A 118,186-nucleotide genomic window follows, 5' to 3' on the forward strand; every position below is an offset into this window, starting at 1 on the left:
CAACCTGTTTTACAAAAGTCTTTATATGACAACTTTTTAGACCTCTGGGATGTTCTAATAGTTTATTAAATATGCCAAGAAAATGCAGGGAATTTTCTTCATACCAAACTCAAACGGGGAATTTTTCTGAAGACAAGGGAAGCAACTTTAACCTCAGTGAACAGTAACTGTAGCCACTAGAAAAGCTGCTTTTTATAAGACTTGAGTTCCTACAAGGTTCAGAGAAGTTTTTTCTATCAAAACGTGCAAATATTCCCCCTAACACTGTGTATCTTTAAGCAACAATGCAAAACTGAGATTTGTTTAATAATGTAAACCTGTTTTGATAAAGGTAGAGTTAACAGACTTATCTAAAAAAGGGATTGTTGATAAGTGAGGTGTCAAATGCATCAGATAAGCTTATCTAAATTAGAAAAGACTTTTAAAAGAATCATAAAGTGATTAAAAATAAATGTATTTCCATCAGGAATGGGAATTTATCTTTATTTATTTACAGTGAAAACATTCTTATAAGAATTTTGATTTATTGTTGCCTTGATAAATTCAAATTGATAGTAATTAACACTAATGATTAATATATTGCACAATTAAAATACAGATAAAAGATATTAAGAACAAAACAATAACAGACATTCTGCACACAGCCACTTCTACACTTTAATGCACAAAGTTTTCCAGATAAATAACATACTGTATATAATATGTATATTAATTTTGGAGTAACTGGAATCACAATTATTGAGCTGCTATTGCCCAAAAGGAATTTATTGCAGTCTAAATAGGACATAAAAATCAACTCCAAAAAATGTAGAAACTGTGGGTCTGCCTTGTACTAAGACAGTTTTTATGGTTTTAGTATCTTTTAGTAGATTTACTGATCAGTTTTCTGCAAAAATCCAACTATTTTGTTGATTCCAGTAATCAATATCAATATCGTTTTAATAGTTTATTATTGAGCATAGAAAGTGAAAAAATAAAGCATGAAATTTCTTTTTAAAATGTTATAAGAATAAAACATATTTGTGGCAACACGTGGTTTAAAAAACGTGTGGGCACCATTTCCTCCATTTAAGCTTACAATGCCATATTATCGTCTGCGCTTCTTCAAACTGCTTAAAGTTAAACTTTTCTGGTCTGAAGAAACAAATAATTGATCAGTTTCTGTGATGGAAAGTGGGCTGCCATTACAGGCTACTACTTCCGCCGTCCGGTTTTATACTTCCGGGTAACTAAAGCGAGAAGAGCTAACGACAAATTCGGTTATTTAGTGTGGTAACGGGCGGTTTTATCAGTTTAAACATGACTTCGCGTTCAGCTTGTGCTTTTTGTCAGGTGCTACAACAACTCAAAAAAGTTAAAAACCAGCCAGTAAAAAACAACAACAAAAAAAACGGTTTCCGCTATGAATTATGGGTAATGGCGCGAAGTCAGGAATATTATGGCTAGCTTAGCATTAGCAGATTTATTGATCACCATATTTTGAGAGAAGGTTTCTTATGATGGAAAATTATTTTTACTGTTTTGGATTCCCAAGAAAGGATGCTCAATGTTTTAATAGTAAATTTCAAATTCTTTTCACAAATTTTTATAATCAGAAATGTAAATTTGTTAATAAAATACCACATTTTCTTCATTTTGTAAAGGATGTAGAACTATATGTTAAATCAATAACAGAGTACCAACAAAAAGGTTGTCAGGGCAATTTCCATATGTAAATATTTGGATGTATTTGTCCAAGTAACAACCCTGGTTGTATGTTTGTGTAAGTGCTGCATACTTTTGTTTACCTAATTCATTTGTTTGATGCATAGAGACTTTGGCTCTAACTTCTATTTTTGCATTTTATTGTTCGTGTTTTTTGTGCTATGAATGTTTAATTCTTATCTGTACACTTTGTTGTAACTATTGTTTTAAAGTGCTTTGTAAATAAAGTAAGAATAGTAGTTGTATAGCTGCTGCTTGTTTAAATAAAGTGTAAAAAGTTGATTTTTATGCATTTTATAAAAACATTTGTCTGACAAAACGCTGCATGGATGACTGAGCTGAGCAAACACCAGGAAACAGGAATCACCCAGAGAGCTTCTGTTTATTAAAATAGTTTATTTAGAAGTCTTTTGTCACAAAAGCGAGACGTTTCGTCTCTAGACGACCTTATCTCACCGGCTGGACTGCAACGAAAAGCGTGACACGAAGAAAATCAAACACTGGTTCGTCACTTAAGAGCCAAGAAGAAGAAAACCAAAAGTAGATTATAAAAAAAAAAAACAATACTTCACATCCTTATGATCTTTATTCATACACAGGGAATTATCTGACAAGCTGCTGCTGCTTCTGTACAACATGTGAAGGTAAAACTGAAGGGAAAAAATGAAGGAACAGGACGATGGTGATGAAGAGGAGAGGAGTCCAGGTGAGGAAGATGCTTCTGATCATCTCCTCCGCTCTCGCAAAGTCGAGTCCACGTGTCGTTCCTAACCTCCGGCCCCGCCCGCGTCCTGCTGGGACCGCCGCGCCGACCGGCGGCGGTCCGGGCGGGGAAAAGGAAAAACTCCACCTGCCTGACCCCGGCGCTCATTTGGTGGGGATCTTCGCTCGTTTCCGGGCGATGGCGTCCTCCACGGCCTTCAGCTGCTTCAGCAGCTCCTCGCGGCGCGACAGCGTGTTGCTGGCTTTGCCGGGACCCGGACCGGACCCGGCGGCGCTGGCGGCGGGGGCCGGGCCGGGCGGCTTGCTCGAAGACGCAGCTGGGCCTTTCCCAGACGACTTTGGCGGAGGAGACAGAGGGCGTTTTCTAGAAAATAGAGAGAAAGGGAGAAATAGAGAAAGGGGTCAGAGGTGCAGTTTCACTCAGATGATTGTTGGAGGATGTGAGTCAGGAAAAAAAGGAGAAACAAAGACACTAAAAAAGCTACTGAAGTGAAAAGATGAGTATCGCTGGCCTCACCAGTTTCTACTGTTTACATCAGATCTAACTTTTCTTACATCATTCCTACATTTTTAGGGCAGCAGTCAAAGATTAATCGATTGGCCATCATCATCTACAAAAACTTAATTAACATGAGTCACAGCAACATTTAATTTCCCTTCAGGATAAAAAACATATTTTTGAATTTGAAAAACATTGGCACATTGCAGAGTTTTCATCCAAATTGTGGCCCAGGGGCCATTTGCGGCCCTCTCTCTTAGAATTCGGACTTTAATCAAATCCCAACACAATTCTGAGAAAAAAGGTCAGAATTGTGAGATTAAGATGAGAATTTTTATCATAATTTTTGTTTTCTTTAAAATGAACTAAATTTGCAGCCCTCTGAATGATTCCGTTTGGCCCCTCGGTCCACAATTCATGAAGGGAGAGAATTAGCAGTTAAACTGAGATTTTTATAGACCAATAAAATGTTCTTGCATTTTTTTTATTTAGATACAAAACTAAGCATTTTTCTTTTAACAATATTTCTGTTTTCTTTGCTAAAAACAGCAAGCACTGCCCAACCATTGTTGCCAAATCAAAAAGAAAAAAAATAGAATTAACCCCCCTCCAATTTTTTTTAAATAAAATGTGCAAGCCACTGATTTTATATATTGAATTCAACAAAGAGTTGCAGATTCCTTTTCTACAATTAGACTACTTTGCTCTAATAATAGATTTATATATAATGCTCTTCATATCTTGATATTTCAAAGGACTTTGTTAAAATATTGTCTGTTTAGTATATTGTTGAAGAGATAAAAACAAATGTCCTCTTTGAAAAGCATTAGTAGAGCCTCCTGAACAATCAATATGAATGCAGTAAAGTGGTTTCTGGATGGTAAATCAACCACTAAACACATTGTCTTTTCCAGCAGCCATTGTACAGAGCATACAGCGAGAAAACCAGTTGACCAAATGTTCAACTGGGTTGCTAGGTGACAGGCGGAACTCTGCTGGGGTTGCTAGGTGACGGCACAGTGCCCTGTATGACTCAACATTCTGAAGGTTTCTGAAAGTTATCAAAAACACTAACTTATTGATAAAAACCGACTGGGTGTTTTTTTTAAAGTGCTTGAGCTGTTTTTAGAGCAGTGTGTTTTTTTCTGTACACCTTAAGCTACAATACAAAGTATTTTCTTTTGGTGTAAAAAATAAAATCACTAAAGTTTTCTCCTACACTTTTTAGTGTTTTCAGTATTTTTTTAGTGTCTCATTTTGAATAGTCTTACATAGTTAAAATATTTGAGAGGATTTTGTCAATATTAGCATTAGCTTGTCCTAGTATTCATCTTTTTGAGTTTATTTTTAGTCACTTAATCCCTGCTGATCAGTCATTGTTCTGATGTCTCATAATTCACTAAAGATAAACTACAGGTGTATGGAGGTATTTTCCTGCCTTAATCCATGAGAACACATTTCAGTCTGAAAGCAGGATTTTATGTCTTTTGTTCTCAAAACTTTTAAAACTTTTGCTTACATTTTCATTTTGAAAGCAGGACTTCATGTTTTTCTTCTTAAAACTTCCAATGCTTGTACTCAAAACTTCTCCTCGCATTCATACTTAGAAGCTACATAATTTTAGATTAAATTTAATGCCACCAGCACATTTCTCAAAAATAGCAAAAACAACTAATAAAAAAAATAAAGCTAAGAATGGCTAAATGTAATTTAAGACCAAGTCTGGAGAAATTTACGACTTTTTAAGACCTAAAATTTATATTTTTTCCAAGTTTGTAGAAAACGTGTCGCAATTATCAAAAAGGTTAACATGGATAAATTTAGAGTATTTACAGAGCTGATGAAGAAAATCAACCCCCATAAAAAGAACAAAGTGTAGAAAAAGAACAAAACAGAGCGACTCTGGTATGCTGCCACCAGGAGCGATGCAGACCCAGAAACTCAAATGATGACAGAATGTGCATTAATTGGAATTAATGCATTAATTCAAATTAATGCACATTTTTAGAGTGCGAGTATTCTGCAGGTAACTCCATGAGATGTTTTTTTTTATTCCATGCTTGGCGTTCCAGAGATGTGTTGAGAGAATAAAAGACTGCAGAGTTTAATTTAGTGTTAAACTGCAGAGATTTAACTGCTTAAGTCTTTAACTTCAGGAGATTCAATGCAAACTGGAGAAATTACGATTCTCAGCTCTGAGGATCCTCATTATGCAATCCTTTGCCTAACCTTTAGCAGACAAATGTCAGACTAGATTTTATTTTCCTTTCTCGCTCTGATTATTTCCTGTGTTTATGAAACTGTTTTCCTCTCAGCTCTCTGGCAGTGAAAAGAATCAATTGATAAAAAAAGGATCTTTTTAATGTTGGGGCATTCTGCTGGTGCGTATTTTTAAGCGATGGTTAGATGTCTCTGTGCTTCCACTTTTCACAGCGTGTTCCTCATTTGTGTTAAAGAAACGCTCTTATGTAAATTCCTGCTGCGTTCGGGTTTAGATGGCAGGTCGAATCAGGAAGAGAAGAAATTCCAGCTGACTGATAAACAGCACCGACCTGTCGCCCTGCGGGGGGCCCGGCCGCGGCCCCTGACCTCTGAGTCGCTCCATCTGCGGGGACATCTGAGGTCGACCGAGGTTCCTTTTATCGCGCCCTGAAAGACAAGATTAAAGCTCGACTGAGTCATGCAAACCAAGCAGGTTTGAGTCTCTTTTCAATAAACATTTAATCATTTCTATGACCTTTAGGACCAGAAACAACTAATTCACCAAATGAAGATGGAAATCTGCAGCTAGAATCTGAGTGCAGGGGCGAGTTTCTCTGCATTTTAAAAATTAAAACAGAAGAAAATCTGCAATCAGTCAAGCAGAGATCAAAGTCGCCTAATTTTCCTTCAATCGCCTCTGAAGACTGAAATATCAGATTTATTTTGTATTAGGTAGTTATAAGATAGATAGTTAGCATGGATAGATTAGCTGCTAGTTAGCGATAGCAACCACCTCAAGTCGGAGAATGTAACGTATCAAACTTTTGACTGACAGAAAAATCCCACGAAACAAATTATAGAATGTGATTAAATAGTCCTGAAACTACCAAATTTAAGACCTTTAACAAATTTAAGGCCATATTAATATTTTTTTTATTAAGACATTTTAAGGCCTTAATTTTAGATATATGATTTTAACCCTATCCTGCAGGAATAAAAATCTGTTGCATTTTCAGAATTAAATTTTTATAAATAGCTTTTCTGAGAGTTCAAGAGAAAAAAAAGTAACTGTCGTCCATCTAACAGGCAAAACATTTGCACTTACCCATGATAGATGCAAAAAAGCTAGCTAGTTAGCAAGCAAGGATAAATTAACCTCAATCCTGACGTCGCAGAACGTAATGTATAAAACTTTTGCCTGACAGAAAAGTCTTACATGAAAAAAATTAAATCATAGAATGAAAGATTAAATAGACAAAATTTAAGACCTGTAATTAACATATTTAAGGCCAACTGGATAAAAATAAATAAATTTAAGACATTTCAAGACCCTAGTTTTAAATACATGATTTTTAAAGACTTCTTAAGGATGTGCAGATACCTTGCACAGACCAAAATCTGTTGCACAGAAATTACACTGAAATTTCTGATTTTTTCCCCAATTCAGTAAATACCATTTTCAGAATACAAATATTTCTGGGAGCTTAACAGAGACCAGATGAAGACAAAAGATCCATGTTTTGATTCATTGTTTGGGATAATCATGTTAATTCAACATTTTCTCTTGGATTTAAAACTACTTCCTTTTTCAAACAACCTTCCAATAAAAACATCAGCAGATCGGACCCTGATGGGTTCATCCTCAACCCTCAGTGAATAAAATGTTATTTCTTTAAACATCAGGATAAAATTAAACGTTTCTGGTTCTTGGCAGGTCTTAAATTGAGATCCTAACAAAATTGTTTCAAATAAATGTTTGCGCTGTCATTTCATCTCGTCAGTCACATAATTTAAACAAAATCTCTAAACTATTTGAATTAAAAAAATATTTCTGAATCAAACCATAACCCGTAAAACCAAAATCAAATTGCCAGACACTGAAAGATTTGCATTTCTACATTTTCGGTACCCTGACTGCTCTCAGCTCAGAGTTGTGAAAAGGTTTTATTTTTTATCCGATGCAGAAGGAGAATAAACGCCGGGTGGCTGACCTCTATCTGGAGACATGGCCATCCTCTTGCAGGCAGGAGAGCCGGGCCGGTCCTTGTCCGAAGGAAGGTAGCGCTTCCTGCCGCCTCGGTCTCCCTGCTGCTGGAAAACAAACAGAAATTAGTCAGACTTATGACTGGAGAGCGGCTGAAACCAAACATGGCCCAAACGTTTTACAGGACAGACAAATAAAATGCTGGAAATCTTTAGGGACCGCTGGGTTTCCAAAAACGTTTCACATCAAATGTTTGTGTTTCAGATATTAAATTTTTCTGGATGATAAATTATAATTTTGTTGTTTTTAGACCATTTTCAAGTGACATAATGAAACATAATGGCAAAAATAACACAAGAACACATTCTCAGAGATCAATAATCTACTTTAAATTGTAATAAACATTTAACACTGGAAATGGAAGACGGTTTAAATATCCAAAATAAATAAACAGAAAAAGAAACAACAAATAAAATTAATGATCAAGTCTCTAAACAAAATTGTCCTTCAAAAACAAAAGGAACAGTTGAGACCAAAGCATCAAATTGGAGATTTTCATCATCTAGTTTTTGGTAGAAAAAGAGAAAAACAAATAATCATCCAAATGGAAATTATTGAGCTTGTGATTAATTGATTTATTGCAATACGGGATGCACATTATCGGCAAAACCAAGAAGAATCAAATTTAAATCGCATTCACCTGCTATGTGAATGTAGCTTAAGGTGTACAGAAAAAAACCCCACCAAACTGAATTTAATAAATTAAAAAAATATTAAAGTTCTAATATAATAAATCCCTAATTAAATGCAACATTTAATTAACATCAAGTATCTTTATAATATTTTAGTTTCTACTTCCTCTTTCTTCTGACCTCTAAACTTCAACACACCGACGCAGAAGCGCATCAGACGTTTATTTAGTTCTCCAGCTTTACTCTCTTGCAGAAATGTCAACAGTTTTTCTTCTTTTGGAGTAAATTCAAAGAAGCTTTAAAGACCCCAAACTTCCTGCAGAGTTTCCAGATATTCAGGTTTTCTTAGGGGAACTTTAAAAAAACAAAAATTATTTACTTTAAGAGTTGTTGTCACTTACTGCATCTCGTTAAAACGACACGACTAGACTGTTTACATGGAGACTTCAACAAACATGTCTGCTGAATAACGACCTCGGCTGCAGATGAGCATCACAGAGGCTGTTTTTAAACTGAAAGCTCGATAAAATTTTCCTGGATTAGCAAATCTGCTTCCTCCTAGGAGTCTGCAACCCACTTTAAAAAGTACTTCTTCTAAGTATTGTAACTCACTGAATCATGTGAGATGAAAGCGAGTAAAAAACACTGAGTGTTTCTAAAATTAAAAATGTCTAAAATTAAAGATTTTACAAGGAAAACCTTAATCAGAAATGTTTTTATGCCATTTTCATTGCTTGAATGTTTACTTTTTTTTTACTCTTGTATCAACACTAAATAATAATATTAATAACAATAATAGGTAGAAGTGGGTAGAGTACCCAAAATTTTACTCAAAAGTAAAAAGTAGCCAAGAAATTACTAAAAAAGTATTGGGTAAAAAGTAGAAAGTCTACTCAAGTACTGAGTAACTGATTAAATCATCAATCAATTAATATTGTAACAAAAAAACAACAAAATCATGCAAAATAAATTCATCTTTCAATAAAAAACAAAAAACAAAAATTATTTACTTTAAGAGTTGTTGTCACTTACTGCATCTCGTTAAAACGACACGACTAGACTGTTTACATGGAGACTTCAACAAACATGTCTGCTGAATAACGACCTCGGCTGCAGATGAGCATCACAGAGGCTGTTTTTAAACTGAAAGCTCGATAAAATTGTCTCTGTCTGGTGAATTTTTGGTTAAAACATGTTTGTTTTTCATTCAGTGGATAGAAAATCCAGAAATTTTACTCCAGTAAGAGTAAAAATACTTCATAATCAAATTACTCAAGTAAAAGTAAAAAGTACAGCACAGCAAAAAATACTCCTAAAAGTAAATTTTTTCCCAAAGGTTACTTAAATAAATGTAATTGAGTAAATGTATAAAGTTACTGCCCAACTCTGATAACAGGCCTGGTAAAAATGTGAAATTTCGCAAATTTTTAAGCCCGTTTCTTAGAAGAAAAGTAACAGGAAGTCACCTTGTTGAGGAGAGTCAGCTTGATGTCTTTGTGAGAACCCGAACCTCCGTAGTTCCCTGGGGGGCCCATGGCGCCGGGTCGAGGATGAGGAGGGTGGCCGCCCCTGTTGCCGGGTCCAGATCTGGGCATGGCGTTCATCCCTCTGGACGGACCGCCAGACGGGTCGATCTTCCTGCGATCGTCCCGGAAAGGTTCATCTTTCTTTGATGGCCTTTCTGTGACGCAGGAAAATGTTAGGCGTAATTAACATATTTCACCAACTTCAGTTTTACTGCTGCTCAGCTGTTGCAGAGAACAAACAGTCATCATTTGTTAAAGTTATGAAATTTGGTGAAAAGCACAGCTAACTAAAAATGTTAGTTGCACTAATGCTAGTCATAGCTACTCAAAAACATTAGTTATGCTAACGCGCTAGCGCCAATGGGTATTTAAGGAAGCTAATGCTAATGTGCTATACCAACATGGTATTTAGAGGACGCTACTGCTTAGGCATACAGTAAGCTAATGCAAAACCATAAACATTAGGTTCGCTAACGCCAACACAATATTTAAGAAAGCTAATGCTAAAGCGCTAAACTATCACTGCATTTAGAAGAAGCTAATGCTAAAGCACTACACCAGCATGGTACTTAAGGATGCTAATGCTGAAGCGCTAGACCAATATGGTATGTAGAGGAAGCTACCGCTAAAGCATTAGAGTAAGCTAATGCAAAAGCGCTACACTATCCCAGTATTTAGTGGAAGTTAATACTAAAGCGCTAAACCAAAGGCATAAATACTCTGCGCTAAACCAACAGAGTATTTGAAAAAAGCTAATTATAAAGCTGTACACTTCTATGGTATTTAGATGAAGCTAATGCTAAAGTGCGATTCCAACACAGTGTGCCCATTACTGCTCTTTAATAAATATATGTACACTAAACTAAGATATTAAATACTTTTGATGCTTTACAGAAAAAGTACCAAAGTCTAACAGTTTGCCTTTGACACGATAAAGCACAAACTTTTTTTGCCTCAAATTTAACCGAACAGAACTAAATGTGTAAAAAAAATGATTGAGGTTGTTTTAATCCATCATTAATTGATTTATTACGACAGACCTACTTCTGAATAAACAAAGAGATTTCAGTAAGAGTGTAAAGCTGCTGCTGTGCGTGACACTAACCCCTGTTCTTGTCCCGGCCCTGGGGGGACCGGTCCCGCGGGGGCCCTCTCTCTCTGCGTGGGTGATTTGGCGTGGGCGAGTGAGAACTGGCGGAGGAAACCGGACTCGCCAGGTCGGCGTACATGTCATCCGAGTCCGCGCTGCGCACCGAGCTGCTGCTGGATGACGCCGACGACACTGAGGACACGCTGCTCACGCTCAGCGACCTGAAACGGAAGACAAGCTGTGATGCGCGTCCACGGCGACCACACCTGCCGACACCAAACCTGCTTTCACCTGTTCCAACTCACCTGGATTTCCTGGAGAAATTCCCAACAGAAACGACACATGAAAGAGGAAAAAAACACAAACATGAGGAGAGTGCATAATGATGACCAGATGATTTCACGTGTTTAACTTTCACTATTTAGAAGAAAACTCCAGAGTTGAGCAGTAACTACTTACATTTACTTGAGTAACTTAAAAAAAACAAAAAACATTTTTACTATGTTGTACTTCTTACTTTTACTTTGGTAATATTGTCATGAGGCATTTCTGCTCATACTTGCGTAAAACTTCTGGATTTTCGACCCACTGAATGAAAAACAAGCATGTTTACACCACAAATTCACCAGACAAACCTGCAGGTTTTATTAAAGTTTCAAATGTTTTTTATTGAAAGAAACTGATTTGGAAATTTTTTCCTTTGTCCAATTTAGTTATTTTTTATTATGAATTGTTGTTTACATTCTTAAAATACCAACATTTCCACTTAACTTTATATTTTGTTCAGTCTGATAATGTAATTTTTAAATATTAGTTGATTGATAATTTGATCAGTTACTAAGTACTTGAGTACACTTTTAACCACATACTTCTTTAGTAATTTCTTGGATGGATACTTTTTACTTTTACTTGAGTACAAATATGTTGAAGTAGTGCTACACTTACTTGGGTACTGCTTTCCTCTATCTTATTATTAAAGTAAGTTTTATACCGAAAGAAATTGATTTGGAAAATTTTTTCTTTTGCTTTATTTTTTAATTAAGTTGTTTATGTGAATTATTTCCATTTTGTTTTGTTTTTTTTTAATAAAAAACAATCAAAATTTTCTAAATGTTTTGTATTTTTGTTTGTCTGATGATGCAATTTTCAAATATTAACTGAATAATGTTTTGATCAAATCCTCACTTTTTTACTCTTACTTGAGTAATTTGTTGGAGGCCTACTTTTTCTAATAGTTGGGTAAAAATATGTTGCAGTAGTGCTACTCTTACTAGAGTATAATTTTTGGGTACAAACAAGATTATTCTACCTAGATAAATATTCAAGTTCAGCCATTAGCAGATAATTTGCATATTATTTTATATTTATAAAGGTAGGTATATATGTAAAGGTTTTTGCAGGTCAAACTCCTGATTCCTGTTGGAACACCAAAGATTTTGTAATTTCTGCTTGTTCATTGTGCTTCATTGTGTTCTGGTGAATAAACGAGGTCATCGTGCTGAATGCAGTGCGATGTCATCAAGGTGTCTTTTGATGAACCGTATCAATGATGGGCGGCGTACCTGGACTTCCTGGACCCGGAGCGCGAGGCCGAGCCTGAGACGGAGTTGGACGACGATCTGGAGCTGGTAGCTGTGTAACTGCTGCCGCTGACGCTCCCGCTAACAGTCCTCCTGGAAAAACAACACATACTGTTACTCACACGCTGGATGGTTAAAAAAAATAATCATCTTGTTATCTTTACACCAACACAAAGTTGTGCATCATTGTGAATGCAAAGGAAAGATGTCTTAAACTTTTTTTCCATTTACAAATAAAAATCTGAAAAGTGTGGCAGGCAAATGTTTACAGCCCTTTGCAGTTTGATACCCCTAAAGGAAATCAACTTTCTTCATATGCAACATAATTAATAATCAAAGTTTACAAAACAACAAAGTGAATTATTGCTTTAAAATTTATCTAAAAAAAAATTACTTAGGGGAAGCTAAGTGCGCTAAAAGTTAGCCAAACTGCCAGTTAGCTTCACTATTAGCGCATTAGCAGAAGCACATCAACCATGTCTCTTTATTTTCCAAGTATCCAACAACAATATTAAATACTTTGAGAAAATGGCCAAAGTCTAACTCTTTGCTATTATGGTATTTAGAGGAAGCTAATGCTAAAGTGCTATAACTTCACAGTATTTAACAGATGCTAATGCTAACGAACTACACTATCACAGTAATTAGCAGATGCTAATGCTAACTAAGTAGACTATCCCAGTATGCTTAAGAGTGATATTACCGCAGCATTTATTGGAAGTATGACCATCACTGCTCTTTAATAAATAAATATCAAACTAAAATATTAGATATTTTTGAAGCTTCAGAGAAGAATAACCAGTTTAACTGTTTGCCTATGAAACAATAAAACACAAAACATTTGGCTTTAAAATGAACTGTCCAAGAAAACTAAGTGTGTAAAGATTTTGGTTGTTTTCTTTTATTTAATTTTTGCTTTAGTAATTGCTCACACCAACACCTTCAATCACATCTTGTGTTGATGATATAATGAAGTACTTTCCTGCTTCTCTTCCTTATAAAAATTCATATTAATTGTAACCACAAATGTACTCATGTTTTGCAGATAATATTCAATAGAAATACCTGATGTTTTAACACACCAGAAACATTATCAGCAGCAGGACTTTGAGAAGATTGTGGAAACAACTGAGTATTTCAGTTGTAGAAATCTAGAAGAATCTAGATTTCTAGAGAGAAATCTACACGAACTGAACTGGAGGACATTTTAAAAATCCAAAATAAAAAAAACAAACATAAACAACAAATAAAATGAATAATAAAGTTTTTGTAAACAAAAATTCCCTTCAAAATTTTGAAATTTTTGGTATAAAGATAGAAAAGAGAAAACCAATAAATCATTGAGCTCGTTTTAATTTATCATGCGATTGATTGATTTACTGCTTGTTGTGACAGGTCTAGTTGTAGCTCTCTGATAGTTTTATGAAGAGGGCAGCTTATAATTCAGTGGTTCCCTTGTTTTTGTAGAAGCTTCACTGTGATGAAGCAAACCCACTCGCCCCCATACGACCTGATTTTCATGTGTTCTGCTCCCGGTTTTCCCACCGTTCGGCCGGCAGCGCCGATCTGCTGCATCCCAAATAAACCGATTTGAATATTCAAGCTCCTGCTCCCACTTACTCCCACACATGAGGAATCACTTTATCACAGACACAAGCTGTGCTTGACTGCTGCTTGAGTTTTACTACACCTGTTTAGGTGTGTTTACACCTTTATGACACTAATGCCATTTTGCTCCAGGGATGTTTCCTCTGGAGCGGAGCAGATATCTTTTGTTTTTTAGGATCATTACTGATAAAAAAAGGTTAAAGAAACAGGTGAACAATCTGCTTTTGTCTATTGGAGGGAAGTATTGGAGAGAAATAATGACCAACAGGTGCAGCCACTAGTTTTCCAGGATAGTTTCCACCTGGACCACCTACACACACTCGCCCACAAACAAACAAACATGAAAGCAAACACACACACTATGTCTGTTCTCCTTTCCCCTTTTGCTTCTCTCTTCCGCTCTGCATCATAAAGCTCTGATCACACAATCACTGAAATTATTGCATCCACGCTGTCTCACCCACATGTCCACTCTCAGGTCTTTCCCCAAAATGTACAAACATGCAATGCCACTGTGTGCCGGCGCATTGCTATGCAAACAAGGTAGTGTCAGTTCTGCAGATACTGAGACAGATACTTCTTCTCACACGCGCACGTGAAGCAAAACAAAAACGCAGCGCGCACGGCGACCGTGGAAACTGCATTCCTTCCTGTCTTCTCATAATTCGGTCCGTGTCAAAAGACAAAGGTTGAATAAATACTTTCATTGCACTTCCACAAAACAAGAAGGGACTCACCCAACTACCTCACTGCTGTCTCACTGCACATCTTTGGCAGATACACACTGAAATTTTTGTCCCATTCATAACATTTGGAACTTGGTCAAATATGCTCAGTCAGTGCAAGTAGGATTAGAACATGTAACAGTGTTAAATAACAAAGAAACTGAAACTGATAAACAATAGGTCACTACCTTGGTCAAACATGTAAAAATAAACCACAACAAATGATTCAGAAAGTGCAATTAGGGTTTCAAAATATAACAAAAAACAAATAGTAAAGCATGATGTTGCTCAGAGCACAAAGCATTGAGTTTGACTTATGGATGGGGAACATTACAACCAATAACCAATCTACTTTTTTTTCCCATATCAGAACCTGTAGTGGTTCTGATATGGGTGCTCTGATCCAATATTAAGATTGGATCAGACCATCTCTACTAGGGGTGCACTGATTACAGTTTTATAGCCGATCGCAGATTACCGATCTTTAAAAATTGTTGAAAAATTGACAGATATTTTTGTTTGTCTGAAATGTTGATAAAAATAGCAAGAAAGTTGCTCAGATGGCAACAGCAAACGTTCAGGCATGACCTGATGGGCCGGTCTGTCAGTCAAACCTCTAACAGGAGAGCAGAAGAGGACAGCGGCTGATATTTAGGCATTTACTGAGGTAGATAAGATTAGATCGGCTTCACATGTAAGTATTGTCTGATCAGAAAATCTGCTCCGATAAATCGGTGCACACCTTGTCTCTACTCAGCAATAAGAACTTTTTCGGCTAGTTGCAATTGAGGAACTAGTAAATTTGTAATCTGGGATAATTAACATGTTTATTTAAATCAAATGGAAATGTGGGAAAAACTGATTTCAAAACTTCACAGGATTGGAAAATTTGAAAGGAAACGCCGCATCCTGCATATATAAAAGGGAAAAAGGAAACAAAGAGGCTAGGCGAGGCTATCAGAGGAGATATGTGGGCAACAGCGGGAAACATTTCTGCAATCTCATAGAGAATCTGGCTGGAAGAATAATACAAAATAATGTTGCCCCACTGATGAAATCTACAGTTTAATTTAATTTAAATTACATAGCAGGAACTTCTGTTTAAGTAAATGCAACAGCTGATTGTATAAACTGTGATAAGCTGTGCAGAAGCTGCAGGGGTCAACATGCAAATATGTTTTTGAAACTAAATCCATTTAAAAACTCCAGCTGGGTTGAATACATGTAAAAAAAAAATCCTGTTTTTTTCTCCTGGGAACTTTTGGATTGCTACATGTCAGAATAAATGCAGATCTCCATTTTGTTGACATTCCACATGGGAAAGCTGGAGCCAGTGGAAACCGTGTTGCAGGCCTTTATAAAATGTTTGCACATAAAGTTGGAGTTAATGACTGACTACGCCAACGAAGGGGAGGCGTCATGCTACAGTCAGCAAAACACAATCTGGTATTCTCTCATGTGTTTTAGCTGCTTCACACACTTTAAGGGAATGGTGATTTTTGTAAAAGCATCCCGGGTGCACAAAGGAGCGCAATCCAAGGTCCTTCCTACCAGCAGTGGTTAGGACTTTACAACAACTACCAACAAACTCTTACTTATTGATTACTCACTTATTGATCTAAACCTTCAGAGCTACATAAAGACAGTTACAAAGTCGGCCTTCTATCACCTGAAAAAATTTATACGATTAAAGGACTAGAGAAACTCATCCATGTGTTTATCTTTAGTAACAGCGATTACTGCTGTTACTGTTGTGAGGCGGGGCTCCAGCCAATCCTCCAGCTGCAGCTGATCCAAAACTCTGCTGCTGGTGTTCTGACTAAAACTAGGAAGATAGGGCCCATCATGCCGGTTCTAAAGTCCCTACACTGGCTCCCTGTAGCTCAAAGAATAGACTTTAAAATACTGTTGTTAGTTTATAAATCACTGAACGGCTTAGCACCACAATACATTAAAGATCTGCTGCTGTTGTATCAACCTTCCAGACCTCTCAGGTCTTCCGGTTCTGGTCTACTCTGCATCCAGAACCAGAAACAAACATGGAGAAGCAGCATTCAGCTTCTATGCACCACAAGTCTGGAACAAACTTCCAGAAAACTGCAAAACAGCTGAAACACTGAGTGCCCTTAAATCTAGACTAAAAACCCACTTGTTTAGAGTTACTTTTGAAGCATTATAAATGAAACATTAAAAAACATTTTGATGTGTTTACTGGTTTTCTCAATTGTTGACTGTGTGTTGTATTTTTATGATGTAAAGCATTTTGAACTGAAATTTCCTATACAAATAAACTTGACTGATTGGGATCAGCATTTTTAAAGTAATAAAGTATTTTTGAGTTTGAAGTTTTTCTGCAACATTCTTGCTGATTTTCATGACTTTCTTTAAATAAATTCCCTGCATATAATCTGCTACTGCTTTTCTGTTTACCTGTAACTTGATGCTGGCACACCTGAATTTCCCCACAGTGGGAAGGAAATTTCTATTATACTTTAAATACTCCACAGTCATAAACATTATGTACACAATGAACCATTCATCAAAGTGAGGGTCAACGTTTAACTACCAGTAATCTGGAAAATAATGTTCCATATTTTTTGTGGTTCTGTCAGCCATGTAGTCAAAGTCAACCAGAAGCTGTACCTGCGGGGAGGATGCTGCTGCCGCTCCCTCTGCCTGCCCTCCCTCGGGTTCAGGGGTCTCCCGGGTTCCCGTGGAGGCGGTGGCCCGTCTCCTGGTCCTTCCGATGCGCCGCTCGCCTCCCTGGGGTTGGTAGGAGGCTTGCCTCCCTCTGTTGGCAGTTTTGAGGGCCTGCTGGGCGGTCCGCCGGGCTGAGGGGGGCTCGGAGCTTTCTTCTGGGGAGGCTTTTCTCTCCGGGGAGGCGGGGCTGCACCCGGCTTTGGTGGCATGCTTGGGGAGGGAAAGGGAAACACATCCAAGCATTTATGAAGAGAAAATGTGTAAAAACATATAAAATTAGTATGAACAGATTTCATAAAAGGCTCCATTTCCTTAACTCAGGTTTCACTAAGACACATTAAAAAAACTTTTTAAGACCTTTTCAAGACTATGATGAACTGAATTTAAGACCTATACTTCCACAGAAATATAGAGACTTCCTAACAAAAGTAAGAACATTTAAGACCTGTGATTAACATATTTAACGTAACTAACTTTTTAAAAAATGAATTTAAGACATTTAAGATATTTCAAGGCCTCAATTAGACTAAGGATGTGCAGACATCCTGTAATCACTAACTTTTAATCTGATTTAAGTGTTTACTTTTATTTGAGCTTCACCAACTCAAGTTTAAGACTTTTAAAGACCTTTAAAAAAACATTAGTGAAATTTAAGCCCAATGTCTCCACAGAAATATACACTTATTCAAAACAAATATGAAAACTTAAGACTTGTGATTAACATATTTAAAATCACCTTTTTAAAATTGAATTTAAGACATTTTAAAGTCTTAAATTTATTTTAGATACATTAATTTAAGACTTTTTAAGGATGCTTAGACTCCCTGTACTAACTACCTTTTCATCTGATTTAAGAGTTTATATTCCATGGTTTCAAAGACCTTTTCAAGACCATTACAAATTGAATTTAATCACACCAATGTACAAACTTCCTCTAACAAAAGTAGGAAAATTTAAGACCTGTGATAAATATATTAAAGAATTTTTTTTAAACACTTTTACGATATTTTAAGGCCTTAATTTTAGATACATTTAAGATTTTAAGGATGTGCAGACACCCTGTAATTACCAACTTTTAATCTGAATTAAGAATATACTTTTCAGAGTTTCTGCAAGTATCAGCAACTCAAATTTAAAAACTTTTCAAGACCAATTTAATGGAATTTAAGACATATCTCCATAGAAATGTACAAACTTCAGCTAGCCAACTGGTAATACATTTTCACTTACCTATGAGAGACGCAAAAAAAAGCTAGTTAGCTAGAAAGGATATGTTAGCAGTGAATTACATGAAGCCTTAACCATAAATGAAGATGTCTGAGTACAACTCAAATTTTTGTCTGATAGATAAGCCCTGCAAGAAAAAAAACATGGAATATACAAAAGAAAGAGAATTTAAGGCCTGTGATTAAGGTATTTAAGGTGAATTTAAATATTTAAAATGAATTTAAAACATTTTAAGGCCTAAATATGAGATGCACAAAATTAAGACTTTTTAAGGATGCACAGACACCCTGCTTTTAATCTTTTCTCTGCCTATCTGTTTGTGTATCGTAAATCAACAAGCAGTACTGAATTATGGTGTCAGGTTCAATCATTTTGGCTGCAATTTCCACAAATTAGCCCCATTATTGGGAACCATTTAAGTGAGATCGGATGCTTTAGCTCTGTTAAAGCCATTTCAGGTCCTGAAGCTTTACCTCTTAGCAGCCACAGGTGGAGGCTCCGGTTTGTTCTTGGCCATCCTCGGTGGAGCCGGGCTCGGTGAGGGGGACGAGGAAAATGATCGAGATCTAAAAGGTAGTACAAGAGTCAACATTTTTCTAAATCCAAAACATCTCTACAGGTTGAACAGGAGTGGGACTGCGTACCTGGAGCGGCTGCCGCTGAAAGAGCTGTGCTGGGAGGAGTGGCTGGAGTAGGAGCTGTACGAAGAGGAACGGCTGCGGGACGAGCCGGAGCCCGTGTAGGACGAAGAGCGAGATGAAGATCTAAGATGAAATAAAATAGAAAACAAAGACTTATGAGCAGTCTGGTCCTTTCTCCAACACATGAACAACAATCTGTATGAAGTAGAAGTAAAAACTCATTCTAATTCTCTCCATAGCTGGAGAGTTCACTTTCACTTTGACAGTTTAACCTCTTACGAACTAGCAAAGCTAATTAGCTTCATACCTCTTTCAGTGAAAGTACAGAACAGAAGGTGAATAAAACCTACACATATGGAAAGTTATGCATGCCTCTCATACTAAGGCTGTTATTAGATACCAGTCTTGTAGTGATAGTGTGATCTACATGTGGTTCATTGAAGTGGAAGCGTGCAAAAAGCCACTGAATTAAATTTGGCTGATAAACTCAGTGAATAATCTTAACCCTGAGTTAGTTTGTGCAATAAAAATAGATTTAGACTCACTAATGCCTTCTAAATATGATATACTAAATTAAATAAAATGTAAATAAAATTCTGCTTATTATTTATAACTTTAGGTATGAGGTACACTAGTCAGCAAAGGAAAGTAAATGAATAATACTAGTATTAAGACACAACATATAAAATGTAGGTTTAATTGTAGAAATAGGAAATTATTTTGATTATGCAACTTTGAATCAAAAGATGATTTTAGCTTGTAAGGAACAATTTGCAAATATTGTTCAATAAATAATTGTTTTCATAAGTTCATACCCTCATAATATTTGTCTGTTTCAGTTCAGCGCTGCTGGTAAATGGTGGATGCTTGGTGTGATTTGATCGCCGTCAAACTGTTTCAGGTCAAATTTATAGATTTCTTTTTAAAGCACTTTATAAAACGCTTGTGGTTCATTCCCCAAGACCGGCTTAAGCCAATGAATTTCTTGTCATTGAGTCAAAGTTATGAAAACTTAGATTTTCCCAAGGTGAGACGCAAAATGACTCTAGTCTCAACAGCAGAACCAATCGAGTTCATCAACATTTATACAGAATTTATAGTTAAATGAAATTAAAACCAAAAGTCATCATCAATAAAAAAGGCAAAATATATTGAAGGGTTGATGAAAAATTGACTACCAAGTCAAACTCTGTTTACTACCAACATTAATTGGAGCTCATTTAATTTACTACCTCTTTCCACTACCCTGTGGAAACACTGAATTTCGAATAAGGCTGGAACATAAAATGTGGAAAAATGAAGTCCTGTGAATATTTTCCAAATGCCGTGTATACATATCAGAGGTCGCACTACTTTTCTGTTATCCGTCATTTGACCGACAGCATAAAAAAAAACAAAAAAAACGGTCATGTTCTATTTCTACCCGTCAAATTATAATCATATTAACATTAGGCTACTTAGCCACATTTTTATACGCTTTAGTTAATATTCACCTAGTTGAACTGTGAATCCAGATCCCATCACACATAAAGCAGATGAACGCATCTAATTTTTTCTCCGTAGTGAAAAAAAAACACTGACTGTGGCCCCAATAACTTATAATAAATGAAATTAAGCGACTCCACTTAAATTACAAGAAACCTCACCTGCAGGGGTCTGAACGCACAGCCACACAACTTCCTCCTGATCCGCATCTGCAGAGAAATCTGCGCTGGTTCATCGGTCAGTTGGATCTGTCTGATCCAAACCGATCAATTGAACTCTACGAGCTTTTTACCCGTTGCGAGGTCCAGGAGGGTAATGTCTTCAGCTCCATTTGTTAAAACCACAGGGTGAGTTCAGTTTAATTATTTGCAGCGGTGGAGCCCGCATTGGTTGTGCAGCCGCAGCTCCCGGTTAGAAAGACGCATTTAGTTCAGTGTCCATGAGATTATATTCAGAAAGAAATTTTTATTGATTGATTTTAGTTGCCTTTCCGATTAACTCTTTGCGTAAAGTCTTTAATGTCTGCCCATGTGCACCAGTCAGGGGTTTTAATTATAACCTGTCAAATGACCGACAGCCTTCAAATTTTCCCGTCGTTTAAAACAAACAAACAAACAAAAAAAACCCCCAGAAAATATTCTGTTAACGCAACCTCTGATATATACAGAATTTTAATAAAAGAGGAAGACATGGTTGAATTAGTGCAAGTGTGAAATTTATCTGGACCCTGACTGGTGCGTGTTCGTCACAGAGAGAGAACCTGGGGGAACAAACAGTGTCTGTTTTTCAAACATCGCTCTGCAGCACCGACCTGAAGGTAAATGTCTGAGCAGTCTGTGTCCAGGATGTGTGGGGTCTGTGGTAGAAACCCACATGGAAGTACACAACATGCAAAATGTGAAATTTGCATAGTACATCCCCTTAAAATCTAAGTGAGAACTCTGAACTCAGTTATTAATTTTACACTAGTGCTGCAGCTAATGATTAATCTAGTAATTGATTATTCTAGTGAATAATCATAAAACATTCTGAAGATTTTTCTTTTAATCACTTACACCTATTTTGTACAGAATTATTAAATGCAAATAAGCATTCAAATTTATTTTTTAAAACAGAAAATAAAGATTTTATTGCCTAAGATGCATCCTTCAGCGTCTGCTTGGACGTTAGTGGCAAAGGATGCATCTGCAGCTAATCAAAATTATTTTAGCGTGAAATTTGAATAATTGATTAATTACAATTAATCTGTCCAGTTTTGTGCAGCTCGTTTTTAGAGGAATGCATCCTCTGCATACATTTGAGCTAAATGTAATTGGCAACATTCTGGTAAATTCTTACTAAAAACATCACCTCACAAGCTAATAGAGTCAGATTGAAACTAAAATTAAAGATTACCATGCTTTAAAAATAAATATATGATTTTATATATTTAATGAGTGTCAACTTTTCTTTGACATTCGGCCAGTTAATGAACCTCAATCTTCACCAAGTCCAGAGTCTTTTGTTTTCTATTATGTAAATATTATAGACAACAATCCATTTTTCTAAGCAAGAACAAAAACCTAAAAGGATTTTTTGACATGCTTCATGTTGAATAAATGCCAAAATAATAGCAAAGTCATATAAGCTGTGCTTACGTGCATTTAAACAAATGAAGTTTAAACATGCTTTCACTTTCTGGTAAAATAACAACTGATATTGGAAGTTTCCATACAGCTTTAAATCAATAAACTGTTGCTATCAACAAAAAACTAGAACCTTTCCACTACTTTAAAGAGTTCCCGGGGAACATTTAATATATCTTAATTGCTAGGTGCTGAATGAATTTCTCCTCATCTGCTTCCTCATTAGCTTCAAGCTACCACATAATTATATTTGAATGAAGCAATGTACCGTTTGTGGGATTCACGCTCAGTGAGGCGCACGGCTTTTATTGCTTTATGGCCGACGTTCAGGTTTTTTTTGTTTTTCTTCCAAAGAACAAGAGCAGATGAACAGTAAATTTCAGTAAGCGGAAACCAGGAGCAGAAACATTGCTTTCATGTTTTTTTTTTGTTGGAATGTCGTTTTCTCTACAGGCGCAGCATTCCTCTGGAGGAAAACGTGTTCTACGAGAACGCCACACAGCACCTATCGTTTGAATAAAAAAACCTTCAATTTTAGTGACCTAAAAATGCAGCTTTCAAATTTAGCGGGGGAAAAAAATCATTAGTTCTTCAGAAGCCATCTTGAGCAGGTAAATGTCCGTAAATCCTGTTCAACAAGTACGACAGATCCGACTGTTGGGGAGGAAATGACACAATCACAAGTACACAAAAGCATCAGAATAAAATGCTTGATGCTTTTTAAATACTTGGGCTGTTAGGGAAACTGACATGAAGACATCTTCCTTTAACCTTGCACCAGGGCGCAGCGTGTGTACTTTGGAAGAAGGAAGGGAAAATTGGAAAGACTTCCAATGAATATGGTTGCAAACTGAAATGTTTCAACTTGTCAAGCTGGAATCCCCCCCTAAACGTCTCAGTTTTTAAACACTAAAAATAAAACCATGACAATATTTTCTGATTAGGTCTGAAAAATCTTTTGCTGGATGATGAATTGTTTTGGTGTATCTGATTGTAATTGAGTAAATGTATTTGATTACTACTTTGGGACCAAAGTTGCAACATTTGTTACATTTCCAGCGTCTCTTTCTCATTGTACTGTATTAAATGAATCAAACCCTTTGAGCATTCTGTACCGCTCCTCACCTGTGGGGGCGCTGCATCAAGAACCACTGAAGGAAACATGAAAACCTCTAAAGAAGACACTGAGCACAACTTCCTTCTTCACAAAATTTTAATAAAAATGGAGTAGCATCAGATTTCAGCAGTTTTATGATTTCTCTTTTCTGATCATGAGTCATTTCTCCTGCTAGCGCCAACTAACCTAGCATGTTTGTCTTGGTTGTTCTTACCCAGAATGTCCTCCTACTGTCTATTTAGATGACACAAACATTTCTCGATGAACTAAATCCGACTAGATGAGTTCCTACCTGGATGAGTTGGACAGAGAGACAGAGGAGCCTGAGGGGCGATGGCGGCGGCGGCCTCGGGGCGGGGAACCCATGGCGGCCCGTCTCCTGGGAGATTTGGACCGTCGCCACGGGTCCTTCCACTCGTCTGGTCGCCTCATGAGGGGAAGCATCTCCTTCTTGGAGGGAGGCTCCATCAGCCTGCTGAGAAAAATGGATCATCTGTTGGTTTGTGCAGAAGAGCCAGTAAGGTCTGTAATGTGAAAGAAACGTTGACCAACATATTTGACGTGTATCAATGATGTCACTCATCAAAACGGTTGTTTCTGGTTTTCTCAATTGTTGACTGTGTGCCGTCTTTTATGACTTTATGTTTTTGGCAGTTAATCTCAAAGTGTAATTTGAAAAATAATTGTTTTTAGATCATTTTTTAAATCCTGAATGTCAAATAACCAACTTTCAACATTTTACTTTTAATTTATTCAAATTTTGAACAATGTTGGACAGAATTTATAATTTTCTGATATTTTGTGATATTGTTGGGAGGGATTATGTAATTTCTGCAAAGGTTGGGCCATTAATCGAATCAAAGATTTAATTTTTAGAAATCTGGATCTTTTTTCACAATGCATTCCTTGGGTTTCCATAGTTCAGAGTGATATCAGCCATCTTGTTTTACAGCTTCTTTTTATCTGGATTTTGAATTCAGTTCAACTCCATAACCAAATATAAAAGATGAAGCTAGTATTTTTTTTAAAATTTAATTACAAGTATAAAGTCATAACACCATAATGAAGTCACAATATTAGGAGAATAAAGTAGTAATTTTATGAAAACTCCTACACGAGATATAAAACATTAGAATGAGAAATATTTAGCATCTTGTGAAGTTATACTTTGGTGTCAGTTTTACAGATAAAGTAATAATTCACCTTTTAATATACAAGCATCAAAATTGTTAGTAGCAACTCTATGAAATGATCGCGCAAACTTCTGTATTTTGAAGAAAATCCTTCGAACTGAACTAAATAAGTCTAACCAAGTTGTTTTTTCATTAAGAATTTTTTGCTCATAATTTTAATACATTATGAAAATTATGAGCAAAAACTTATTCATTTTATAAGTTTTATGATAGAGTATTAATGCCAAGCTACAATTGTTTTGTTTAATTGTGAGAATACAGTCATATTAGCAGAATAAATATGCAGGTCTACTAGAACTGCACATTTCTAGTAGACCTGCATATTTATTCTGCTAATATGACTGTATTCTCACAATTAAACAAAAAAATTGTTGCTTGGCATTAATACTCTATCATAAAACTTATAAAATGAATGATTTAAATAAAAATTTTTTAGGTAGTTTCTGTTATTTTTAGGAAAGAAAGAGACAACAGATTAAGATCAAAAATTGGATTTGCTATGAAAAAACAGAGAATTTATATCTGAGTCCGATCGCACAGCCCCCGTTTCTGCACAGATAAAAGCTTTATACATTCTAGATTAATAGCTAGCTTTAAATTTTTTTAAAAAATTTAGATCCTACTAATTAGTAGCTTGAGGACTTTATAAAGACAAAAGAAATGCCCATTAAAAAGCTAAAATCTGCTCCAAAAACATAAAAAGTAGGAGGTTTGCAGCCTCAGCACAGTTTCCATCATTTCCCATTTTTCACCTTTAATGAAAGCAGACACAAAAGGTTTTTTTTGTTTCTGTTTAGTCATATCAAACAGCAGATCAACAACATTAGTTTAATCATCACTGCTTACAAAAGAGTATTTCAGAGATTAAAGGATTTGTGTGAATAATAACATGCAGGCTACAGTGAAACTATCTCTTGATGATTATCTATGCAGGCTCACACAAATGACCTGATTAAGCAAAGTTGAGCCAGACGGGGAAAATCAGAGCCACTTGTTGTAAAAGGTCAGATGTGTCCAAATAGTGAGGGAATTTTACACCCCATTGTTGTTTGTAATTAAATTCAAATATCAACAGAAAGAAAAAGTAAAACATGCAGCTTATTTCTCTGCATATTTACAGGTTTCACAGAAACAATTTATATATTCAAACTCAAAAAGTTTTTTTTTTTTTGAAGATGATCACAGAGTGTCGTAAATAAAAGGCGCTTCCTGCTAAAAGCACAAATTTTCTGAGCTGAAACCTGTGAAACGGTTGGAAAGCGAAGGGCACTAAAGCCAACACACCTTTCTTTGTGTTTGCACGTGCTCCGTAAAAGCGGCCGCTTTATTCCTGTTTCTTTTTCTTTTTTCTCTTTACACACACCTCCAGGTTTGTTCTCTGCAAACTGATTCACACTCTTGGGTTACTCAATGCAGAACATTTTGCAATAATGGAATAACAATCGTGCCATAGAAAGTGAGCGGGCGGTTCAGTTTGTACTCAGATGATTTTGTTGCATCATAGCAGATGCAGAAACGCCGAAGAAAGAGATTTAGATAAAGAAAATAAAGAGTGAAGGCAAAAATGTATTAATTTGTGCTAAAATATTAGTCGTACAGAACTGTAAAGAGTGCAGGACTAGTAGGAAAAATTAAAGTCAGCTGGGAAATGATCAAGATCATAACTAGGATTAACTGGAATGCTGGTGCAATTAAATTTAAATTACTTTAGATTTTTTGGAAAATGCCTTGAGACAATGTTTGTTGTGAATTTTCAATATATAAATAGACTGAATAGAAAGACTATAAACCCCTTGCATGTAATTGTTTACGTCTGAAATATATATACATATACGTATATGTATATACAGTACAGACCAAAAGTTTGGACACACAGTTGTGTCCAAACTTTTGGTCTGTACTGTATGTATATATATATATATATATATATATATATATATATATATATATATATATATATATATATATATATATATAACATTTCAAATATCCAAAATAAATTAACAAAAACAATAGAAGCAACAAATCAAATTTAATAAACTAAATTGTCCTTTAGGACTGGTTGAGATCAAAGCACCGACTGAAGACTTTACTCATCAAGTTTTTGGTAGAAACAGAGAAAAGAAAAAAATCATAAGTCATGGAAATGATTGAGCTAAAATTTGTCATGCAGTTAATTGATGCATTGCTTATTGCAACCAGAGTTGGACAGTAACTACTTACATTTACCTGAGTAATTTTTTTGAAAAAATTTACTTTTAGGAGTGTCTTTACTACACTGTACTTTTTACTTTTATTTGAGTAATTTTATTATGAAGTATTTCTTCTCTTACTTGACTAAAATGTCTGGATTTTCTGCCCATTGAATGAAAAACAAATATGTTTTAACTAAATATTCACCAGACACAGACACACACCTGCAGCTTTTGTTAAAAGTTTTTCATTGAAAGAAACTGATTTGGAAAAATTTTCTTTTGCCTGATTTTGTTATTTTTTGTTACTTATGTGAGTTATTGTGAGTTTTGTCCTTAAAATACCAAAATTTACACTTATCTTTATATTTTGGTTCGTCTGATGATGTGATTTTTAAATATTAAATGATTGATCATTTGATCAGTTACTCAGTACTTGAGTAGACGTTTTACTCTTACTTGAGTAATTTCTTGGATGGCAACTTTTTACTTTTACTTGAATAAAAATGTTGAATGCTACTCTTACTTGAGTACAGTTTCTGGATACTCTGCCCACCTCTGATTGCGACAGACCAACATTTGACTTGACGATTTTGGCCCACATGACTAACAGTTTGGACGCCACCAATCTTGTCCCTCAAACAACAAACAACAGAGACAGATGGCGCGGGGGTTTGAACCAGCAACCCACCAGTTACGAGACAAAAAGAAAGCAGTGACCGGAATTTTCCTGCTTGCGCTATCGGCATTTAATTTTCCAAATATAGCATCAAGAGCCAGGAGCTATTCTCGAGTGTCTAAAATAAATATTTGAAGGAGGAAATGAACTGTAAATGAGCCGAGGGGATATTCCTCCTAAATAACACTGTCTAGTGCTAAAGAAGCTCAGAAAAGTTTCGTTTACGTTACGATTGCTGAATAAATCAACTATGTAAACTCTACAACCAGAACACACCTTAAGTTACATCACCATAATGAGTAACTGGTCACTTTGCATGCAATTGTGTACGTTCGTAGCCTGGAGTGTCTGAGTTCATAGACGTGATGCAAGAGCAAACAAGTCGGCTAAAAATAGAACCACAACACCGGAGATATTTTTAGATCCTTATCTATTCCCGTTTCCTGTTCAAGAAGGACTGAAGAAAGGAAGGAAGCAGGATGCATAAAACCACACAGTGTAATGTAACTTAATGTTTGAAGACTTTATTAAAAAGTCCTGACGGGACTCGTAGAAAAATGTGTGAAAGAAAGCGGGGTTATACTACAGTTTAGTTTTATTTCGATTTGACTTTTTGACTGATTTGATTAGTTTTTAGATTATTTACTAGATTTTGTTTATTAGTTATTAAATAGTTTTTGTTTAGTTTTTATCAGTGATCACTGCAAAAATACTAAATCTTACCAGTATTTTAGGTCCAGTTTCTAGTGTAAATATCTTAATACACTTAAATTAGGACAAAATAAACTTAGAAATAACTTTTGATATGAGCTTGTTTTAAGTAAATAATTCCTTAATATTGATGAAAAAGTTCAGTTCTATTGATTTTTTAATGTTTTTTTTGTAACTTTGGTTAATTTTTAGGTGTAGAATTAAAAAAAGTGAAAGTATTGTATTTGTAATTATGCATGAGTCAATTGGGTAATCAATAAAAAAACTAGAAGATACAATTTTCATAAACTGTATTCAGTTAATGTTGAAGAACCAACTGACTGGAGTTTTCTCCCAACTTGTGCTGCTGTCTTTTTTCTGGACTTTCGTAATTTGCCGACATCTGACATAAATTGTTTGTGTTTAAAAAGATCTATTTCACGTCAGTTTGAAAAGCCGATAAACGGATTTATAAACGTGAAAACGAAAGATTATGTCTGTGATTTCAGTATGTTTTAGTTAGCTTTGTAAAAGTATGATGCATCATACTTTTACAAGCATTATGTAAAACATAATAGGTTTGTACTTTGAGTGAAAAGCTGCCACTGAGGGAAACGCTACATGATGTTATTCCATTTATGTGTTCAGTTATCATCAAATTGATGAGAATTTCTCCAGGTTTGTCTGGATGATTAAAGCTTCACTCTTTCATGTGTGGATTAGATATGATGATAGATGATGATTCATTTCCCTTCCTGTGTTTATTTTCACAGCAGATCACTGACGTTTCACTGCAGGTTGTTGTTTTGTACTATTGTTAGCATTTTTTCATGTGCAATCAGCATGACTAACAAATCGTTACTCCCAAGTGTGTGAAATAACTGAGGATGACACTAACTGGAGGTGTAACCCATAGTTTAGACCAGGCGTGTCAAAAGTGTGGCACATGGGCCACTTATTGGTCTCTGAATGATTTTGTGCGGCCCTGACTCTAACTTAAATATTTTGCCACAACAGGCAGCTCATAAGGATTTTTGAAAGGTGACGCACAGCAAAAATGTGAGATCCTTTTTCAATAAGATGTGTATATATATTTTTTTCTTTTAATTTTAGCAGGTATTTTTTATTAGCATTTTTGTTTTCCTATTCTCTAATATTCCTGGATAAACCTATCGTCACAAATGTTTTGGCTAAATGGCTTTTAAAGATAAATCCGTTATTTGTACAGATTATGGTGATGTTTTTTCTACAAGGAATAAAAACATGACATTTAAAATTGGAATATTACATCAGATCATTAAGATAAAACATATTTAATGCAAAATGTGGGCTTAATAAGTATATTTAATACTTATACAAAGGTTATTTTCAAACTTTTACTTTTAGCCTAATAAACAGGCCTCAGGTGAACTCTCATTCTAATTTATTAAATTTGACTATTTGACTCTAACATGAATAACACATCAAATAATAAAAAAAAAATCTGACTACTTTATTTCTTGCATTAAATTATCAAATGTTTGCTTTGAAAAAACATATTTGAGGCCCATTGAAAACGTCTAACTTAACAATTTCAACCTACAGGTTGTTAAAAAGTCTTACATTTATTAAATTTTAAGTCTTATTTCTCCAAACGTGGCCCAATCACTAACCCTCTACCGTGTTTGTGCTAATATGCTGTGTGGGTTCAGTTAAAAGCTTTTAAAAAAAAAAAGTGACTCTCATTCAACCAGTGCCAGTAGTTGTTTACTTTTCTGACGATAGAATCGCTCTGCTGACTTACAGTCAGAGGATTAAAGACTAAAGGGCCAAAACAGTGTCTCATTGTTTTTGCATGTGTAGATTTGTTTTTGATATTGTGCAATGTTCCCAAGTTTCCTCGTCAGTCTAAAGAAGCCCAAAAACAACGATGACGATCCTTCAACAGCTGTAAACACACGTGAGCCGACGTCAGTGTTTTGACGTAAAAACTGGTTTTTGAAATCACTGCAATTGTTCTCTCTCTTAGTCGCATACAGAGAAATGTGACTTAGACAAAGAGTCTAAGACAGAGTCCCCATTAGATTGTATTCAGTTATTGTTGAAGACAGTCTAAGACTATAAGACAGAGATAAATAAATAAATTTTAAAAAGCGATTGTTTTCATGTATTTGCATGTACTGTCTGGATCACAATGCTTGTGCAAAGTTCAGCTAATAAACGCGACATCTTCTTGTTTCCAAGCTTATTATTACCTAAAACCAACGAAATAAAAACTGAAATTGAGAAAATATTTTTAACTGAAATGAATAAAAGCAGTAATTAATGGGGGAAAATCATACTTTTAGCTTTGTAAAAGTATGATACATCATACTTAGATGTACAAGTACAAATCATAGATTACAAACCAGCGTTCTGAAAACTCCGTTCATTCCCAAAATGAATAAACAGCTGTTGCTTCCTCCACTTCCGCACCATTGATTCGTTCATGTTAAATTCTCTCGCTGCTGCTCTATTCCCATGTTCTACTGCCTGACTGATCGCCTTGAGCTTAAACTGCGTTGTAAGCATGTCTCTTAATAGGAGCCATTTTGGGGTCTTTACACAAAACCCAGCGTTCACCGCGCGCTTCTTCTTCTACGGGGGAAAATGAAGTCGGCGGCTGCTTACCGTAGTTGCGAGACCTGCTGTGGCTCAATATTGGTCCATATATAAGGCGCACCAGATTATAAGGCGCACTGTCGGCTTTTGAGAACATTGAAGGTTTTTAGGTGCGCCTTATAGTGCGGAAAATACGGTACCTCCTGTGCTGTTGGTGAATTAAAGCACTTTTTAACGAGCCTCGTTTATTTATTCCTATCCATTGTAATTGCAAATAAAATGTGATATTATTATTACTTGGCTATAAAACTATGGAACTGAAAATCAGATTTAATATGTGCTTCTCATTTTAGGAAACATCAAATTAAAGGAAGATGACTAAGATGACATAAGCAACAGTCACAAGGCAGGAATATTTTTATACTGATGTTAATGATTTAACAGCTGGTAATAAATCTGGCTGTGTAACAGATTGCTACATTGCATCATTTTTTGATTTTTTATCTTATGTCATACGAAGGGAAAAGTCCTTACTTTGGCGGCGGGCCGAGCGGGGAGCGCGGCTTCAGTTTGTCCTCCTCTTTCTTCTCCCGGGCGTCGCGAGGAGGACGCATCCTCGGCTTCTCCTTCTCGTTGCGTTTCAACCGGTCTTTCTCCCACTCCTCTTTCCGTCGAATCCTCTCCTTCTCGCGTTCCCGCTCTCTTTCTCTCTCCCGCTGCTGCCGCCGCTCCCTCTCGCGGTGATCTCTCTCCCGCTCCCGGTCTCGGTGGCGCTCCCGGAGGTCACGCTCACGGTCACGCTCCTGCAGAAATGGTAGTAACAGACAAATACATTCCAACTTGTGGTGATTTACATCATCGTGCGGAGAAGCATTAGCATTCTGGAAAGATTAAGTTACTGCTGGCTTTTTAATCTTAATAAGCTAAAAAGCTAATGTTAGCTTAAAGTCTACCATTATATTTACTTACACTAGTCAAGTTCATTTGCATGGAACATCAATGTTAGGTAACATTAACTTAATCTATTCAGTAACTTTACCTTTGGAGTCAAAATTAGCTAAAAAGTTAATATTAGCTTAAATGTTACCATTATTTTGGCTTACACAAGCATGATGGCTAAGATTAACTCAGTTAATTTAATGTTGTGTTTGTTTTTACGTTAAACAGACAATACATTTTATTTGCTTACAAATAAAATGTATTATTCAGTAAGTTAACTTTAGCTTTTGAGTCAAAATGATCTGAAAAGCTAATTTTAGATTAAAAGCTATCATTATTAAGTTGCTGTATACCAGCATGTTGAGTAATATTAACTTAATTCAGTAAGGTGACCTTAGTTTTGAGTTAAAATCAGTTAAAAACTAATGTTAGCTTGAATGCTATCATTCTCACTCCTTGTCTTTTTTTGTTTTTAGCTGGATCAAGTCAGGGATGTAACGCTCCATTTACTGATCTTTATTCCTTTAGCAGAGCAACTGTAAGAAGATGAAAACAAACATGAAGAAGAAGCAGGTGACTGTAGACTAAAACCACCCTGCAATGCCAGGTGATGAACTGTAAAAATACATTTTGTGGGCAACTAAATGTTCATCTGTGAATCAGGGCTTCAGCTGGAAGGTTTGCATCCTGCTGAGTAGGAAGAGGATCTAAACCCTGCCTGTAATGAAATCTGGAAGTGGTGTCGGATAACAATGCGAGACTTCCTTGTACATTTTCCGCATTTGTCAACCATGTATTCATTTATGTAATTAAATAAACTGGACACGCATGTTTTGTCATCGATAGAATAAACAAACAACAGATACCGTGGCTGGATGAGCCTTGATTTATGCAGAGAAACGTTGAGTGGTGATACTCACAGCAAAGTGGTAAGGAAGAGGTGCTTCTGTGTACTGAACCCTGAAGTTCTCATACTGACCCCCCCTCCATAAGGCCTCCATTTCGTAGTCGTAGTACGGGTCAACATATGGCTCACTGTGGACAGAAGCAATATTCAGAAACTGGGTGATACTTTCAAAATGTCTCTATAAAAAATAAAAAATATATAATTCCTCCTTTAATATCTCAAATTATCATGAAAGAATTTCTAGTAAGAAAAAATAAATCAACAGAATTGTGATAAAAAAGTTTCTGTTGATCACAGTCAGTTTGACTTCTGTAAAGGCAGCCATTTTGAACGTTTGCTGCTCTGGAGAATGTAGTTGCTTGCAAACACTGCAAAGACGCACGACATATCTACGGCTGCAACTTTTTGCAATCAATTATCCAGACGATTAATTGTATATAAAAAAATTTGCTACGGATTCTACAGATTTTAATTTTAAGGAGACGGGATTAGAAAAATTGTGTCTTCAGTCAGAGGCTGCTTCAAATTTGCTGTAATACGGACTGCTACAGCAGATCTTTCCTGCCAACATCACCATCTACAATAACTGTTTAAAGAATTTGAATTAATAAGTTACATTTAATCTTCTATGGGATCAATAAAGTATTTTTAAGCTTAAATTACTAATCAATTATTTAAATAATTGTCAACTAATTTAGTAATAGATTAATCATTAACTGGAGTATACAGACTCTAAAAAAGGCTATTTTCCAAAAGAACATAGTCAGGGCAAGTGACATTTTTAGATTAATCTGGTTCAAATTCTGTAAAAATAAAATCAGGTGTTGACATTAAAAGCATTTTTTAAGCTGTAGAAGCATCCTTTCCTACAAATGATTAAACAAACGCTAAAGAAAAGCTGTGTTGTTGCACTTTTTCTTATTAAAAAAAAATTTAATCTCTGTTTTTATTGCATTTCTAATGTTGTACAAAACGAGTTTAAGTGGTTAATATACCGATGTATATTAATATACAAATACATGAGATATATTGGTATTACTGTTGGTATCGTCTGATGTTAGTAATTTTGTCACATATCAGCGTCGGTCCAATAAGTAAACCTGAGTCAATATTAAAAACAAAAGAATTATTTCCATCTTGTTGCTGTTTGCTTTTCTGGATGGGAAGAGGTAGAAGTTGGTCATGTTGCATGTTTATTAACTGAAGCAGTAAAACATGTGGTTGTAGAAATGTAGGAAAATGCATAAAATATTGGTAAATATCGATTATTGCAAACCTGCAATATTAATATCGGATGTCAGTATTGGCCAAAATGTTCACATCGGTGCATTCCCATCAGTAATGACCTCAGAGACGCAAATGTCGCCGCCTATCGATCCACGAAGGGTTAAAACGTCATTTTCTAATATGTACAGTAGATGTCATCCATCCTAAATCCTAATTGTTGCTTATTGAGGACATTTGGGTAAAAACTTTTAAAAATGTCTGACTTACTGAAAGTTACTGAGGGTTTTAACGATGTAAAGTAACAGATTAATATTTCTGAGGATGATTTAAACTTACCCGTATACCGGTTCTCTGAAGTCCATTTCCCTGAAAGAAGTAAAAGAGTCATGTGAGTACATTTAATTTAAGTATTTCTGCATTAAAGGGAACACTGTGTTTTACTTTCTATTTTTGGATTGGAAATATGAGAAAAGATGAAGAAGTAAAGGTTAAACTCAAGACACTCCAGTCAAAATGAGCTGATTAAAAACTCCATTATCTGTAGCAGTCATTGGAAAAAGAAAGTACACCCTCTTTCATTTCTGCAGGGTTTTCTCTATCAGAACATAATTATCTAGCCTCATTAAAATTTAACATCAAGTATACAAAAACACCCAACAGAAGCCAGACTGTTGTTCATTATGCAAATGAAGAAGAAAGCAGTGAATAAAAAACTAAGTTACTAAGTTGTTGTGAATGTACAACTCTTTTTCATTTTAATACCTCACAGTTTTGTTTTTTGTTTATTTTTGTTGCTGTTATTTGATCTCTTATCCACTTATTTTGTACATCAATGCTTCTTTTTGTTAGTCTGTAATGTTTGTTCAATATACATTAATTAGTGAATACATTTTTTTTTTAAAAAGTCATAGAATATTATTGAATTTTCACAACAAATACTCATTAAAAGTACCAGAAATATTTTTATTGTCTTATCTTCTTTTTTAACATAATTTTCCATTATATCTTAGGAGAAAATACATCTACTCTTTCCATAAAACATAAACTATAAATACTGTACTCCCCTATCCTCTCATACAACAATAACACATGGACTATCCTCACACACACACACATCACGGACTGTTTTCTTCACACACACATACAACCTGTAAATTTTATCTGCCATTATTTATCTATAATCCATTCCCTAACATTCTTGCATATTCTGTATAATCTGTATAATCTGTGCATATAGCTCCCATATTTATATTTATGCACAATATCTATATCTCTTGCTATAACCCCTTATAGTCCATACATACATAGTCCTGTACATCTGTAAATAAATATTTATATCTCGTAGAGCACTTCTGGATAGATGCAAACTACATCTCGTTGCTTGTACTTGTGACAGTGCAATGACAATAAAGTTGAATTCTATTCTATTCTATTCTATAAAAACTTTTCGTATTTTTTTTAATTTAAAATCCTAAAAATAAAAATAAAATTTGCTCTTGTAGCCATTTATTAAAAACACTAAATAGTTGTATTTTTGCAGAAGGTCATTTAACGTTTCTGTTTCTAAATGAGTTTTATTTAGATGGACAGAGCAAATATGGCTCCAATCTTGGATTGGAAAGATTGCAAACCCTTGGACTAGGCCACTGTGACACATTTGTGTTCCGCTGGTGATCATGTTTGGACTGATATATTGTTTTTGGACCCTTTAGGTTAGATTTAAATCACAACAGATATCAATGGAATAACAATTAGCAACAGATAAAAAATAGTTTATCCTTTATTTATTTAGTTATTTATTATTTGTTCTGGCATGTACTTTTTATTTACCTTCTTTCTCTCCCTCTCTTTTCCACTTCTATCCCCAAAATATCTAATGCTAGGTTAATCAAGCAATATTAGAGAACAGGAAAATATTAATGCAAATCAGAAATTAACTGCCCAGATTTAAAGAAAGTATATTCTAACCCACATATGTTAAACAACTTAATTGTTTTTGTTTTGATACCAGTTGATAATGTTCTGTGTTTTGTCTTTGTTTTGAATGTATCCATTTTAATGTATGCCTACTTATTTATTTATTCTTTTTATTATTATTATTTTTGGTTGGTTGGTCATTTTATTTTTGTTGCCGTTATTCATTCTCTTATTATTATTACTATTGTATATACAATAATTGATGAATAAAAAATAATAAGTTTAATCACTTTAGAACTTTATACTCAATATTTATTAAGACCTGTGTTTTGTTTTGTCTGCTTGATTAATTTATTTTTCTTGCCGTTATTTGTTCGTATTTGTTTATTTTGTAGATTAATACGCCCTGTTTTTGCTTTTTGTTAGTCCGTAATGTTTGTTGTATATACAATTAATTGGTGAATAACAAAACATATACAACATTAGAATTTAATAAATACAGAATATTTTGTATTTATGACCTGACTCATAAAACCTATGTTTGGATTAGACACTGGACGTTCCTTTTTAAAATCAGAACTGTTCTTATCTTTTGTTCCTCTCTCAATAAACTGTTGCAGTCGGATTTTTAAAAAGTTTTTAAACTTTTTAAAGTTGCTGACGTCTGCACTGATCAACAGAACATGCATCGAGACGTTTGTGTTTTGTGCCGCTGGGGGCTGAAACGAGCGTGAAGCGCTGAGCGTGAGCAGGCCGTACTCTCGGATAATCCTGTAGCTCCGTTCTCTGAAGAACTCGTTCTCTTTGTCAAACTCTCTCTCGTCCTCGCCGATCGTCACGTTGAAGCGTTTCTCCTCAAAGTCGGGCTCCTGCTCCTTCCGGATGGTGGCCTTCTTCAGCACCTGCCAAAAATGCAAACACAGACACCTGTGTGAGATACGGTGATACCTGTTCGTCCAGGTATGGCGATAATATGGGTGTGAAAACTCTGAGGTCATGCAGACAGAACTGATTCATTAGTTTCAGTCCAACAAGTCTTTGCTGCTTAACAGAAAAAGATTATTTGTGTTTTTATCTGTGTAGCAGAGAATCTACAGGTTTCAGTAAGTCTAAGATTTTTAATGCCTTCCTAGTGTCATCTTGAATGAAATTTAAGACCAAACTATAAAGTAGTACTGCAACTAACAATTACTTTGGTTAGTGATTATTCTGATGATTAATCGGATAAAAAACCCTAAAACAAAACAAAAAAACGGCACATTGAGCAGAGTTTTTAGTTAAGCCTTTTTATGCAGTATTAGAAATACATTAAAAGATGGAAGTAAACAACTATATCTTTTTTAAAGTAAGAAAATAAATATATATTCCCTAAAATGCAATAACATAACTTTTACGTATTCTTATTTATTTGTGAATGCAAAAAATACTTCTAACATCTGCATGTGAAAATTTTCTGTTCACAGCACTTCACAACAATAAAAAGTAGGGTTAATGTGTATTATTTTTTGGATTCATCGATTAGCATATTAATTTTTTTACACAATTTGAACCATGTGAAGTTAAACCTGGCAATTGAGTAGATTTTGTTTTCTCCATCTTAACTGAAAAAAGTATGTATTTTGGTGCAGTGTTACATGGTACGTGTTGTTTTTGAACAAAATTGCCTTTTTTAAAAGTAATCCATTAATAAATTGGTTGACTATAATTTTAATAATTAAATCATCATAATTAATCATTTCAGCCCTAACATATACAAGAATATATGTTAGAGACGACTTCATTTAAGACCTATGATTAACACATTTCATGCCAAGTTGAATTTATTTAAATAAATGTAATGTTTTTAAGGATGCCTTGATGATGCTAAGCAAGATAGTAAACAATTACTACAGCCAGATTTCAACATTTTTCCACTTGCTATAAGAAACTTCTACAAAACAAAGTTAGAGTACAAAATATTTGTTTTTATACTTAGGAGATTCATGTAAAAGAGAAACACATTCAAAACTGAAAAATGGAAAAGATGAGAGCACAGCTAAAAATTTGCACATCCTTCCATTTGGTGTTGCATAATCTATTGAGCACACAACCCATTGATTCAAGTTTACATAAACTTGTGGCACAAACTGGGGCTGATTTGCATGAAACACAGTGGCGGCGTTTACCTCTTTGGCGTGCCTGAGACCTCTCTCCCAGGCGCTCTCCACGGGAGGCTCCACCGGGGGCGGCGGAGGAGGGAGTTCCTCCACCACAGGAGCGGCCTGCAACACGGAAAACTACCGTCAACTTTTCTGGATAGGGAATCCCAGAAATCAGTCCCTTAATTGACAAGCAAGCACAACCTTCCTGCTCATATTCATGTAGACCAGTGGTGTCCAAACTGGATAATTTTAGATACTGCTGCTATCTAAAACTAACAGTATTATTTTAGTTATTAAACTAAAACATAGATCTCAACAAAGATCTTTGTTGAGATCTATGATTAGATCTCAACAAAGATCTAAACTTTTATAAAATCTGTATAGACACATTGCAGCGTGACGTCACACATGCAACAAACTGCTCCTGACAGTGACTAGCATTGGTGTTAGCTGTAAAGATGTCAACATAATGCGCTAAATCTTAAATGTATGTCTGATGCATAAAAGAAAGTGTTCTGCTAGTAATTATCAAGACTGCAACAATTACATAAAAAGGTTGGAAAAAAGATTCAATTAAAACAAAAGAGCGAGAGAGAGCGAAGTGGGTTGGTTATGCTAGCTTGACTTTGACTATCGGAGCATGTAGATGTGCTGCAGAATTTGGTGCGTTTCAGTTCAATTAAAAAAACGGGGAAAAAAAGGCGACCCACACCCACATGAACTCTGCCACTCGGTCAATAATTAATAATCGCAAAATAAACACCAAACCTAAAAACATAAAACTGTAACTGAATGTTCTGGTCTTAATGTGGGAAATGTTCAAGCGTTTTTCTGTGTTCAATCCTGATAGATTGATGCCACTGTTTTCACTCGGTTGCTATGGCAACAAGCCTGTGTGTAGGACAGTCAAAACAGAGAGCGAGAAAAAAGAACGATCTTTGTTTTTCTGCGTTATTTTTTCCTCTTCTGTGGCGCAGTACACTAAAAAAGGACTACCTTCATCTCCAGGTTTCAGGTTGTTAACTGAGTTGTTTTTTTTTTTTTTGATCATCTGTCGTTTTCTAATTTGTTGGCACTATGGACAGCCCTGATGTCGAGTTTCTCACCCAGGGGTTGTTGGGCAGAAGAGGCAGCGGTGCACCAGGGGGCGCACCGTTCGGAGAGAAAGGGTCTGGCTTGGTGATGAGAGAGTAGTTGCCCTTGTCGTTGACTCCTGGGTGGATGAACCTGCAGTTCATTCCCCATGTACAGTTTCCTGAAGAAAACATGACGGCATTTCTGGTTAATCAGAATTCATATAAAAATACAGCTAAATTAAATTAAAAAATCTTTTTAACCTTGATGATTATGAATTACAGATAAACAGCTGAAACACTGAGTCCTTTTAAATCAGAAGCCCACCTGTTCGGGGTTGCTTTTGAATCATAATAAATGGAAAATTGATCAACATATTTGATGTAAATTGATAATTGTAACAATGTGTTTGATATTTTTATGTTTTCACGATTTAAAGCACTTTGAACTGCTTCATTGCTGAAATGTGTTTTACAAATAAGCTTGATTGATTGATAATGAAAACCCAGTTGAGTGCTTGAGAAAATTACATTTTAAAAAAGTCAGTGGATATTCATAGAAGGTTGAGTGAAAGGAAAAACTGTGGGATCAAGTCAAATCCATCCAAGAATCTGAGGGAGTTTCATGAAGAGAGGAGTCAGAATATGAAGATTTGCTACACACACCGACACCTCCTATATATGGATCTATGTAATTTAGAAGTTTCACTTTTGGAAATGAGCAAAAGTTTTAAATATTTTCATTACCTTTAATGTTTTTGAGATGTACTTGGAGATTAGTTTCATTTTTCTTAAACTGGAAGAGTAGTGCTTTACAGCCAGTTTACTCTTTACACAAAAGTACAAAAAACAGCAGTTACTGTAGAAAAAAAGTTTTGTACCCTTTTCCAGACGTATGTCTGGTTATATTAACAATACAAATTCTTCAGAGGATTATCAAGCTTACTGAAAATATTAACGTCTGACATCGGCTCTAAATGTTCCCATCGGTGTCTCCAGATTTGACCCAAACAAGTGTTGAGAATCCTTAAATTGCAAAGCTCTGCAATAAATTTATGTTTCAAATATTTGAATTAAGAAAATTTGCAGCATAAAAAAAATTGTACAAAACTATCATTTTAGGTTTAACTTTTACCTTTTTGGTCTTCAAACTTGTTGTTAATGTAAAAGCCACAATCCATGTCTTTTGTTCAGCCGTTTTCTAATATAAAGTTAAATTTTCCTGCCACATATTAACAACTTTATGTCATTCTTAATCTGTAAGATGAATCATCACTGAAAAGAAAAGCATCTATGTTAGTGTTATGGCACTCATACAGGTCAGTAAGTGAATTATTTCTACATTTATGTAGACTGAAATGTGACTATCAGTTTCCAGCATTTTATTAGTTTCAGTTGAAGTTTCAGTAAATTTGAGTTTTTCTGCATTTCTGCATAGGAACCCTGAATGGAATTTTTGCCGAACATTTGTCAAAGTTTTGCATTTACATTTATTGAGTAGATCAGATTAAAATGCAGCTCAAATATCACCGAGTTACAGATTTAAATATGTGAAGTTCTGCGGCTCAACGGCTCCCTCTGCTGGACAACAACTCAAACATCCACCACAACCTGAGCTTATGCAGCTCTGGAAAAATGAAAGAGTCCACTGCACTGAACCCCATTGAAAACCTCCTGGTTATTCCACCAGATATTGATTTCCAAACTCTTCCTGAGTTAAAACATTAGTGTTGTTGTTTCTAAATGAATATGAACTTGTTTTCTTTGCATTATTTGAGGTCTGAAAGCACTGCATCTTTTTCGTTATTTTACAATTTCTCATTTTCTGCAAATAAATACTAAATTTTCGCTTGGAATTTCGGAGACATGTTGTCAGTAATTCATAGAATAAAAGAACAATGTTCATTTTACTAAAATATGCATCTATAAAAGTAAAATCAGAGAAACTGATCTTCATTTTTTCCAGATCTGTATTTGGTAAACTTCATATTCACAAATGTAAATTTTCATCATCTTCACCCATTTTTTTTTTTTTTTTTTACAGATTTGGTTAAGGAAATTGAACTATATTTATCAGCTATTCCCAAGAGTACAAACAGAAAAGCTGTAAAAACATACCAATGTTGTAGGTTATTGAATATTATGTATTTACTATAGAAGCCTACACTCTTGGCATACTTTTTCATATTCCATCTACTTTGTAAACAAAGATGTTTTCTAAATAAATAAATAAAATACGCTTTACAGTATCTGACCTTTAATAAAGAACCTGCAGATGGGGCGTGGCCTGATCTTCCTGTCAGATGGATCCTTGACCTCTCCTTCTTCCAGGTCATCATCCTGCAACCAGAACAAGAGAATCAATTCTGATCTCACATAAATTACTTTAATCAGAGCTTCAAACCATCCTCATCATATATCAGATCAAGCCACAAAGGCAAGACGACACTTCTGGGTTCAGAGACGGGTGAAATGTTGATGTAGCTTCTCCTTTCAGTAAAATTTCCTCACCGCAATGATTATATTGTTATTTTGAAACCAATTTCAAGTATAATATGATCAATAAATTCATCCTATCGGCCAACTTTATTATGTGTTACAACATGGTGACAGTTTCAAGAAATATGTAAAAAACATTTTTTTAATAAAAGTTACACACATCAGTTTTAAATTTAATCGAGAAATAAACTGTAAGACCATAACAGAAAAAAATGCAGCCTTTATCTGCTACGTACCTGTGATTGTGATGCTACTGCCAACATTATGGCCATTAAGTCCCAAACAATAGTAACATAATAGTAGCATCTCTAATTAGAGCATTAAAAGACTTTAAAATACTGTTCGTTTATAAATCGTAGTACCACAATACATTAAAAATGTGCTGTTGTTGTATCAATCAAACATGGGGAAACAGCATTCAGCTTCTATGCACCACAAATCTGGAACAAACTTCCATAAAACTCCAAAACAGCCAAAACACTGAGTTCCTTTAAAACTATTCTAAACACCAAGCTGTTTGGAGTTGCTTTGAAACATAATAAATGAAACATTAATCAGCATTTTGATGTGTATTTAGCAAAATTTAAAATTGACTGGTTTCATGACTTTGTATTTTGGTGCGTTTATGATGTAAAGCACTTTGAACTGCCTTGTTGCTGAAATGTGCAACACAAATAAACTTGATTGATTGTTTCTCATGCTAGAAAAATCTGCTGCGATTTCATTAGTGCATCTCTGGGAAGAACTTGGACTGAATATGTTTTTCGCTTACAAACAGCTGTCTTCTATCTGTAATCTGCAGAGAACCCAAAAATTTTACTCATGTAAGAGTAATACTACATCAACATATTTTTACTACAGTAAAAAATATGCTAAAGCCTAATAAATTACTCAAATAGGAGTAAAAAAAGAGCGCAGGGAGACTCGGGAGGAGCAGAGACGGAGCTCTGTCCGAGCACTTGGCGGCTCGCTACATGTATGCGTCTGTATTCTGTGTAAAAATATTAACATTTATGGGGCCCTGAAGCCCTGATGGAGCCTCTGACTTAATTTGGATTAAACAGAAGTGCAATTGATTTTCATTTTAATTGTATTTTTTGATTTGTTGTTCTTAAGACTAGTTGTGGGTTTAAATAGCGTTTCACCGGTGATGTCTTCCCATAAATTATAATTATCCAGTAATATTTTTACTTTTCCTGTCAACTTAAGATCTTTTAATACAAAAACACGGTGGATGGCTGGTGGGCCGTCTCGGTTCCCCGACCTCCGGGATTTGCAAAATTTCTGGGAGAAACCCTGAAGAGGTAATCAGGGAACACGAGACACAGCTGGGAGCAATCAGAAACTAAATTAACACACAGAAAAACCAAATTCTCACACCAATAAATAAATCTGGGCCAAAACAAACAACTGATATTTATTTGTAATCTGTTTCTGGTTGTTATTTTTCCCCCAAACAGAAGTGGCAGTAAGATATATTACTGATAAATATTGGTTACCATAGCAGAAATATTAATATCAGCCCAAATTTCTTATTGTTCCATCTATAAATAAAATATAAAATTATGTGGAAATTTAGACATTTTTAAAGAACATAAATTTAAAGAATGAATATAAATAACTTAATTACAAAATCAGGAGAAAAAAAAAACCCTCAACATGTTTCTAAATCAATTTCTGTCGATATAAAACTTATTTAAGGAACTGCAGGCGTTTAGTGAATTTTTGGTTAAAACATGTTTGTTTTTCAGTCAGTGGGTAGAGAATCCAGAACCTTTACTCAAGAGTAGATACTTCATAATAAAATTACTCAAATAAAAGTAAAATGTGCAGTGTAGTAATATATATATATTTTTTATACCCCGCCAGGGGGCCTTTTTGTGGGCTCTAGTGTTCCTTCTTTTTTCAAAGTAGGCTGACAGGAAAGGGGAAGGAAAGGTGGGAAGACATGCGGCAAATGTCGCTGGGTCCGGGAGTTGAACCCGCGTCGAGGACTCAAGGCCTCCAAACATGGGTCGCGCTATTCCCTACGCCACCACGGGACGCCCGTGTAGTAATATTATTAATAAAAGTAATTTCCCCCCCAAAGAGTTACTCACGTTTATGTAACAAGTTACTATCCTAGTCTAGTCATCTGTAATCCAAAGCTCTAGCCCTTCAGCAGACAGAAGCAATCGAACTACGATCACTTACATCGATCTCTCCTTCGTCGATCTCGCCATCGTCTTCGTCTTTCTTCCGGTCTCTGAACGAATCTCTCCGGAGTCTCTCTGTCCCTTTGGAGCTTTCCGGCCTCTTGGACTCGTCGTCCGCTGGAGAAGGAGGAAGAATCGGCTTCTTCTCCCTTTTCTTATTGTTCTTTTCTTCGCTCGCCTCCTCATCCTCCTCTCCTCCCTCCGCCTTCACATCCTCCTCATCCTCCTCTTCATCCTGAGCAGGAAGCTGTTCTTCCGGGACTTCCTCGTCGTAGTCCAGTTCGTGTTCGTCCAGCTCCCGGGAAACAGAGGCTGAATCCTCCTTCATCTCCCTCACCAGAACCGCTCTCCTCTCTTCGGCTCTTTGCAGTTCCTCCTCTTCCGCCCTGGTTTTATCTTCATCACGCTCTGCTGAGGCTTCCTCCCTGTAGTCGCCGTAACCTTCGTCGCCGCAGTCCTCCTCAGACTCGGCACGCTCCTTGCTCTGGTCTGGCTCCAGGTCCGGAGATTGCGGCGTGTCCAGAACTCCGTCCTCTTCCTCACCCAACCTTCGCCCTTTTGGATCATCTTCATCACCGTCCATGAACACAATGGTTTCATCCTCCAGCCCCATCCTCGACCCCTCAACAGGCTCCTCGTCCTCCGGATCAGAGACGAAGTCAGGGATAACCTCGTCCTCCAGGTCCAATCTTCCTCCTCGATCTTCATACTCTTCTTCCTCATCATCTTCCTCCTCAATCAGGCCTCCGTTTTCCTCGTCCTGGAGCAACTCGCTGTCTGAGAGGACGCCGCCAGCCTCGTCATCGTCGGGAGAGCGCAGCAGCTCACTGTCGGAAAGGCCCTTCTCCTCCTCTGGAGACTGAGGGGACTGCGTGGGGCTTTCAGGCGTATCCATGGTGGATGTTTCTGCCGGAGGAGGAAAGCGTGAAACAATGAGTCATGCATTCACAGAGTCCACGCAACAAAAGGAAAAACTGCGATCAGCCAGAACATCACATCTAGTGACGCACTGATACACTTTTTTCATTTCCAATACGGATATCTGAGGTATAGTACAGAAAAACAAACCGTAATTTGACTTAAAACTAGAGGTGGACCAATCAGATATTAATATCTGTATCAACCTCAATATTGAAGATAAAGATTGTGTATCGGTGAGAATGTGCCCGATATATGCAACAATCCGATATTGACCTGTATTTTTCTGAATTTTGAAAAATGTCCTAGATTGGATATCTGTAACAATGTCATCTATAATGGCAGATCTATTCAGTCTAATTCTATGATCTTTGCTCTGAGCGACATCATGCTTTATTTATTTTACATTTTATTTAAAAAGAAGCTCTTGTTTGGTTTCCCCAGTCTGCAGGCAGTTTGTATCTACCAAAAATATATTTTGATAGTATTGATATTCTGTGGCAATGTACACTAAAATGTGGCAACATTTTACATTTTGTAGTGTCTCTCTTACACCTGACACCTTTCTTGTGCATTTAGCAAATAGGAATAATTTTGGTCATTCTAACTAAACTGAAACAAGATACATTTTTGTCTGATTTAACTCCAGACAGTGAGGAAAATTTTTTTTTCATCATCTTTATCTGATTCCATCTGTAAACAATGTTTTTCCAAATTTATGCTTTTAATCAAACATTAGATTGCACTTTATTACAGAACTCTGCAGCTTTTATATAGAAATCAAGCACTTTCTAAACCTTGAAAACACCCACTTGAAATTCAAGAAATTTCAAGCACCCATATTGTATGTTGTGCTGAACATACAACTTCCCAGGATTTAAAATATCTGCTGCTAACTGCACCACACCTTCAGGGTTCTGGTTATAGCCACGCCTGTTTTGGCCACAAAAGTTGTAAATCAGAAATTCAGTGATCATTCTGTCCTGATTAATGATCTTGAAATAATGGAAAAAGCAGATCTGAGATACTAGAATGACTTGGTCAGATTATCTCTGGGAAGTTTCCATCTTCCACCAGTCAGGACCTGAAAAGCATACAGAAAAGAAATGAAATGCCCTGCTGGTTCTGATAAAACAAAACGGTGTCAATAGTTTGTTTCATACCATTTAAGGTTTCAAAAGGTTATGAAAAACCTTGAATGTTTTAAATGTTCAACCCAAAGAAAGAGCATGATAACTCTGAGTCCTGCATGTGCATCTTCTACTCATTAGAGATAAAACAATACAATATGGACCACAACATTTCTGTGGAAGATACATAGAACCTTGAAACCAAATTTCATTGATAATATTAAAAATTCGTGGCACATTCTGTATAATAAACATCAGATAGAAATGATGTTATGGCTGATCAGTGTTTCATAAGTTGCTCTAATTTAACATTTTTATATAAGAACAAGCCATGGCTAAGCTAAAAAAAAAAAAACCCCAAATTGGAGCTTTATAAATATCAATCTGATTACATCATACATGACGAAAAAACGTCTTTTTTGGAAAATTACACCAAATAGAAAGATGAGCTTCATGAAGGACCGCTCCCGGCTTACCAGCTCAGATTTACAGAATCTGGTTTACCACCTCGACCCTCACATGGACCTCCTAATTTACCGAATCAAACATTTTTATTGCTGTGAATGCTACACATTATCTCCTGCAGCGAAACAAGCGGTAACACTTACAATAGCTGCTGGTCAAGCTATCTTAGGCCCAGAACCTGGGGACGAACAGAGAGAAGGCTAACCGAACCTGAACTGCCCGGGTCGAACCGCGAACTTCTTCCACGGCTAGAAACATGAAACCGGTCGAGCTTAAAGACTTAGTTACGAACTTTGTCTCGGTTTAGCCGCGCAACGCTCGCCATCTTTGAGTTGACAATGTAGCATAACTGAAGCTAAGCTAAAGGCTAACGGCTAACTAACAGCATATTTTTTTCATTCACCTTGCCGACCCGGAGCTCTTTACTGACAGCACTGCAGCGATACCGACAGCCCCCTCCCACTGATACCGGAGTAACGGCCTACGGTCAGTTTGTTCACGGTTTAACTTCAGCCGCTGCGGCGGAGAAAATAAATGAGCCCGCACCGTGCAGCACCAGCGGCCATTAGCTTAGCGTCATCCACAGACGACAGAGCGGAGCGGGAGAAGGGGAGGAGTCAGACCGAGCTGGATGACAGGGAGGGCTGATCTGAGATCAGTTCATTCAACACGACGGCAGCCAAAGGTCAGCGGACAAAATCTGATCTATGATCAGTTATTATATTATATTATATTATATTATATTATATTATATTATATTATATTATATTATATTTAGACTTTGGTAATAAGTGCTTACACTTACTGGAGTAACCTTTTGGAAAAATGTTTACTTTTATTAGTATATTTACTACGCTGTATCTATTACTTTTACTTGAGTAATTTTATTATGAACAGAGATGAGCAGAGTACTCAAAAATTGTACTCAAGTAAGAGTAGCACTACTTCAACATATTTGTACTCAAGTAAACGCAAAAAGTAGCCGTCCAAAAAATTACTCTAGAGTCACAAAGTATTTTGCATTTTTAAATAATTTAATATTTTAAAATTACATAATGAGGCTGACCAAAATATAAAATTAAATGGCAATTTTGTTATTTTAAGGATAACGTTATTGTAGGTTACAAAAGATAACAAAATATGGCAAAAGAAAATTTTCCAGATCAGTTTCATTCAATAAAAGAATAAAAAAAATTGATTTGGAAATGTTTTTCTTTTGGCATATTTTGTAATGAAGTTATTCATATAAATTATTTTCATTTTGGTTTTTTAAAAATATCAAAATTTCCACATAATTTCATATTTTGGTCAAGTATTGATTGATTAATGTTTTGATCAGTTACTCAGTACCTAAGTAGCCTTTTTACCAATACCTTTTTTTTACTCTTGAAGTAATTCTACCCAACCCACCTCTGATTATATTTAGGCTATAATTATACTATGTACTTTTAAGAGCAGATGTATGCTACTTTTTTTACCTTTTTACTTGTACTTGCTTAATGAAGTTCCCACAATGAACAGAATTGAACTGTAACTAAGTTGTTATAAATATGAACTGTAGATCAAATATTCAATATCCACCATTCAATCTGGACAGAAGAGATTTGTTTAAAGTAACTGAAAAAACTAAACAGTACTTTAAACTGTTTAGTTTAAAATAACTAAACAGTATAATAGTGGTAACTATTATGCAATAATTTTTTTTCTGAATTCACATTTAAGGAATCTTTAGAATAGTTGCTTCTTTTGTTTTCTGCCACTAGGTGGCAGTAACGACTTTAAACCAAAGTAAACGTTTTAAATTGCACCCAGAGATTAAATTTGTCTATGATTTCGAAATATTTCAAACCTTGAGACAAACTGGGGTAATGATGAATTATAGTACAATCAATATATGAAGTAAGGGATGAAATAAAACATTTTTGCCTAAGGATCCTCCAGAATGGAACCATTAAAACCTCATGAGATTAGCTCCACATGAAAGGGAAAACATAAGTTGCTTAAGGTCATAATTTATTTTCTGTTTCAATTAATCTGGATTCACTCTCTTTTCCTTATTGACACATTTGATGTGTCAAATTCATCTGAGGAGACTGTCTTTAGATTTTAAGGCTAAACTTTTTTCACAGAACCTTATCTAAAGAGTTACTGAAGAGTAATTTACAAGACAAACCGCACAAATTTAAACCTAAATAATTTAATCCTGTTAGTGCTGAAATGGTTAATTGTGATTATTGAAATAATTGCCAACCAATTTAGTGATTGATTAATCACTAAATTAATCAATCACTCCAGACTCCAGAAGACAATTTGCTGAGAAAACAACAAACTCAAGGCAGAAAGTAATCCGAAATTGTACAAGAAATAAATACATTTTGCATTTAAGATGAGAAACTTTCTTTGTTTGTGATTATATAATGTTTTAGTTCACCCGGTTCAAGTTATGTAAATGAAATAAAGTATTAAGCAACTTTTACTATCCAATTCTTAATTAAAACAAAAAAATGTCGACAGATTCATCCTAAATTGTATTGATGTTAAGAAAAGACTGAACTTTCCACATTAGAAGCATTTTTTGATACAAATGATCATCTGCACACCAAGGGAATGCTATATTATTGATTTTAGGCAACCAAATGTTTTTCTTTTTTAAATTGTTTATTTGTATTTGTTAAAGCAAATAAGAGATGCAAATATTTTTTGCACATTCAGCTGATTTTTAAATGAAAAATCTGCAGAATGTGCAGAGATAAACAGCGAATCTCTTCAGAAATACATCTCTTCAGTTTTAATAAAAATAAAAAAGTCATCCTCGTGTTCTCTCAACATGTCCTTAATGACAACTGCTACTTTACATATTAATAGCATTTTCTGTACATTTGCAATAATTTGTTATAATAACAATAACTTCTACACCTTGACAGAAGTACAGCAAATGAAATGTGTCCTACATTCAAAACAGACTCATATCTATGCCGCCGCCCGCTGTTGGAGCTAAAAGTTCCCGCTTGGCATATGTGGAATATCTGCAGCCTGGGTAATGCATCTCTGTTTACGTCTGAATGGCAGGCGACCTGCGGTGATGCATTTCAGGAGAAATGGACACTGGATGGCTTCTCACATTTCTGACTTTTGGGATTGCAGTCACACTCATTATTCTTCCCTCCCCTGCAGGGCCCTGTCAACTGTTTAACACATCAGTTAAATAATGGAGGCCACTAGGGGGAAAGTTAAAGGCCCAAATCATTTCTTCCTACTGTACATTTGCGTGCCTGCTCTGCTCGGTCATCGGTCATTCCTCAGTTTCCATCGCTTGCCTCAGGGCACCTGCTGGGTAACCGTAAAGAAAAGCCAAACTATCAGCTGAAAACATCAAAAGTAAACACAGGAAAGTCTTGAGTAATAGATTTTCCTCTTTGTGTGGTGTCCATTTTGTCCTAAAATGGATGTTTTGACAGCAGTTCAGGAGCTCAGTGGAAACATACTGGAGAAGATTAATGCGGGAAATCAACTTAACTTTACTCTGATGTATATTTGATACTCAGACACTGTGTGTGAACCGGAGAAAGCAGCTCTTCAAGCAGATTGTTGAGATATTTTCTGCTCCAAGGTGACCTATTATCCTTCCTTTTCCTTTAGCGTAGGATAGGTCTACGGTCTATACAAAACATATTCATTACATTTTTTTGCACAAATTTATTTTTAGATAATGATATTTTAGTCTGCTCAGTTTTGCCTATTTAACATCAAAATCAATGTTTACACTTGCACATTAGAATGGCTACAAAAAGATGTGCAGTTATGCAACTGTACATCTTTGAAAAATAGAAGTAGAGCCTCCTGCACAACCAACAAGAATGCAGAGAGTGGTTTCTGGATGGTAAGTTAACAATAAAACACTTGTCTTTTCCAGCAGCCATTGTGCAGCAAATACAGCGGTAAAACCAGCTGATTAAATGTGCTGGAGCTCCACTTTGGTTGCTAGGTATTGAGGCTGGGTTTGGCTTGGGCAACGGTGCAGCATCCTCTGTTACTTAACAATCATGAAATTTCTCATTTTCCAGAGACCAAAAAGCCTTAAAAAAACATTAGTGCCAAAAAATGTCTGGGTGTTTTTTTTTTAAAGTGCTTGTACTGTTAAGTGATGCAAACAGTTGATCAATCGTACAACTGTACATCTTTGAAAAGCAGAAGTAGGGCCTCCTGCACAACCAACAAGAATGCAGCGAGTGGTTTTTGAATGATAAATGAACACCAAAACAATTGTTGCCATTGTACAGTGCATACTGTGGTAAAACCAGGTGGCTAAACGTCCTGGAGCTCACCTTGAGTTGCTAGGTAACGGCGCAGTGCCAGTTCATTGTGACCCAACGATCAGGTGGGTTTTGAAACACTTCATTTTCCAGACAGCAAGAAAACATTAACATATTGCCAAAAAACAGCTTGGTTTTTTTTTGTTGGTTGTTTTTAGAAATCATAGAGATCCAAATGGACGTACAAAAACCTGCAAAAAGGGAATTTTACGTAATAGGTCCACTTTAATTATCTCATGTCTGATGTTGTGTTTGACAGATGGAACCCCATGGGCAGTGTCTGGCAGCAGCTGGTACCACATAATTTAGACATAACAACCCTCTTTTGGCTGAATACTGAGGCTGGATGTTGTTCCAAACTTTCTGAATGGATGATAAAAGTGATGGTGTTCAACTTGGACCATATGTCTGGATTTAACGGAAGAAATATGTAGTACCGGGTTCAGCACAAGAACAAGTCAGCTCCTGATCTCACTCTCATTTCTGTATTCCTTCTCAGTTTCTTTCTGAAATCTTTCAAATTTGTGTTGATCAATAATTCTATGCCAAACAGAGATTTAAAGAAAAGTAGCAACAGCAAAGAAATTGGATCAGGAGAGCTAACTAACAACTGAGGGCTAAGTCACACATATTTGGGAAAACAAATACATTTTTATGCATTTTGCCCCCTATGGGTTTGGCATGGTTAAACAACGCTCAGGTGCTGATTTGAAAACTTTTCTGAAGCCAATACAAGTACAATAATATTTTTTTTAACATATAGTGGGGATTATTTTTTGAAAGACCTGTACAAACTTATTTTAATTCATCTAAGCTTAATTTATTGTAGTTGAACTTAATGTATTTTGTTTTACTTTATCTCATGTTAGCTTAGCGTATTCTTTTAGCCCAATTTAGGTTGTTTAAGGTTTTGTAGTTTACCGTAACTTATTTTTTCTGGATTTAGTTTAAGTTATCGTAGCAAACAGAGAAAAATTACTCTTTTTTAAAAGGTCAAATCAAATTTTTGTAAAAGACATAAATTTATAACACCATTCATCTGCTGGAGAGAGTTTTTCAATTTTGACACTTGTGTTTGCAAAGTGTCTAATCCCTGATTTTAAATGTCACTGGTAATTGTTCCCACCGTGCAAAAGCAGATAACAAATTGCAAGATTGATTTTAAAAGGTCAGTGTATTTTATTTAAATTGTTTTTATAGTGGGTGGTAGAGTTGTACAGTTGGTAGCACTTGAAGTGAGAAGATTCTGGGTTTAGATATTATTTGTTTTATTGTTAAACAATTGAATATTTCAATGTATTTCAAAATTTTAACAGTGTTTTGTTCTTATGTTATTATTCTTAGTCATTACTGTTTTGATAAATGCAACAAAAAACGTATGCTTTTATTTTGAAGGCACCAGGTCTGTCTCCTGTGTGTGTGTGTGTGACGGGGTGAGTGAGAGAGAGAGAGTGTGTGTCAGCCCCACAGCCAGTAGTAGCGGCACTCTGTGTGTTCACATCATGTAGACAACAGTTGAAGCATGGCTTTGCCGCGGAGCGCGCCGTAAACAGCGGCTGACGCACTCCAACAGTCCGGAGAAATTAATCTGGAGAGTAAAAACGGGATTAAAAGAAAATTATGGACGAATCACAGAGGATGGAAACACTGATCAGGTGAGTTTACTCTAATCTCCTGGCAGAATAATTAAAAGTTTGTACTGTCAGGTACATTTGGAGAAAGAAAAACTTTTATTTTCTTCTGATTTTCTAAAATGAGGAACGTTTTCATATTTCTGTGTTGTAATTTCAGATAATTTAATCACTTTAAATTCCACAATGAATCAGTTGTATTTCAACTGTTGCTCTGTTGCCCCATTTATTATTATTTTTCCATTAATGCTTATTGAGCCAAGTGGACCAAACAGCGAGCCTGATCACTCACTCACGATCAATGCAGCAGCTGCAGGTTCAGAAATCTTTCGTCTTTTACTTTGTTCCTCCTCCTTCTGGTTGCTGTATTAAAACACGCAGACAGGCACAACCTGAAACCAGATTCTGTTGGAAAAAGTAGTTCTGTCCACTATTTTGTACGATGGAAAAAATTCGGGTTTTTTTTCTGCATCGTTTTAGCAAATAAAACTGAGAAGTGGAAAAGAAAATAGGACGTACTGGGTCTTCATGGATTGTTGCTTCGGTAAACCAAATTTACCTTAGCCGGACATTAGCAAAATAAATAAATTTTAAAAAAATCCGCTTTAAGCACCGGACCTGTATTTTAGAAATATTTCTAAAATTTTCTAAAATACATGATGTATTTTAATGTTTGCAGTAAACATTATTTAAATGTTTTCTGCAAAAATGATACTTTTATTGTTGGTTAAATTGAGCGATTTCCACCTGAATTCAATACAAACACGATTTGTTCTGGATAAATCTCCTGGCATATCAGTATTTCCCGATGTGAACAGACTAGTTTTATTGCGTTTATTTTATATTTTTTTGATTATTTTAAAGCATTTATTTGAAGCCAACTCGGCATTTTGTCTTAGTAAATATGATTCCAGCTTTCAGCTCCAAATAGAAGCTGAATTTATTGTTTGTTGTGATGTAAAATAACTGTTTCAATAAATGTAACTGGGATATCACCAGCAGAACAACAAATGTAACAAACACACACTGTACTCAGTTGATTACATATTCAGTATCTGTTTCTTAAAATCTATTACTGAGAATGAAAAAGTTAGATTAAAACGAGGAGCAAAGTCTCAACTCCCTCTATAATTGGTAAAATCAGTCAAGCAGGTAACTGTCTCCACTGGCTGTGCAATTGCGCAAATTGGAATTATGAAAATAAATTTGCATAATGGAAATAGCCAACTTTAAAAAAGCCTTCTAGCTTTTTGATAGGATGAGGTGTTTTTTTTGGCTGTATCAGAAAGTGATCAATAACCGGATGTTACTGCTGGCGGAAAAGACGAAGACGACGACAGGAAGTGGTTGGAGTATGATGGCGCCGCATGTTTGTTAATGCCTTATCCCCTGAACAAACATATTCATTTGTGATTTTAACTGTTTCTTATTTATTTTTCAAACACTGCAATTGAAAAATTGTGTTTTTTCAACATTAGTGGAATATCGACAAAGTTTTGCGCACATTTGTTATGGAATAGTGTTTGTTTATTTAAAAATAAATAAATAAATAAAATTCCAGTTTGAAAAAAGAACAACAAAATGTGTCGCTTGCTGTTTGGATAAATATATAGAGGAATTAGCACTCAGGTGGCGCTGATGGAATGTGTGTCAACACATTGCCAAAGTTTAAAGACATCAGAATGACATCACTGTTGGTGCCAGTAGACAAGGAAAAGCTGTAAGCGCAACTATCTGTCCCAGAAAGAAAAAATGTAACAAGTGGAAAATATTTAGGCCAGCAGCCAATCCTCCTGAAAGTGGACGACTCAGCAGATTCACAACAAGGTCAGAGCATGAAATGCACAAACCGTCTCAGACTCTGCAGGTCGAATGTAAAATTTATTACAGCATAATTAGAAAATGTCTGAATAAGTTATTTGAAGAAGAAGATGAATAGTTTAGGTGCATCTTAATGAAAGTAAGGATGTTTGATCATAATTCTCAGCGCCATGTTGGAGAAAACCAAACATATCAGCAAGAACTTCCTCCTGCGAGGCCAAATGTGAGGCAATTTGTACGATAGATGACCTGTGGTCCAAACTAGGTCAACAACAGGACAGTGATCAAAAACACAGCAGGATAAGGAATGAAAAAGAAAAGAACCAATTCAATTCAGTTTATTCATATTAGCACTAATTCAAAACTTGTCATCGCAAAACACTTTTCAAAAAGTCATTTCAGTTCAAGCAATCCTGGATATCAATTGGAGCAGTAAGCTCAATTTAGTCACATTCATTATTATTATTGACAAAATGTACATTTTGAACGTGTTTGTACTTCTATTTGGGTTTTAATTGCTTCTAAAAACAACACAAGAACAAAAAAAATAATTTTTTTGGCAATAAGTTAATGATTTTTGGTGTCTGAAAAAAGGAGACATTTCAAAAAACTTAGATAGTTAAGTCACAGAGGGTACTGCACCGTTACCTGGCAACCCAAGCAGAATTCCAGCACATGTGGTCAGCTAGCTTTACCTCTGTACAATGACTGCTGGAAAAGACAGGTGTTTTGTTTTTAACTAACTATCCAGAAACCAGTCTCTGCATTCTTGTTGGTTGTGGAGGAGGCTCCACTTCTGCTTTTCAAAGATGTACGGTTGTATAATTGTACATTTGTTTGTAGCCACTGTTGCTTGTAAACTTGAGTAGGGGCGGTTGTGCCAAGCAGCAGATTATTAAGATTTAAAGTGACAGGACGCCCTAAAGCACCTCATTCCAAAAGGAGCTGAAAAGAGGCAGAACCGATCAGACTAAAATCTCACTATCTAGTGTGGATGCGAGGAGTGGCCATATTGAAACACGAAGTCCGCCTTACAAGTTGTAACTTAGGGTAGTCTCAGTTTCTCAGTGGGAAATTTACGACGCCATATTAGAGTCAATTTGGACTGAATAAGAAAGGAGAAGTAGATTTCCGCCAAAAATCTCAGGGATTTTGAGATTAATCTCAGAAAGTTTTGAGAAAAAACGTGGACATTTCTGAATTTCTTTTGCAACTCAAACATTTCCAAGTTTTTCTAGAAAATTTCTGAGATTTATCAGAAAATTTCTGAGGTTTTTCTAGCAAATTTCTACATTTTTTGGTGGAAATTGACTGTACACCGTCATAGAAATCCAGTTTTGGAGGGCATTCCAGTTAATTTTTCCCACTTTGACATCTGAATTTCCCACTTTGAAGTCAGAATAGAACTGGAATGTAGTTTTGTTAAAACAGCAGAATGTCTCATAAAGGTTTGTCTCCATTTTCCTCCTGAGAAATGACCTACAGATGTTTTCCGTCCCCTGAGACACAAACAGGCAGCTTTCTGCTAGCAGGACATTTGCTGCCTTTGTTTAACAGGCTGTAACTGTGATGCTGCTGCTTTTTTAAATCTGATACTTAAAAAAAAGCACAAATGAACCATGCAGATGAAAATCCCTCTCATCACTGAATCCCAAAATCCTTCGAGCGTCATAAAAATGTTAATTTCAGGTCTGTTATTTTCTCACTTTGAATAGTCATCAGTGCTAGTGAAGCATGCAGCGACGGGAGCCAATCAGAGTTCCTGACGCCTCGCCGTTTGCCAAATGTGCCTGTTGACCAGAAACTCGGAGGAAATCACTTCTTGTGCATGTGTAATGGAACAGAGAGTGGCTGCAGTCTGATTGACGGCACAATAGTGGAACTAGATTACTTTTCATTTTGAATCCACCTCAATTTATTAGAGGCAGCCATCGGGAAGCTGCCGTTCGCTGTGTGTGTGTGTGTGTGTGTGTGTGTGTGTGTGTGTGCGCTCCCATTCTGAGAGATAAGTAAAACGAGCAAGCGAGAACGTTGCAGAGTTTCAAAGTGTTGCATGCTGTGTTAATCAGCTTTCAGCAGAATAAAACTCCTAAAAAAACCGCTATGCTTCTTTAAAATGTAAAAACACTTTGTCCTCCAGGAACACGAAAGCCTTTTCAAGCTCTTAAAAGTGTGAAAAGTGTCTTTAATCAGATTCCTCTCCTGCTATGCAGGATTTATTTTGAGATGTGGCTGTAACATTATCAGAAATGCACTAGGAGGCATCAGAAGTGCATTAGGGAAAATCATTTGCTTTTCTTTGTTTCATCAGGTTGTCCTGTCGAAAGGGTCTTAATGCACTCGTGAAGTGTTTTAATGCTTTGAGTGCAGTATTTTAGGAGCCTGAAAGGTAGATTTGAATATTGCTTTTAATAAGGATCCATTGTGGATCTCATTAGAGCTGGCTGCAGCTCTGACTTTTATGGGACTCTGGTTAGCTTTCTTTAAGTAACACTATCAGGCACTTTAACGACACATTTATCCATAATAAGATATGAAAAGACTCATGCATGTTGCAGTCTTTCATACATTGTGACACCTTCCTATTAGTTGCAGTTTTTGCCCTGAAAGCTGTTGCCTCTGGAAGCATTGAGCGTGCTCAAATAGCTGCACTTAACCTCATGCATCAGACATTTCCGCTGTAATTAAGTAAAATTCTTCCTTTCTGCTGAGAGTTTTTCCTTTGTTAAGACCACACAGCTGACCTCCACACAGCCAGCGGTTGTAAATATTAATAAGCCTTCTTTTTTTAAAAGGACTTCCCTCCGATTGTGCTGCAGCAATTTTCCACGAAGCCGGCCTTCCGTGAGTCCATTAGAGGACTTCCCTGAAGAGATAAACAGACTCAGACCATTGGAAGGTTTTCCAGCACTTAGGGATAAATCATATCAGCAACTGTATCAGTAAAATGTTGCAGAAGAATGAACGCATGAATAATCCATGCCAAGAAGATGGCCTGAAACGTCTTTTTTTGATGAAGGCTGGTTGGTGTTTTCATGGATTCTGGACCTAAGATTTGAGGCTTCGTAACTTGGTGACGTTACCCGACAATGCTTTGAAATAAAAACCCAACCAAGCACTGACCTTTATGGGTTTTATTTTGGGTTGTTACTGGATGCTGCACAAGTGGGTGAATGAACAGGGAGGAACCAATTGTAAAAACATGGAAGTTGAGATACTGACTAAGACAAAAGAGTAACATTAGAAACCAACAGTGATGAGCTAACACGCTAATAACAGAATTATTAGTGGATTAGCTAATAATTCTACTATTAACTAATTCACTAGCAGAACTACTAGTGCATTGAAATTGCTCATTTTCAATGTGGAAATGAGCAATTTTTATATTAAAATAACTGATATCAAAATGGTAAAAATTAGCAAAAACATGTTAAAAATGTGCAATTTAGCTAATTCTAAAAAAAATGACTATTTTTGCTCATTTTGAAAATGTTTAGCATTCTTAGCTAATTATCTTTTCTGGACAAGAATTCTAAAATGCTGATTTACTTGGCTGTATTGTAAACTTTCAGTTGAATAAAGTTTGATATCTGTGTTGAAGTTTTGGTTATCGACGGTAAAGAATTTGTCAAATAGCTAGACGTTTATAATCATGCTTTTATTTTGAAGAACGCTTATTTATTTATTTTATGTATATAATTTATATTTTGTGTATATAAATAAATGTGGTTCGTAATGATAGACCATCACGAACTCCATACTAGTAAGTGGCGGTAATGCTACTAAAAGTTTGCTGCCAACCGCCAGTAAATCCAACAAGAAGAAGAAGAAGAACAAGAAGAAGAAGAAGAAGAAGACCTCTTATGAAGCATTTCGGTTTCCTTTCTTTGCGTTCTCCACCCATGATGCGTTGCAGCAAATTATGTTTATTATTTAGGATGTTTTCTGAAGAGCTGTCAGGTCAGGAGTTTCACATGTGGACAGTGTAAACATTGAAATAAAAACCTTTTCTTTATGAATATGAGCTTGGTCCAGTTGTTGCTGGTAGAAAACTGGAGGGAAGAGAACAAAAAATATTACAAAGTTAGTCTAATTCATTTTTAGTCAAATTTTTTAAAATCATATTTATTAGAATCATAAAATCTAATCTGTGTTTCAGTTATAAAATATTGGGTAAAATAATTTATCAATAATTGGCTGCCAGTTGAATTCATCAAGCTGCTTAGCTCCTTAAGCAAGCATAGCGTAGCCAACTAAAACCAAAAGATATGAGGCAGCATTTATGATGAGAAGATAATAAAAGTTGACGCATTTTCCTGAAAATTATGATTTGTGTGTTTTGGTTGTCGATGCAGAAGATGATCCTGAGTTTCAGCTTTTAAAACTGAAGTTTTAAAACCCTGGACATCTAGTTAGATAAATGGAGAACCAAGGATCAGATATTTAGAAAATTTCTTCCAACGTGTAATTAGTTATTTGGTTTTCTGTTTATGTGTTTACTTAAACTTAGTGTTATACCGTACAAAGCTTTGACTTAAAGTTTTTGTATTAGGAACCCAAGAAAATTAAAGATTTTTGAGAGAAAGTTGAAGTTTTTACTGTCTATATCCAAAGGTGTGATAAAGGTGGTTTGAATTTCACGTTGAAGGAAGTGAAACCTTTGGACTGCTTTGGTAATAATAAGGTATGTTTTCCCTTTTTCACTTTTTCAGCCTGCAAAAAGTCTCTGGTATGGAGAAGATGCTAACTGGGAGTAAAGGGAATCGGTATTCATGCAGCCTGGTGGCTGTTTTCAGGTAACTGAGGTGTGTTTGGAAGTGTTGGGATAAATCCAGCTTTCTTACTAAATCATATAGAAAACCAGAGGAATCCTAGAAAACAAGGACAGAGCTGGACTCAGGATAAACCAGTCGCTAGTTAAACCTTTCTAAAACCTCCTACATGAGAAGAAGTTCTCCAAATGAAGAAGAAGAAAACATGGCAGCAGGTTGGGGGTCACAACTCTTACTACCCGATTCAGATTAAATGAGCATCGCCGTCAGTTACCAAACACGCAGACATGACCCACAACCTCAGCTCCAGAATCGACACGCCGACCAACATCTCCCTGAGCGCCGCCGTCGCCGTCTCCGACTCGCTGGAGTACAAGACGATCTCGGTGTTCCTGGTGCTGCTGGTGTGCTGCGTTGGCATCGTGGGGAACATCATGGTGGTCCTCGTGGTCGTCACCACGCGCCACATGAGGACGCCCACCAACTGCTACCTGGTGAGCCTGGCCATAGCCGACCTGACGGTGCTGGTGGCGGCAGGGCTGCCCAACGTATCCGACAGCCTGACGGGCACCTGGATCTACGGGAACGTCGGGTGTCTGGGCATCACCTACCTGCAGTACCTGGGGATCAATGTGTCCTCGTGCTCCATCACTGCTTTCACCGTGGAGAGGTGAGAGAGACGCTTATTTTTTTAATGTAGAAGAAGTGGTTGGTTTGCGTACTTTACATTGTGGATAGAAACAATCAGAGTTGGGTAGTAACTAGTAACATTTACTCAGTTACATTTACTTGCCTAATTTTATTTTTTAAAATTTACTTTTAAAAGTATTTTTACTGCACTGTACTTTTTACTTTTACTTGGGTAATTTTATTATGAAATATTTCTACTCTTAGTTGTGTAAAATTTCCGGATTCTCTTCCCACTGAATGAAAAACAAACATGATTTAACCCAAAATTCATCAGACACAGTTAAAGTTTCAGTTCTCTTGCCTCATGGCAGGGGGCGCTCATGATCCCAGACATTGTGACTCCACAACTGCAGAGTAGAGACAGTAGCAGCGAGCTAGCCCTGGAGCTAGCCCTGGAGCTAGCCCTGGAGCTAGCCCTGGAGCTAGCCCTGGAGCTAGCCCTGGAGCTAGCCCTGGAGCTAGCCCTGGAGCAGCTGCGCTGATACAGAGCGTGAGAAAGAAGTGGTTTTGATTTGTACTTTAACGGTTTTCCCTTTGCTGTGGAGCACAGCACGAAATTAATAATATCTACATGTTGTTAAGGAATCATGGCTATTTTTGATGGTTTAATATAGTTAAGCTAATGCCATGTGCGTTTAAGTAGACCAACATTCCATTTGGACAAAAGCAGATGCAAGGCAGGAGTTCACAGATAAACATTCTTTTGGCAAGGCTGTAATTTAGACCAGCCATAAAACACAAAGCTCTTGAAAGGTTTTAAATTAGGAGGCCATAAAGAATATCTTCCCCGGCTCGCAGGTCAGAGGTCGGGGGTTTCTCAGGAGCTCAGAGTTGCATCTGGAGTTGACCACAACTTAGGAATCTTGGAAAACACTTAGTTTAATTTCTGATATACCTCTTAATATTAATAGCAATAGTGTGTTAGATTAAAGTATATTACCCAAGATACAAATACTAATCTAGTAAATGGAATGTATTTGAAAATGTACTAACTATGACAATATTGGAACCCAAAAGGGAATGGTTTGAATGTTATGTTTTACAGGTTGAAAAAGACTTCTATCTCATTATTGTTTGTGATAAGGTAAAGATTCAAATCTTTGGAGAAGCTGACTGCAGAGGAGCAAGATAGGTTTTGTGAAAATAACTTATAACTTTAATAACTAGAATGACTCTTGATATTTGTCATTAAAACTCAGGGGAAGGTCTAAGTATTTTCCAAGGTAGCTCTTGGTTGGTCAAAACAGAGGTACGCCCTATTTGCATATATTAACAAAGAGAAACGCCTTCACTAGAAAAGGGAATGCTCAATAATAAGAATTCAGACAACTGCCCTGTTTTGCTTTTATGCATCAGCTGTCTCCAAAGGCGCCTTTGTTCTTATTCTTTTAATTCTTTTGTCTCAGGTAAAGAAATGTACTTCTGTGTACTCTGAAGTTTTCTTGTTAAATTCATACGGTGTTTTCTATTGAATTAAACTTTGTATTTCTGTGACGTCATCGTGCCTTGCCGTTTCCTTGCCGGCCGTGACGACATCCGCTCGGGACCCGGGCATCCAGGAGGAAAAGGAGAGCCATGCTTTTTCCAAAATTTAAGCTAACATATTAACTTTCCTCCTTAATAATGTCCAAGTTTGATTGAGTTAACGGAGTTAGAATAGTCTTTTTGCCCTCCTGCGTTGTCCGCATGCGCGAAATTTCCTTATGTAAACAATAACATGCAGGGGGTCTATATTTGTAAAACTGATTATGATTAAGTTAGTGCCTCACCAGCTATAAATCTCGCCGCACGTCACTGGTTATTATGTAATTAATCTATTTATATGAATAATTTACGTTCGTAAAATACCAAAGATGTCCACCTAAATGATTGATCATTTTATCAGTTAGTCAGTACTTGAGTAGATTTTTTATACCAAATGCTTCTTTACTTTTACTTGAATAATTTTATTATGAAGTATCGCTAGCAGGAGAAGTGGCAAAAGACAAAAGAGAAATATTACAACTGCTAAAATCTGACACCACTCCGTTTTGTTTGCATTTTGTGAAGAAGCTCAGTGTCTTTTTCTGAGGTCTTTGAGTCGTTTCCTTCAGTGGTTCTTTGTGCAGCGCCCCCACAGGAGAGGAGGGGAACAGCTTTTTCAAATGGTTTGGTTGGTTTGACACCAGACTTCGGTAGCAATTAGTTACATTTACTTGAGTAACCTATTTGAAAGAAATTTACTTTTAGGATTTACTACGCTGTACTTTTTACTTTTACTTGAGTAATTTTATTATGAAGTATTTCTTCTCTTACTTCAGTAAAATTTCTGGATTTTCTATCCACTGAATGAGAAACAAACATGTTTTAATCAAAAATTCACCAGACACAGACACAAACCTGCTGTTTTTGTTAAAGGTTCATAATTTTTTTAGTTAAAGAAACTGATTTTCTTAAACCTGATTTTGTTATTTTTTTGTTACTTATGTGAATTATTGTCATTTTAGTCCTTAAAATACCAGAATTTCCACTTAACTTTAAAATTTAGTCCGCCTGATGATGTAATTGTTAAATATTAATTGATTAATAATTTGATCACTTCAGTACAAATATGATGAAGTAGTGCTACTCTTACTGGAATATAATTTTTTGGGCATTATGCAATGCAACAATGCGATCGCCCGCAGATGAGACAAATGAAGTGGATACTCTGCACGGCGTGATAAATGTCAGGTTCTGAGTTATGAAAGATAAAAACAGGAGGTGTTCAGGTCGATGGCACTCAGCAGACCAGCGGCACTTTAATCATGAGAACTCAAACTGAGCGAGAGTTCAAAGGGACACGCAGTGAAATTATCTCTTCTGATCCATTTAGCTGCAGTAACTTTTCTACATTGCAGTGAGTTAATATTGAAATGAGGCTTTTTTAAATGTGTATTTATGACTTGATGGTTTTTAGGAAAATTGACTTTGGATAATAATTACGGTCACACTGTTATTGTTGTAGTCTAATAATAATAAAAGTTATTTATATGATGAAGGTTTGGACTCAAAAAGACATTAAATGGCAGGCTGGTATTATTTTCTGCTTTTTGAAGCAAGGAGGTTATGTAGAGTATTTCTGAGCAGTCAGTGTCTTCCCTCTAACGTAAAGACGTTGACATTGACTTTCTCTCTAAAGACTTAAGACTTCACTTTTGGTTGAACAATATGAAAACTCATTATGGTTGTTTGCCTTATAATTACAAAATAACACTTTCAGATCTTCATAAAAATCACTTCCTGTTTGTCTGATTTAAATATTTGACATTTATGGGTTTTGCTATTTTTCTTTGAGCTACAGATGTGGACTTCTGTTATATACTGTAATTTTTTCCAAAATAATTTTTCCATCTGAGCCATAATATTTGGTTGAAATGTCCTGAGGAAGATATTTAATAAACGTTCATGTGATTATGTTGCAGCTCACTATCCTTCACTTTAACGTAGTGATGGATTTGATTTTGTAACGTTCTGCGACGCGGCGTTTCAGGGATGCCAGATGGCGTGCATCCGATGAGAAAATGTTTATTTTATTTCATCAGAGACCCGACAGCTAACTTCACAGAGCTGAGTGTTGACTTTTATTATTAATTAATTTATTTTAATGTTAATATAAGAACAACAACAATGATAAATAGTAGCAAAAGGTTTATTTTTATTATTATCATGATTAATTTTCTTTAGGACATGAATTGCTTACATAAAATAAATACATTAAAAACTATTATGATTGGTAGTGACAGTTGTATCAGTTTTATTTATTTATGTCTTAAAAATAAAGAAATAAAAATACATAAATAAGAAATAAATCAAACTAAAATAAATAATAATTAAATAAATGACAAATAAACATGTATATAATATTTAGGTAATTATTTTTATCATCATTACTTTACTATTGCGGCATAAATAGTAAAGTTATTTACTTATTAATAATAATATATTATTATTTCATGATATATTATATAATACATAATATGTATATATATTTTCACCTATACTGTATGTACGATTATTTTGTTAATAATAATAATAATAATAATAATAATAATAATAATAATAATATCTATAATTGCTTCATTATTATGACAAAAAGAGCAAAGTTTTGTACTTGTTAATAATCATAATGCAATACTATATACAGTATATATACAGTATACAGTATACATATATTTATATATATTGTATCTATATATATATATATATACTTAGTCATCTTCTGTAAAAAAAATTAAAACAATATTATTATTATTATTATTATAGCTTTTATCTTTTGTTTTCTGGTTTGTTGTTTTATTTTGTTGCCTAACTTTTTCTCATTAAACTTTTAAAGCTGTATAATTCAGTCTTTGTCTTTTTGGGTACTTTGGGTAACATCCTGTTAAATAAGACACTTATGATCCTGTTTCGACTCAAAATCTCATTTTTTCTCTCATCCTATATCAGTGTAAGCTCTCAACCTCAGCGTTTTTATTTTTAGACACCCATTCCAGACACTCCCATCAGGTTGTGTTTTTAATAACAGAGTGTGGATCTGCTGAGGGGACTTCCATGGAGAACCTGAGAAATGATTAAACCATGAATCCCCTCACATACATCCAATCCCAATCCGTATTCCTGCCTCTCTGTGCTGCCGGGGCTCAAGGGATTAAAGAGAAGCACCTCGTAATGATGTGACCTCTGTGCGCAGTTTCAGTTTTAACGCCACCTGTGTGTTCGAACAATGAAAGAAAAGGCTTCCGAACAGCACTCTGACTCTGCTGCATTAATGGCTGAGTGGCGTCTACTTTACTGGAATAAAATGAGTAAAAAACCTGAACCTGCACATGTTTTGACCTTGTGTTTACTCCTCACCTGCAGGTACATTGCTATCTGCCATCCCATCAAGGCTCAGACGGTGTGCACGGTGTCGCGTGCCAAACGGATCATAACCGGCGTCTGGATCTTCACCTGCGTCTACTGCATGCTGTGGTTCTTCTTGGTGGACATTCAGGTTAGCAAATACTAGAAAATATCTGATTTTCTAACAATTTTTGCAGCTCCAATTGGTAGGGATGAGCAAATTTAATTTGTGGTACTACTGTGACAACAATAAAAGTGATTATAGCTATTTATTACAGATTTTTTAGTAATTTTATAATTGTGTTTGCATGGCAAACATGGCATAGACCCTCAAACGGAAAATTTTCTCTTTAAAACCATTCCCATGTGTCGTTTTGCATTTTCAAGTTTGAATTAGATTACTAAAATGGCACTTCTAAGCATGCCAAAACAGAAAAGTTATATATATATATATATATATATATATATATATATATATATATATATATATATATATATATTTTTTTTTTTTTTACATTTCCAAAGGTTTTCTTTTTCAGCAGTTCAATAATTTTATTGAATTTTATTTTATCAGAACTACCCAGCAGATCAGATCCAGAACTGCTGGGTAGTTCTGGATCTGGTCCGTGGATCCACTGGGCGTCCCGTCAGATCCGTCAGGACAACAGAGCTGTTTTGATCCGATTGGTGCAGGTGCAGTGGCGACTTTCCAACCCATTTCTGTGAAGAGGTTGGGACTCAGGTGTCTGGCATTGAGTCAATCATCAGCAGAGCGACAGACGATGAGCCACTTTAGTGGAAACTGTTATTTATGAGATCAGTCAGGATGATTGTTTTTATTAACTAAATCCATATTTACCACTGAAACCAGACATTTACTGTATAAAAAGAGACAGATGCATTTTTTCCAGAGGTGGGTAGTAACTAGTTACATTTACTTGAGTAACTTTTTTTTAATTTTTATGTACTTTTAGGAGTATTTTTACTACGCTGGGCATTTTACTTTTACTTGATTACTTTATTATAAAGTATCTCTACTCTTATTTGAGTAAAATTTCATTCAGTGGATTTTCTACACACTGAGACAGACATGTTTTAACCAAAAATGCACCGGACAAAGACACACACCTGCAGTTTTATAAGATTTATATGAAAAAAACCGATTTGGATTATCTTTTGTTAACTTTGTTACTTACATGAATTATTGTCATTTTTGTCCTTAAAATACCAAAAATTTCACTTAACTTTATATTTTGGTCTGTCTGATTAAGTAATTTTTAAATATTAAGTGATTGATAATTAATTTGTTACTCAATACTTGAGTAATTGATCAATTTTACCAGATTCTTTTTTTACTCTTACTAGAGTAATTTCTTGGACAGTTACTTTTTACTCTTGAGTAAAATGTTTGGGTACTCTGCCCACCTCTGATTTTTTCATATTGACATAAAATCCATGAGAAAAAATAATACTTTCCCATTTTAGGTCAGTTAGGATTACCAAAATTTATTTCTGTTTGCTAAATGCCAGAATAAATTTTATATATACAGTATATTTTCATTTTCCATTTCATTTCATTTATTTATTTCAAGCAGGTTTTTAACAACAAAAAAACAATCAGTTGGAGAAAAAACGTGCAGATATACAGTTTCTGGCTGCTACATTAACTATTGAAACATTAAGTCTTGAATTCGTAATCTAGAGTCAGGGAGGGTGGAGCTAGTTTTTAAGAAAATACCTTCTGTTTAGTTTTCATCTACAACACAGGTCTGCAACCTTAACAATAGAAAGATTCATTTTACCCTCAATCCAGCTAAATAAAACTTGTTTAGGGCTGCAAATGTTATGATCTTTTGAAAAAAAGACTGCTTATAATTTTTGATTGGTATCTACTGTATAAAATGTGTTCTTGTGTTTCAAGAATGATTGTTTTATTCCTATTTTTGTATTTGGGTTTTAACGCAAAGAAGGATGAAATACATTTTCTTCTATGGGATGTTGATGTTGGCCGAAAACCCCTTAAAGTTTATATGTTTAAACCTATTGTCTGTACAATGTGAGTGCTTGAAATTGAAGTCAAAGTTCTTGTCTGGGAGGGCTGGGGGGGCTGTGGTGGCGCAGCCACATAAGGAGGCTTTAGTCCTCGACACGGCCGTTGCAGGTTCGAATCTCGGCCTGGTGACCTTTGCCACATGTCTTCCCTCACTCTCATTACTCTACTTTTCTGTCCTGGCACTTTCAAATAAAGGCCACTAGAGCCAAAAAACCCTTAGAAAAAAATTATTCTTGTCTTGGAACACAATCTTGGTCTGTATAGGATTCTGCAAAAGCACATAGTTTCCAACCTAATGATAAAAAAAGACCTAAAAATTTTTACTAGCTGTGCTGGACAGATTCTTTTGTGGCTATTTAGTGCAATTATTAAAACCTGCATTTGTTTTTACATCTTTATTACTAGTTGGTTTTATTGCTTTTTGCCAAAGTTATTAAAAACCACATTAGCTTTCACTTTGTTTATCTTGACCCATTTTTTGTGAAGCATTTTGCATGAATTGGTTTTTGTTTTGCAACAAAAATGACATTTATCATCAACCCTTGTGGTAACGTAGCGTTTTATAGTAATGAATGAGTGGAAGGCTGAGACGAGCCTCAGGCCTTTGTTTACTCTGGCCATCATGAGGTTGAACTAATAATACACAGAATGAGATTGTGGGGCATAGACTTATTTATACACTGCTGAATCACAGGCTTATTTACTCAGCTATTACAGGAAGATGCTGTATTTTAGCACAGACAGGAGTCCGCAGCAGGCGGGTGAAACATTTACGACCTGTTTTGTTCAAATGCTGCTTAAATTGCGGGCCACTCAAGAGCCCTGAGCCTCGTCTGAGAGCAGTATTATTATGTTGAGATGTGAACCATTATTACATGCAGCTCCGAGCGCTGGAGCCGGTTTTGATTTTATCTCCGTCATGTCTGTGTTTGATGTGCAGGTCGGCCAGGACGGACATGTGCAGTGTGGCTACCGAGTGAAACGGGAGCTCTACCTCCCCATCTACCTCATCGACTTCACCATTTTCTACGTCATCCCGCTGCTCCTCGCCATCGTGCTGTACGGCCTGATAGCGCGGGTGCTCTACCTCAGGTAGGCGTAGAGCATGTAAAAACAGATAGAGTTGACAGAAATGCTGTTAAAAATGACAGTTTATTCAATTTATTCACAGTAAAACCTGAAATTACAACAGAGTTTTAGGGTCATACTAATAAAAAATAAAATAAAATGATGATAATGAAGTCGTAAAATTTTGAAAATAGCACAAGAATAAAGTAGAAATAATAGAAGAATAAAATTGTAGTATTGTGGGATTAAAGTCAAAATAATACAAGCTTAAAGTCATAATAATATGAGAATAAAGTCATAATAAACTGTAATAAACTCTTACAAGAAAAGAGCAGAAATAATATGAGAGTAAAGTAATAGAGTTGAGAATAAAGTTGAAATATTTCAAGATTAAAGTCATGATAATACAAAAATAAAGTTGTGATATTATAACTTTAGTCTCAAAATACCCATTATGCAGAAAAAACAAAAACCCTCTGGAATGTTAAGTCAGAGAGGGCACGGCGCCGTTACCTAGCAACCCCAGCCGAGCCCATCCCCGTTACCTAGCAACCCCAGCCCTGTTACTTAGCAACCCCAGCGAAATTCCAGCAGGTTTGGTCAGATGGTTTTACCTCTATATGCGTTTTACAATGGCTGATGGAAATGATACATGTTTTGTTGCCAGCCTACCATCCAGAAGTCAAAGATGTACGGTTGTATAATTGCACATCAGTTTGCAGCTGTTTTCAAGTGTGAGTGAAAACATTGATCTGGGCGTGGGAGGGCGTCACCAGCAGCAGCTTATTTGGATTTAAAGTGACAAGACGCCCTAAAACAACTCATTCTGAAAGTAGAACTAACTGGACTAAAATCACATTATCTAAGGATGATTTTGTGCAAAAAGAAATATGATGAACATGTTTTGTATAGCCCATAAATCGATCCTATTATGTTCAAAGAAGCCTAATATACCACCTTTAAAATATTATAGCCTCCCAAATATTGCATTCAAGAAGTCAACTGCATATACAGTTCTTCATGTACTGATATTGTGATGATCTTTGATCAATTTGATATGCTGTGGAGCTAATTTGAGGTAAAATGGTAGAATATGGAAACTTTGTGGAAAACAATGCTACCACTGGGATTAACAAAGCCATTATGGTAGCATCACCATGCTGAACTGGTCAAAAGCACCTTGACTTCTCCAAACGTCTTGTCAGAGGGGCCAAACGATTTGATCTTTCTCATCAGACCATGAGAAAGTTCAGTTGATGCTCAAGTGAATACCAAATGGTTGGTTTTAGATTGGGACCTTCTCTGTCCATAGTGATGTGACACTTCCTTCCCTGTGTATACTCACACTGCTGCTCTTGAGGGTTTTTAGTGACCAACAAAGTCTCTCAAGAAGGTTGTACCTCTGATAAAACAATAACACCTTTTAGAGACACATCTGGCCAGTTGTTTCCTGCTGCGCTACAGAACCGCTTGGAACCAGACACTGTTAATTCACAAAGCCTTTAAGAAGAGTAATGAGCTCATCAAATAGCTCTGCAGACCAATCACAGTGGCTTTGTCCCTTTTTCAATTAGCCCAAATTGAATGCAAATAATTAGAGAAACACCAGCCAATGTTTCAAAGTTACTGCCGTTGGGATTAGTGTCCCAGAACCAGGACCTGATGCTGTTTGCCATTTGCAGTTAGAGGGAAACACAGGGCTATGGAAGAGCCTTTTCCCTTTACAAATTTCTTCTGTTTTTGCTTGTTTTAAACTTCAAAGATGTGGTAACATTAGTCACAAATAACCTGAATAAAAGTGCAGTTATGGTAAACCAGCTGGCCTTTGTAAACAAGCAATTTCCCCTTAAACCTAATAACTGGTATTTCCTCCCTCAGCTGTAACTGCTGAGGTCAATTGATTGCAATACCTGTAACTCCTTTACATCGCTATGGAGGACTGTGACCCACTCTTCATTGATGAATTGCTTGATTTCAGCAATGTTGCAGGGTTTTCCAGTCACAGCATCTCAACCAGATTTAAATCCTACTTTCATTCATAGGTGGAATTACTGGTGTGCTTTGGATTATTGTCTTGTCCAGTTGCTTAACCCAAGTATTTTTGAGCTAAAGGTCAAAAAACCAATTACAAGATCTTCTCCATCAGGGTTTTCTACTAGAGAGAAGAATTTATGTTTCCATCATGAACAGCAAGTCATCCAGGAACGATGGTTGCATTCAGGCCAGCCTTGTTTAGTCTGGTCTGGTCTGGCCGCTGATGTGGCCCAAAAAAACTAACCTCTGGGCTGCTTACAAACCTTGGTCTTGGTTCATTTGACGTGAACTCTGGTACGGTTTGAGGACACGGCTACAAAAGTAGGAAGTGGGCTACTATTCTGGGTAAATACGATCAATGCAGACACGAGAGTCTAGCAGGAAAAATTACTAAAGATCTTTTACCAGAGACAAAAGAGAAATCCTACAATCGCTAAAATCTGACGGCACTTCATTTTTGTTCACATTTTGCGAAGAAGGAAGTTGTACTCAATGTCTTCTTCAGAGGTTTTTGTGTCATTTTCTTGGTTCTTGATGCAGTGCCACCACAGGCGAGGAGGGGAACAGTTTCCTCAAAAGGTTTTGTTTGTTTGAGACAGTGCAGCGAGGAAGCGAACAGCAGCAGCTGAAAATGTAATAAATGCTGCAATTTTGTCTCCAATTGAACCGAATCTAGTGAACTGTAAGATGTGAAAAAACCCTAAATGAAGCAGGTTTATCTGGTAGTATGACAAGTCTTCTGGAATGTTTTTTATCTAAATAGTTAAAGTTTTCAACTTTAAGTTGAAAAAGTTAAAGTTTTTCAACTTAAAGTTGTGCCCTGTGGCCACATGAAAAAAGCATTTTAAGAAACCCCAAACTTAAAAAAAAAATTAACACGCCCTCGTGTTATATCAAGTATTCATGTCAATTCAAGAATGCATGATATAACCCTAAATACAAGTTTATTTATGTGGTGCTCAGCCTGGGTTGCTAGGCAACGGGCTGGACTTTACTGGGGTTGCTAGGTAACGGGGCAGTACCTGCTGATTTGTTACGTTACATTCTGAAAGTTTTTGAAACTGCCCAATTCCAGACACCAAAAAACATTAACTTGTTGCCAAGTCAATGTTTTTTAAGAGCTTGGATTGTTTTTAGAAACAGTTGAAACACAAATTGAAGTACAAAAATGTACAAAATGTGAGTTTTGTTTAAAATGTGTTTCTATGTTTATTCAGGAACAGCAGCTCAGGTTGTAAAGACGCAGTAAGGTGTAAATAAAGTTGTGGAGTTACTTCCGGTGCTGTTTGCTGTTGGTGTCCCACGTGTTTGTGTTTAGTTTAGGGTCGTCATTGTTTTGCTCCCACGCCAGTAAAGCTCCTGTATTTGGCTGTTTGTGCCTCTCCAGCCCTCTGCCGAGCCACACCGAAACCAGCGCCACCACGCTGCGAAGGAGCTGTCGCGAGACATCGGAGGCTGCGAGGATGGGCCGACAGGGCCGGCCGAAGACGGCGGTCTCCTCCAGGAAACAGGTCTGAGCCTCATTAACTCTCTGCTGCGTTTGATCCCTCTGGTAATTGCTGTTTTAGTTAAACGCGACCCGGCCCAGGGGTTCTGTTTGACAGCCTGATGATGATGATGATGTCAAAGCCCTTCGCTCTCTGAGAGGAAAGGCGTCTCATCAGCTCTTGGTCCTCTACCCTGGAGACAGTCGTAATGGCTTCTTTTCTTGATGCTGAAGGTTTTCATGGAAGAGACGCTCTCTCTCCCAGAATGAATTGTTTTTCTGGACAGCTCTGTTTTCTCTCCGGCTTTTCCGCCTTAAAAACTTCGTCTTTCACTGATCCACACAAGAGGAGGAGGGTTTTTTTTTTTACTTCAAATCAAATAAAATTTTATTTGTAGCATGTTTCAGCAGCAAGGCATTTCAAAGTGCTTTACATCATATCTCACATTTACGAAATCAAGTGAAAAATGGTGTCAATCAACTATTACATTTGTGCAGAAAATGTTTTGCTTGTGGTGTTATAATTTTTGAGATTTTTTTCCAAAAGTCGATATAAATTTATTTTACTATGTTTGTACAGCTGAAATATTTGTAGCACATTAGATAGACACCAAATTAGTTTGATTTTATAAATTTTGGGGGAGCAAAATTGAGAGCAATACGGCAAAAATGTTTGCTGCTCAAAATAGCACGCACATTTGAAACCAATTTAGTTTCATTTGAAGGAGGAGCAGTCAACTTCACTCAGGTAGAAGTCAAAAATGTTCTACTTTTCAAACTCAGACATGTCTCAGTTTTTTCTAGAAATTTCTGAGATTAATATCAAAATTTGTTTATAATAGCAAATTTTGTACTTTTCAAGTTCAGAAATTTCTAGCTTTTGCTGTAGAAAATTTCTGAGATTTTCTAGAAAAAAATCTCAGAAAATCTGTTTTTTCTAGCTAATTTTTTACTTTTCGAACTCATAAATTTCAATGATTTTACAAGCTTAATCTCAGAATTGGCAGTTTTTACTGGACATCTAAAAACTCCTTTTTTGCTCCTTTTTTCCCAATCTACCATGGAGCTAATAGACTGTCGTGATCAAGTCAGATCAGATTTTACTTTAGTAAAAAATGTGCTTCTGTGTGGTTTTGTTAAACAGGTTTCAGACCAGTGGTATGAATCTGTGAACCCAAGGTTTTGCAGTAAATCTGAAGTAACTTTAGTTTTGTGAATGTGTGAGAGGCTTTCAGCTCGTCTGTAACCAGAGCTGCTTCCTTTGCGAGGCGAAGACGTCTTGACCCCACTCCTGATATCAAACTGTGCTTTGAAGCAGGCAGCAACATGTTTTTATCAGCGCTTTGATAGCCAGCCTCCTCCTAACAATCTGCACTGGGAAGCAGAAAAAAAGGGCTGAAAGATGAGCAGCGGAGAGCACGGACTGTAATTTTCTGTCAATCTGGGCTCCCACAGCTTGATCCCTGGATTCATAACACATCCGAGTCAAAACGACTTTGTCATCTTTTGTTTGCAGAGTGGTATAATTTCCTCCATGTCTCCGTTTTGGGGTCAGTCTGCTTTTCCGTGTGGACACATGAAGAGATAAAGGCACTTTCATACCTCTTGACACAAGATTTCCACAAACAAACCTTTTTCTAAAAATACACAACTATCAAATACCACCGTTTGGACTAAGAATGAAATGATTAATCAGATTACACATGATTAATTGATTGTTGAAATAATTGTCAACTAATTTAGTTATCGATTAATTGTTAACTGGAGTATAAAGACTCAAAAAAGAATTAAACACTCAGAGTAGTAACTAAGCCAAAGCTGTACAAAAATATAAACATTTTGCAATTAAGATGGAAAAAAAACTTTGTCTGTAAATATGCTCTACCCAAAACTCCTGAAGTAACATAGTTTTAGCTTCACCTGGTTCAAATTCCTTTAAAAAACTCCTATTAAACACCTTTTGCATCCATTTATTAACTGGTTAATTCCAAAAATAATCAATAGTCCAAAACACATGACTTTGGTTAATTGGTTTCTTTAATTGCCCTCAGGCTGCTGCTAGCGATCATTTTAACGGTTATAGGATTAATCGCACAAAGAAATTGTCATTTAAGCCTTACATTAGAAATACATTAAAAGATACAAATAAACAATCAAATTTCTTTTTTAAATAAGAAAATAAACATTTTACTGTATAAAATGCAAAAACAGCATTCTTTTAGTCAATGCTTGATCATTTGTAGCAAAAAAATAAATACTTCTGACATCAACATGTGAAAAACTCAACCTTTTCTGCTTGACTTGACATCAATACAGTGTAGGGCTAATTGGTTGATTTTCTTTTATCAATAAATGGGTAGCAAAAGGTGATTAAAAGGAGATTTTTTACAGAATTTGAACCAAGTAAAGGTAAAATTGCCCCTTGAATATGTATAATATTTGTGCATTTTTGGCTTAATTACTATTCTGACTGTGCTGTTCTTTTAACAAAATTACCTTTTTTGGAGTTTATATACTCCAGTTAATGATTAATCGATTACTGAAATAGTTGACGATTATTTGAATATTTGATTCATAGTGATTAATCGTTTCAGGTTGTGCGTTTTTGTGCTGATCCCGGCGACCTGGTAAGCAGGTAAAGGTGTTGGATGTTTAGCGTCGGCCTCTGCTGCTAAAACACTGCCTTGATCCAGGACATTCACATACAAACTACAATGAGAGACACATTCAAATCCACCAAACCAGCGGGTGTTTGTTGGCAACATGGAGAACGAAGAAACTCTGTGAAAACACTCAGACACTGCAGGGTTCCTGCTAGTGGTTTATTTACAGTGAGATATTTATTCACAGTGTCAGCTCTGACATTAAAGAATCAGAGACTCACATGGCTTTGACACAGCAGCCCTGCAGCTGCCGCTTCAAGCCAGAGAGGGGGTTAGCCGTTTGTTAGCAAAGTTATATTTACCTCTGAACCAGAGGAAACCTCCAGCGGATCCCTCATGCTCTGCCAAAGCGCTCTCAGTCCGCTCTGAACCACAGATGGTGCTCAGGGGCGCGTTTTAAAACCATCAACCCTGGATTTTAATGGCTGCTGAGTGCGTCGCCTGCAGACTTTCTGTGTGTGTCGGCATGAAAACAGGCTGAACCTGACGGCAGAGGAGATCCTAATCTTGTGTGTTTAAGGAGCTCCATGTGAGAGCAGAAGATTTACATAATGAGAGGAAAAGAGATCTTAATAAAGCCGATGAGTTCAGTCCTTTCAAAAAGGCACTTCATGCTTTTTCATTCTGTTTGATAGATCAGCTCAATCTGATGGGGGTTTGATAAACTACACTGAAAAATAATGGCCCCCTGCATGATTGGAGATTAATGCAGAGTTTTGATCTCTGAGGGAGTTTTCCGTGTCTGATCTCTTCAATGTGTGTCGAGGAGAGGAGAGGAAATGTTGAGGGTTGGTCGCTGCTGATAGCATCCGATGCTACACGCTCATTTCACTCAGATGCTTAAAAACAATATAAAAAAAAATTCAGTTTTTAATTAGTTTTCGAAAAAGTAGTGAAAGTTCACAAACAAATGGTAGACAAACAAAGCATGATTTTAGGTAGATGTGTCAACCAGTGTTACCTTGAAAAAGACTTAGATACATTTAAATTGATGCACAATAAAGCTGCATGTTAAATACCATACAGTCAAATATTGACTAGCTAGAAGTTCATGATAGGAAATTAGCTTCACTATTATTTTCAACGTGGAAAATTTTAAAACTCTAAAGCCCATTGGTTTTGTTTGTTCAGTTAAATTCACATGGATATGTCTCAATATGTCCCTAATTTTTAGTTACAAAGTAATGAAAGACTGGAATTGTCTGCCATTTACTGAACAGAAGTTAGCCTTTAGAGCTTTTCGGAGTAATGAAACGACTAATTATTGGACATTGGATAAATTTATCAACATTTTGTATGAACTGTGATTTATTTTTATTGATATATCATATATTTGAATGACTTTTATTGTATGATGTGTGCTTTTAATGATACAATCTAGCTTAATGGGGATAATAAACAGTAAGCAATATCTAATTACTCCTTGAAAAAGTAACTTAGTTACTTTCTGATTACTTGATTTTAAGAGTAACTGTGTTAAACGTTTTTCTACTTGATAGTCCGATAGACTTGGTTTGACTGGTACAACAGCGTATTGGGACCTTGTAGATAGAAATACAACAACAACAACAAAAGGAAGACTAAATTTCTTCCAACAAAAACTCAGAAATTTTGAGTTTAATCTGAGAAATTTTCTAGAAAAAACACGGAAATTTCTGAGTTTCAAAAGTTGCAAGGTTTGGAGTTTTTAAATTTCTGAGATTAATCAAACATACTTTTCCGTTTTTTCTAGTAAGTTGTGAACTTTTCAAACTCAAAACTTTCCTTTTTGATTTTTTTGGCAGATGTTTACTTGACCGTCATAGTTTGGGGACCAAAATTTGAACATTTGTTACATTTTTAACTGCTGCGGCTTTCTTTCCCACTGCACCATTGAAACCATTGAGAAAACTTTTTCCCTCCTCACCTGTGGGGGCGCCGCACCAAGAATTGCTGAAGGAAACGACATGAAAACATCTGAAGAAGACTGAGCATGAAATGTAAACAAAAATGAAGTAGTGTCGGATTTCATCAGCGGTTATTTGTTGTTGGCAAAAACCCATGGGTCATTTCACCTGCTAGCACAAAACTAGTGTGTTTGTTTTGGTTGTATTTACCCAGAATACCCTGCGCTGTAGTCCACTTACTGCTTTTGAAACGCACCAGAGTTCAGTTCAACCGAAGAGAGAATGAGGTTTGTAGCAGACCAGATCGCTTTTTTGGCCTGATTGCGCAGCTACATCTCCACAAAGGAACCGGACTTTGTAGACAAGCTGACGGGAGTTGGATTAAAGCGGATCAAACATGGCTGGTGTGTACAAAGCTTTGCGTTTCATCACTGCAGGTATAATTAAGAGGCTACCCTCTCCCTCTCCTCGACAGTAATTAAACAGTTAATTGTTTTCTGTTATCTACCTGCTGAAATGGCCTCGTTTGGCTCTCAGCTTTCCACCTGGACCTGGACGCTTATCTCGAATAGCATTTTGCTGAGAGAGGGCGTTCACGTGATGCTGCTTTCCAGGCTTTTCTTTCCGATGAGGTGTATGAAACACGGACTGACACGCTCCAGCAGAACCGGAGAAATGTGCACCGATGGGACGGAGGAAGGCTGAGGGTGTGCGGCTTTATTTCTGACTGATAAGACTAATCACCTGAGCCATACAGGCTGGCTGACTCCATCCCCTCCCCGTTGACCCGCGGTCTTGCAGCGACTCGGAAAACGTCTGAGCCGTTGCCATGGTCACCAGACAGCGGTGATGTTAAGGAGGGTCACGGCGTGCCAAGGGATGCCGCTCACTTGCAAAATGCTGAGGCTTTGCAACATTTTTCCATGAGGGGAGGAATGTCTAATGTGCTTCTGTCTGAGTGCTGTGGCTCGTTTGCCATTTTGACATAAAAATGTATGAAAATATCAGCAAAAAAAAAAGGTTTTTGTGGCATTTTCACAGGAAGAATCTACACAAGTTAAATATTTAGTTTGCTTTCTCTTGGCTAATTTACTAAACAAGAATCAGACGCAATACCAGACCACCAAACAGATTAAAATATTTCCGGAAGCTATTGCGAAAGATATAAAATCTCTATTGTCACATCACTAGGGAGGAATAGAAAATAGCTGGAAGCAAAGCAAGTATGGAAAAAAAGAAGCTAATGCTAACAATTATGACTGTTTCTCAGTCTGTCACACATATTTTTCCAGTTGACGAATGGTGTCAGACATGCAAACAGCAAAGTTTCAGTTTTGCTGCATATTATTATAAAGTTGTATGAATTAGATGACCAAAGTTGAAAACATATGATTTGACATAAAGTTAATCTAATGTGACCAGTGGGGGGGGGGGCTTTTATACAAGATGCACCAGAACAGTCCACAATATTTTTATTAAACAATTTCATTAAAACATTTCTCTTTTGAAAAACATAGCTTCAGGCCTACTACTCGGTCCCTGGAAAGAAAAGGGATCATATGAAATGAAGACAATTTAAATTATTCCAAAAAAAATTAATGAACAAACAAAACATGCAATGCAAAAGAAAACAAATTAGTAAATCAAAACAAAAGAAAGCAAACTCACTAGTAATTTCAATAATAAGCAAACAAACTGTAAAAGGAAAAACACAAGCACTTCAAATGGTGGAACAAATTGTTGTCCAATTCCAATGCCTTTCGATGGGGCCAGAGGAGTCGACATGTAGTAGGGGAAACAAAGACACGGGCACCTCGCAGTGGCCTGCTCAGCTATAAAGCCATCTGCCCCGCCCACCAATCAACTGTGCGCTTCTTGCTACACCTGGTGCACATAGTTGGGAGGGTGGAACACCATCCCACCACACTAAGTTATGAAAATGAATAACATTTTATAGCAATAATTGGTTTAAAAGGCTCAAAAACGTCAGCCACTTTGAAAAAACGCTGAAATTCAAATATCTAACGGAAAACATGAAGAACATAAGACCTGAAGGGACACAAATTTTTAAACTTGCATCTACATTTGAAATATTTTTTACAAGACTGATGAGATGTACAACACTTGTGTTGTTTAAACTTTGAATGGAGTTTCTGCAATAAAGTCTGACTGAGCTATGGAGCTCCATATTCATTACTTGATTTGAGAATTTTGATGTATTTATTTAATATGGGTGTAGGCGGAGCAGCAAACCAAAAATTGTGATGCAAATGCAGCAGAAATTGTAGTGATTTGGGTTTTTTGTGTGTTTATTTAGGTTTCTGTGTTCTGTTGAGTCTCTGTGTTGTCCCGTCTACCCCTTGATTGTCCCCAGCTGTCCCTTGTTTCTCCTGATTGTCTCCCTCTGTATTTAAACCCACCTGTGTTCCTTGTTGGGTCCTGGTCTAGTCACGTCCTTTCTGCCATCAAGTCAGTCATCTGTGTTGTTTTTGAGGGTCACCAGTTGCTGCCAGTTTTTGAGCCTTAGCCTTCTGCTCCAGCTGTGCTGCCTGGACTTTTGGAATTATTTGTGTGCTATTCATCATTAAACCATCATTTACATCATTTCAACCCGGGTCCGCTGCCTCACCACCTTCACCGCACCTCATGACAGAAATGTTGAGAAAAGTTGCTTTAGTTTGGTGCAGAAACTAAACAAACGTTTTCTTAGCAACTTCCAAACAATATTTGTGGCCTGCTGTAAAAAAAAAAAGTGAGAATTTTAATTGAAAACTTTCTACTTCAGGAAACAGAGGACCATCCATTTTTCCCGATCGTTCTGGATGGGACTCGGCAGAGTTGTGTGCGAGTGTTTTAACGAGCTGCCCGTTAATTGGACTTCCAGATGCGTGTTTAGTGTCTGTGTGACATGAGTCCTGCCTCCCAGAGCTGCTGTAACCGCAGTCAGGATGTTCCACAGGATGTGAGAACAGCTCTAAGGTCAGGGGTGGGCTTCACTTTGATTTTAATCCCTGCATATCTCCATAGCAACCAGGGAGCAACTAATGTTCTGCACAGCATGGAAAAAAAGGTGTTGAACAGGAATCTCTCTCCCATTCCTGGGTTTTATACAATGTTGGGTAGTTAGAGTTTATGATGCTCCTTCATGATGGATTTGTTTCTAGACTTCAGTCTAGATTTTTCAGTAATTAAAAAGAATTCACCATGTGTGCCGCCAACAAGTTTTGGCTTGGAAGCGTATCATGCAAGCTCATGCACACCTAGACTGGACAAATTAGAATGAATTTCATTAATAAGACATGTTTCCCATGTCATAAATGAAATAATCTTCCACTGGAACTAGTATTTTTAATGAATATTCAAAAATTACTGACGTAAAACAAACTTCTATATCTTGCTGAAAAGTTACTGGTGAGTTACTTTTGTCTTATTTTGAAGGTGATCTACTATGCTTTATTGGACAGGTTAGGTTTACAGGTAATACAAAACATGTTTATTGCATTTATTTGTACAAAATCATTCTTAGATAATGAGATTTTAGTCCTCTCAGCTCAGATTTGTTCAGAATGAGCTGTTTTAGGGCGTCTTGTCACTTTAAATCTAAATAAGGTGCTGCTAGCCACACTCGTGAAAATGGCTGCAATCAAATATCTACAACCGTAGATATTTGAAAAGCAGAAGTAGAACACAGCCAACAAAAATGCAGCGATTGTTTTCTGGATGGTAAGTCAACAACGAAACACTTGTCTTTTCCAGCAGCCATTGTACAGCACATACAGTGGCAAAACAAGCTTACCTAAATGTGTTTGAGCTCAGCCAATCAAATCAATCAAATTTTATTTGTATAGCATATTTCAGCAGCAAGGCATTTCAAAGTGCTTTACGTCATATCAAACACAGAAACACAATGCAACATAGAATCAATAATCAAAACACGACATTAAGTCAGGTTCCATCAATAAATTTGTAATTGATTACGTTTCAAATACAATCCTAAACAGGTGGGTTTTTAGTCGAGTTTGCATCCATAAAAGGTTTACCTGTTACACTCCTACTGTGTTATATGGAACAAAAGGTAGGTAGTCAGCTAGGTAATGGGGTTGCTAGGTAATGGGTGGCACTCTGCTGTGGTTGCTAAGTAACTGGCGGAACTCTGCTGGGGTTGCTAGGTAACTGTGCAGTTCCTGCTAGTTTGTGGCGTTACATTCCCCAGGTCTTTGAAACTGGTCATTTTCCAGAAACCAAAAAACATTAATTTATAGCCCAAAACCAGCTACGTGTTTTGTCTTTTTTAAGCGCTCCGGTTCTTTCCAGAAGCTGTAGATACCCAAATAAAAGTACATAAACAAAATGTGAATTTGCCACAATACAAAGTTTTTGCACTTGAAACTAGACAGAAAATCCTTGGTATGATTTTGTGTTCTTGCAGTAAAGTTGTTTTCCTGATGTTCCTCTCTGTTTAAAGACCACTGAGGTAAAGCTCTCTAGGTTCTTTCTGGTAATAAATCCATCATCTCCTGGGATATTTTGCACCTGTTGGGTAACTTACAGACTCTGTAATTTACTTTTCAAATGATTTAATTCTCCCTTTTTCTTTCACACACATCCCACTCCATGTCGCCTGTCTTTGTCTTTATTTTTCCAATGACTCAATTACCCAATGAGCCTTCATTAACCCCCTCAGAGCACGCACTCAGAGACACACAAAGCATTTAAAAAATTGGTGTCAAAATGCTCCACGCAGGCGAGAACTCTGTCTGCTCGTGCTTCCTCTGACATGCTGATGATTCCAGTTATCACGAAGCAATCACGGCTAATCACAGAAATTAGAACGACACCATCAGCTCATATTGGACCGGATCTTTGAGGTTTAGCATCACTGCATAGTAGTACATTCTTTGTGCATTTCTAATGGCTGTGGTTGAATAATTCAATGATTTTTTTGGGGGGGGGGGATTATTTACAATTTGTGTCCTCTGAGCTTGTTTTCACCAATTTTAGAAAGTAAATCTTTGTATTCTACAATCTGTTTACACAGCTAGCTGCCATCTTAAATGTTTTCCTCTTGTGAATAATCTTTCTTACTGGAGAAGTAGTTTGCAAATGACCCTGTAACCCCTCCCAGATTGATGGGTAGCAACAGTTACTTCTCTGAGATCATTGATGTCTGTCCGTCTTGGTTTTGTGATAGCATGCAACAAACTGACAAAGATGCAGAAAAACACATTGCTATTGTCTTGAGTTGGCAGGTCAAAAAGCAGCAGTTTCTAAGACCGTTGTTGATTTCTTGCCATCTTGGCATTGTCCCAACACACATTTGATTCTTCAGAGAAGCAAGTTGAAAAAAAAAGCACGATGATTAATTATCATTGTCTACTAATTATTATTATTATTATTTATTTCTATCATGTTTTACGTTTTAAAAGAGGGGCTGCCTGGTGGTACAGTTGGTTGTTTCTGGTTGTATCTCAGGTTTGTTAATATTATTCAGTTCTTTATGCTTCCTTTTAGTTTGTCTCTTCAGACTTCACACCTGTTCATAATGTGTTTATCATCACACCTGCTTTGTATCCAGTTATTTTATTCTTCTGTAGATATTCTCTCCCTTTCTCTCCATTTTTTCTTCACTTTTTGACGTTAGCCTTCATTCGGATGCTCATTCGAAAGTGTCTGTTTTGGTTTCATGTCAACAATTTTCTGATAATTAGCAGAACATGCTCAATTGAAACTGGGAAATTATAAAAATTTTAAGAAGTTCCTAAAATATTCCAGTAATTCTAGTTTTCAAATGTAAGATGACAGAGTCTGATGGACACATTTGTAGTTTTATTATAAAATAGAAATTCAAAGGCAGGTGTTAAAACTATTTCTGCATGGCATTGTGGCTGCAGTGCGTCACAATAACAACAGGAAACTTATCCATGTGGCAATATTTTAATCTAATTTATCAGAAACTAACCAGCTGCCATTATTTTTACTGTAGTTTTTACATCTGAAGTAAACATATTATTATAACTTATTGTAGATCCCTTTCAGATTTTTATTTACTAGCTTTCAAAATATTTTTAGGCAGCTTTCCTGCTATATGTCTGATTCTTCTGACGGCGTATCAGGGCCGTTAGGTAGAAAAAAAAAAAGGAGAGTAAATTTCTGTCAAAAAACTCAAAAATTTTTAGAGTTAAAATTTTATTTACCCTGCAGGTGACGAAGATGCTCGCCGTGGTGGTGATCCTTTTCGCCCTGCTGTGGATGCCCTACCGGACCTTGGTTCTGATCAACTCCTTCGTGTCCACGCCCTACCTGGACTCCTGGTTCCTGCTGTTCTGTCGGACCTGCATCTACGCCAACAGCGCCATAAACCCCGTGATTTACAACGCCATGTCTCAGAAGTTTCGCTCCGCGTTTCGGGGGCTGTACAGCTGCCAGCGAGTGGACGGTAATCAGCGGACGCTGTCCACCGCCCAGACCTGCTTTGGTACCGTTCGAGACCCGCGGCCTGCCCTGCAGAACAGCAACCAAGGCAATGAAAAGGAGACGCGGGCCGTCCTGGAGCCTTCCTCGGATTCGACGTCGAAGCTCCACAGGAGCGAACATCAGGAGACGGCGGCGGTGAACGGGATGACGGCCGATCATCGGCCCGACGGCGGCCATCAGGACTTCAGAAGAGAACCAGGAGAAACGCTGCAGGGAGGCGGTCAGGAATTAGATCAGTCAGTTAACAAAACACTTGGTTCTGCAGACAGAACCAGTAAATAATGTAGATTCCACATTATCATGCTGTACCATATGGATATACTCATCTTTAAATACCCACCGTATATATATAGGCCTATATGTACAATTTTAAGAGGGTGCAGATTTTTTTTATTTAGCTGTATTTAATAACACTCAAAAAAATATATGTTACAATAGTACGGAAGACAATTATGGCCGCTGGGAGATAAAACAACAACTTTTTTTTGATCAGTATTCTGACTTTAATCTGATCAAAAGTCAAAGTTCTGAGATTAAATTCAGTATTGTGAGAAAGAAAAGCAAAATTCTGAGAAAGAATTTTAAAAATTTGAGATAAAAATTTTTAATTCTCAGATTTAAGTCAGGATTCTGAGAGAAAATTCAAAATTCTGAGAAAAAAAAAAATCAAAAATTTTGATATAAAAGTCAGAATTCTGACCAAAAAAAGTAAGAATTCTGGGTTTAAAAACAGAATAAGGGGATTAAAATCAGAATTCTGAGGAGAAAATTCTGAATTCTGAGATTCAAGTCAGAATTTTCTTTTTCATTGGCCCTAATCTTCTTCCGTACAATAGGCTAGTAAAAGCCAAACTTAGATTTCTGTATTGAAGCTTTATTTTTAAAAGAAACAATATCTGCAGGAAAATGCGTTTCATGACTCCGGACAAGTTGTCTGCGAAGCTTTCATTGAGCAATTATTGGGTGATTATTAAGGTCATTCTGAGACCCATTAACAGTTTAGATGAGTAAATAACGTCTGAAGGACTAGAAGTTGTTCAACACCAGCAGCAGGATGATGATTTTTCCTTCACTTCCTCAAGTGAAGCAAGATATTTATCTGGAATGTGAGGAGAAGAATTACCAGAAATCTTAATGTCAGAGTCACGTTGCATTGATTTTATTTATTTATCTTTTGCTACTTATCCCTAAAAAGATGTACTATAATGTATTTATGCAGAGGTATTTTCTCCTAGAGAAAAATAAACACTATAAAAAAGACTCCAATAGCTGATTTAAACCTCCACATCTTGTGAAAAAGCATCTTCTGAAAGGTTGGAGTTTATATGTTCTGTGTTGTAAAAAGAAACAAGCTGTGTCTGTGTTGGTGGTAAATTACAACCTTCTGAATTTTATTGGTTTAATTTGTGCAGCTCTTGAAAGCTTCCGTCTTCAGACTGCAAAAAGGCTTTATGGAGCTAAACTGGTACCATAAAGTTCAAAATAATAACAAAAACATTTAAACAAGAAAAAAATTTGATTTTAAACTGAAAAAAAAAAAAATCTATGAAATGACAAACATTGGTTCCATTAATTTCTTGAGGCGGACTTGCCGCGTCCAAAATGGTGGAACTGCAAACGTGTCAGTCCGTTTCTCTAAGGCAGGATCGTTTTCCAGTATAAAAGCACCTCTTAAATGATTGATTTGGTCACTTTTTTCAGTGGTGAGCTATGCTAATTAAGAAGTTAGTAGCGCTAACCCTAAAGCAGTAATCATGAACATTAGCCATGCTAACGCTAAAGTACTGACTTCAAATCCAGTTATATCTGCCCTTTAATATGATTTTGACATTATAATTTACTATAATGTTCTTATGTATTGTATTTATGTTTAGATCTTGTTCTCTACTGTCCGTTTTTATTTTGTTCCCTATATATTTGTTGTCTAAAATGAAGTTATTAGGGAAGAAAAGATAGAGAACTTGAAAAAGAGGAAATGGAACTTCATCCCCTTCAAAATAAGAGCATGAGTATAAACAACTTTATTTAACTGGAAGTTTACAAAACAGCCAAGTAAATTAGCGCTTTAGAATTAAAGTTAGGGGAGTTATGTGCCCTAAACATTTTCGAAGTTAGCAAAAATGCTAAAGTGCTAAATGAACAATTAGCTCTGCTATTAGCACACTGGAGGAAGTGTGTCCACCTCTGTAATTTTTTTTAATATATTTGTCTTTTACTTTACGTTATTCACCTCCTAGTGAAAGTTTAAAATAGAACAACTTAACTTAATTAACTTTGTACAGAAAAAAAAATACATATAAATGTTTACTGACCTTAAACAGATTAAATGCATCCTAATGTTTTTCAGTGTTTTCACCATCTTTTTGAGTGGAAAGAAAAATATATATTTTTTTCTGCAAATGGTTGAAAATACAGTTTCTAGGGACTTGCGTGGAAGCAAATAATGTAAATAAATATTAAATTTTAAATATTTAAAGTGCAAAGGCAGTTGTATGTGTTGCAGTGAAGAATGCCAAAGCAAAAGCACTAAAACACACTTTGCTATTTTGTTTTATTAATATTTCTCTGTTTGCATCAGGATTTTTTGCTGCTTATTCCAAAAACTACACTATGAAATCTGCAAAAAACAAACCCTGATAACCTAAGTTTAGTAACTTTCTCAGATTACATTACGATATCTTTATCATTTTGTTATAAAACGTCTTAAACATTCTTAAAGTTTATTTCTTATATTAAGTATTATGTTGCAGTGAAACAGTTTTTGATTGGATAAATATTTAAGAGTATTATTTGCTTCCATAGTCGTGTCCCATCAGTCAGCGTTCCCTTTAATAGTCGACGTCCATCACCTCGTCTCCCAGCAGACTTATACTTTTTTTAATGTGCATATTTTAACGTGTGCAGAGATATTTCCTTTCTGCCGTCATATTTGGTGTCTCTGACCTTTTTCCTCCTAATATTCAGTCACTTTAAAAACCTTGTTACCTTTTTTGAAGGTAAAAATGCTGTAAATATGGACGTGTACATAGATTCAAAGCTGGAAATTAGAGACTTTCTTTAGCAACTTACATTTATTAGTGTAAATAATATACAGTGATGTTTATATTTAATTATCTGAATGACTGCATGTCCACTGACCCTACTGGTGAAGTTTACAGATTAGTAATAGTCTGTGTGTGTTTGTATATGTTCATCCTCCCAAATATTTGCCTTACTACAGCTAAGAAATAATAATAATACAGATTTATATATTTAGTTGCATGATAGAGTGTATAAAATCAACTTTCCATCAACAGTAATGATTTTTAAATATCTCAAACATTCTCAATTAATGTCGATAAAGCTGCATAAATTATCTCAAATGTTTACAATTTGAGTTTTAGCCTGAAAAATGTGCATGAAAACTATTAGCTAAACTAAATTGAATATAAAGGTGCATTCAGAAAACAATAAAACAGAAAGTAAAAGAATAATAGTAGAATAATGTTGAATTTGAAACAAAAATACCTGATTACTTTTAATTTATGATTGAAAATCTGGGCATTTATATAGGTTGGTTTGGATATTTTTTCTTTTTACCTTAATAAATAAAATAAGCTTTCTGGGTTTCCTCAGGTTATCTTTGTGTGATATTAACATTATAATTAATCATTTTAAACATTTAGGTGTGAAAGAAACTCAAAAAGTTCACAGATTTGTACATTTCCTTGGTATTTTATCACATTCCCATTATATCCAATTCTTATCATGGAGATGTTCCTGTTTATTGAATTGACAAGAAGTAGTACAATTAAAAATAATGGAAATGAGCTCAAGATGTAATTACTGATCATATAATTTAGTGAAGTGTGGTGGTCTAACAGATGAACTACTTTATCTTTCAGTTTTTCAGGTACAGAAATCGTTCCTTTGGGGCTTTTACGCACCACCAGAGAACATGTAAGGGAAAATGGCAGTTCCAAAATAAAAGTGTAAAAATGCTTCCAATAACGTTATTGTTATTAGTTGGGGTATTGAATTGTTTTTGAGAATTAAAAAATAAAACGATTCAATAAAAATACTATTTTCGGATATGTAGCATGTAATATTTCAAATAAGTTATCATTGTACTTGTGTAAATTAAGAAGTATACTGTTTCAATTTTTTCCAATTTATTTCCCAAATCGTGTTTGTGTTTTGTTTAACTATTTAGGTTCTGATTATTTTTATGTTTTTGCTTCATTTTGAAATCATAAAAATTATTTTCCAAAACATCCCTCAAATCTACAAGCAGCACTTTGACCGTTTTAAATGAGCTGCTAATGCTTGATTTTTTAATTCATTTGTGTGAAAACTGATTTTATTATTTTCACTAAACGATTTCCTTAAAATACTTGCTCATGTTTATGTCTTTAAAATGAAAAAGCTCTGTTACATGGCCAACATATTTACAAAAACTGTCCTCACTGTAAGTTAAGCTGCTCATGCATTAAACCTTAGCATTGTTAGCTTCGGCTTACAGATAGTTTGGCATAGTTTGTAATAGCACTGTTAGGACTAGCCGTTAGCTTGATTTGTTTTATTGGCACAGTTTGGCCCAATAAAGCAGCATCTTCGTTGTCATGGCAACCATTAGCATTATCTACTACATGTCATACTGTCACTGTTGGTACAGTTTTTGTTAGCACTTTTAGCTTTAGTGGTTAGCTTGCTTTGTTGTATTGGCACAGTTTGTGTTAGCACTGTTAGCATTGGCGGATAGCTTCATTTGTTTAATTTTTTTCTTTAAGCTTTGTTTCTTGCCTGACTGATATTTTGATTTCTAAATGAAGCAGAAATATTTTTAAAAAATTGACAAATGCAGCTGATCTAAAGGGATGAATATGTTTGGGGAAATAAAAAAAAAATAGAATAATGGGAGTACCTTCAGAAATATAGCAAAATATTGAATGGTACAGTAAATTACCTCAAGAAAAAAGTATTGTTAATTAGAGCTACCAACATTAATTTGTTAATTAGTGAATACATGAACTTATGCAGACACATTTTTAGTATATTTTTATGTTCTTACAGTTTCAGTCTTTCATAAATTGCCTCAGCCTGAAAAATAAAGCATTTGCTTCTCTTTGGGACCATTCCTCCACCTTCATTTCTTCCTGTGTTTTTAACTTGTAATGTGTTCTCTGATACTTTACTTGATGTAAATTTAAAAGGATTATTTGGTGTAATGTGTGTGAACTTGTGCTGATGTGTGCGGACTGTTTAAAGGGGGATTTTTATAAATAAGCTGAGACATAAAAAAGAAATAACATAAGCCTGATGTTTGCATGAAACAGCCACAGAAAGAGCAGGAAAATGAGAAGATTTAATGATATATAAAGTGTTAAATCAGCCAAGTGATTCAGTGCTGGAAATCCACGCTGTATTGGATATTATATGTTCTGTTTCTGTATAATTAGAGTGTGGATTGGCCGGTGGCAGCAGTGTAAAACTCCCCTTGATGTGGCTGCATTTGTGTGGATGTTTGAATGTAATTCTGTAATTATTTGGCCCTGGAGAGCTGCTGGTTTGTTGTGTTCTTGAATGTGCTGTAATCACAGATTCCTTTAAAGTGCTTTTGGTTTTTAAAAGTGTTGTCTTCATTGTTGATGTAAGAAAATGTTTGATTGTGTGAAGAAAATTGCAGCGTGCTCTGCTCTGTGGTGCAGTACAGTGGCTTTCGTTCGGCATCTTTACAAAAGGTATTTAATTTATTTTTAAATGTTTCTTAGTGTTTGTGGTGCAGCATTATTTTTAGCCATGTAAAAATGAGACAAAATCCATGAAAGATTGAGTTCTTTATAAATAAATGTTTGCATACTGCATCCAGGTCTCATTTCATATTTTATAAAAGAAAGCGATTTTTCTTGCTTATTCAACAAAAATGACCTATTTAAACATGTTTTTGAGCTGGGAAACCATTCTTGGACGATTTGTTCATGCTCAGTTTTGGGTCAGTTTCACGTTGCAGGGTCCAAATAAGGTGAATAACTTTTTAAAATTTACATTAATATTTCCCCTGGCTTCGGTTCATTTGTCTAAATGTATATTAATAACTTACGTTCATTGTATTTCTTTCAATAAAGTACGGAAAACGGGGAACGTGAAGACAGGAAACGGAACTACAGCGTAAACAGTATCCATTGACTTCAAAATAAAAGCATACAAACATTTAGCTACTTGAAGCTAACCAAAACGTCAAGTCTGATTTCAAACTTTATTCAATTGGAAGTTTACAAAACAGGCAAGTAAATTATTACTTTGTAATTAATCTCTAAAGGTTAATTTAGGGGAATTTAAGTGTGCTGAGCGTTTTCAAATGCTAAATAAAAAATTTGTTCTGTTATTAGCACATTAGCGGAAGCATCCACTATTGATTTTTGGAGACTTCTTAGCATCTCGTATTCAGAGATGCTAAGAAATTTTACTTTCAGAGTAAAATTGCTTTGAAAGAGACACCTGATCAGGTAAGAAGTTGTTTTGAATCTCTACCACTTCTACATTATTACATTATTTTCTGTTTCAATCTCTTTTGAGACCTCAAAGTCACCCTTACTGTATCTATTTATTTAGAATTGAGATATTCTAAATAAATTAGAATATCTCAATATTATTTCAATATTTAGATTCAAAGAGTGAAACTTGAACAAAGAGTCACAACAATAAGCGAAATATTTAGGTATTTGTTTTGTTACTAACATCGATGTTTACGTCATCCTCTAATGAAAACACAATATTCAGTGATCATGGGGACTTGACATTAACCATTGATTTGATTCTGGTTAGTTTTTATTTCCTTTAGTTAAAATACCTGGAAGGCCATCCTGTGTCCTTCAACAGATTCAACTAAATCTTCTTAATTATTTTATGCACTCAGAAGAAACCTATGCACTACAGTTCCCTCTGGTTAGAAATACAACGGATGTAGCCCTTCACTACCTCATTAACCTCACACTCTCCTGGGAAACTCAACTGAACACATTAAACCTCATCTTCATCTGGGTAACATTTATTTGGTTCATTCCCTTACTTAAAAGCTGATAACTATGTGACTCCTTATTAACTACAGTTAATGTCTCAGCCTTTTTCCTTAGCACATATTTAATTCACCAATGTATTTAAATGAGGTAGAAAGCACCAAAAACATGCAGGATTGTGGTTCCAAAGACATAGGCATATCTGTGGGATGAGCTGCATTGCTTCTTCTTCCTATTATGCTTCATTGAACAGTTTAGGGCAGGTCTATGAGCTGAACAAAATATGCTCATATAATTTTTTTCTCAAAATTATTCTCAGATGTCTATTTTGCTTTTTTAGGCCATCTTGTCACTTTAAATTCAAATAATCTGCTGCTGGCCACGCCCTTCCAACTCAACGTTTACACTTGAATGTGAAAAAGGCTGCAGACAGATGCGCAATTAAACAGCAGTACATCTTTGAAAAGCAGAAGTGGAGCCTCCTGCATAACCAACAAGAATTCAGCAAGTGGTTTCTGGATGGTAAGTCAACAACAAAACATTTGTCTGTTCCAGCAGTCATTGTACTGAGCATACAGTGGTAAAACCAGCTGGCCAAATGGGCGGGAGATCAGCTTGGGTTACTGGGTAATGGGTTTAATTCTGCTGGGGTTGCTAGGTAACGGGTGGAATTCTGCTGGGGTTGCTAGGAAACGGGTGCAATTCTGCTGGGGTTGCTAGGAAACGGGTGCAATTCTGCTGGGGTTGCTAGGAAACGGGTGCAATTCTGCTGGGGTTGCTAGGTATCCATGCATCACCTGCAGATTTGTGATGTCGCATTCTAGAGGTTTTTGAAACGGCTCATTTTCCAGACAAAAAAATATGAACTTATTGCCAAAACCAGCTGGGTGTTTTTTATTTTTTAAGCGCTTGGGTTTGGGATGTTCCATCTATAGATGATCTGTGTAGCACAAGTGCTAACTCTTTGCTATAAAGGTCCATATATGGTCATGCCTTTCTGTTTAAGCGGTTTTTATTTTCTATATAATGCAGTGTAGTAAGTTTTAAGCTTACTTATCTGCTTTAAAAAGAATGAAAAGTTTAATTTTTACTTATTTGTTTAATACTGTCAAAGATCTTTTGATTTTCTAGTTTTAAAGGTAATTAATAATCAATGAAATTTTGTTGATTTTTCTTCTTACAGAATTTTTTCTCATGGCATTATAATATTGCTCACCAGGTCTGCTGCTTTGCTTTGCTTGTCTGAATCCATGAGAGCTGCCTGACTTCATTGTGTTTTTCTTAATTTTGCTCTTTCTTCTCTGCCTGTTGCCTGGGAACACAGCGGAGTCGTTACTTTCAGCCAATAAATCTGACGGTAACTGATTTCCTTCTGCTCCAGAGGCCAACAGAAGTCAAAATGAACTTTCATTCATGATTCATTTTGTTTCATTACTTCAGATTTGGCTTAATGCATTTAATAGTTTGTTTAAACTGATCAACAGGAAGGCCACAGCTCCATAATAAAGCGGCAATATTTATTTCTTCTCTTCTGGGCTTTTTTCTCCCCGAGTTCTGCCTGCAGGCGGGTGACAGCAACCTACAAAGGCTATTAGGGACATTATGGACAGGGAGGAAAAAAGGAAGAGCGAATTTCCACTAAAAAACTTGAGGTTAATTTCAGAAATTTTCTAGAAAAAATCTTGGAAATTTCTGAGTTTGAAAAGTTTAATATTTGCTAGAAATAACTCTGACATTTTGAGATAAATCTCTGAAATTTATTTGAAAAACAAAGGAGGAAATTTCTGAGTTTTCAAAAGTAAAAAGGTTTTTGACTTTTGGAACTCTGAAATTTCAATGTTTTTTTTCTAGAAAATTTCTATTAATTTAAATTTTTTAAAAATTTTTCCTTAAATTTTTTTTACTTTAGTAGCTCAGACTTTTTTTTTGTTGAAATTTTTTGATATTAATCTCAAAATTTTGGCATTCTTTCTCACAAACTTTTGACTTTTCAAACTAATAAATTTTCAAGTATTATAGAAAATTTCTGAGATTAATTAAAATTATTATTTTTAACTTTCTCCTTTCAAATTTTAGACTTCTGGAGCTCAGAAATGTCCTTATGTTTTTCGGAACATTTCTGATATTTATCTTAGAATTTTGGAAAAATCTTTGACTTTTCAAACTCACAAATTTCCTAGTTTTTTATAGAAATTTTCTGAGATTAATCTCAAAATTTGCGAGTTTTTTGGCAGAAAATGAATACGTTTTTTCTAACTAATGGCCCTAATACGCCGTCATAGCAAGCAGCAACACCTCCACCCTCATTCCTTTTCTGATGTTGAGATTGCTGCTCTCATAAAGTGCAGATTGCGACAAAGCTGTGTGTCTTCTTGGAAATCAGCAGGAGGGAACCGAAAGATGTCTGTAAGCTCTGAGACCTCCGACTATCACCATGGTGTTTTTGATGGCAGCAGAGAAAACCGGATGAAAGAGGCGGGAATTTTTCCTGTTTGGGTTTTGATGGCGGTAAGTAAGAAATCAAAAAAAGTGTTTTGTGGACGTGTGAAAAACACCCCCGCTGAGTTGGGGTGCCACAGTTTGATGGCGGCCAGAGGAGCTCCTGCCGAGCGGCGCCGGCGTGTTTGAGCTCAGCTCTGCGTGCAGACAGGGAAGGTTAGCCGCTGTGACAAAACGCTTTGTGACTTTTAAGGAAACACTCAGCACCAGTCTGAATTCATCAGAACCAAAATAGAAACACATTTGCATGAATGGGGCTGCATGCAGGAGGCAGCAGAAGTCGTTTTTACTCAGAGGAGGCGATCCATTAATAAGAAAGAATCATTTTATTTTACTGTTTTATATGGTAATAAACCACTTTGACCATCTATACCCCTGAGAGAAAATATTTTATTTATATTGTGTTTTCTTGGCTCAGTCACAGTTTACTTGAGTAACTTTTTGGGGAAAAAAATCCTTTTAGTATTTTTTTCATCCGTGCCTTTTACTTGAGTAATTTTATTATGAAATATTACTTGAGTAAAATTTCTGGATACTCGACTCAATTCAACAAACTTCCTTTAACCAAAACTTCACCAGACACGAACACACTGCTGCAGTTTTTGATAAAGTTTATAAGTTTTACTTTGAAAGAATCTGATTTGGAAACAATTTTCTTTTGCCTGATTTTGTGACTGTTATTATTATAACATTTTCATCTTAAGCTTTAAAATACCAGAATTTCCACATGAAAGTTTATTGTGGCCCGTCTGATGTCATTTTTAAATGTTAAATGATTGATGTTTTGATCATTTAGTACTCGAGTATCATTTCTGATACTTTTTAACTTTTACTGGAGTAAAAATATGTTGAAGTAGTGCTACTCTTACTGAAGTACACTTTTTGAGTATTTTACCCACCTCTGCAATTGTAAAACCAGTTTTTCGCAGACAGAACCGTTTTGGATTCCAGATTCACTAAAGAACAATTTCCACTAATGCAAATTATGGTAATTTGTCTGGAAAATGAGCTGTTTCAAAAACCTCCTGTTTGTTCCAGATTATTGTAAGGACGAAAATGAAAATATTTCACATAACAAAAAAAGAACAAAATCAGGAAAAAGAACATTTTTCCAAAACAGTTTCTTTTAATAAAAAACTTATGAAACTTTAACAAAAACTGCAGGTGTGTGTCTGTGTCCGGTGAACTTTTGGTTAAAACATTTTTGTTTTTCATTCAGTGGAAAGAGAATCAAGAAATTAGTTTAGTAAGAGCAGAAATACTTCATAATAAAATTACTCAAGTATGTTTACAAGTCTGTTTCTGCAGCGTCGCAGTCGGATTTCCCTCCAGGATCAGCAAGTTCCACCTAATCTCATCAAAACAGCGAACAAGCTCATCGCTGTCACACAGCGTCACAAACGAAGCAGGAAAACGACAGGTCGGGCTTTTCTCCTGTCTGTTTGTTCAGTACGCAGAGTTCTGCAGGAACCCGGTAAACCCTCGCGGGTTTCTGGCAGCTTTTATTTACCGTCCGTCCAGCAGATGTTCCGTCACTGACAGATACAAAAACAGCTCATTAGCATCACGGCGGGGATGTTGCTGATTTATCTGCTTCAAGAAGCAAACAGCCAACAGATCCTGCTACACGTGTCAATACAACGGCGTGTTAGGGCCACTGTAGATGGAAAAAAAAGGAGCAAATCTCACTGCAAAAAGAAAAATATTTTTGGTCTAGTTTCTAGTACAAATTTTAAATATGATAAAACTAACTTAACTTAAAAGTAACTTTTCAGCACAATATGGTAGCTTGTTTTAAATCAATAATTCCTTAGAATTGCAGAAAAAGCATTTTTTTCCACTGGAAGATTATTTGACTCATAAGACATTTTTCCCATGTTGTACGTGAAATAATCTTTCAGTGGTACTAGTATTTTTCATCAATATTAAGGAATACCATACAACTATATTGTGCTGAGAAATTGGTTTTGTCTTATTTGAAGTGTAGTAAGATATTTGCACTAGAAGCTACAACAAAAATACTGGTGTTAGTGTTTTGCTATAAAATGCAAACATTTTGAGATTAATCTAAAAAAAAGTTTCTCAAGAAAACTAGGAAATTTCTGAGTCTTTGGCAAAAGACTACAACTCATTTCTCCTTGCACTAGACAAAAGTTTGCTCTGCTTGTATTTACCCAGAATGCCCTGCGCTGTAGTCCACTTCCTGCTTTGGTAGCAGTCTGCAGTCAACCGTCGAAAGTGGACCAGAGTTTGGTTTTTTGGCCCAAATTTGATTGCGCATTGACTCTTCCCCAGACGAACCAGAATTTCTGGGTAAACAAACTGGAAATTGATTAAAATGAATTAAAAAGAAAAACAGGTGGCATTTTATTTGAAATCTCTTAAAATTTACCTTTGCTACCTCCTCTCCTCGGAGACTCCATGCCTCTTTCAGGCTGAAATGTTTTGGTTCTTAAAAACCTGCTTAGAAAGCTACTTCTGCAAAATTTCACAAAATGAAGTACTATTGGAAAGAAAAGCGAGTCAAGATTTCTCAGAAACCTCTTGAGAAACGCTCAAAGTCAGAAAGTAAATATTTGACTGAAACCCGGAGCTGGATATCTCCTCCGTCTTGTTCAGAGTTAATCATCTTTGGTGTATTTATTCTGCATGAACGCAGCAAGAAGCTGATCTTTTCTAGGAAAGCAGATGCTCTCAGCATGCTGTGCAACATTAAGCAACCAACTGCATTCATCATCATGATCTAAACATAACAGAGATAAATTATTCAGGAGCAACGTTGCTCACTGCTCTTCACACCCCAGGCCCAAACTTCCACGTTTAAAATCATCTGCATTATAATGGAGTTTTGATCTGGGTTTTAATATTTATTACATGCAATTTTATTCTGATATCAATCAATCAATCAATCAAATTTTATTTGTATAGCACATTTCAGCAGCAAGGCATTTCAAAGTGCTTTACATCATATCAAACACAGAAACACAATGAAACATAGAATCAACAATCAAAACACGACATTAAATCAGGTTCCATCAATAAATCTGTAATCGATTACGTTTCAAATACAATCCTAAACAGGTGGGTTTTTAGTCGAGTTTCATCCATAAAGGTTTACCTGTTACACTCCTACTGTGTTATATGGAACAAAATACCTGTTGCTATTTTTATTCCCCCTCACGCTCACAGTCACACAGTTTAAAACGATGTAAACAGCATTTTAATGGCTTCTGGCACCAGGATCCGTTCACCTCTTTCACAGAATTTCGCTCTGGGACTCCGCCGTCCCTCACAGATTTTTGTGCAATTTCAACATAGAATCAACAATCAAAACACGACATTAAGTCAGGTTCCATCATTAAATGTGTAACTGATTACGTTTCAAATACAATCCTAAACAGGTGGGTGATATGTAATCTTTTATTATTTTAACATGTATTTGTATTTTGTTTTGAAGGTAATAGCAGTAAAAATAACAGACATAAACAAGGAATGGAAAATACACGTATTTTTGTACCACAGGACTCGTAACATTGCTCGATATTTTCTAATTTCAGTTTTATTTTATTTCTTTTCTTTTTGTTGTTGTACACAGTTAATTTTTTCCCCCATAATTGTTGATGTAAAAGAATACACTTGGTTATAATGTTGTAATATTACTTTTGTAATTAACTGTTTTTATTGTTTTGTAACATTTTTAATACTTATTTAAATGTATTTTATTTTGTCCTCCTGCATTCATTTATTATTTAAATCTAATTATTATTTATCATATCTATTTATTTAAAATGTTTATTTTTTTAATGCCAATTATGTTTTATATGCTTTATTTGTATTCCGTTTTTAAGAATTAGAATTTTTATCAATAATTTATTTTTCTGTAAAATAATTTTTCTGTTGAATTAATGTTTTGCATTTCATGATTTTTAAAAATTATTACTATGTAGTTTATTATTTCATTACCATTCTATTTTATTTAGCTTATCTTAATTTTATTTTTATTTGTATTACTTTTATTTTGGTAGTTTTATTTCTTTCTTTATTTTTAATTAATTTTTAATAATCAGAATTTTTAAGTAATTTATTTATTTTTAAAGTTTTTTATTTTTATTTAGTTTAGCTCATTTGTACTTTTAATTGTTAGTTTTCTTTTTCTTTATTTTATAATGCATTGCTCTCATTGTTTATTAAATCCCAACCTTTATTTTCATGTTGCGTAAATCAGCTGTGAGGCGTTTAATGCAACATATTGGCATCAAAACAGCCAAATTTCACTTCACAACCAACTTTATTATAAACTAATCTTCCTTCACAGAAGAGACCTCATAGAAGCTCATGTTAGAAAATATTCTTGTTGTTTTTGTTTATTATTGCACTTCAACAGACACATAAAGACAAATATGGAGCTGAATGTGCACAATGTGGTTCAAGTGATTTCATTTTCCCTGGAATGACGCCGTGAATACCAATCTGCAGCAGCCTCTTCCCCTCCGCCTCCCGCCTTCAGTCATGCTGCTGATTGGAGTCTGGAGGGACGTGATTTTTGGCCGTGACAAGAGAATGCGCAGATAGTGACAGATGAGTTCCTGAGAGCGGGGCCAACCACCACAAACTCGGTTTAAACAGAGAATTCCTGTATTTCTTATCGCGCGTCTCTTTTATATCTCTGTCCCTCTTTCTCTGCTTCCCCACCGTGATGAAACGCTGCTTTCTGAGGACTATCTGTCCGATAGCAGCAACCAAACAGGCCAAGGTCACGTAAAAAAGAGAGGAAAGATGTTTGTCGCAGGAAATGAAAGCAAGAAAGTCATAAACACTGAATCCTTTGTGACATTTTCAGTGTTTTATGTGTGGAGGCCAACAACTGACACAATAAAGAGTCCACACTTTCAGAATATGTAAATGACTCAAAATGCTTGGAATATTAGTGTCTATGACAAAAAGTGTGTAAAGAGGCTAATATTTTCATTTCAGGTTGAACATATGTTGTGTTATTGCGGGGCGATTTAAGGTTAGATGGTTTGTGAAATAGGCTAAGTGGTCCTCAGCCTGAACAAGTTTGAGAAACAATGTTTTAGGTGAACAATGAAATCATCTCCTGCTCCTCCAGTTTGCATGTTTTTAGCAGCAGCTCATCATCGGCGTCCGTCATTTTAAAAGCCCCGAGTTGAACAGAAGCCGCTGCTTTCGAGAGCCCTCCTCACCTGGACACATTTTCTTATGCTAATGTGCCCTCATTGGTGATTCAAATGAATACATTTAAATTTTAAATCCCAGCTCTTAACAAACAAAACAACAGAAAACAAAAAGTTTGCTAAACCTTTACATACACGAATAAATCAGAAAACCCTCAGTGGTGAGGCTGTGTGGATTTAATGAGTGACAAAGAATAACGATTTTATGGTTACGGCTCTCTGTAGGACAAATGATCCATTATTATTCTGTCCATGGAGAAAACCCAGAGTTCTGCTGAAGAAGAAGAAGAAAAGGAGTCGAAAACTGCTTCTTAATTTCAGACATAAAATCAATACTGTGGTCTTTAGAGATGTGTCTTCATTCCAGCTGAAAAACAGAAATGAACCATAGAGATGCTAACAAGACACAATCATCCATCCATCTATTATGTTTCAGGACTCAGTACTGAGTGTGTTGTAATCATATCCTTGTTGTTCATTAATGCTCTATATGTATTGCCAAATTCTGTTCTCATTATTGGCATTAGTGTTTTGCCATACCAGTTCATCCCTTTGTGTTTAGTTTCTTCGGTTGTAGTCCAGTAGATTCAGTTCGATTTGTGACCAAAATTGCACCATTTGCTACATTTTCAGCTGCTTTCTCACTGCACTGTCCAAAAATCCAAAATATTTCAGAAACCTTTTCACCTCCTCACCTGTGGGGGCGCTGCACCGAGAGTCACTCAAGAAAACAACATGAAAACATCTGGAGAAGTGGTTCTTGGTGCTGCGCCCCCACAGGCGAGGAGGGGAACAGTTTCTTAAAAGGGTTTCGTTTGTTTGAGAGTGCAATGAGAAAACGGTCTCCATTTGAACCGAGTCTATCGGACTATTAGGTGTGAAAACACCTTAAAGTCTTAGCTTTTTGGTGTTGACTTATCTTGTGATTCTTGCTTTTAGTCATTTAAGCATAAAATTAGACTTTTTGTTTGATGTTTGAAGTAGAAGTTCTATTTTCTCTTTGAAACACAGTTTTAGTCTCTGATTTTAGTTTTTGGACTTTACCGGACAGTAGATATTTTTTTTCCTGTTTCATCATATTCCAGTTTACATCTGGTGCAATGTTGCTTCTCTCTTTCCCTGGATGAACTGGGTCGAAACACTGCTTTCAGCTTTCAGCACGTAGAGGAGGTCCGCTCTGCTCCAAGCTTCCCCGAGGGATTCTCACCTTATCTAGGGCAGAGTCTAGACACCCAACAGGAGAGGCTCACATCAGCCTTTTGTAGTAAAGATCTACTTTTGTCATTCAAACCCATCTCTCATGACCAGAGATGGACGTTGGAGCTTAAATGAACCAGGAAATCCAGAGCATCATCTCTCAGATCAGTTTCAGGACATTTGAGGTTTAGCCCTCATCTTTCATTTAGTCAGAACAAGAAAATTAACTAAAATCTGGACCAAATCTGAGCAGCAATAAGGCCCATGGAGACGAGCACGGTATATTTTTGTAAACCATTAAGAAAAAATGTGCGTCCCCCGACAGAACGTGGCGCCACAGAAAATTGTGTAATAGACATGCCGAGCCAATCGGTGGCGCTGTGACAATACCAGAAAAAATGTGTACACAAAAAACACTGAAAGGAAGTGCTGCCAGATTGATCTAGAAAAACTGTTTTCAGCATGTTTTTCTTAAAATTTAGGCTTTTTTTCCCCACAACATTTGATTTGTTTTTAGAAAGTTTTCAGAATTTTTTTTTTTTTTTTCAAAAATACTTGTAATTGTGCAACAGAAAAGCACAAAAATAAAATGCTACGTTCTTGCTCTCATTTTATTAATCTATTTGGAATGTCTGGAATCTGTTGAACATGACATCATCAGTGATTATTGGCTATCGAGCGTCATTCTGTTGGGGTAAAACAAAACAGAAATCCCAGTTCAACTTCAGGACTTAAAATGACGTAGCGGCAAAAAAATTACAAAACAAATAAAAAAAATCAAGTTGATTCCAGTATTAAGATTATAAATATGGATATAAACAGAACATGTCACATCTCAGTTTTTTAAATCTCTAATTATTTCTTCAATAAACATTTTTACTTTTATGTAGGGCTGAAACAATAAATTGGGATTGATCGATTATTGAAATAATTTATTTCAATAAAATGAAAAACATAAATAAATGTAATTTAAAAATGTATTTTATGTAAAATAAATACAAATTAAAATAAATTACTTTTCATTTGAATTAAATTGATTATTTTTATAATTGATTAATCACAACTTGCATGAAATTAAAAAGTTTATTGAAAACATCATCATTGATTTAAAAAACTGAGATGTGACATTTTATGTGTAGAAAAGTGAACAGTTCAGTAATAAATGTCTTGCCTGGTATGAAGAGGGAGAAGCTTCATTCAGCTGGAGGCAGGACAGGATTCCTCAGGAGGAACTTTGAGTCCAGATGGACGAACAACTCCTGAGGTCTGCTGCCATGACAGCTGCTGCATGATAATTAAAGATATAGTTTTAAAAGGTGAGCATCACAACAACACCATCCTCAACATTTCGTTTACAGCAGCCTGCTATCATAATACACATGTGATATACTTGCACCCGACTGGTTGCGTTTGCAATTATTTTCAGAGCAGCAGAACTCAAGCACAGGGTTCAAGTTTCACATGGAGAGGTTAGAAAAACAAAAGCAAACTTTAATAACGCTCTCAGGGTAAGCAGCGAGACAAACCAAACACTGCAGACTGAGCAGTACCAGAACTTAATCAACACACAGAAACATACGAATGAGGAAAAACAAAGCAACACAATGAAGCAACTCAGGAGGGCAACCCTGAATAAACATGCAGCATAATGAAACGCCCTGAGAAAATGTAACAATGGTTCAAAATACTGTATGCAGAGGGGGGGAAATTAATGCTGGTGAGGAAAGAAACCCAGCAGGAGGTAAAATTAAACCTAAACAGCTTTAAGGAAATAAGATGGAGAAGAAAAACAAGAAGAGGAAGATTATGCACAATAGCTACACTGCAAAAGCATGAAATTATACCAAGTAATTTTGGTCCAGTTTCTAGTACACTTGAAAAAAGAGAAAACAAACTTACAAGTAACTTTACAGCAAAATATAGGAGCTTATTTTAAGTCAATAATTCCTTATTATCCATGAAAACGTACCAGTTATAAATGAAATAATCTTCATTTCAAATAATAATATCAGGAAAATGCATTGTTGCACTGACAGATTATTTCACTCATGTCTAGTACACTCTCATCGATATCAAGGATTTGTTGACTTAAAACAAGCTCTAATAATGTGCTGAAAAGTTACTTGTAAACTAGATTTATCTTATTTCAAGTGTACTAGACTAAAAGTACTTGGTAAGATTTAGTGTTTTTGCAGTGTAAATGAGAATCCCTCTAAAGCAGGGGTCTCAAACTCCTGTCCTCGAAGGCCACAGACCTCTGGGCTGATTTGACAACAAACTGTAAGTCCTACATCAGTGAGAGACACACTGGGTGAAAGCAGATCAAAATCCCTACTTTTTGATGTTTAAATTCTTAATGTGGAGATGAAACTGTGGATATAGAAGTAGTTTGAATAAGAAAAGCTTTTGAATATTTCACTCAGTCAGACTATAGAGTGACATCATCACTGAACAGTGTGAAAACATTAGAAAAAAATTATAAAGTTAAAAGGTGATTGTGTAAAAACTACAAAAAGTATCAAAATGATATTTAAGTCAGTAAAAGATTAACTTTTTGAGAACCATTTAAACTTTGAATAATGTTTCTGTTAGAAAGTATGACTGAGATATGGATTTTCAAAGAGAAGGGCGTTTTCTTGTTTGTTTATCCAAAATGCTGTTATGATCTACAGGGACTTTCTTTTCTTTTGTAAACACCTGTTGCAACAACAAGTACTAGAATTTTGTTCCTGATTGTAAATGAATTGTTACGCTTTAAATTTGTGGTAGAAATCACAGATCACTCAGGTTTGAGATATGTACGTTTTTCCAGAGGTGTGTTTCTGATGCAGATGGAATCCTGCAGATGTGTTTTGCTGTGCAGAACAAGAAATGTGCCGAATTATAAACACTGACACCTTCCTGCATTAGATAACAGAGCGGCTGTGATGCATCTGCTCAGGTTGTGTCTAATTAAAGTAAGTGTTCTGTTTGTTCATTGAACGCAGGAATCTGTGACAGTTTCAGGAACCATCTCCGTCTTTTCAGATGATTTATCCCCACAGGTCACTGAGCTTAGAGCTCTACTTAATGAAACATGTGACTAACGCTGAGATTGATAAATCAACAGTTTAAATAAAGTTATTTTTGTAGGTAGAGTGCAGTGGCAATTATTTACAAATGAAGCAAAATGACGGCGATCAAAACACCCACACAGAGTCGCATCGCTTAACACGCTGTGTTGCATTAGAGTCAATAAACCTGCATGAATGTCGACATTTTTCCATGTTAGAACTGAAATAATCTGCCAGTTTAACTAGACCTTTTTCATCAATATTAAGGAATTATTGATCTAAAATAAGCTCTTATATCTTGCCAAAAAAGTTACTTTTAACTTAGTTTTGTCTTGATTTAAGCGTACGAAGATATTTGCATTATGAACTAAACCAAAGATACTTGGTAAGATTTTATGTTTTTTGCAGTGTTGACTCATTCAGGAGATAATGTGTCTATTTTTCCAGCTTTCCGTCATGTTATAATGTTATTCCCTCATCAAAGACAAACCTGGAGTGTTGCCTTGATTCTGTCATGCTTGTTTGAGAAATCTCCATGGCAACCATTCAGTTGTGCAAAACTCCTGGGTGGACCTAGCCCCGCCTCTTCAGAGGTCCAGCTTCCAACTCAGCTCCTTCAGACTAGCCATCAGCTATTCGCAAACACCTGGTGGAGCTGTGCATGTGCTGAGTTCATTAAAGGAGCTACTTCTCAGTGAAACGCTGCTAGAAACGTTGCTAAATTGTTAATAGAGGAGCCATGTTGAAAGGACTTCCTGAAGGCAGAGTTTCAGAAAAAGTATGAGTTTTTAAAGAGACAGGCCCTATTTCAAGGTGTTAAATCAGGAAGTAAAATTTCTTTTAAGTCATATTTGATATATAGAGTGCTTCAAACCAGTTGTAAAGTCCTTCCATTGGCTCCCTGCAGCTCAGAGAATAGACTTTGATACTGTTGTTAGTTTATAAGTCACTGAACACCTTTGCAGTAAAATCCACTGAAGATCTGCTGTTGTCATAGCAACCTTCCAGACCTCTCAAGTCTTCTGGTTCTGCTCTGCATCCCCAGAACCAGAACCAAACACGAAGAACTGCAAAACTGCTGAAACACTGAGTTCCTTTAAATCTAGACTAAAAACCCACCTACAGTTGCTTCAGAAACATAATCACTGAAACTTTAATCAACATTTTGATGTGTAATAATGGGACTTGACAATTGTTGAAAACTTTGTATGTTTTTATGATGTAAAGCTCTTTGAACGGCCTCGTTCCTGAAATGGGCTACACAAATAAGCTTGATTGATTGATTGATTGATTGATTGATTGATTGATTGATTGAGCATTTTGATGGCTGACGTTAACAATTACTTGATTGTGCTATAAAATGTCAATATGTGCCTGGAAAACACATAATCTTTCCCCTTTAAAGTTTTGAATTTTCCCACAGAAAGCTACAGAATATGAAGCGAAGCCAGCAAATGTCCCTGCATCACGCCTGATCACGTCCTCCAGCCGCAGATCTGATCACGGGCCACGGAGCAGAGACAGACTAATTAATTACTTCGTTAGCTCTGTAATCGTCAGATAGTCAGATAGCTGATTGGTTCCTGTGTCTCCTTCCTGAACTCATTGTGCGTGAAACCGGCTCAGTTTTGAATCATTCAGTGATTTCACGTATGACAGCGACTCTCCAGGCAGGGAAAGTGTTGGAGGTAGAGCAAAAGACTGACAGAGATTCAAATGCCATGCTTAGTTTGGCATTTCCAGCCTCCGCAGGGTTTAAGTGACACAGCTACTTAATCTGTCCTGACTCCAGTCTGATCGCAGCTGCAGGCGGTGGGAGCTCGTCTGCGTTTAACTGGGCCGTGTTTGATATTATTTCACTTCCTCACACCTCTCTCCTCCTGACACTGATATACAGCTTGTAAATTCAATTGTGTCTCCATCTGATTAAACTGGATCACATTTACATCTGACATTTAAGCGCGTCTGATGCTCCTACCTGCTGGAAGTAAGAGTACAGTCTGAGTGGTGGCTCCTGTCTTCCAGGCAGCCTGCGGGATAATAATAACTCAGGTTTCAGCATGAAAACGTCTCCATTATGCAGGAAAACATCAACAGCTCTGCTGTTAATGGTGCCTGTTCTGGCATTCGGTGATGCAGCCGCTCTGGGTCTGTTATAATGGTGGAGGAACGCGTCAGTCAGTGTTTATATCATTAAAAGGGGTCATATTTATTTCCTATTTTTGCATCTGTCATTGCTGAGGCACAAACCTGTCACTAATGAATGGAAAACGTTTATTTTTTCATATATAAAAAAAAACAAAACTTTTTGGTTGACCAATAATTTCAGAACTTTTTCCACTTAACCTGCTGCACAATTCAACTAAAACACAAATCTGACCAGGTCTCTCTTAAAAATGAAAATTAATAAATGAGATTTATGATGTATAAATAAAGGTGAAATAAAAAACTAAGGGTGCGTTTTTCTTTTTCTCAAAAAATTTTGAGATTAATGTCAAAATTTCTGATTTTTTTCTACCACATATTTGACTTTCCAAACTCAGACATTTTACAAATTTCTAGAACATTTTGGAGATTAGCTTAAAAATTTCAGTGTTTTGGCAGAAATTTACTCTCTCTCTTTCTCTCTCTCTCTCGTTTTTTTATAGCAAAGAGTGTAAAAGCATCTTTTTTTATTTCCCAAAGTTATTTTCCAGACGTCTTCAAATCTTGGAAGTGGGCATTACAACATCACTTTGGCATTTTATGATTTTGTGGGATTGAGAAACTCAAGTGACGACCCTAGCAAACATCTCCAACTGTTTTAGTAAAATCAACATTCTACTGTTGGAATTAAAGACGACACACCACCATCGAACTCATTCACATTATGCAAACATCACTGATCCTTTGGCTCTAAATATCGACTATTTCTGCTGTTTGGACGTTTTGCTTTCATGATCCCCCCGCTTTGTGTCTCCTTCTGCATTTTATTAATTTCAAGTCAAAAAAACAGACAACCAAACTCTGTTACTGGATCAAAACTTGTCCTGCTTGTTGATCGGCCTGCATGCTGCCTGGAAAAATGTCAGTCGATGTGGACAATCGGCCTCCTATCTCCTATGACATAGTTCACTACTTAGTGAACATGAAAAGTGCGTACACCATGCAACTCCATAGCAACTGCCATGACAGTTAGTTACAAATACCTATCAAGATGGCTGTCAGCTACAAAGCTCCCAGAAGTGTGTCGCCACTTGAGAACTGTGTGTGTGTGTATATATACAGTATATATGTACATATGTCAGGTTTCTGTGGTAACAATATAAAAGTATTACAGTTTATACTTCTCTTCTGAGATCTATGTTGAGAACCTTCTAGATTCCTTGCTATGTGACAAAGGCACCAACAGCTCCGTAAAAATAAGGTTACTGAATCTCACCAACGTATTTTGCTCTGTTGTATTTAGATGTTTGCTTTAACCCAAAGGAAAAACACATTAGTAGATTAATATTTGCTTATGGTGTTATTGTATTATCCATCTGTTTTCTACCGATTATCCAAGCTGAGATCATTTGACCTTTCTTGTCCCTGTGGCGGGATTACAAAGATTTATTTTTAAGCCAGCCATAAGGGGTTTCTTCCTGGAGCTTTGCTTACCAGATACCCAAATCCCGTGAGCTGGTCACCTCTGAAGCTGGAGAAGCAGCAACTTTTCACTGAGATTTAACCATGCTCCTCATTTTATCCCCAGAGTAAATCAACAGGAAGCTCATTTCAGCTGATTGTCCACACAAGCTCACTCTTTGGTTTGGAAAATTGATCATTTCGACAACCAGAGATGGCATTTTTAGCTTAGAGGCTACCTGACTGCAGATTATTCCAGATTCAGAGGTTTCTGTTGAGCCTTTTTGTTGGTTGGTGATGATTGCCTTGAATTTGGAAGAGCTAACCCTCAAACTGCTTTGGTCTGTTGGAGGTCTCCACTCTAAGAGCTCAGAAGAAACGTAAAAAACAAAGGATCTGGGTCAATTTGCTCTTTAACAATTGTATTCCTCAGTTTTTCATCCTTTTCTTCTTCCATATCAGTAAACACATTAATATTAATAAACTTGATCACGTGCACAAGATCCCACATGCAAACAGATGCTCATAGACAATAACTACCAACGGTTTTAGCTGTCAAGTTGTCAACATAACGCGCTAAATCTTAAATGCATGCATTATATGGAAGAAAAAAAGAGACAAAATGCTTTGCTACTAATTGTCTACAGAAATGTGAGTAAAAAGTTTAAAAATTAAAAATAGCGACGGAGAAAGAAGTAGGTCAGTTATGCTAGCTTGACTTTGACAAACTTAAGATGTAGATGTGCTGTGGAATTTGATGTTTGATGTACATCGCCTTACTTTTCTACTTAAAAAATGAGGCGATGTAATGCCATGTAACTCTCTGACTGATCATCAGTAGAGCAGGAGTTTAAATGAGCTAATCCACCATCGCTATGTTAGTTTAGCTAATTGCAGCGGTAGCTAATCTACCACTGCTATGTTAAGGCGATCACTTATTAATAATGGTAAAACAACATCAAGCTTGAAAAGATAATTCTGTAATAAACTGTAACAAACATGTTCTGTTCTTTGTGTGGGAAATGTTTGCCTGTTTTCTATGTTGGATAATTAAACTCCAGTGGAGCTGTTGTCAGTCAAGACAGGTCTAAGTGTTTCAAAATTAGAATTGAAAAAATTAAATGGTTTTATCAAAATAGATGCTTTAAATATTTTTTAAAAATTTACTTCTTTATAATAGATCATTGAACTTTTCCTTAGAACGCTGGTTGATCATATGAAACATCCCACAGGTGATTGGAAATGACTCATGGTTCGAAACTGTTAGTGTTTTTTACCTGATCACCTCCTTTGGGTCAGTTTTTTGCTTTTAAACGTCTCCTGCTGGTTGCAGATTACAACAGCTTATTTCGGTTTTGAGCTCTTTTGCACGTCGGCTCTGTGAAGTCAAAACCGAATCACTAAACGAACCATCTGGCTGCTGGAAATGTCTGAATGTTAATGGCCTCCAGGCAGCAGCAGGTAAATATGTTCATCCCTGAGTCATGAATCAGTGATTAGATACAAGTAAATATGTTTACACAAGACCAGGAAGGATCAGAAATTCACTCTGATTCAACATGCAGCAGCAGCATTGTGTTACACTCCTTATTAATAACCACAAACTCTTCAGTTTCTCTTACACTACCTACTAAAGATGTACCTGATCATTAAAATAGAAGTTCATTCTCTTACTGACCTATTTTCAAAAAGAAAAACAATCTTGTGTTACAGAGAACCCTGCATAGAAAAACTATGCTGATGAATTCGATTGTTTAGTTTCTTCTTTGCCAGCTCTGTTAGATTGAATCTGTGCGACCACCTGTCAGCAGCCTTTCATCTACTGTTCTCCTGCAGATCTCATGTGTGGGCGATTGCATTCAGCGTCTATTTAAATAATCTGCCCTGTCGGCGTGCTGAGGATAACCACTGAATGTATGCCGAGGTGAGAAAAGGGGCCAAATCAAACATGTGTACATTCTAACTGTTTAGTTCTGCAAATATTTAATAAGTAACAAGGAAACCTTTAAGGATGATGTAAACCCTGCTGTTTGGCTCTTCATATCCCTGAAGGATGTTAAGATACTGAAAATGATGATAAATATTTCATTTTGCTGCATAGTGTCGCATGTTTTACATCTTTCATAACAGTGATAGAAACATTCAGGGTTCCTTTACCTTTCATAAATTCAAGAAATATTTGAACAGTATGATCTTACTGCCATTGTAGATTCATGACAAACAAAAGATAAATTGAATCAGTACTAAATTGAAAATGTGATATTTAGGCTTTTGTTTTGTGCATAATTAAATGTTTCATAGCTTCAGTTTTCATGAAACTGAGTGTGGAAAATATACTTCCTCCATTTAAAAACTATGACTTAAGTTGAATTACCCAGATTTTATGGTTAAAATTTACTAACTTCACCCAGTCCTGATTACTGCCAGATCTGAATCAAAATATTTATACCGAACCTGCCTGTCAACATGAAGTAGGCAAAAAAATAATAAATAAATCTAAGGCTATTTTTCCCCCTGATAGTGCGGTAGACTTGGTTCAAATTCGGACTAAAACTGCAACATTTGTTACATTTTCAGCTGCTGATGTTCTCTTCCTCATTGCACTGTGAACCAAGCTAAATGAAAAACCAGTTCCCTTCCTCGCCTGTGGAGGCGCTGCACCAAGAAACACTGAGGGAAATGACATGAAGACCTCTGAAGAAGACACTGAACACACAAAAACGGAGTAGCATCAGATTTAAGAGGATGTAGGATTTCTCTTGTCGCCATTTCTCCATTTAGTGTGTTTGTATAGGTTGTGTTTCCCAGCGGTGTACGGTCCACTTCCTGTTCACATATGCATTCAAACCGCACCAGAGTTCACTTCAACCAAACCGAGACCACGATTTGTAGGCGAAGCAGAGTTCACTTTTTTGGTGCACATCAGAGTTCAATTAAACATTCATACTTTCCCAAACAAACCAAACTTTATAAACAAAAACAGTCGAATTTAATTAAAGCGGAATAAACATGGCTGCTGTGAATGAACTCTCAATGACATCTATCATACAAAACCATTTGCTTTACTATTCCAGCAAATGTAAGCAGAACCGTCTTCCACGAATGTCGAAAAAGGCTAAAAATGAGAAGGAGAAAGGTTTCTCAGTGTGTCTGAATATAAACAAGCAGGTGTAGCAGATTTTCAGCGTTTAAATATAACAGATAGTATAATAATTAATGCCCACATCCAGCCACCTAAATAGGAAGAAGCATCTTCAGGAAATTATCCTGGATGGTGTGACACGCGCACACAACCCCAGATGGTCTACCTTCTCTCAATTTAATTTCTGACACCACAAATAATAATTGAAAGAAGACACATAAGGCGCAGCTTCCCATTCATTTCAACATAACTGGTCACATTTCTGCAGTAATTAGTTTAGTGTTGCTATTCATTTACTTTACTTTTCTTTAGCTGAGTCTCTCACTCTTTTCTGGTGAGACTTGGACTCAAAGTTACTCGACCCAGACAAGCATAAAACAATAGATGTATGTTCAGGACGTGAAAATGCGGGGGTTATTTTTCTAACCCTAAAATGAAAATAAACGATGACAAAACCTGTGAAGAAGACACAGAGCACACAAAATGTTAACAAAAATGTTAACTAAAGATTTTAGTGGTTGTAAAATGTCTCTCTTGTTTTTGGTAAACGACCCCAAATCATTTCTCCCACTATTGCTGGACTCTAGCCATTGTTTTGGTTTTATTTACCCAGAATGCACTGCGCTATAGACACTCAGTATGATCTTACTGCCATTGTAGATTCATGACCAACAAAATTTAGTTTGTTAGGAAATTATATACCCGTAGTTTAATAAGGAAAGTGGAGTGACACTTTTCTTTACACTGAAAGACACAAACTATTACCGAGTACTATTGTCTACTTTTTAGTGTAAATATCTTTGTAGAATTTAAATGAAACAAAATGAACTTAAAAGTAAGTTTTCAGCAAATATAAAAGTTTCTTTTAGGTCATATTAATTACTTAATATTGAAGAAAAAGTACAATGTTTACTGGCAGATTATTTAACTTATAACAAGACATTTTTTTCATTTTAAGCAAAAACATTTAACATTAAAACTAGTACTTTTTTTAAAAAACGAAAAAAAATCCATATTAAGAAATATTGACCTAAAGGAATCTTCTATATCTTGCTGAAAAGTTATTTTTAATTTAAGTTTGTCCTATTTAAAGTCTACTAAAATATTGTAAAAAATATTGACTTTATTCTCATATTATTTCGACTTTGTTCTCGTAATATTATGACTTGTAATTTTATTTGATTTTTTCTTAATATACCTTGGAAACATAATGTACATTACTGTTCCTATTTATTTCTTGATTTTTTTTGGTTATTTTTTAAGTGTTTCGGAACTTAAATGGTTTTAAATATTAGTCAGAGACAACACAAGTATTTTTTAACATTTGTTTAAAATATGTAAATATAGAAAATAAAATTAATTTAAAAAGAGGAATAATTTTGCCATTATTAAGCTAAAAGCGTATTTATTTTTTCCTCCTTTATTCTGACCCGAAAGGCTGAGTCTCCCCCTGACTCTGTCGGTCTGACTGACATGTTCACTCTGAAGTTCATAAAACCCAAATGTCAGTGAACGCACCGCATTGTCACGCTGAATGGATCGGTCGGCACCAGCAGCAGCTGCAGGGTTTCTGGGCTTTTCATTGAAATAAAAACACTAAAGCAGCGAAACAGCAGAACCGATCCAGATTTAGAAACAGACCGTGACTCAGCACCTCGCTGCATTCTGGGAGTTTTTCCTTCACACACGAGAGTTTCTGATCAATTCTGGGGTTTCAGCGAACCTGAGAGAGAAAAGACACGAAGAAGAAATCACTACGTGAGAGGGGGTCACCCGTCTCTAAATGTAATTATGAAGCATAATTTTATGCATATGTGAAAAGTAAACATTATATTATATAGGTAATAAATGATTTATTGTATATAATTAAATGTTGACATGATGATGACGTAATGAGTGATCAGAATTTTTTTTTAAAAAGTACTTGTATGCATATTGTACATGTGGCGGTAGCAATATATATATATAATATTTTATTTTATTATAATACTTACTACACTATTTCTACTTTCGTTCCATCGACCTGCTGAGGGACTGTTGATGTAAATAAGCCTCTTTGGCTAAATCTGGAATATTTGTATTATGCATTCATATTAAAACTCGAAAAGTCAAAAATATTCGACTTTTGAAAACTCAGAAATGTAAAAATATTTTTTAGAATATTTCTGAGATTAATATCAAGATTTCTAAGTTTTTGGCGGAAACAGAGTCTACTGATATTGACACTGGCCCTACTCCATTTTTGTTTTCATTTTTGTGACAAAAGAAGCTGCGCTCATTGTCTTTTTATGAGGTTTTTGCGTCAGTCCCGTTAGTTGTTCTCTGTGCAGCGCCCCCACAGGCGAGGAGGGGAAAAGGTTTTTCCATTATTTTGCATTTTTTGATACAATGTGAAAGAGAACCACAGCAGCTGAAAATGTCACAAATGTTGTAGCTTTACTCCCAAATGTAACCAAATCTACCGGCCTGTCAGATATGAAAACAGCCTTATATCCCGGAAAATGTTCAAATCTATCCCAACTCTGTAGAAGCCAATAATGTCCAGATTGTGTCGCCGTTCTTGGTTCTCTCTCCTTCCTGTCAGCAGCATTGGCCTTCAGGCGAATGTAGGTGCTGAGGACGTTAAACATCCTTCATCCTGCTCCGCCGCCATTAATAATTTACACTAACTAAATCCTGTTGACTGCGTACGTCTTCCTCCACCGAGCGACGGCGGTTGGAAACAATACATCAAGTGGAGCAGGAAGCAGAGAGAGAGAGAGGTAATAAAGAAGAAAGGGAGCAGGAGGAGAGTAAATTAGGAAACCAAGGACTTTTACCAACAGCGCTGACCTGAATTATTGACCAACAGGCTGAATTAGAATCAAATGAAACGTAACCGAACTCAGCAGTTTGAGAAAAAGGCTGAATTACGAAAATGTTTAAGTTAATAATGAGAGTTAATATAGATCCGTCCGTCCATCTTAATTTTTCTGTAAACCCAAAAAGGTTAAATGAATTCTTTACTTAGAGAAAAGTCATGAATATCTGATGGTTTTTCAGGTTTAATTTAATATTAAAGCATATTACAGAAAGTCTTTTGATGATCATATATGACAATAAAACTCATTATTATCATAAAGTTAGGAACCCTTATTGATTTTTGTCCCATTTCTGCTACCATAGAGCGTTTAGTTTACCGTGGCTGTTTAAATCCCCCATGCTGTGCAGAGTCACGTCTCTCCTGTGGATCAGGAAACATTTGGATGCTTTCAGCTGCTTTCTGCGCTTCGTGGGACTATTTTCTGTTAGCAGCTCTTCCTGCTGCCTGAGAACGGAACGGGTCGGCTGCTTCATCGTGACTTCATGTTGAAGGTTGGATTTCTCATCATCGCTTATTAACGCACTGAAATAAGAAATGTTTGTTCACATGAAGATTTGTTTTTCCTTATTTTCTCTTCTAATATTTTCTGTTAAGTTAACTTCTTTAATCCGCCTACTATTGCTCAGCCTGTCTGTTTGCAGCTTATGTTTTCAGACACCCTGCCTTGCAGCAGCTTTGCTTTTGTTTTGCATATATTTTCCTCACTTCCTGCCTCTGGAGCCTTTTCTGCATTTAGGTCCTCCCACACGCAACTTCCCACCAGGCATCTAAACGTTTTCCATTGTTGACTTTACTGAAAAACTTTTGTGAACTGAACTTCTTGGGTTATAGATCATTTAACAGATTAGCATACAGAAGAGGGTGAAGGCCACCAGAAAAAATTAAAAGATGACTTTTGATCACAGAAGATTAATGTCAGAATTGCTAGATAAAAATTTTAATTTTGAGAAAAATTCAGAATTTTGAGAAAAATTCAGAATTATTCTTCTTTTCAGTGGGACTAATCCTCTTCCTTAATTATTGAATGTAGTTTTTTTTTTGGTTAGTTTTTTTTTTCCAGTTGGAAACATCTGCTGAGGATTAAGCGACATTTAAAAAAATAAACCAATCTTTTTTCCATCCAGACTCGACTGCCGTGATGTTTTTTCCTCAGCCTCTGCTGGTCTTCATGCAGATTGTTCTGTAACAAAACCTAATTAACTCAGGGTCGTTCTGCTGTCACTGTCCAGCGTGAACCGTCTTCAGAGACTGCTGGCTCCTTTAATCAGCACTGAAAACATGTTTGGTTCCAGCAGCTTTACCAAAAAATATGACTAATAAACTCAGACATTTGGTTTTTTTAATATCTGGATTTTTTCCTCTTTCATGTTTTGTTATTTTCTTTTTTCTCTTTCCATTTATGCTCTGTTAAGCTAGTGGTGTCCAAACGTTTTGCACTGTGGACACAAAATCAAGTTAAAAGCACCAGGGATTTTTTTTTTACCTCAGTAAAAATGTTAAATAACTTTATTGAGATTCTTGCTTTTTGTTTAGGTGTGATATATCATCAAACTTATGACCTTTATGGCGTTTTTGTGGTTTTTCTTTTGAATAATGTTTGTTAAAATCTAGGGGAGAATTTGGATGAAGTTTACAAAATACTTTAATAATGTACTTAGATGATAAATGAAGCTAAAGTATCAATTGCTAGTAATCTGATGCAGACAGAAAAAGTTAACTCTATTCTGCCTACACACATTGATCTCGGTTCGGTTGAAGTGAACTCTGGTGTGGTTTGAATCCATATGTGAACACCAAGCAGGCTGAAGCAGGAAGTGGGCTACAGCACAGGGCATTCTGGGTAAATAGATCTAAAACAAACTTAGCTCTGGTGGGAGACTTGTGGTTTTTTGTCAAAGATTAAAAAATCTTACAGCCTATAAAGTCTGACTCCACTTAATTTTTGTTAAAATTTTGTGAAAAAGGAAGTTCTGCTCAGTTTCTTCTTCAGAGGATTTTGTGATTGTTTCCTTCAGTTGTTCTTGACGCAGCGCCCCCAGAGGCGAGGAGGGGAACAGGTTTTTCTTAGGCTTTGGTTTGTTTGGCTCAGTGCAGCGTGAAAGAGAACCGCAGCAGATGAAAATGTAACAAATGTTTCAGTTTTGTTCCCCAATCAAACCGGACTATCAGGTGTGAAAACTGTAAAATGCAGCCCAACCTGACAGGAATCTGGATGATGCACAACCTGGTGATCAGGTGTCAGCATGAAAGAACAGCAGGAAGCCACCTCTACCTTGTGAGAGGTAGAGGTGCAGAAATAAATTGAACTGCAAACAAACAACTCGGCTCCACAATGAAGAGTACAGAGCAGCGAGTGCATGGAGCGCCACATTATGACATTCCAAGGACAAGAACATGAGGACACTTCACAGAAATATGTTTACAGCACAGCCTGCTTTGTGTTTTCGCTCCGTCTTAATGTCACAGAAACACGGCAGCTCACGCGTCAGGGTTGTTCATTAATGATGTCATTTCACTCTGACCCTGATCTTAAAGAAGAAAACCTGTTTTCCGTGGCTTCATCGCTTCGCCTGCGTCACACCGAAAGAAGAAAGATAATGAGATTCTTTCAGAGCTTTTACGTCTGTTTGCATACCGTATTTATAGGTTCTTCGCTAAGGGGAACAGAGGGACGCAAACTCACTTTCTGCAGAATATCCATGGTAACATCAAAAAGTCACAGAAGGAAGTGCAAAGAAAACATCAGACAGGAGAGATAAATGCAACACCTTTAATGAGCAAAACATGAAAGAATTAGTTTTCTGCTTTGGTGTAATTAGTCTTTTCCTCACAGCAACACAAATTCTTCCTCTAAGAGAATAAGATTAAGACACTATCTTAACATGTTATTTCTGAGGATAAATAATGATTAAAGCTTCTGAAAGAGAAATGTATGTGTGAATATACATGTGAAATCTGTGTGATTCAATAGATCTGAGTTGATAATGTGGACCTGTAGCTGCGTTTCCATTAAAAATGTAGGCAAAACTTTGTCAATATTCTGCTAATGGCAAAAAGCCACAATTTTGAAATTGCTGTGTTTCAATTAAATAAGAAATGCAATTAAAATCACACATGAATAAGTCATTAAAAGACATCATACTTTAACCACTTCCTGTCGTCTTCTTTGTCATTTCCAACAGTAGAAACATCCTGATCACATAACTCATGATGGAAAAAAGTTTCCATTGCAGTTTTGTGAATATTTTTGACAAAGCTGAAAAACTATCTAATTGTAGCTCAAACTCACTTTATTGAAAACATGTTTTTTTTCCAAAATTGCTGTATTTCCATTCCTTCCAATTTTAAGGTAAATGGAAATGCAGCTACTGTCATTCACTGCAAAAACTCAAAGTATCACCAATTATTTTGTTCTAGTTTCTGGTGCAAATATCTTAGTAAACTTGAAATAAGAACAACGAACCTGTAAGTAACTTTTCAGGAAGATGTGAATGTGTTTTAAGTAAACAATTCCTTAATATTAATGAAAATGTTCCATTGGCAGATTATTTTATTTCATGGGAAAATGTTAAATAATCCACCAGTGGAACTAGAACTTTTTCACCAACATTAAATGATTATTGACTTAATAAGACAAGCTCCTATATCTGGCTGAAAAGTTAGTTTGTCTTATTTCAAGAATACTAAGATTTTTACACTAAAAACTAGAACACAAATCCTCGGTAATGTCTCGTGTTTTTTGCAGTTTTCTTTGCCCAGAACTGAAATATTGTAATCATAGTGGAACTTCGACATCCCCTCTTACATTATTTGTGGGTTTTTGAACCATTTTGCTTGTGTCTTACGGTTTTATTAATATTTATTAATAAAACGTAGATCTGATCTCTGCTCTCAACTGATTTGGACTTCACCTGGAGTCAAAATGTTTCCAGATCTTTTCAGAAGACAAACCTCCAGCAACGGGTTGAAATAAATCGAGCAGAAATCTCCTGTCTGCCCAAAGCCAATGGTGAAAAAGTCTCTGAGATGAGGGCAACGATCTCCTTAAATCCTCAGTTTCTCTGCAGCTGTTTTCTGAACAATGGAGAAGATTGTTTATTTCTTGAACTAATAATAAAACCAGATAATTTGGAACCACTAACTGCCTCTCGGGCTGTTAATACACGCAGACAGTGGATAATGAAGCTCCGTAAACTGCACTTATATTTGTAATCTCTGGTTGTAATCTTGTGATTTTATCACTTCAGCCTTTTCTTCCTCTCTTTCAACAGTTTCTTGTTACTCTGCTTTTCGTCGTGTCTCTTAATTTATTGGTGGATCTGAACTTAAAAGCCCGTCTTCTTCTCTCTGCTTCTCTTAAAATCTCTTGGCACAGCCAGTTTCTTTTTAGCAGAAAATGAAAACAGGAGGAAGATGAATTCACAGCACATGTGCTTTTTATTAAGGATGTGAGTATCAAGGACTAATTACTAATACATCTAAAAGAAAATGTACTTGGAAATTTATTACGCAATATATTTTACAAAAAATATGTTGTGCAAAAGTGTCATATATTTTGTCCGTCATCTCAGAAAGTGAAGCTCAAATATTATAAAGAATCAGCACAAATAGAATGATATATTCCAAACCTTTGTTTCTTGTAATTTTGACAATTTGGGCAACAATATGTACGGAAAGCCAAACATGCCACAATTCAACAAATCAAAATGTCTCAAAATGTGAAAATGAAATGGATGGCTTGGCAATTGTACTATAAAACATCATGTCAGATTCTACTGATTTAATATGTGGAGTGCACCAAGGCTGTATTTTAGGCCCACTTCTTTTTTTGTGCTATAGATCATTAATAAATGCCCAATTATTTATTAATGCAGAAAACATTCAGCTGCAGTAAAACTATCTAAATAACGTGAGTGACCAAAAGAAATAAACTGCTTAAAAAACAATATCTTTATGATATAAAGCCCAACCATTAGACACTAAAATAGTAGTTAAAGTCCCAGATTTCAAACTGTAAAATATTTTATTCTCTCAAACAAGAATAAAAAAATAATTATGAATGAAAGCAGCTGCTTAAAAGCAAATTTCATTGGTATTTAAGTACATAATGCAAAGAATAAAAGTGAAAAAAATGATTTAAATGAGATTTATGAAGACAAAACTAACTTACAAGTAAATTTTCTGCAAGATGCAGGGGCTTGTTTTAAGTAAAGAATTTCTTAATATTGGTTAAAAAGTAGATGATTTCACTTATGTGAAAAATGTGAAATAATTTGCCAATGGAACAAGTACTTTTTAATTAAAAAACAAATGAATAAATGTTTTTCCCAATAGCAATATTCTCCTGAGTTCAGGAAATAAAAGCAAGGCATTCTCTTGGTTTTATTCAGAAAAGAAAAGAAAAGTCAAGAGGCTCCTCGTCAAAAACGCGTCCAACATCTGAAATTAAACGCAGAATTACATTTTCTGTCTAAGAATAAAACTCGTCTCAAATCAATTACAAAATGTGTCCAATTTAGGACGTTTCTTGAACTCCTGTCAGGGGCCACACAAAATTATTCCAAGTGCCACAAATGGCCCCTGAGCCACACTTTGGGCACCCCTGGATTAACTGTTAGTTGCAGCTTCAGAGAACTAAATCATGCTTTTGTTTCCTGCTAATTAAATAAAATCAAACTGCACATTTCTGTCGTCGTTAGCGAATTAATTGCTACTCTGAGGGCGTCTTTAGTTACATTTACTCAATTACATTTACTTGAGTAACTTTTTTTTAAATGTACTTTTAGGAGTATTTTTACTGCATTGTGCTTTTTACTTGTACTTCAGTAATTTTATTATGAAGTATCTCTACTTTTATAACCGACACAACATGTCTGTCAACCCACAGAGCAGAGAGTGACACATCGACCAGAATGTCGTTAACTTCCTGCGTTTGGAGCGGTTTCTGATCCGGTTGCATTCACACTACCTCCCAACACTTCAGCCGCACCGAGACCGAAGTTTTTAGGCGGATCAGAGTTCGCTTTTGGAATTCAAATTTGCAATCACACTTCCCAAACGAATCGGACTTTCTAGACAAACGAATCCGATTCTGACTGTAATTCTGTGCTGGTGTGATAAAAGTTTCCATCTGCTTCTACGGGCCAAATCTGTATCATTTTTTTAAAAATGGCACAAATGGCCCCCGGGTCACACTTTGGACACCCCTGCTTTAGATAGAAAACTTTTTAAAAAATGTAAGTATTAATCTGAATATTAATATTAATCTGAACAGCTATTTTTTTGGTGTTAGCTGAACTCATTTGGTGGATACTGCAGGCCGCGCTGATTGGGACGGTTCGGTTTTGTTCAGATAAAACGCAGCAGCAGTGACTCAATGATCAAAACACTTGAGACGTTTTATAAACACTTCAGCTCACAATGTCAGAATAGGAAAAAAGAAAACATACTTCTTCAGGTTTTCTGTCTTTTATTGAGAATTAAAAGCATCTCCGGTCAAGGTCTTTCGGTTTATGGGAATTTGTGAGCTTGTGTTGCTGCCGGCTGAACAGTTCCAGGAATCTTGATTAATGCGGCCGTGAGCGGCGAGGGACAAACATTTCAGAAAGAAAAAGTTCTGCTGAGAAAATGGCGCAGGAATAAAGCGAGAGCTGAGCTGGCAGTGAAAGATATTTAATGATTATTTGAACACTTTTCCACTCAGGTTTTCCTCCAGAATCAATTTTTGTTGCTTTTAGCTTTTTTTGTTATTGATTAAAAACATATTTGGTGTAAAGATATTAGCAAGAACTGTCTTTGAAAACCCTTCACTGTATTCAGCCTCATTTAGGACATGATTAAGTCTGTTTTTGAGATAAAAGTGGAGATTTTTACAATGTTTCTCCAGTAACAATAAGTAAATAATTCCTTAATATTGATTAAAAAGTTCAAGTTAGACTGGCAGATTATTTCACTTAAAAGTTTTCTGAAATAATCTGCCAGGAACTATTACTTTTTAATCAATTTTACGGAATTGTTTACTTAAATTAAACTCCTACATCTTGCTGAAAAGTTACTTGTAAGTTTTGTCTTATTTTAAGTGTACTAAGATATTTGCACTAGAAACTAAACCAAAAATACTTGGTAATATTCAGATTTTTTTGCAGTTTTTTGGTAAAGCTGTAAACACAAAAATCCATCAATGTTTAGCTTTTTTTCTTAAGCAAGCTCAGAAATTGAAACCTGTACCCTAAAAACACAAAATATATCAATATATTAAGTATTTTCAGTTTAGTTTCTGGTCACAATTTAACTGTACAGTTGAAATAAGAGAAAACTAACTTACATGTAACTTTCCAGCGTAAAATAAGAGCTTGTTTCAAGTCAATAATTCCCTTTTTGTGATTTTTTTTTTAAAAGTACAAATTCCATTGGCAGATTCTTATACTTAAAACCAGACATTTTTCCCATAGCAAAATAATTTGCCAATGGAACTAATGCTTTTTAAAATCAATATTAAGGAATAATTTACGTAAAACAAGCTCATATTTTTGTTGTAAAGTTACTTGTAAGTTATTTCAAGTGTACTAAGATATTTGCATTAGAAACCAGATTAAAATACTTTGTAACATTTAGTGTTTTTGAAGTGTTTATATTAACTTAGCATTCTTAAAATGGTAATTGACCAACAGATGGAAGAAAATCAGGAGCTGAGGAGTTAAATCTGTAGATCTTCGGCTCCACAGACGGCGGTGGATGTTTCTCTGAGATAAAAACAGGGACATTTGTCACACAGTTGGGCTTTCAGTCACAACTTGAGAGGTTTTCGATGCTGCAACGCGACGACAGAACCATCAGGGAGGCGTTTGAGTCATAACAAAGCACGCCTGGACACATGAAGAAGAGCGAGGCAGATGGTCTACGTATGAAGAGCCAGACTGGGATTAAACCAACTGGGAGAAGAAAACGCTCCATGCCTCACATTCACTGTGGATTTCCTCCTTCTGATGTCTTCAACAACTTCCACTTCC

At 36.0% G+C, this 118,186-nt stretch overlaps 2 protein-coding genes across 7 annotated transcripts; one reads left to right on the forward strand and one right to left on the reverse strand.

The window, feature by feature from the left end:
* Positions 1-2,080: 2,080 nt before the first annotated feature.
* On the reverse strand, positions 2,081-46,475 carry zc3h18 (zinc finger CCCH-type containing 18). Of its 6 annotated transcripts, none has more exons than XM_032584914.1 (20): positions 46,277-46,475; positions 43,359-44,269; positions 40,922-41,006; positions 38,700-38,848; positions 37,618-37,713; positions 36,212-36,354; positions 33,872-33,901; positions 32,322-32,436; positions 30,997-31,265; positions 23,421-23,600; positions 18,905-19,024; positions 18,734-18,826; positions 16,977-17,243; positions 11,983-12,093; positions 10,726-10,734; positions 10,436-10,641; positions 9,271-9,485; positions 7,120-7,219; positions 5,479-5,575; positions 2,081-2,791 (listed from the first exon to the last, which is right to left on the reverse strand). In XM_032584914.1, exons 2-20 carry the CDS (start codon positions 44,253-44,255, stop codon positions 2,572-2,574), a joined length of 3,402 nt encoding a protein of 1,133 aa, XP_032440805.1. In that variant the 5' UTR covers positions 44,256-44,269; positions 46,277-46,475; the 3' UTR covers positions 2,081-2,571. The 6 variants fall into 6 exon arrangements, with proteins under 6 accessions (XP_032440805.1, XP_032440795.1, XP_032440777.1 ...); XM_032584904.1 differs by having other exon boundaries at positions 7,120-7,216; positions 23,421-23,603; XM_032584886.1 differs by having other exon boundaries at positions 23,421-23,603; positions 43,359-44,266; positions 46,277-46,474.
* A 5,183-nt stretch (positions 46,476-51,658) lies between these two features.
* Positions 51,659-87,470, forward strand: trhr2 (thyrotropin releasing hormone receptor 2). The gene is made up of 6 exons (XM_032550445.1): positions 51,659-51,841; positions 58,351-59,080; positions 63,982-64,114; positions 66,957-67,108; positions 70,506-70,629; positions 81,355-87,470. Exons 2-6 carry the CDS (start codon positions 58,698-58,700, stop codon positions 81,907-81,909), a joined length of 1,347 nt encoding a protein of 448 aa, XP_032406336.1. The 5' UTR covers positions 51,659-51,841; positions 58,351-58,697; the 3' UTR covers positions 81,910-87,470.
* Positions 87,471-118,186: the final 30,716 nt, after the last annotated feature.

The sequence above is a fragment of the Xiphophorus hellerii genome, chromosome 2 (genome assembly GCF_003331165.1).
Source record: "Xiphophorus hellerii strain 12219 chromosome 2, Xiphophorus_hellerii-4.1, whole genome shotgun sequence".
NCBI classification, from domain to species: Eukaryota; Metazoa; Chordata; class Actinopteri; order Cyprinodontiformes; family Poeciliidae; genus Xiphophorus; species Xiphophorus hellerii.

What these genes read in the sequence shown, in the direction of transcription:
- zc3h18 (XM_032584886.1), bottom strand. Translation starts at nt 44,255, where the DNA reads ATGGATACGCCTGAAAGCCCCACGCAGTCCCCTCAGTCTCCAGAGGAG. An exon ending in TTCTGCCCAACAACCCCTGG is followed by an intron (nt 37,714 to 38,699) that starts GTGAGAAACTCG and finishes TCCGTGTTGCAG; the next exon opens with GCCGCTCCTGTGGTGGAGGA. An exon ending in CAGCAGCATCCTCCCCGCAG is followed by an intron (nt 12,094 to 16,976) that starts GTACAGCTTCTG and finishes TTGTTTTTCCAG; the next exon opens with GAGGACTGTTAGCGGGAGCG.
- trhr2 (XM_032550445.1), top strand. Translation starts at nt 58,698, where the DNA reads ATGACCCACAACCTCAGCTCCAGAATCGACACGCCGACCAACATCTCC. An exon ending in TCTTCTTGGTGGACATTCAG is followed by an intron (nt 64,115 to 66,956) that starts GTTAGCAAATAC and finishes TTTGATGTGCAG; the next exon opens with GTCGGCCAGGACGGACATGT. An exon ending in GCGCGGGTGCTCTACCTCAG is followed by an intron (nt 67,109 to 70,505) that starts GTAGGCGTAGAG and finishes GTGCCTCTCCAG; the next exon opens with CCCTCTGCCGAGCCACACCG.